Source organism: Girardinichthys multiradiatus, chromosome 2 (genome assembly GCF_021462225.1).
Source record: "Girardinichthys multiradiatus isolate DD_20200921_A chromosome 2, DD_fGirMul_XY1, whole genome shotgun sequence".
NCBI classification, from domain to species: domain Eukaryota; kingdom Metazoa; phylum Chordata; class Actinopteri; order Cyprinodontiformes; family Goodeidae; genus Girardinichthys; species Girardinichthys multiradiatus.
Genome location: NC_061795.1, coordinates 25,335,004 through 25,440,436, shown reverse-complemented (window position 1 = coordinate 25,440,436; position 105,433 = coordinate 25,335,004). Strand labels below are relative to the sequence as shown.

The 105,433-nt window shown below is 38.9% G+C and overlaps 1 protein-coding gene and 1 non-coding gene across 3 annotated transcripts; both read right to left on the bottom strand.

Moving 5' to 3' along the window:
- Positions 1-2,351: 2,351 nt before the first annotated feature.
- On the bottom strand, positions 2,352-2,423 carry trnaq-cug. Its single transcript has one exon. It is a non-coding gene; the product is annotated as a tRNA-Gln (tRNA).
- A 10,847-nt stretch (positions 2,424-13,270) lies between these two features.
- On the bottom strand, positions 13,271-63,892 carry LOC124859606 (multiple epidermal growth factor-like domains protein 11). 2 transcript variants are annotated; one of them, XM_047352495.1, is made up of 20 exons: positions 62,885-63,892; positions 62,669-62,789; positions 61,410-61,546; positions 59,881-60,093; positions 56,083-56,257; positions 44,563-44,683; positions 38,448-38,611; positions 38,262-38,364; positions 33,081-33,227; positions 30,254-30,388; positions 26,614-26,742; positions 25,345-25,473; positions 24,609-24,737; positions 24,362-24,490; positions 24,029-24,265; positions 22,736-22,905; positions 22,570-22,633; positions 16,887-16,931; positions 16,045-16,251; positions 13,271-14,948 (listed from the first exon to the last, which is right to left on the bottom strand). In XM_047352495.1, exons 1-20 carry the CDS (start codon positions 63,154-63,156, stop codon positions 14,773-14,775), a joined length of 3,003 nt encoding a protein of 1,000 aa, XP_047208451.1. In that variant the 5' UTR covers positions 63,157-63,892; the 3' UTR covers positions 13,271-14,772. The 2 variants fall into 2 exon arrangements, with proteins under 2 accessions (XP_047208451.1, XP_047208458.1); XM_047352502.1 differs by having other exon boundaries at positions 24,029-24,262.
- Between the last annotated feature and the right edge of the window lie 41,541 nt (positions 63,893-105,433).

The window sequence follows — 105,433 nt, the reverse complement described above, 5'->3', positions numbered from 1 at the left end:
CCCCGGACTGCGTATATTTTCTGCTTTTACCAGTTGTTAGTTTGATCCTGGTATCATGTTTGTTTAGTAGTGAAGACCTGAACTTTAAATAATATTTTTTATTAATAAGCTAGCTGGCAGATACAGTTTCACTTAAACCTAACACAAGTTGTAGTTTCCAAAGAAACAAAATGTGTAACCAGCTTGTTTTGAAATTCTCATCTGATGCAGAACTGCGGAGCTGAGGATCTCAGGAAGCAAAGTTACCTGGTGTGCAGCCCAATACTGCCTTCGTGTGGTGAGTATGAAGACATATAATTTGAAAGAAAGTACATGGAGTTCTGATGGACCCCATTTGAAAACATGTTGTTGTGTCATCTTGGATGTTGCAACTGTGTGGCTTTTGGGATTCGAAAAAATTCAATCTGTTCCCTTTTGGAGTGAAAAAACCGTTATGTCACTAAACCTACCAACCAAATAAATTTGGAAAACATTTTAAAACCTTGCAGAAGTGAATTGCATCGTTAAATTCAACACAGACTGCAGGCCCTTCTCAATTATATCTGCATAGATAGAAGATTTTGAATTTTATTATGAAAGATGTTGTCAGGTTAGGCAAATTCAGCTTTCCGTAGCAGTGAGAATATTTTATGTGCTTCGTTCTGCCTAAACCTAGAGCAGTCAGGGTTCATTTTAGCTTTCCTCTCATCAATTATAGCTGATGACTGCATTAATAGCTTCATGGTTCAACATAAATCATTTACAACACAAGCCCACATTCAATAACACTGAAATAAGTCTTTTAATTATTAAGAAGCCTCAACACATGAGACCAGTCAATTCTATTGTTTCACCAGAAGCGTTTATTCACAGCAATAACATTGCATAGGATGCTCTGATCTCACGATTACTTGGCAGGAGCTTCAGATCAAAAACAAAACAAAAACTGCTTTGTTTGTACTACTCTCCTTGCAAGAACGAGCAGGATGAGAAGATGACAATACCTGCAACCATACAGCTGCAAAGCTAGGATACGTTCAAGGAAAAACAACCTTTACAAAGAAATGTTAAAAATCCGGCTAAACAAGTGATATTAAACAAGCAACAAATTGGCATTTATAGAGTTAAGAACCTTGAGGTGATGAAATGCATTGTAAAATTGTTCTGTATTGTGTTGAGGAAGAACAAGGATAGTTGTCACATGGGTTTCTGCCACACTACACGGTACTGTGAAATTCTATAGACATTACACATTTGACTAGACAGGCTGTTCATTTGGCAGTTATCGCCCCCTAAACCTAATAACTGATTGCACCCCACTTGGTGGCAGAAAGTGCCATCAAGTGTTTACATTAACTGACACCATCACTACCACCACCATGTTGTTCTTTTTCTGAAAGTCTATGTTAGCCTTACATAAGATGTAACAGGAAGCACACTTTCTAAAACGTTCCACTTTAGTCTCAGATAATATTCTACCAAAGTCTTACGGATTATTAAGATGTTTTTGCATCTCGATGATCCCTTTGCCATGTTTTTGGGCACCAGTGCTTTCAGCTCTGGAAGCCCAGTCTCTTTCTTGTTTCTGAGTAATGAACACTACCCCTATCAAAAGCAAATGAGACCTGAAGTGCTTTAAATGTTGTTTTAGGTTCCCTTGTGGCCTTCAGGATGAGTAAATAATGCCAAATGAAAAAATCTCAGTCCCACCACTCCTGAGAAGATTCAACACTGTTCCATGGTATCTCCACTTGTGGATAATAGTTCCCACGGTGGTTCACTGGATTTCCAAAACCTTAGAAAAGGCTTTGAAACCCTTAGTAAACAGAGAGGTATAACTAACATTGTTTATTATCTGTTCATGAATTTCTTTTGTTCAGGGCATAATGTATTTCTTTTAAGATCTTTTAAGATATTTTATTTAAGTATTCTTCATGTTGTCAGACATGTTCTATTTAAGTGATTTCTTGACTTTCCGTGTATGGCAGTAAGTAGGCTTAAGCGAGGCTAGTGAACTAAAAACTGTGGTCAATTACAGTAAATTTACAACTTATGATCTAAGGTGTGACAACCAATCCTAGTCTACCATACTTACACATGAACAATACTTTCATTCAAATCTGAACGAAAGGTTTTTACTTTTTAAACTTGTCAGATCAAACGAAAAATAAAATCTGCTCAATCCGTAGATGCAAATTTGTACATGTGCGCATAACATAGATAACTTATATGTGCTGGGTCCCGTTTTTAACATCAACAAGATACACTAAATACAAACGTATGACGATGAAAATTAAATTCGTATGTTCAAATTGTGCAAATCAAATCTTTCATGGTAAGTAATAAAAGTCGAAATAGAAAAATGCGACATCAGGTTCCACCGAGATTTGAACTCGGATCGCTGGATTCAGAGTCCAGAGTGCTAACCATTACACCATGGAACCACGTGACACCGTCGACGCAGAACATCATATATCTACCTCCCAACCACCTAGATGTCGTGTTTTCTAATTGTGATATGAGGTCTTTTATTTGGTTTCGCGAGTCTATATGAGATCTGAGGTATTTTATTAGGTTTCCTGAGTATCTGGATACACCAGAAAAGCACAATCTGTTGTTATCACTATCACGTCCTACCTCATTCTGACGATCACCTTTTGCCCCCTGGTGGCCAGTAGTTAGAATGGTTGGATATGTCAAATCTATTAAAGTACTACAAGTCTTTCAAAACTGCAGTGTCCTTAATTTCAAAGCAAAAGTTTAAATTGAATGAAATTTAATAGAAATATAATATTTGTGGGACTAAATAGTTACGGTAATCTGTTTTCTTAATTATTATCTTAATACGTGTGCATCAGAAATGTGGAAACATTTTAATTTTTACAATTTTCTTTTGAATAAGCTTCAAACATACAAGCAACACATGATAGCTTTTTCTGTACTTTATTAGAAGTCCTAAACTTTAGGTAAATAACATTTATACACTTTAATTAATAACATTTAATATATGATCATTTCAGAGAATATTTTACATCTAAGTACACAATTCAGTGGAGCTTACATCATTCCCACTAACTATGTAGAATTATTTAAAATGATTATTCCTCACTGATAGAGGAAAGAACTTTCACATTATGTTTTAGGTTATGGTTGCCTAATTCCTCTAAATGTTATAGTGCGTGAGGGTTTTGTTAAACCAAAGTGCAGACAAGAGTTCGGGAGCCGCATGGTGAATAGAATATTGAATGATGGTAGTGGTCAACTTACAGATGAGGTAGAAGAACACAGGCAGGGTATCAGACATGGAGCAGGTATTAGCCAGGAGGAACAATGAAACGAGAGAGTATAAATACTGAGGTAGGGTGGAAAATGGACCAATGAACACTGGGAGCTAATCAGGGGGAAATCAGAAGCAGCTGGTGAGGGAGAGAAAGCAGGGGACTGAAGGAGGGTGGCTAACACAGATGACCAGGGAATCTGGGGGAATAACAAAACATCTAAGTGAACAGAAATAAGTAAACAATGGGACTAACTAAAGAACATAAACAGGGAGGAACAGATCTACAAGGAAATAATGAAACACAGGAATCCAAGAAAGAAATCTAAACACAGGAATGAATGATAATTCTGAAGAACTGAAATAATAGCAGCAGAGGTAGAGAAAACAGATAAGGAACTCCCAACCCAGCACAAGCAGATCATGACACTAAATTTATACCAGATTGGAAAAAAACATATTATTGTCAGTATTGTCAGTATCACAGAATACTGTGAACACTGTATGTGTTAGGATTATTGTATTCGTTTTCTATGAAATAATTTAGTCCTTTAATCACTAATCTCTTGGGTTGGATTCAATTAGATGTTCCATTTAACTACCGTTCTCTCCTTACGTTGCTGAAGGGCTTATTTCTATGCTGAGTTATGTTTGTCAAGGTACATTTCCATCTGAAATTGGGTTCAGCTGGATACAGAGTTAGTGAAAATCATAAGCCCGACTGAGATGAATACTGATTATACACTTAGAGTAGTGAAGCAATGATTCAGCTTTGGTCTGTTGGATGCTCACAGTTCCTGTGGCAGGACGTGACAACAATAAAGATCTGCAGCTGAGCTCTGCTATGGATTTAGTCACTGCAAAGGGCAGCCAAAGGATGCATATTTAAATCAAACTGACCCTGCTGGCTGCGTTATTTTGTAGAGATATTTATACAGACAGACATGTGTTACTCACAGGGTAAAGTATTCACGATGAACATTAGCATTTTCTATCAGTCACTGATTTTTCATGTCAAGAGTATCATGAATTGCTTAAATAGTCGAAGTAGAACAAAATCAGAGGATGAAACAGACTCAGCACACAGGATAAGACGGTAAATGATGTTTATTTCTACTGTAGACTTTGTTTAAGGAATCTTGAGATGGAGTTGTCCAGAAGCCAGAGGAGGAGGAGGTAAACCCAGGAATCCAAGGAGAGAGAGAGAGTACTGGTGATGAGAATATTTACAGTGCAGTCCTTAGGAGGGAGTATTACCAGATGTTGGCAGGCAGGTAGGTCGATAGGCAGGTCGACAGGCAGACAGGCAGGCAGACGAATAGGCAGACAGGAGTCCACATAACTGAGGATATGTTCCAGCAAAGGTCTTCTTCTTCTGTGTTATTTTTTGGCAGTTGGCAAAAAAGGAAAAGTAGGGTGAATGTGCATGGAAGATGGTAGCTTGAGTCTCACCACAGATGGGTTGATGATCCTCTCGATGAGAAAAGGGCCAATGAAACGGGGGGCCAACTTTCTAGGAGTATCTTTTAATTTAATATTTCTGGTGGAAAGCCAGACTCTCTGATTGACGCGGTAGACAGGTGCAGCAGAACGGTGATGGTTAGCGAACCTCTTATTTTGTTCCAGAGTGCGTAGGAGGGTCCTCCTGGTCTGTCGCCAGATCCTACGACACCTAGAAACATAATGCTGAACAGAGGGGACCAGGATGTCAGATTCAACACTGGGAAACAGTAGAGGTAGATAGCCCAGTAAAGACTCAAAGGGGGACAAACCAGTAGCAGAGGAAGTATGTGTGTTGTGAGCATATTCGATCCATGTGAGATGTTTGCATCAAGAAGAGGGGTTGTCATTTATTACGCACCTCAAGGCGACTTAGAGTTTCTGGTTGCATCTTTCTGTCTGTCCATTAGATTGGGGGTGGTATCCAGACGAAAGACTTACGGAGGCACTAAGAGCTTTGCAAAACTCCTTCCAAACTTGCGAGATGAACTGCGGGCCTCGGTCAGAAACAATGTCCAAAGGTATGCCATGGATGCGGAAAACGTGGAGAACCAAGAGTAGGGCAGTCTCCAATGCAGACGGAAGCTTGGGTAAAGGAACAAAATGGGCTGTTTTAGAGAATCTGTCAACAACAGTAAGGATGACTGTGTTATCGTCAGATGGCGGGAGACCATTGATGAAATCAACGGAAATGTGGGACCAGGGGCGGCTAGGGGTGGGCAGAGGTTGAAGAAGACCAGCAGGGAGTTGATTAGTGTTCTTGTTTTGAGCACATGTGGGACAAGCTGCAACAAAATCTGTAATGTTGAGGTTCATAGTCGGCCACCAGAAATACCTTTTGGGAAATGTGATCATACGAGTCACCCCAGGATGACAAGTCAGTTTATTGTTGTGCACCCAATCCAGAACTTTATTGACGACAGAGTTGGGAACAAACAGCTTGCCCACTGGGCCAGTACCTGGGTCAGGTTCGGACCTCTGTGCCTCCCTGGTGTCCTTTTCAATGGCCCAGGTGAGGGCGCCCACAATACAAGAATCCGGTAAGATAGAAGCTTCAGTCTTGAGTTGGTCAGAACGAGAGAACTGGCGAGAGAGAGCGTCAGGCTTAATGTTCTTGGAACCGGGTCTGTAGGAGATAGAAAAATGAAAACGAGCAAAAAACAGAGACCAACGGGCTTGTCTGGGGTTAAGTTTCTTGGCATTTTGAATGTAGGAGAGGTTCTTGTGATCAGTCCAAATGAGAAAAGGGACTTCAGTACCCTCTAACCAATGCCGCCATTCCTCAAGCGCCAACTTGATGGCTAAAAGTTCACGGTTGCCCACATCATAATTTTGCTCTGCTGGAGACAAGCGACGAGAAAAATAGGCACATGGATGTACTTTATCATCCAGAGGAGACCGTTGAGATAGAATAGCCCCTACTCCAATGTCAGAAGCATAAACCTCTACAATAAATTGTGCACATGGATCAGGATGGGTCAATATGGGTGCTGAAGAAAATAGTCTTTAACTCACCAAATGCCCTTTCTGCCTCAGGAGTCCAATGGAACGTTTTCAGAGAGGAGGTGAGTTGAGTGAGAGGTGCAGTGACCTAACTGTAGTTCCTTATAAACCTCCTATAAAAATTTGCAAATCCCAAGAACCTTTGAAGTTGCCTGTGATCAGTTGGAGTAGGCCACTCTGCCACTGCCTTGGTTTTCTCGGGATCAGTTCTGTACCTGCCTGCCTCAAAAATAAAACCCAAAAAAGACACAGATGTGACACTGAATTTGCACTTTTCGGCTTTAACAAAGAGTTGATTCTCAAAAAGCCTCTGGAGAACTGTTCTGTCATGCTGGCGATGTTGTTCTATGTCCTGGGAAAAAATTAAAATGTCATCCAGATAAACGAAAACAAAGAGGTTGAGAAAGTCACGAAGAACATCATTAATAAGAGCCTGGAAAACAGCGGGTGCATTAGTCAACCCGAAAGGCATAACCAAATACTCAAAATGTCCCAGGGGGGTTTTGAAAGCCATTTTCCACTCCTCACCCTCTCGGATCCAGACCAAATGGTAAGCATTGCGCAGGTCGAGTTTAGTGAAGATCTTGGCAGAATGTAATTGTTCATGTATGGAATCAATAAGTGGTAGTGGGTATTTATTTTTAATAGTGATTTGATTCAATCCTCTATAATCAATACAAGGTCTTAATGTGCCGTCCTTCTTACCCACGAAGAAGAATCTGGCGCCAACAGGGGAGGTAGACGGACGAAGGATCCCAGATGCTAAAGAATCCTCAATGTACTCTTTCATGACCTTTCTCTCGGGTCCGGAGAGATTAAAGAGTCTGCTGGATGGTAGCGGAGCGCCTGGGAGGAGATCAATAGGGCAGTCATAGGGGCGATGCAGAGGTAAAGAAAGAGCCCCTTGTTTGCTAAACACAGGTGCGAGATTGTGGTATTCAGGTGGAACTTTGGACAGATCAACAGGCTCAGAAGGTTTGAGTTGTTTGATAGAGTGAGAGACAGCCGTTCTTAAGCAGTTCTGGAGACAGAGATTACTCCATCTCTCTACTCTGCCCTCCACCCAATTAATAGCGGGATTATGTTTCTGCAACCAGGGAAACCCCAAAACTAATTGTGGAGAGATGGAAGAGAAAACAAAGAACTCACCCCATTCATGATGGTTACCAGAGGTGATGATGTGAAGCTGAGGCACTTTAAATCTCACTTGAGACATGGTTTGACCAGTGATGCCAGTGACAGAAAGGGAATGGTTGAGAGGCTGAGAGGATATTTGAAGTTTATCAACCAGATCCAAGGAAATAAGATTCTGTTCAGCACCAGAATCAGTAAAAGCGTCAACAGGAAACTTCTCTTGGCCAACAATAATAGTGACCGGAAAACACAGATGAGAGACAGGGGAAGAATGGGCTATGCTCACCAAAGTCCCCTGACCTATTGACGAGCCCTCTCTTTTCCCTTCTTGGGGCATTTTGTGATAAAATGTCCTCCTCATCCACAATATAGGTAAAGACCACCCTCAAAGCGACGTTGTCGTTCCTCTGGGGAGAGTCGAGTGTGACCAATCTGCATCGGCTCCGGTTCCGCAGATCCCTCTGAAGAGGAAGTGGGTGCGTCGAGGAAAGTGGTTCGAGGCGCCAGAGAGTGCTGCCACTGTGAATTGTAGTTCCTTTCTGTTTGTCTCTCTCTTAGACGGTTGTCAATGCGGATCGATAGGTTGATTAATTCATCCAGTCTTTCGGGTTCATCTCTCAAAACCAACTGATCCTTTACTTGATCTGCAAGGGAATTAACAAAAATACCCTTGAGTGCCGCTTCATCCCAACCCACCTCCTGCGCTGCCACCCGGAAGTCGACGGCAAACTCCGCCAATGCTCTCCTTCCCTGTTTGAGGGTGAGTATCTTCTTAGCTGCTGCCTCCTGCTGGAGTGGTTGATCGAAGACTCTCTTGAAGTGACTGAAAAAAATGGCATAACTAAGAGACTCAACAGGGTTAGATGCCAAATAGGCGTGCACCCAGCGCAGAGCAGATCCCTTTAGCGAGGTAACAATATAAGTAATCTTGGAGGCAGCAGTAGGGAAAAGGGAGGGGGATCGACTAAACGCTAATTCACACTGGAGAGAAAAACCACCAAAGTTATTAGGATTACCCTCAAACAGTTCAGACGGACGGAAGTCAGGCTCTCGGATCCCAGAAGATAGAATTGTGGGTGGCTGAGGATTCTCTAAACGAACTGGAGGATTGGTAGAGGCAGGTGAGAGTTTGGTTAGGATTTCGCTTAAAGCATGAACCATACCACCAAGTTCCATGAGATGAGAATCCATAGTCCTTTGTTGTTGCAGTAGCTGTTGAAGCATGGTTTCAGTAGATTGTAGGCATTCCTTTAAGGAAGTCTGTTCATCATCTGAATTGTTCTTCGACATGTTAGATGGCTGGAACATACTATCATGAATTGCTTAAATAGTCGAAGTAGAACAAAACCAGAGGATGAAACAAACTCAGCACACAGGATAAGACGGTAAATGAGGTTTATTTCTACTGTAGACTTTGTTTAAGGAATCTTGAGTTGGAGTTGTCCAGAAGCCAGAGGAGGAGGAGGTAAACCCAGGATTCCAAGAAGAGAGAGAGAGTACTGGTGATGAGAATATTTACAGTGCAGTCCTTAGGAGGGAGTATTACCAGATGTTGGCAGGCAGGTAGGTCGATAGGCAGGTCGACAGGCAGACAGGCAGGCAGACGGATAGGCAGACAGGAGTCCACATAACTGAGGATATGTTCCAGCAAAGGTCTTCTTCTTCTTCTTCTGTGTTGTTTTTTGGCAGTTGGCAAATAACTTGAAGATGTGCATTACCGCCACCGACTGGTATGGAGTGTGGTTCTTCATGGTTTTAAATCTTCCCAGCAAAGGTCTGTATCAGCAGCTACCTTAAGAAGCCCATGAGCTCATTAGGAGAATGCGTTGCAGCTGCAGACAATGAGCTGCCAGAACCAACCAGAAGGGGAGGAGCAGAGATCCTACAAAGAGAATATAAAATATCATGTAATCTAGCCTCTCTAAGATCTTTACAGTTATTTTGTTTTCTTTCGAATTGTAACTTTAAACCTGAATGCTACTTAAACTTTAGCTTTTAAAGAGGTGCTCTTCTTCAGGAAAGTAATTTTATTACCAGGACCTGGCTGCTACTTAGAGCCTTTGACAAAATGGAGGAGCTTTTTCACAAAGGATGTTTGCTTACTCTATGTTTTCTGAATAATGACATGTCACAATATATATCATAAATGAGAGTGTTTTACCAAAGTTAATAAACTGGCAACAAACAGGTCAGTTTATTTTACTCTGTGGGGCACCCTTTGCAAAGCCTTAAATCTTTTTATACTTTTTCAACATTTATACACGTTGTGCAGAAGTATCTATACTTCTTGAGGTTTTTCAGACTTCCTCTTGTTACAACCACAAACTTCAACTTTTTTAATTGGATTTTTTTGTAATAGGTCACTGCAATGAAGTTCCTTCTGAAGTCCCCAGGTTAGTAAATACTGAGTTAACTCATATAATTTAATCTTAGTATGAATACTGCTGCTATGTAAAGTTTGTTAGAGAACATTAGTGAACAAACAGCACCGTGAGAACCGAGGAACACAGCGGACAGATCAGGGATAAAGTTGTGGGGAAGCCTAAAGCAGGGATAGATTATAAAACTGTGCTTTATTTAGATCTCACAGAGCACTGGTCAGTCCATAAAAGAAAGAGCATGGCACAACTGCAAACTTCTCAAGACATGGTTTTAAACTAACAGCCTGGGCCAGGAGAGCAGCAAGCACCCAAGAGGCACATGGAGGAGCTGAATAGACCTGCTCAGACAGACAATCTGTTGAATGGATATCTTTATGTTTCAAATCAAATTTCTTTGAAAAGTGGAAGAAGAGTGTGAAGAAAAACGACAAAAAGTACTATTTGCAATTTACCAGAACAACAAATAGGTGGAAGACGGTGCTCTGCTAATATGAGACCGAAACTGAACTTAGAACATAAGGCTGTGTGGAGAAAACTAGCACTCTAAAATCTCCCAGGTGAAACATGGCGTCATGCTATGGGATGCCCCTCCTTAGCAGGGCCAAGTGAACTCGTGAGAAATGACAGGAAGAAAACTGGAGCTAAATATCTTGAGTTATTTTGCAAACAAAGGGTGCTAAAGGTGGTAAAATTGGTAAATTGGCACAGGCATGCCGGACACAAATGCATGCCAAATTTTTGAGACTTAAATTTTTTTTAAATGACTTTAAAAACCATGTGTTCTTTACTTCCAATACACAATTGTGTACCATTTCTGTTGATCCATCTCATAAAGTCCCAACAAAATACATGACAATAGCAACAAAATGTAATGAAAAAATGAAAAAGTTCCAGGTATATGAATACTTTTGCCAGACAGTGTATATATTTTCCTTTTTTATTTCATGTCTACCCAGGACAAAATAAATACTGAAGTTCCACACAGTTTGTCATATACAATAAACAAATGTCTATCAAACTGTTTTTTTTATTACAAATTTCTGTTTTTCTAGACAGTAAGCTGCGATGGATGGATTATAGGATTCCGATAAAATGAGTCAGGACATTTTTATCACTTCAAATGTTTTACTCTTAGTTCAATTTCAGTGACACCTTGGGATACATTTTCCTATTAAAAAAAGGCACTGATGTTTGAGTTCATTTTCTTACATCAGGCAGGCATCAGAGAAATGCCTCCATGCCCTAAATAAAGAAAAATGAATACCTGATAATTCAAAGTGTTTCACTGTGCATTTTGACTTGAAGCTCAGCTTTTTCAGCAGCAGTAGCAGCAAAAGGAAACACACCTGAAGTTATTTAAAAAGTAAATAGTAAGATATGTGAGTAGAATTAATATATAAAGCGCATCAAAAAAGTTGCTTGAAAAATTCCCTGTAAACTCCTAATGCAATCTGCTGTTAGGGTGATGTAACAGTGCTGCAAAAAAGAAAGATTTCCAGTGCTTCAATGATGATGCAAATGTGTTTAAAACAACAAAAAACAGACAAACTCCAAATGCACACAGATGTCAGTGCACCACTGACAGACAGGTTATCCTTATACTGGAGAATTAAAATGGACCTTATGTAACAATACATCTGGTGAAATTCTGCATTGAAAGGTAACCCAGAGAGTCCTAGACTGGCTAAGAAAATCGAACAGGTTTTGTTTTCCTTTTTTCCCCCACAGTGTCTTCATCGGTTATAAAATGGATATGATGCATTGAATTCTCAGACCATGAACTTTTTACCATGTGGTTTTCCCTCAACTTCCAGTCTGAAGTCTTTTTAAAAGAGATACAGTTGTTTCTATATTGTGATAAAATTCAGCAAACTCCAAAATAAAAATCTCTCTTGAATTTCAAATGCTGGTTGAGTAAAAGCTGCATTTTTCATATCTTCTACTCTGTTGTTGACTACCATCAGAGCATTTTGTGGTGGCATTTTCTGTCTTGCATTTGTCTGGATGGGTGGAGGGTGGGGGTCCCTTGGATGTTGTTGGTGGAAGCATCTCCATAATTGACGGCACGATCTTACATCAGCATGGACGAAACAATACCAATGTAAGTTCTGTGGTTCAATCAAAGAAAGGACAGAATGATGGAATAGAGTAGATGGGTCAGAAGACTATGCTTTATCTGAGGAGCCTTATTTTTATTGGTTAGGAAGAAGGAGACTAAGAGTGGTGCTTCGGTCTCTGTAGGCAAATGACATGGGAAACCCACAATGGATGGGATGAAAATGCACAAAGAAGAGATCATTTGGGTGATGGGACTGAAAACGATGTGTAAAAACAGATGGGGAGAAAGGGTAGGAGAAAAATAGTTATAAAAAACATTAAAAAGGATGAGTAGAATAAAAATGGATGGTAAAGAGGATAACAAGAAAGGATGGAGATGGAGGGGGTGAAGGGGATTACAGAGGGATGAGAGAGAAGAGAAGGATGAAGAGGGGTTGTAAAAAGGGAAGGGGGGATAAGATTAAAAAGGCTCCAAAATATCTGTGAATAGTGGGTGGTATGAAAGTGATTTATAGAGAGGGAGGAAGAGGAATAAAGAGATGTAGAGTATTTTAAAAGAAGGATGGGAGAGATTAGTAGGATGAAAATACAGTCACAAAGATGGATAGGTGAAGTAAAAGAGGTTATAAATAGGGATAGAGGGAAGAGAGGGATGAAGAGGGGCTTGTAAAGAGGGATGAGGTGGATGGGTCGGATGAAGGAAGGTAGTAAAGATGGATGGCGAAGACAAGTGGGGATGAAAGCGGTAGGATGAAAAGGGTTGTTAAGAGGAGCTAGGATGAAGAGGGGAATGGAAAGGGGTTCTGAAGAGGGATGATTGGGGTGACTGGGATGAAACATGGTTATAAAGAAGGACAAGGATGATAAGTGTGATGGAATAGAATCATGAAGAGGGATTAGGAGGATTGGAATAAAAATGGTTGAAAACAAGGATGAGGAGGATAAAGGGGTCAAATAGAGGGATGGGGAGTATGTGAAAGATGAATACAGGCGTAAAGAAGGATTAGGAGATTGGGTTGGATGGGAAAGGATTATTAGGCATATAAAGGGGTGGTAAAGAGGCATGGTGAGGATTGGTTGGAAGAATAAAATGAAACAAGATTTGATGATGGATAAGGAGGATTTGTGAGCTAAAAAAGAGTCATAAAGAGCCATGGTGAGGATTGGTTGGAATGAAAAAAGGTTTGTAGAACAGGGACACGGCTGGAGAGAATAAAAGAGTATAGATAAGGTGAAGAAGAAATGATGAGTGGAAGCGAGCGTGGCGTCGAGAGCATAAGACAAAGTGTGCTGCATGTGAGAGCCAGCTACAAGTAGACCTTCCAAGAGATTAAAAGGCGTGGCTGAGGCTTGCCTTTGCTCTCGAACCTAAATTAGCACATTAGCTACATTTATCAAGTTTATTTGTTCTTAGTGTAATAATCTGAGTGAGACATGGTTTCTGGTGACAGAAGAGGTATTTAATTGGAAACAAACTTAAAAACCAAAACCACAACCAGATTTATGTGACAGGCAACTAGAAATAAAATCGTCCTAAAAGGCCAAACAGTCATGTAAGGTGTGATCAACTGTCACTACACACCTCATAGATGAGATAATGTCCGGCAACCGTGAAACGCTGTCTGTGCATCGATTGTCAACATGTTATTGCTTCAACAGAGGGTTAAATGGATTCCAGCAAATTCAGTCTACTAGAAAATATAATTATTAATTAGCCTGAAAGGAAAATAAAAGGAAGTTTTAGAAAGAGATTTCTATCACACATGAATCCCCTTTGTAAATGCTTTTGGGTCTTAAATTGGCCAGATGTCATGTTATTTTTAATCTACAGTTTGACAGAGAATATTTTAAGTGACTTCAAAAACAGCTCACAAAATGACACAGCTAATCTCACAAGAAGATAAATTGTGTGTAATCTACATTGGTGGGTATCATTATCTGATCATGCTCATCTTTTTTTTATTATTATAACCACACTGATAAAAAAAATAATAATAATAATATAAATTAATACATAAAGCAAAGAGCTTTCGAAACACAAAACATAAAGTTCAAATCTTCCAATAACCTTAAAATAGAAACCAAGACGTTTGCCAAGAAAAAATGCCTTTACATGGAAAACAACACAAGATTGGAGCACTTCATTAATGTGAAGGAAAAGGTCAAACGTTAGACCGATTCTGTGTCTGTAAGTCTCAATAAATGTGAAAAATGCATGAACACTGGCGACCTGAAAACATGTCCAGATATACGCGGCCTCATTAACAACAAAATGTACCTTACGCAAGTATTATGTGTGTGATCATTACTAGATAACAGCGAATACAGAACCATCACAACAGTTTTCTATTTTACCCATGCTTGCTCAAACTCATTTCACAGTCCCATCTCTAGGATGACATTTAGGTCGCAGGAAATATTCCTTCGCTTCTGAGTTTGACGAGCAGAACTTCTCTTTATGCTACAATCCCTCTCTCAGGACAATAATTTCACCTTGGTGGGGACATTATAAACACTCGGCTGCTCTTCTATAGTAATCAACATATATTATGGGATAAAAATGAGCGTTAGGATAGCTCTCCGTGTAAATAAACCGTCCACCCAGTTCATGTGTCCTGCTCTCAGCAGTGTTTGGAACAATCCCATTCCGCATCAGGAGGTCCATATAAAGGCCAGACAGCAGTGTGAGTGGTCAGCTCCATAACAAAATAAAAAGTGGCGAACAGTCGCTGGTGTGTGGGACACTTTCTCCTCCTCTCGCTTTTCCTCAGGGTCACAGGAAGATAGTCAAACAGATCCAAAGAAGTTGTGGTTGTCTCTCCATCTTGGAATTTCAGCACCTAAACAAACACATACACAGACAAAGGGAGAGCCATTGGCTGAAAGTAGGTGTCCTGCGGTTGCCAGCATGTTGTCCAGGCCAAGTGGACGGTGTCCGCTCTAAAGCAAGGAGCTGGGGCTTTCTGGGGCTGGTGGGGGTGTATGTGTGGGACTGTGGCGCACTGGCAGAATGTCGTAGTGGCTGGGGATGTGGCTGCCACAGGAAAGATCATAGGGGCCCTGGGAGAAGCCTGTGGCCATTCCATTTGGTCCCTGCAGGATACTCACAGTAGGCTCTGCAACAGTTTGGGGAAAAAGTTAGAAAAACAGAAAACAGAGGTGTACGTTAGTAAGGCCGAGTAGAAATGTCAGACATTGACTCAAGAAACCATGTTAATGTAAATTAACCAGACAATCTTAGGCTATTAAATTAATAAATCTTATAGTTTCCTATCAAAACCCCAGTCAGTTACAGCAGATGGTTTCTTCCTGTTGAAAGGGAGTTTTCCTTTCCAGATTCATCACATGCTTGTTCAGTATGAGTGATTGTTGCGAAGTCAGTAACACCATGCAATCAGCTGGATTTCCTCAGATAGAAAATTTTTTCCCAACACATTAAACTGAAATTGACTGCACTGTTTTCTAACTTGGATATAATTGGAATATATAAATTCAACACTGAAGTTCTCTATGTGATTTGACTCACTTGACTACATGTTTCTGTATAAAAATATAATAATTATGCTGTGTTAAGCACTTTGAGTTTACATTTGTTGAGGACCATTGCTATAAAAATAAACTGAATTAAAATGAACTAATGTATGAACATAAAGTGAAGTGTGAATTCTTAACCAAACTACAGATCCATTTTCTTTATCTCCCAGAATAATTTTGATATAAGATCACTCAAAACCATTTACACTTCTGTTATGAATATGCTAAGAATCAGTGGAAGCACCGGTAATTAAATTTACAGAATTTAAATTTCTACTCACAAATATCTACTAATTGGTAGTAAAAGAAACAAAAAAGACAAAAACCAAATGGCAAATTCTACTGTAAGGCTAAAGGGAGAGGAAATAAAAAACCCCACAAAATAACAGTGTAGACCTTTGATTCCAACAGTTCAATTCACGTATAATGGAAATCTCAGTAATGTTGATTTTACCTGCTGTTAAAAGCTGTTTTTATGAGACTGTGTATTTCTAGTTGAAAAGACTTGCCAATAAGAAGTGGATAAGAAGTTTCTGTGTTTAAATCTCAATGTTTAGCAATCACATCCTAAAATGACCAGAGCAAAGAAGTTAAACTAAATAAAAGATCATATCTGAGGTGTCTGTGCTCGCTCAAACGAGAACTCAATGCTCCCTACCAAATCAACAGCAAACTCACCAACATCGTAGACGTTCCTGCTCACAGTGCCCAGGAGCGTGGCGGTGCCTCCAAAGGGGACTTCACGGTGGGAGGGGGACTTCATCTCTACATAGCTGCTCTCTGTATGCTTGCACGACAACCCGGGTGGGTCTCTGATAGTGGCGTATGGATTGTCACTATTCAGGGAGCAGGAGCTGTTGTTGCACATGGAGCTCTTTATGTAATCTGCAGTTGCCACAAGACAAGGATTTATGCAACATCATAAAAGATGAAGCGATTGTCAGACTCATAATGGCGATATTAATATATGAATTTAAGCCGATATTGGAGAATGGCGAAGAGAATGGCAATGAAGCTTGTTGCCATTCTGAAGCTGAATTTCTTTTGTCTGCGACAGGTGACTAATGGTGGTATATAGTAATAAGAGTACAAAGGCAAGAGAGTGGAAGGCTCATCTCATCTATAACGGTCTCATCAATCTGATAAGAGGCCTCATTAGAGGCCGCCGCAGAGCCCTCTTCACACCCCTGGGTCCCTCACATTCACCAGCGCTGAAGACAAAATGACTTATCAGGCATCGAGCCATGGAAAGCAATTACTGTTGGGATAAAAGCTCAGCCCACCATGATCCTTTACAGACTGCAGACAATTCTCGTATAAATCACAGAAAAAATACAGATGTGATATTTGGTAGTATGAAATTAATATCAAAAGACAATACAATCCAAACAAATAAAAAGGTGCATCGGGTGTAAAGCGTGAAAACATTTTGTAACCACATATTTAAAGCTGAATCCAATTCCACTGGCAGATAAAGTTTAAAAACATATGAAAACTATATTTTAAAGCTATCTGCTTACCTTTTCTAGACCCTCTTTGTGGCTGTGCCTCACTCTGTTGAACCTCTGAAAAATTTAAACAAGAAAAACAACCATTTTATATAAAAACTGATCCAATTTCAGCTTTGAGTCTACTTATATTGAATCAGATTAACATAAAGTTCATGCTTGGATTTTCCTGATTTTCCTTTATTTGCATCCTGTTAGTCAGGCCATAGTTTGCAGAGATGTTACAAAGGATCATATTGAGCTAACGGTACAAAGGTATCAGTCAGGAGTACAAAAAGTTCCACTGCTTTTTATTTTTTAACTGCAATTTTGTCTGTGGGGAATTAAGGTACACTGCGCTTTCTGTAGAGCGGTTTTAAATCTGCTGTAGGCTGACGATTGTAAGGTCTCCAAGCTCCTGCTCCCAGGCAGCATTTTACTTCACCTTCTCCTTCTCACTGTATAAAGTATTATACAAATAATTGCCTTTGTCTTCGTTAGCTATTGCGTTACACATTGATGCCTGACTTTGTTGTGTTGTAGACATCTTCCCTGTATAACCATAGGCTGTTCACTTTCTTTCTCTCACACTTTTTTTTTACACATTTCTCAACATCAAACATGTAATTGAATATAACCATCATCAGGGACAAGCATGAACAAAACTAAAAGGAAAAAAAATTGAAATGGTTTTATAAATCATTTAAATAAACTATTTAATGTATGTTCATGGCAAGTCTGTCAACCCTTCTAAACCTTGTAAATATCCTAAATATAACATAAAAGTGATCCAACATGACTTCTTAGTTGTGGGGAAACGTGAACTTTTATCATTAGCAGTTTATTTAAAGGTGATATAAGACAAAAGGGTGGAATAAAAATCAGGTTTGAGCAGTCAGGGTGTTTTAATTAAGGAACAGCGGTCTATCACAGTTTGATCTTCAAACATTTGTTTGAAGGATTCTATTATCGCACAAGTAAAGGAGACTTCTGATGGACAGCAGAAAAAAAGTTGCAGATATCCATCAGACTGGCAATAATGATGTAAAGCACTGTTAAAAAGAAATCACACTCTTTTACAAAACTTTTTCAGAAACTTTGAATTTTTGGCTTCATTTTTGTTCAATTGAGTATGACATGGCAGAATCTGTGATGCTTGGTTTTGTACGCTTAAAGATGGATTTAAATAATTTTAGAGCGTGATAAAGACCTGGGCCCGCATTCACAAAGATTCTCAGAGTCCTCTCAATGTCATTCTGTTCTCTGCTGAGAGCGACTCTGAGCAAGGAGACGACACATCTTCCTATGTTAGTGAGGAGGTGTGGTTGACCCAGTTGCTAGGTGTGACTCTGTCTTCTAAAAGCTGTGATTGGTTGTTGCAAAAAAAAAAACAACAAAAAAAACCCCAAAAAACAAATGAGCTCCAAGTAATCAATGGAGGGAAATTAACTGATGATAGACTGGTTTCAGAAATATGTAAATCATGATGATGACTTAGTAAAATGAAATTAATTGTCACACAGCATCATAGCTTATTTACATGCTCGTCATTATTTTGATTTGCTTATTATTATGTTACTCGCCATGCTGGTCATTTTCATACTGCATCTATTGCATATTAATATTAAAATTCAGCATTTTACTGTGATCTACTTTTGTAAAATGAGGTTTAGTTTGGTAAAATGACCAAAACAAAACAGAGAAAAAAAGGTGGAGAAAGCTGAACTGACCAGAGGACTAGAACTGGCTGGGATCACGGTGCGAACAAACAGGAATTCCCGAACAGATCAATGCATCGTTCCCTTTGTTTTCAGCACTAGCCTGGAATGTGAGCAGCGCTGATTCCTGCTGCGATCAGACGCTAGAGAGAAGTTGCTTCACACCAGCGAACTTCTCCACAGATATGGGAGCGTTGTAGATGACCATTTAGGCTTAGGCTGCTGACATCATCATGTACAATACAGCAAATACTTATTCATCTCATTTACATCTTCCTTCTATGTGCATAGTGCTCAGATTATTGTACTGTATCTTGTCTTGAGTTTTTATTTTTGTATATATTTTTTCGAGTTTTTCAAATTTCAATTTTTTTAAGGCATTTTACAGTCTGTAAATATTGAAATAATTCTGTACTATATTGTTTGTAATTTTGTTCACTTTTTCATTCATGGTTATTTATTATTGTTTCTATTATTATTTTTATCCTTCCTAATATTACCTTACTAGAGGTGCACCTTTAACCTGACCTGCTACTTAAACTATTTCATTTCACCCTATATAATAAGGTTTATTTTATCTTTATATTAATAATTGTATGATTGTTATAGAAGTTTATGTGTTCATTTACTCAACTATTTACGGTGCAGATCTCTGCATAATCAAGCCAGTAGCATTTTATTAATTCACTGTTGTTCATTGTTTGGAGAATATCTCTCCGTTCTCTCTTGGTCTTTCCACCATCTTTTCTGCTTAAGACACTCTTAGGCTCACTAAAAGTCCTCCTCACAACTCAAAACTCAATATTTCCTCAAGCTAGGAGCTCTCTTAAGGCCTAAAATCCTTCGTGTATAACTTTTATATTACCAAAGGAAAATCCTAAGAAATATCTTAAGGGAGAGAATGAGATTTTTCTTAGAATGACATCACTAGGAGCTACTTTTAGTCTTAGGATTCTTTGTGAATACATGCCCAAATCATTTGTAACTACCAAAAGACACAGTAACTTTTAAACATGACGTTTCTCCAAATTACAGAAATTAAAGACTGTTATTATATAGGATATATAAATAAAACTGCTCAACAAAGTTACAGTGAGGGTAAGCATCAGGTTTTCATTTGGCCACAATAAGGAGAACTATGAACACTATTCTGCAAATAACTAATTGGTTTACATGAAATGTGTTGTGTTAATAAATTATATTGATATGGTTTGCATTCAAATAATAGGTAAAATTGCTGCATATGTTAGGATAATAGAGTTTCACAATTTTGGTGTATGAACTGTACCTTAAAAGAAAAAATGCGACATTTATCATAAAAACATCCCTAAAGTCACAATTTTTACAAGAAAAGAATGACTTTGGAAATTAATGTAATGCATAGGTTTCTGTACAATCCATTGCGGTCCATCATTAAGGTATTTCTTTGTCTTTAATCAATGAAGTGTTTCAAATACAACTACATACTGAAAAATCCCAGCTGGATGTTTATTTGATTAAGCTTTGATCTAGATCTAGTGCTAATCTAGACATTCTAAAACGGTCCTTGGTTTGTGTAAAATATGTATCAACAGCTCTATTAAGACTGGGAGCAGTTTTTGAAGCGATTTGGTAACAGTAGTCTGAAAAGGGGTTAAACCGAAAGAACACTATGTTGGAAGATTTTTGCATTTCAGAAACCACAACCTTTTAAAACGTTGGTATATCATATAACAGTAATGGGCAGACACCTTGTCAAGACTTTAATCTAAATTATATATGGTTAGAAAAAAAAACTAAAGTGAGCAGAAGAGAAAATAAACCAACTGATAGAGAGTAGAATTGTCTGTCAGTAAAAAAAATAAAAAAGTTTATTCTTTACTGAAACTCATTTGTGAATTGATAAAAACTCAGACATTTTCATCTCCTGAAGTTAGCGCACAGCAGTAGCCTTGCAGACACTCAGTCAGCTACTTTCCTTCCTGCAAAGGCTCACTCAAACAACCATGACTGAGAAACAAAACAGCGAGCTGCTTCATAAGCTGCCATTAGCCCTCTAAATATTAGCAACTTACTAATAGTCCCATTCTGGTCCTACGCCAAGATCTGTTTCCCCAGTGTACAGCAGCTTCATCCAAGCAGGTACTAAATGGTTAACCCCCCATTTCTTATTATTTATCAAATTTTTTTTAAAGATGTTTTTTGCAGCACTAGTGGCCTTTATTTTTCCAGTATTTTTGTTGAAAGTAGGCAGACAGGAAATGGGGATGGAGAGAGAGAGAGAAGACATGCGGCAAATGTCGCCGGGGCTCGAACCCTTGACAGCCGTGTCGAGGTTTAAAGCATCTGTACATGGGTGCCGCACACTCTTGTTGTTTATCTATAAATAAAAGCCACACTTTTAAGCTCTTCCATGTCTCTAAATAGGTGCGGACCTGCCAACTACTTAATGGTTTTGTTCCAGTAAATAAAATAGAGATATTGTCATACTGTAATAGGTTATATTTTTCTGATCCTTTTTAAAAAGAAACCTTTGCTTTCAAAAAGGCTGCAGCAGTTTTCTTTGCATCAATATCTAGTTTGAAATGTCAGTATTGTGACAACCCTAATAAGCAAATTATATATTGTGTGAAGTAAAATTCATCCCAACCAATAGACAGGACTGACCAACAGTTACCCTGTAATCAAATAATTCGGTTTTATAGCTATAGATACAGTGCACATTATCCCAGATAATGACACTAAAAGGTCACACACATCTTCTTTTTAATGTCTTCTTATGACATGAGTGAACATCAAGGTGAAATACTAAAGAAAATATTCAAAGAACACCTTAAATCAGTGTAGCGTTTCTCCAAGTAGGCACAATAGAATGTTTCTGGCCTGTTAAGTAATCTAAAATATATGTTACTGAATCTAATTTCTGTTTAAATATAAAGACATACAGGTATCATTTGTAACAGCAGTATTGCCTCAATTTCTTTTCTAGATACAAACAGAGGTGGGGAGTAACTAGTTACATTTACTTGAGTAACTTTTTGAAAAAGTGTACTTCTAGGATTAGTTTTACCTTCCAATACTTTTTACTTTTTTGTGAGCAATGTTATTTGAAGTGACAGTACTCTTACTTGAGTACAATTTCTGACTACTCTACTCACACTGAATTGCTTGAATGAAGATAATGTTTTTTTTAACCAAAAATGCACCAGACAGACACAAACACACATAGTTAATGTAAAAGTGAGGCTTCTTGGTTGTACTATGCCTGTTATTTACTGAGCCTGCTGTGCCATTTGGAGGTCAAGTGAATATACAGTATATATTGTCGCTATTTTTGTTTGTTTTAGTCTTTAAAACACCAGAATTTGCATATAATTTAATATTACTATATAATATAATTTTCTAAATATTAAATCAGATGTTATGATCCGTTACTCAGTAATTTTTTACTTTTCTTTGGTAAAAACATGTTGAAGTAGTGCTACTCTTGTTTAAGGACATTTTTTGGCTGCTCTGCCCACCTCTGAATACAAACCAATCTCATCTAGTTGCATTTTAAAAGTTGACAGATCAACACCTCTTTATCTCTACAACTACAACTAAATGTGTTGTTCTGAGCAATTTTTAAAAGGCTCCTATCCTGAATTAAAATGCTCACACTATTTTGAAGGATATTCTATAATTAATATCCTAAGTGTGCAGCGTTTGACCCAATGTAAGCCATCATGGTCACTGGGGGAAGTAAAGAAGGACTAATGAGCTCATAGTGAGCCTTATTCATCTCCACTCCGGTTCTCCCCCTGTTCTACCCGCATATCTTATCAAAATCAGAGCAAAGGTTATGTTTAACAAGAGAACCTTGGTTCATCTTCATTCACAGCAGGCCTCCGCCACTGAGAGGTCGGACTTAATGACACACGTGTCTTTGCCCTTGATTCGACAGTTTTGCTCATTTATTGCTTCTAAATCCAAATTTAGCCTGTATGTGGTGTGACATAATAAGTGAGAGTATGACTGACCTATGTCATTAAGGTTGCAGAAGGCTCTCCATTCTGAGCCATTTCGGCTCTTCAGGGTACTTGACTGCAAAAAGAAGAATATAACATGACAATGCTGCAACATGGTTTTGGGTAAAATAAAAAATAATGACCCTAATGGATATATGTTTATGCTGAAAGCTCATACTTTGAGTGTCAGGGTCCCATCTAGGTTGCTGGAAATGGTTGAGACTACATTACACTGAGCTACAGTGGGGTAGCTGGGGTTGGAGAAGCATTGGCTTGTGCTGCTGGTGCTGTTCTGGTTCTGGATTACCTCTGATGCGCTGGTCCTCATTGCAACAGTACTGCCACACTCTAAAAGTTTACAAGATGAGAAGTTTAAAAGATAAATGTAAGTCCATGACAACAGTTTTCAGCTTTCCCATTTAGTTATATTAATACCACGACATTAACTTATTTGTGAAGATAAGAAAAATGACACATAATAAAAATAAAAATAAAAAAGTAAAATCTGAGAATTGTGGCCTAAATTTGAATCCAGCCTACTGGGTTAATACTATAGATAACCAGCTTTCTCTGCAATTATAGCTGCAAGTGTTTTGTTTTCTACCAGCTTTACATATCAAAATAGGTCAAGCTCAGGTAGATCGGATGGAGTTAGCCCTGTATTTATCATCATCCATTTATCGATCAGCTCTGACCATTTCTCCTATCCCTGATAAAGAAAAGCATTCCCACAGCATGATGCTGCAACCACCATTAGTAACCTTGGAGATGGTGCTTCAGGTTGATGTGAAGTGCTTGTTTTCCACAACAAGTCCCCTATATGGCTTTTGAAACTTTAAACTAGTTTTTTTGGCTGTTTTTCAACAAAGGTTTCCTTCTTGCAACTTTTCCAAAGAAAGGGTGGATTTATGAAGTGCACAACTAATAACTCTCCTGTCATCAGAGTCTCCCACCTTGGCTTGAACTGTGCTCTATGAGATGTTTAAAGCTTGTAATATTGTTTCATAACCTAACCCTGCTTTAAACCTTTCCACAATTTCCTCCCTGACCTGTCTGCTGTGTTCTTTGGTCTTAATGAACATTAGTTCACTAATGTTCTCTAACAAAGGCTTTCACAGAACAGCTGTGCTTTTACTGAGATTAAATCAAACCTAGGTGGTTTAGGTGACTTCTGAAGGCAACTGGTTGAAAGTAAAGGGGGCAGAAAACAAATTCATGCCACACTTTTCATATTCTTTCTAGTACACATTTTTTTTTTTTTTACAAAACCCTGTATTCTCTATCTTCCACTTCATAGTTATTCATCTTTTGTTGTTTTATCACATACAATCCCAATAAAATACAACAAAATTTGTGACTGTTAATTGACATCAAATGGTAAATGCACCATATATTTATATATACCTTATACCCTATATTGTAAATAATATATAATTTTAGCCATATAAGGAAAATACTTGAAATATCTTACCAGAAAGAGAGTAGTCAGTGCTGTTAATGTGCATTGCCTGTGAGTAGGACACACTGGGCTGGATCTCTTGGCCCTTTTCCCTTTGTCTCTGTCTGTACCACACAAACACACTAAGCATGGCCATGAGGATAAGGAGGAGAAAGATGATGCCCATGACAGCCCCTGCAGACTGGCGCTCTGACCCATGTGCTGGGCTAATCTTGGTGTATGGGTTGAGTTCTTCCATCATCAGAGCTGCTACATAGAAAACAAAGACACTGAGTGACCTAAACTGTATGCACACATTAATGTTTGATCAATAGCACGGAGCAACTTGTTTAACAGCTCAGTCACCTTGATCACAGCGGATGCCTTTATATCCAGGGCTGCAGTAGCACGTTCCAGTCACATAGTCACAGGTAGCATTGTTCAGGCACTCACACAGCTGCTGGCAGCCATATCCAAATGTACCAGCAAGACACTCTGCATGGCAGAGGAGTGCATTACTACATTTATCAAATTAAAGCACTTTGTGAACACGAGCCAAACACATCCACTGGGTAATTTTGCACAGATATAAAATGTGTTCGGTCCACTCAACTCTGCTCGCAGCCTGTCCCAATGAAGCCTGTTCGGCAAACACACTGGCCCGTGATGTGGTCGCAGTCCGCGCCGTTCTGGCAGCGGCACACTTCGGTGCAGTCTTTTCCATAGAACCCTGAAGGACAACCTGGGGATGGAGATGTATGTTTGCATGGAGAGGGGAGGGAAAAAGCAAGGGAAAGTGGAAGAGTCAAGGTCATATCATAAGGGAACTGGGAAATCAATACAATTCAATTCACAGCATACTCAATAAAGGACTCTGTGAATGAATGGAAATGAAAGATTTCCTGCTTCAGCAGAAAATCCAGTTATGCTCTGAACATAACTTTGTTGACCAAAAGGAACAACACAACTGGGAATGTTAGGACTGTGTGACAAGAAGGAAAACAGTCAAAACAATGTTCCTTATCATGCACAATAGTATAAGCATGACTATACAAACAACTCTGGATAAACCCTTAGGGTTCTGGATAATGACATTTAAATTACAGGACTGAAGCTGATGAGCTGCACTATCAGTGAGTAAATGACGGGAATGTATTATGAGCGGAATGATGAAGTGACCATTATCTTTATTTGATGTTGCTCTTCCTAAAAAAATGAAAATGGAAACTTCACATCATACATTTGCCTCGAGACTGGAAAACATGCCTCCATATCATCTACTGCAGTTCTGTAGCGCAGCCAGTAGATGACACTGTGCATCTTGTTTCTGGGGGTGGGGAGAAACTCACGCTGTGTGCAGTAGAGACCAGTCCAACCAGAGCTGCACCTGCACTCTCCGTCATAGGCACTGCACTGGGCTCCGTTGTGACAGTTACACGAGTTGAGGCAATCAGGACCCCAATGACCAGAGGGACAGGCTGCAGATGCCAGAGACACAGTCAAGCTCATGATCACACTCTGTGTCATACCCTGAAACATGCATGCATGAAGCACCAAACACATGAAAGTTGCAACATTCTCTATGCATTTGTGAAATATGTTTCACTGTATATTCTGAAAATCCTGTATTGGCAGACAGATGTTAAGTAGGCATGGGGCGTTACCTGAAAATCTATAGTCATACTGTTCCCACAGTTTGAAGTCCTTATAATGAGATTCCAGAGAAGGTAACCAGAACTTTCTCCGACAGTTTGGAGTGTAGAGTAATGCTGTGTGGCTCCTCCTGTTGCTGCACACCATTAGTCAGCTGACTGAAAGAGGCTACTACACTGTTTCCATCCACAAGGTTTGGAAGATTTTGGCAAAGTCTGGAAAACTTCTGCAACCACTTGTTGCTGTCAACCTCTTTGCAGCCTCCCCGACCAGTTTCAGTTTCATAAAAAGTTACTGTTGTCCCGTACTTTCTCCAGTTTATTGCCTTCTCTTGGCATGTTAAGTATGTAATGCTGTGGATGTTTTTGTTCTGCCTGATACCTTGGTAAAATGAGATCATTCTCATACTCTGTTTGCAAACTGTGGCTAAAGGATGCAAATAAACAGTGTTGGTTTAAGTGTGTTCACATTTGTGCAACCAGGTAATTGCAGCTCTTTTTCTTATAATTGTTACAATAAATGTGTTTGCTTTTAACCTGAATTGTACAGAATAAATGTTACATTAACTATGGGAAAAGTTTGAAATTCTTGATTAGGGTCTTTTTTTACATTACAAAATCTTAGACCTTTAACAGGGGTGTCCAGATTTTTGAGAATCACAGTACCAATGCATACACAATACATATCTGTTTCCCATGGTGTGCTGGCTCAAAGTTGCCTTAATGATCTTTGGCCTGAGGTGCAGTACATCAAAGAGCATAATATATTACAACAGCCATTTAAGCCAGCTATGTGTTTTACATCATCTGGAGCTGAGGGCATTACTTGTGGATGCGTAGGGTCATGAAGATGACTAATGTGTATGAACTTAAATGCGTGAGGGAAAAAAAAGAGTGGGAGATGATGAGAACAAGGGAAATGTGGAAAACTGAAAAACATTTGAGGTAGATATAGTGAAGTAGTACCCTGCGAACAATCGTCTCCGGTCCAGCCAGGGAAACACTGGCAGGAGCCGTCGATGGGGTTGCAGGTCCCATTGTTGGTGCAGCGGCAGATCTCGGTGCAAGCCCTGCCGTACCTGCCGCTCGAACAGACTACAAAACAAAAACAAGAAACAAAATTAAAAACACATGGATCTACAAAAAGCCATACTGAACTTAATATGATTACTAATGTTAAAGATCGGTAGAAGGTATCAAAACGTGGCATGACATGAAATCTAAGCACTTTATTGAGAGCAGGTGTACCAAAAACAAAGACGTTGTATGGCAGCTGAGGTGAACATTCCCTCTAATACACAATATTGTTCTATTTGAGTGGACACAAAGTGAACTGATCTGTTTAGACAAAAGCAGGAGTTAATCACTGCCTCCTGTGGCATAACGGCCCTATTTCTAACCACTAGAGAGGAATGAGTGATGCGCCACAGAATTAAAATAGACCGTGTACACAGACCACTATATAAATATTTTATGAAATTAATATTTCAATGCACTCTGGCACTATTCTATAAAACATATCATTTTCAGTGAAACCTCTATTGTCTTTTTTGTGGGGATGATGGATGAGAAGAGACAAATTGTACCAAGGTGTATCTGAGTGTCAGAATCAGGGAGTTGCAGCACCAGAAGATACATCAAAGGTCTCGTATTAAGAGAATAGCCCAGTGTTAGAAATATCTGATAAGGTGGCTGGCTGAGGAAGAGCGGGGTTGGACTCATTTTCATGTGGAGTGATTTTAATGATTGCATTTCAACTGGCTTTCCTCTCTTCGCGAGAGCTCTTTCAAGCTCCTTCAAGCAGGTTGTCATTAAGCCATGAGGTTGAAACCCCCATGCTGCTTTTGGGGAATTTCAAACCTCAGCTCACTAGGAGAGCTTCATTAGGCTGGGACTCTGCGTTTTGGACAAAGGACAAGTGAGGGTGCCAGTGGGGCTCAACATAAGGAGGAGAACATCCATGTTGTCGGCCACCTCAGTCCCTCGTCGCCCAATGCCTGCTCAATAGTAATTACAGCCATGACAAATTAGGACCAGCTCTTATCTTTTTTTACTTCTCTTCCTTCAACTAAGCTTTTAAACTTTTATTTATAAGATACTGCTTAAAGTCATGGAAGAGAATTCGAGACAATCCTCCATGGCTTTCTGAAATTTATAAAAAAAAAAAAAAAGGTAAATTACTAAAAGTAAAAAGCTGTAGCACAATAAATCCTTTTCTAATGCTTGCTTTAATTTATATGTTGGCCAGTGGGAAGCCACTAAAGAGCACACAAACATGACCTAATTTAAAACTGGTGAAATTTGATTTAAAAGAAGGACAGAGGCTCCACAAGAACAGAACAAGGGTAAAGTTTCCTTTCAGTGTTGATGATAACTTTTTCCACAAAATTCAAGGGATTTAATTGGGATTTTAAGGAAAACGTTCTAAAGTAGAGCTCGATTGGGAAGTGTAAGGAAAGTGATGTGTGTTTTTTAAAATCTTTAACCAAGAAAAGCCTGAGAAGTGTGGTGTTTTAGCCCATTGTTTGCAAAAAAGTTAAGTTAGATTGAAAGTCAGACTGAATGGCGAGCATCTGTGAATATCAGTTTTCAAGTTTTATTCTAGGTTTCAAACTGGATTTAGGTTTGGACTTTGACTGGGCCATTTTAACACATCACTTTGCTTTGATCTAAATAATTGTAGTGTCTCTCTAGCTATTTAAGGTTGTTCTCCTACTAAAAGGTGAATTTTCAGCCCAATCTCAACAAAGATACAATTCAGCCTGGATTTAAAATTGTCTGGAGAGCAAACAGAAGGCAGAATAGCCTTTTGTTATTTTTGAATAAGTGCATTAAGTCAGCATGAGATGAAGCATAATATTTTAATAATTAAGCATTATTCCTTTGCAAAATATAAGAAGGAAAAAAGTCTGGAAAACAAATTTTTTAACCTTACTCAATTATGCTTTTTCAATACCAACCCAGACTTGGAAAATGATGAAAACAAATTTCATACTTTTCAGGACTGTTCAAGACTGCGTCAAAATGCTCCTTGTATTTAGCTCTCTAAATCTCCCTTCACGTACCCTTTACTATCCCTGATGAAGAAAAGAAACCCCTCTGCATGATGCTACAACCACTGTCAAGGTATTATATAGTGTGTTCAAGGTGTTGTGTAGTGTTAATTTATGCAGTTTGTGACAAATAGATGTCCTGTCAACATATTACCTCAACTATATATCTCTGCAACTACTCCAGACTTACCATGGGCCTCCTGGCTACTTCTCTCATTCATACTTATCTTGTCTAGACACAGACACCGGGGGGCTCTACTTACTAATGACCAAGGCAATTGGCTACATTGGATTTTATTTAGGGGTATTAGAACAAGGGGGACAGAATACAAAAATGCATGCAACACCAGATTTTTATTAGTCAAAACCTTTAAAAACCCTGTATAATTCTTATTCTACTTCACAATTGTAAGCTACTTTGTTTCAAGTTTATAATTGTAACATTAGGAAATGGGAAAATCTTTAGGCAGTAAGGGGTTCTAATGCAACACAGCAAACGGAAGGAAGGAAGGAAGGAAGGAAAGAAGGAAGGAAGGAAGGAAGGAAGGAAGGACACAACCAGGCAGGAGGAAAGGACAGATGGTAGCAGGTTACAACACAAGAAAGAAAGAAAGGAAGAACAGGAGGAATGGAAGCACGGCACTAGGAAGGAAAGAAGAAAAACAAGGACAATAAGAAAGAAGGACACAAGAACACAAGGAATGACGGAAGGAAGGTATGGAGGAAATGAGTGAAGGAAGTAAGGAGGGAATGAAAGAATAAAGGAAGGAAGGCAGTGAACCAGAAAGGAAAGAAGGAAAGCAAGGACATAAAGAAAGAAGGACACAAGGAAGGAAGGAAAGAGGGTGCTGAAGAAATGAAGGAAAGAAGGAAGGAAGGAAGGACAAAAGGGCAAAAAGTAGAAATGGATGGAAGTAAAAGGTCAGAAAGGAAAGACACAATGAGGAATAGAAGGGCATAAGGAAGACAGGAAAGAAGAAGGAAATGAGAGTCAGAAAAGGACAAAGGACACAAGGAAGGATAAAGGGAAGTAAGGACATGTGGAAATAAGTCAAGAAGGACAAAAGGAAGGAAGCAAGGAAGGAAGGACATTTAAGCAATGGAATAAAGAGCAAAGTCTGAATATATTTTTCCATTGTCTTATTTTCTTTTTCCACTTATTCAGAGTTGGAAAAAACCTGAAATCTAATTTCATACTGTTCCAGACTGCATGGGAAATCTGTAATATAAAACCAACCTTTAAATAAAAGGTTAATAATTAAATACAACACATATTTAGGTAAAACATGGCAACACAATAAAATGAAGCTACCTCTTGTGCACATCTTGTTTATTCAAGACAACCATTTTTATACGGATTATATGGATTGTGCAGACACTTATCAAATATCGTACATTTAAGCAAAATGTCATTAAACTTCTACTTATTACTGCAAATGCATCCAAATTTAGTAGTAGCTCTGTATGTACACGTGTAGACAGGTAGAACAGAAAAAAAAAAAAACATAAAGGGAAACTGCAGGAAACGGAAAAGGATTTATGAGGCTACTTGCCTTGGTTGCACAGGGAGCCCGTGAAGCCAGAGAGGCACTCGCAGTGACCAGTAACGTGATGGCAAGGCCCGATGCTGTGCACACACTGCGGACATGTCTGGCTGCAGCGGTGACCGTAGAACCCCGGAGAGCAGACTGCAGCCAGCAGAGCGTGGCAGGGGAAAGGAGAGCAAATCAGTCACCAATGTTGATGGAACAAGAGGTATATAATTATTGGACACAGCATGACAAGAGCGATCAAGGGAGTAGAGAAAAATCAACACTGAAGGAATTAAAAGCAGTGGAGACAAGGAGCGCGTGTGAAGGGGAGAGTGGAAGCAGTAAAGGCTGTCATTATTGTAATCACCGGGATTTTATCTGCTATGTCAGACAGAATAGTAGGAGTTAAGAGAAATGTAAAAATATTTTTCTGTGTTAAGAGTTAAAAGCAGCTTTATGATCTAAAAAATAAATAAAAAATCAGGAAACGATAAACAACCCTGTGTCGGTAATGTACTGAAAGAATATAAATCCAATAGTACTGTATTATAAAATGTTGTTTTGCTAGTATCACATACAAAGGTCCTAAATATTGGAAACGTAATAAGAGGCTGTAGCTGATGAAACTATTAGATATAACACTGGCTTGCAAAAGTATTTACACCCCTGGTACTTTGTCACATTGTGGCACCACAAACTTACAAGTATTTTGGGAGGGATTAAATGTCACAGATTAACACAATGCAGTACATATCTGTGAAGTAAAAGGAAAAAGACACATGGTTTTCTAATAAAAAAATATCGGAAAAAGTAGGGGATCATTTGTTTTCAGCCCCCTTTGTTTCAAAACAATTTTGCAGAACATTTTAGCTGCGGTTAGAGCTGATAGTCTTTTGGGGTATGCTCCTACCAGCTTTGCACATGTTGAGACATGCTGAGACATTCTTTGCACAAAAGTAGAAAAAACTCAGTCAGATTCAATGGAGAGCACATATGAACATATGAAGTTTTTTCACAGATTCTCAATTGGATTAAAGTCTGGACTCTGACTGGGTTATTCCAACACATGAACCTGTATCTGTGACTCCATGTGTAGGGTTGCTGGAAATTGCTAAAGATAACCATCCCACAGTATGATGCTGCCACCGCCATGTTTCACCCTGGGGATTATGTGTTCAGGGTGCGTTTTTTCCTGCACACACCATTTTACATGTAGGACAGCATGTTCCATTTTAACTAGTCTACCCTGAGCACCTTCTTCCACATATTTGCTGTGTCCCTTACTTGGATTGTGGCAAACCATAATTGGGATTTGTTTTGGCTTTCTTTCAGCAATGACTTTCTTCTTGCCACACTTCAATTAAGAGCAGATTGCATGAGTTGTCCTGTCAACAGAATCCCCATCGTGAGCTGTAAATCTCTGCAGCTCCTCCAGAGTTGGCCTCTAGACAGCTTCTCTGATTAATGTGGTCCTTGCTTGGCTTGTCATCCCACCTACGAAGGCCATGTCTTGGTAGGTTTGTTCCTGTGACAAACTCTTTTCATTTTAGGTTAAGCAGGAGTTCAGAAGAAACTTTGGGATGTTGCCTTATGACCTAACCCTTCTTTAAACCTCTCCACATCTTTATCCCTGACCTTCCTGCTGCGTTCCTTGGTCTTCTCGATGCTGTTTTTTTTCCTGAGGCCTCCACCAAACCACTGTATTTATACTGAGATTAAACGGCACATAGGTCAGCTTTGTTTCCTAATTAGGTAACTTCCAAGGCAGAATTTTGCACAGGATTTTATTTAGCACTATCAGAGTTAGGAGAGCTGAAAGCATTTCCATATGAGAATTTTAAAATTTCTATTTGTAAAAAAATGTAAAACCATGTTTAATTTTTCTTGCATTTTAAAATACCTTAAAGTTTGTGGATTTAATGTGATACAATTATCAACAAGTTCAAAAGGAATGAATACTTTGCAAGGTTCTGTATAGTGATTTGGAGAAAATTCTTCTTCCAGCCTAGATATTCTCAGGACACAATCAGCCAAACACAGACCTTTAAAAAACTGATAATGAAGTCACAGTAATGGTATGACAAGCCAGTAGGTGTTAATTGTAAAGTATTTCAGGCATCATGAGTAATCCATATTACCAAACTCTGGCGAAGTATGTGTTGTCTCAAATGAAATTAAAATAATCACCTACATGCACACACACAGATTGTGAGTTGTAATCATTTTACCTGTTGAGTAAATTACTTGTGTAAATATTGAATTTGTCTGAGTGATTATTTCGCTCGAGGGGCAAACACGTGCTCCCACACAGCAACGCATGCAGCTTGTTTGTCCTATTTTCCATTCAAATTGATGTTTACAGGTTTGTGGTTGTGAATGCCGCTCCCAATCAGTGAGCTCCTCACTTGAGAGCGACTTCAGACACGACTTCCCCCCCATTTTTCCAGAGAGCAGAGCTGGAGCTCCCAGTGAGCATACCCACTGATGAGCCTCAGGCAAGGACCAAGTCTCCCACTGTGAGCTGGTTGTTAAGGACAGTGTAGGAGGACTAGGGGCGTGTGTGTGTTTACATGTGTGTGTGTGTGTCTGGGGGATGCCATAGGGAAAACGATGCTGTGATTAAGTGATAGCTGTGATGAAGGATTTACACTCAAGCCGCCCTGACCGACAGCTGAGTGCCTCTCCTCAGTTGGCTCAACCTTTAACAATTCTTCAAAGATCAAAACAAGGTCAGCGCTGTGATGGAGTTTGTTACCGCTGCAGCTCTCAGTGTCAGCCAGTTATCGCTCAAAGCCTTGGATCAAGAGAGGTTGACTTTTTTTTTTTCCCCAGAAAACAGGAGGCTCACTTCTTTTACACGAGGTCCCTCTGTATCCAGGTGCGCACACACACGTGCCGTCCTCGGGAGAGCAGGACCCTCCGTTCTGACAGGAACAGCTGACTGAACAGTTGGGTCCCCAGAAGCCTTGTGGGCACACGTTATCACAGTGGATTCCTGCAGGCGCATTAACAAAACGAATATTCAGCGGATGCAAAGTAAGAGGGAAAAAAATAACTGGTTTGCTGCAACATTCTAAATAGCCATCTGTAAAAACACATCGTTAACAGGGACAGTATTCACAATGCCCGATATTAACAGATCTATGCAGGGTTATTCAATCATCATGGATCCTCAAATGATTTTAGTTCTGAATTAAGCATCCAGTTTGAAGTGTGTGTGTGTGTGTGTGTGTGTGTGTGTGTGTGTGTGTTCCAAAACCAGCCCATCTTTCACACTCCATTTCTCCTTTCCAAATGTATTTTATATTTGATCTGACTGGGGCTCCTTGCCAGTGCACTGTGTTGATTAACAGGGTTGGGCCTCCAGAGCCCGAGCTTGTCTCCCATTCTCTTTCAGCAAAGCTGGGGTTGTGTACAGAGCTGAAGGGAGGTACTCAGGCTACAAGAGCACAAACTGGAAGTGTCACAGTGTGTTTGGTGCAGCTCCAACCAAAAAAAAAAGAAACAAAAACGCAGCATCCACACAGGGTTCTCGGTGTGCACATGAATGCATTAGCACATCCACCAGAGCAGCAGCGCCTTTTCTCTCAGCCTCTCAGAAAAGTGAGATGAAAGGAGAAAAGTTACACGTACTGTGCTACATACAGACATGTAGCTTCTTAAAGAGTAATATACTTTATGTAAGCGCAGCTGCACACAAGCATACCCAAACTCCCATACAGTCATGTTCAAGTCTCATTTGAAATTTCCTTTGAATAAGAATATCAGAGGAAGGTGCATTCAACGCACAACCTTTGAATTAAACCTGGACTAAACTCTTGGGAGCCATGTTATACAGTAACCACAGCACTTGAGGGCAGGCATAGAGAGGTAAAAGTAGAGGAAATGTTAGCAATGCTGGGATGAGGGGGGAGATTTAGACATGAGCAGAGCTGTGGACATCAAAAGGAAAGCAAGGCATGTGTTATTCTGGGCCAGCCAGAATGAAAAACTGTGACTGCCTTCACTGTGGGAAAATGATTGCAGACAGAGCATTGCTTTTCTCAGAGTAATGGTGACAAACAGAGGGGCTTTGCATGCCTGAAAGAAAGAGTGAGGGAAAGTTGAACTGAGGTCCTTTGCTAAAAATTGTCAGCAGTGCCACTATTCATTTTTCTTTTTTGTTCTTGCTCCCTTGCACATAGACACGCTGTCTTAGGGCCGGCTCTGGTAAACATTGCCTCTTAAAATCATGCATACCCTTAGAAAGTCTTAACATTTTGTTACATTACAACAAACAATGTATTTTAGAAAACGTTTTGTCATGACCAAAACAAGGTAGTGCATAGTTGTAAAGTGGAAGGAAAATGATACTCCGTTTTCTTTTTTGTGAATAACAATAGTTTTTAGAAGCATTTTGTTTTAATTACAGTTGCTACTTTTGGAGTATGGCTCGACCAACTTTCACATCTAAAGATGAAAAGTTTTACCTATTACCTATATTATTGCAAAATAGCTGAAGTTCAGATTGGGTTGAGAGCGTCTGTGAACAACAATTGTAAATCTTGTCACAGATTTTTATTGGATTCACATCTGCCCTCTGACAGGGTAATTTCTAACAGGAGTGTACTTTGATATCATTCCATTGTAGCTGTGGCTGTATGTTCAGGGTTGTTTTCCTGGAAGGTTAACCGCTGCTCTGCCTCGTCGTTTACAGCCTCTAATAGGTTTTCTTCCAGGATTGGCCCGTATTTATCCATAACCCCATCAACTCTGACACAATGAAGAAAAGACTGTCAACAGCACAATGCTGCCGCCACTATGTGTCACCATGAGAAGGATGTGTTCAGGGTGATATGTAGTGTTAGTTTTCCACCACAACTAGCCTTTTACAGTATTTTAGGCCAAAATGTTTACATTTTTATACCTTCGATGTTGTGACCCCAACATGACAACAACAATAAGAACTTCTTACTACTTTCTTTCAAATATGTTTTTTCTTCTTTTCACTCTTCTGTAAAGGTCAGATTTGTAGAGTGCACCAGTGATAGTTGTGCTGGACAGAGATTCTCTCACCTGAGCAGTGGATCTCTGCACCTTCTTCAGAGTTACCGTGGACCTCTCTGATTAATGCTTTAGTTGCTACGCTTGTCAATTTAAAAGGATGCACATGTGTTTGTCGGTTTGCGGCTGTGCCATTTTCAATTTTCAGATTGTGGATTGAACAGTGCTCATTGGGACGTTCAAAACTAAGTACACCCTGGTTCAAATATCACCCAACTGTTCTGCCTGGTGTGTTTCTTGATCTTCAGGATGTTTGCTCACTAACGAGATCTGCACCGAACAGCTATATTTATACTAAGAAAAAATGACAATGATGGACTCCATTTAGGTGACTTTTGAAGACAGCTGGCCACATTGGCTTTTGTTTAGGAGCATCAGAGAAAAGAAGGCAGAATACATATACACACCGCACTTAAGGGATATTTATTTGTTAAAGATTTTTTTAAATCACGTGCTTTTCAATCTACTTGTAATTATGACTTTCTTTGGGTACTTTGTTTGTCACAAAGAATCCCAATAAAATACATTGAATTTGTGGTTGTTGAACATCAAGTGCAATGAATACTTTTACAAGGCAGTGTGTCGACAAAGTCTCTTTACAAATAAAGGTAAATGTGTTGTTTAACATTACATAGTCTCAACATAAAGTTTCTTTGTTTGCTAATGTCAGGCTTATGACAGCCCAGCAACAACCATGTAAATCTGCCACTATATACTCCAGTCAAGCTTCATGGCATTCCCTGCAAACCTCATAAAAATACTAACAGCTAACTGACTGTAAAAAGCCATACCATCTCTGAACTGAGCACACCCAGGGATATGACAGAGTATGTGTAAAATAAAATAGTATTAGACTTTCCGTAAATAGACATTTTACTCCATCCCTATGACTATGCTGTATCCGATCCTACAAAGTCCTCTCCTTTGCGGTTCAAGTGTGTACTTGTGCATGTTTGTGTGACCCACTGGTCTGCACAGTGCCCCCAGCCCTGCACCCTGGTGACTCAATTAAGTCTGACAGATGGTCCCGACCTGTGCAGGATTCAGAGCATGAGAGGCCCATTATGTCGTCTTCATTCCCGCAGCTAATAAAACCCACATTGTTTCCAGGAATAAATGCCCTAAGCTCAGGAGGCTGAATGGAGTGCGCTGCTGGGGGCTCACAGGCTTGACCTTTTCTCCTGAGTTTTACCCCCTACCTGAAATTCTCCTGTCTACCTGGACCCAAAGACCGGATCCTCAATTAGCACCCTGTATTTGACATTCAGAAACTACATCATTTTTGAGAAAAATGATCTTCACCCTTGCTCTGTCATTCACATTTCCTTCAGCAGCTCTTTCCAACAGTGCAAATTATTTTGATTATGAGAGACACGGACTGTACATACATCAGTACAAGTATTTGGATGTAAGGGAAATCCTTTAATATTCCATGATCAAATTTCAGTGATGATTCAGTTAGGTCAAATACTAACTCGAAACTTTGAAAATGAAAAAAGTCCACAAGCAGTTTTGCAAGGTTTCCAAACCTTTCTTAAAATACCTGACCCTGCCAACCTACATCCCCTAATTTCCCTAATTACAACTTAAGGGGTCATTGACCAAAAAACCCCATAACCTTTTAAGCAGTATACAGTAAACTTTTGCCACTCAGCATTGTGTAAATGTGAAGTTTTATCATAAAGTGTAGCTTTTGTTGCGATATAGCAAAAACTATTTTTTTTATGTAAATGAGGATGGCCTTGTCATAATGTGGTTTGTGAAGTACTCAAATGCAGAGTTTGGCCTCTAATAATGAAAAAAAAAAAAAAAAAATTACAACAGTTGCACTGGACGAACAGGACATCAAACATGGGCAGAGTCACTGACATGGAGCAGACATGATATATAAAAAAAAAAGAAACACAGAGAACAAAGTGTTTGTTGTATATACGAACAATCTATCTATCTATCTATCTATCTATCTATCTATCTATCTATCTATCTATCTATCTATCTATCTATCTATCTATCTATCTATCTATCTATCTATCTATCTATCTATCTATCTATCTATCTATCTATCTATCTATCTATCTATCTATCTATCTATCTATCTATCTATCTATCTATCTATCTATCTATCTATCTATCTATCTATCTATCTATCTATCTATCTATCTATCTATCTATCTATCTATCAGGGAGGAGATGGTATGCTGAACACAGGTGTGAGTGATCCAGGTAATGGACAGGCACAGGTGGGTTGACTGAGCTATCCATAAAGGATCCAATACATACAAGATTTTTTAAGGGGGGAATTAAGATTTAGAAGTTATAGGCCAAAGCACATAGACATTAGCCTTAGCACCATATCCTGGTGGGCAGAAGTGAATTTTTGTGTCTGAGTAGCAGTATAGGGACTTATAGCTTCCAAAGAACAATGCCAGTTTTTTTCTAAGCTTGGCTGCAGTGTGAGTTTTATTGCAAGAAGAAAAACAGAGCAATTATAATAGGTTTCCATGCCCCTCTAGATGTATTGAAATGCCGCTGCTTTTTGCAGCCTTGTTTCTTTGCTTCTGTAGGCCTGGACCCCTCATAAATATCATGGGCACAACCAAAAAATAGAAAGGAACTCTGGCCTAAACATTTGCCTAAGTCGGATAAGTTGATTCTGCTGAGTCGTAAAAACCAATATTAGATGTAATAAAAGCATGAGTGCACACCAGCACCCATTGTATGAGCCAAAATAATCAAATTAGAGCTAAAGTCTCAACATCTCTAATCCCGCTACGCCACTGGTTCAATGGCCAAACAAACTATTAATGAAACCCTGCTTAGAGATCCTGAAAACACACAGAACAAAACAAACCATATTTTTTCCGTAAATCAGTGTTCTTGAGGAGCTTCTGATGTCTTTGATTTTGTGCTGAAGAGGCTGATTAATAGATCAATTTCAGGACTTCTAAGATGAGCCTCCTTCTACTCTTGAGGAAGCAGCACTGACCTGTCCAGCCTGGGTAGCAGCGACAGTAGCCACTCACAGGGTCACAGCCGTCAGCGTGACTACAGTCGCACCGCTCACGGCATTCCAGCCCATAGGTGCCATCCTGACAATGACAGCAACTTTAGTTGGAGAACACATGGCAGCTGGTAATGGTTTGGGTTACTTTCTCATTGACTTAACACTTACAGGACAGGACTCGTGACAGTGCTCCCCTCTCCACCCGGAAGAACAAGCACAGGTGCCGTCCACGGGGTCACATGCAGCTCCATTGCTGCATAAGCATGTCTGATTACAGCCCAGACCCCACTTACCGCTGGAACAAGGAATGGAGCAGTCCACACCCTGCCAGCCTTGAACAGAGGAGAGAACAGAGAAAAATAATATTCCAGATGTTTAATCAAAACACTTATTTGAAGAAAATGGAGATATTATAAAAACAAAATCCCTTAGAAATAGCTTAGATTTTGGCCCATTCTTCCTGACAGAACTAACCAGGGGTGAGAGTGGTTTTAAATTATTGCCATATATATATATATATATATATATATATATATATATATATATATATATATATATATATATATATATATATATATGTGTGTGTGTGTGTGTGTGTGTTAATTGTGATTCTCATCTGTGGCCCCCTCGAGATCTCTCTCTCTCAGCAAAGTTCAAACTCAAACTATTTCATCTTCAGTTTCCGTCTTTTCTTTTGAACAAAGAGGTTATTGTTCTCTGTGTTGTGGTCAAGTTTTGATTTCATTTCAATAAAAAATTTTACAGTTCGGTTGTTTTTGCGGTTTTTATTTAAAGGTCTGTAGATGGTAAGTGATATACTGTTCGTCCTGCCCTAATGCAAGCGGCGTTTTTTTATGTCTGTGCCCCACCTGTGTAAAATATCCCAGTCCATTAAATCGAACGCACCGATCTCCTTGGCAACTGCTCTGTTTTGGAGGTAAGCGCGCATGCGCTCTCGTGTAGTGCATGTGAAATCTCTGGTCGTAAGCGGTGTTTTCGAGCTATACTGTGTTGTTGTAATTCAGCAAAATAACATGAAACACAACTAGTTTTTCTCCCTTTGCTTTTAACTGGGATATTTAGCAGCGGGCAGACAGACATTAAACGTAGCGGTGCTCGTTTTAAAGGCCGGCCGTTCATAAAAGCCGCGAGCTCCGAGGGGAGAGAAGCAAAGCAAGAGCATTGAGGCTCCAGCATAGCAGAACAGTTCAGAAACAAATTGGAATGAGGGTAAAATAACTATTTATAAACAGATTAAGTTGTATTTTAGACTGCCTATTCTTAGCGGATCTGATCTTCTTTGTGTGCTCATAAATTTTTGCAGCCGTAACTGGTTCTGGATGACGGCTTCATAACAGACAGCCGTTCTTCCTTCTTCCCGATACTGCGTACCGGCGCAGAATCTTTTAGTGGTATGCAGTACCGGACCGTACCGGCTCACTTTCACCCCTGGTTGTAACTGAGTCAGAGTTGTAGGCCGCATTGTTCCCACATGTTTTTAGCTCTGCCCACTAGTTTTCTAAGGGGACTGAGATCAGGACTTTGTGACGTTGACACCAAAAAATTTACTTTGTTGCCCCTACACGACTTGGTAACTAATTTGGCTGTGTGCCTATGGTCATTGTCCATTTAGAAGACTGTCTTGAGATGTTGCTTCAGTATTTCCACCTAATGTTCTCTACTCATGACGCCTTCTTTTTGTAAACTGTATCACTTTCTACTGTAGCAAAACGTAGTTTTGCAGGTTCATTGTCTTCATTCTCCTCTTGCTCTGGGTCAGACTCTGGCTCGAACATGTAAGGCTGGCTAGACAGCTCTTTTGTTGTTGACATCTTTTAAATCAATTTGGGAATAAATAGTTAGATAATTGCTTGTCTGTTATCGAAATACAAAAATGACCGAACGAGGTGGAGCGGCAGGCTCTGCGACCTGGAAGGCGCAAGGTGTGAAGTGCCTCAATAACATTTAAAGATACATTTTTGTTCTACAACTATCATTATTCTGAAAATGGTTTATCCCAGAATAAAATTCTATTAATTTACCTAAGATCCTAACAATGGAATAGGAGGATCTTACTTCTCACCAAGCAGGGTCAGGCCAAGCAAGGTTGAGGGAGACATTTCATTCAGGCATTTCATTTTTCAGTCACATTAAATAATGTTCATGTAACATTTATAGTTGTATAACCTATCATAGTTGGCTTTCATGCCTCACTCTTGTTAAATTCTATCTGCATTATAGATCCTTGCACTTTAAACAATAGCAGAATTGCACGTAAGTAAACATTTTAAATTTACCCTGCCACAACAAAGTCCTGGCATAAGATATGTAGAATGCAACAACATGAGTTTTGACATTTAGGACATCAAATGTGTGAATCAAACACGTCATTTAAATGCTGCTAGAAGATTTTAGAAAAGTTAACATTTAGTGTATGATTACAGATTATGATGGCAAAAGATGCTGCATGTGATGTTATGGTAATAAATAAATCTTCATGAAGCTGTAAATATTTTGTAACCGAATGTCAATGATATTTAAGGAGCATATGATGAAGGAATAGTGAAGAAGAAGAAGATGGTAAACAAACTGAACTGTTTTTTACTATGACTGCAAAGTCATTCTGGGTGCGAGAGATTTTGGCTTGTAGCTGCTATAATTGCTTAGGCTTTATGAAAACTATAGTATGGCTGATAATCTGATAAATAAATGATGAACTTTATTATTACTGCCTTCATTGAAGGGTGAGTAAATTTGTTGCAAGGATTTTTTTTCAGCTGGGTAAAACATTTTATTCTGATCTACACTGCTGTAGATGTCATTATATGACATATGTTGCCTTAATTACAGGTCATTTAACAAAGTTCCATTTCACCTTGTTTTAAACTTAAAAAGTACTACTTTCTGTAACAAAACATAGAATGTATTAACACACTGCTGTTCTAAGGTATCAGAGCTCTGCTTGTATCTATGTTAGATTAATGTGTCAGCTGTGGCGCTTTTGTTTTTTGTGTTCGACAGATTTTTTTTTACACTTCATAATCTTATCTTCGCTCTGGTGTTTTCCAGCCTGTGTTAATGCTCTCACTTGGAACAGTCATTATAGGCCTTGTTGTGCCATTAAAATTAATCATTTAACAAAGTTTCCAGCCACATTGTACAGTAGTTATTTTAAGCTAAAAAGAGTAACCTCCAACAAGTGAAAGGTGGCATATGTTTAAGCTGCTCTTCTTCAGGTCACTGGTCCTTGATCATTGCTCTGATGTGTAGGTGCTCGACACCATTGTGGGCTGGAAGTGGAGGAGATTGACTGAATCAAATAGAAAGTATTGAATGGCATTTATTATGTGTGGTCTGTTTTATTGCTGTGCTGTTTTCATGTGTTTTTCTTTTTTTTGTTTGGTTGTTTGTTGTTGTTTTGATGATGAATACAAATGAAGATCAGGTAAAAATGCACACTTTGATAGGAAAACACTGAATGCAGAAATGAGGGTTAACTATTGAGCAATGAGTGTGCCGTGCGGTCACACTGTCAGATATGATAAATATTTAAATTTTATGTTTAATGCAGTGATAAATGCAGTCAACATAGCTCCATATGTAAACTACAATTTAAATGTAAACAAAACTTTGCTGAAATATAAAGCATAAAACTTTTCAGTAGACCACATATGAATTTACTAAAATCCAATATAAATTAAAGTCTAAAATAAAGATGGATACCAGGGAGAACTGAAAAACCAAAACCTTGCTTTCAATGGGAGTCTTTTCTGTGTTAGCTTACTATGTTACTAGAATTACATGCTACTCATTGATTTGGCATATCCCTCTTGATGAAATAAATGGATTTCTATTGTTGTCAGCTACAATTTTGTAGGCTGTCATACTCTACTGTTACATTCACTGCATGTAGCATGTAGTGCAGATTCTGTTTTAGAAAGCCATGCCCCTCAAGGCGCTTGTTATGCCAGAATAGTGCATTTTAAACTTACTAATCTGCTTTGAAAACGCAGTGGAAAGGCCGTTTGTCAATTATTAATGTTAGTAAGGTCAACATTTGTAGGTTTTCTGGCACCTAAATATGATGAAATATCACCTTTATATGATGTGCTGATGACGCTTTGGAATTTAATTATCCGGTTGATCTGTAAAGTAAAAAAATAGCAATGAAATAATATTTTAGTTCTGTTAGTGGAATAATCAGGATCTGTTCTGATTTGTTTTTCTTTTGTTTTTAACTCAAGTATTAAATCCTGATTAATTTAATGTATGGTGCACAGCTTGATTGAGTATTTAATTATTAATTGCAACAGTGAGAACACCTTTGTTGACACAGTCATGTGTTAGTTATCTCCACTCACCTATTAAGGACTTACTTTGTAATCTATCTGTAAATCAGATGTACAGTACCATCAGAAATAATTCCTATCCATGTTGTGTTATGTTACAGATTTATTGTCAAATAGATTTTCTTTTTTTTCTCAAAGATCTGAACAAGTACCATGTAACGTTGAGGCAAAACAGTTCTAGAGTTTTAAAATCATTACACCCATGCCTGTATTTTGTTGAAACAGTAAAGAGAACCTCAAGTCCTCTTGGGTATGTCTCCACATGCTTGGCACATCTGTTTAGGGGCATTTTCTATCATTCTTCTCTCCAGCTCAGTCAAGTTGGACGTGTCGTATCAGTAGACAGCCATTGCTAAAACCTTTTAGAAATGTTCAATTAGGCCACTCAAAGACATTCACACTCAGCCGCTTTAACTCCTCCTGTGCTATCAGGGCAGTGTGCTTTGGATCATTGTCATGTTAGAAGAAGAATTATTATCTTATTCTCAGGGCCAGAACACACTGGAGGAAGTTTCCCTAAAGAATCCCTCCATATTTGGCTGCTGCTATCTTACTCTTCTAGTCGCCCGGTTCTAGACCCTCCCCCATGCCTCACAGTAGGGATGGCGTTAGCCAAATAAGCAGTGCCTATTTTTTCTTCAGAAACGACGCCTGACGTTCAGGCCAAATTTTTTATTTTGGTTTCATCAGAACAGTAGACTGTCATGTGGCTTTTAGAAAGGGTGTGGCGTCTGTTTGGTTTCTCTACAATTAAAGCTTGGTTGATGGAGTGTATTAGCATTGGTTGACCTACTAAATGGTTCTCCTTTTACCACAAGGAAACAACTGAGCTCCAGTTTCATTAAAAATGTAGTTCTTGGTCATCTCTTTGGCCAAGGTCCTTCTTCCACAATTACTCAGTTTGGTCAAAAGGGCAGCTCTAGAGAGAGTCCACACCGTTCGGTCTAAGAGGTCTACAGATAATTCATTTGACTCATTGCTTAGTTTCTGCTAGAAACAATGACCTTATTCAGATAAATGCCCTCCGTTCCAAATCATGTTTAGTTAACTTAATTAGCTACAAGTGGAATCAAATTAAGTTGCAGAAAAATCTCTAGGAGGATCAGTAGAATTCAGACTCAGCTTAGTTTTAAATGCCATAGCAAAGGGTTAGTATTCTTATGTACTTAATGTGTTTAAATGTTTGGACTTTTTGAAAAATGTACAAAATATTAATATTAATAATTTTCAATCAGTCTGTTGTGTGATGAAATGTGAAAAAGGGAAGGGATGTGATCACTTTTAATTGTCAGAGTATATACACTAAATTAAGTAATATAATTATCGGAATCTCTACATAAAAATCCAAGTAATTTTATTAGACTTTTGTAAACAATAAAAAATACTAAAATGTTTTACACGTTCAAGTCCCTTCAGATAAATAAGTAAGGCAGTTTTTAATAATTTATGATTTTGGCACAAAATAATTGTGACTTATAGCAGTACTTTCCCCTCCGGTTCTTCATATTTTACACCTCCACACTTAAACACACCTGGTTGACATGAATGGGCTACAGCTTGATAAAGAGCTGGTGGGCTGACCCATTTTACAGAATTATGTGTGCAGGAGCAGGAGAAACACAAAAAATACAGATGGGGGAGCTGGAAATCAGCATTAGAAAACACAGGCTTAAGTGTTGCATCATTTAAAAACAGAATTTAATAAAACTTATTTATTTAAATAATGGCAAATGCAAGAAGGTTTTTTTTCAAGAAAACAACCAAAACTTTAAATTGCACTTGTGTTTAACCTGTGCATATAAAATGCTTTGTGTGTATAAATGTTTATCAATTTGACTAGTAAACATGTGAGATTTTGTTGTAGTCAGTGAAGCATCTTCTGTATCAAAACAGGGCTTGTTAACAACTTTTACCAAAAGTTAAATATTCTCTACCTTCTCTGCAAATGCAGGAGCCATCGACCGGAGAGCAAGATGCTTGATTGTGGCAGGAGCAGGTGGACATGCAGCTTGGCCCAAATAGACCAGGAGGACACACTGTAGCGCAGTCCTCACCCTGTGGAGGAAATAATGCACATTCAGGCAACCCTAAGTCATTTAGTGTAAACAGGTAAAAACAGCAGGATGAAAAGGGTTAACTGCACTTCTCTATAGATTACTGAACTGTTTACTCAGGTTGGTCATATTATACATGTGCAAAACAATGAGCAAACCAACTGTATATTTAAAGTAAAGTAAAAAAGGGAAAGGACTACACTTGATCACCTCCAAGCAATCATTTTTAAGGTTCCAATTATCCACTCTATATATTCTGACAGCACCTTCCCCCAGCCATGCTTCCTGCTTTACCCCATCTCTCGATTTTCTCCACATCTCTCTTTATACAGAAAGTCTCATCCCTTTCAACTGTGAGCCTGGCAAGACTCCAAAGGCCTGAAAATGCACACATCTCATCCATCCTTCAGCAGGCAAGCAATGATTAAATCTTCAATCTTCCCTTCTTCACTTCATTAGTAAAACTAGTTCTGTTCTCAATGGACTTCTTGTTACATAAGTTTCCGTCTTTGTCTTCTGTGATGACCAGTGGAGGAGAAAGTGTATCTTTTAACATCTACTCAGCAAAATAAATGTCAATATTCAGCATGGTGTGAGTGACTCAAACTAAATGAAGAGGACACCAGGATGTAAACAGCTTATATGTTGCAATACAGCGAACATAAGGAAACTACCAGTCAAAATGGTTTGTCTTAATTTGTATTCCTATCTATAAATTTCCTTCAAGACTGTTGGAAAACCACTTTAGGGAACTACCTCACGAAACTCATTCAGAAAATTTCAAGTGTGCAAAGCAGTAATCAAATCAAAGGGGGGCTATTTTAAAAAATCTAAAATATTGGATCTGTAGGCCACATAAAGTTTGGAGGTCTGTAGCTATTGTCTCTCCATAATGTTGGAGGTTGTTTGGGATTTTAAGTGGCAAACCACTTCATGGCTAAGTTGCTGTCATTCCCAATCACTTCCAGTTTTTTATAATGCCTCTTACAACTGACTGTGAAATATTTAATACAGAGGAAACTTCACAGCAGGACTTATTGCATTAAAACTTGGAAATGGCTCTTAAAAAAAGAGTGTGGTTTCTCTGCAACTTTTAGGAATGTATGTGAATATTTGAGCTTGTATTTATAATATAGTCCATGTCTGTATTAAAGAAAATCTATTCACATTTCAAATTCAAACTTGAAATTCAAGTCATTTGCTGGAATATCATTTCACCCTCAAAAAAATGGTTCAGTAAATCCCTGAAATCTCAAAATTACCTTAATATGTGAAGGAAATGGTAACATTCAAGGTGCCATTCTGTTTCTTGTTTTGACATGTTATAAAGCAACACAAAATAACACATTACATAGCCATTTATGGAATTTTGTTTAAACGTAACAAACTTGACATTATTGACTTGACAAAAAGTGATTAACTAAGCAGAATGCAAAAAAATAAACTCAGAACTTTTTTTTACTTGCTTCAAGATAAATTTATTTGTTGAGAAAGAAAGGAGACAAACACTTTTTCCTGATAAATTATGAAGCATTTACTTTTAATGTAAATACTAAGTAGTATAAAATAAATATTTTATTTATTTTAGATAATTTTTGTATTTTTATGTGTTTAGTTTAACCAGTGCAAAAAGTAAAGCCATCCAAGGTGGACAACTGTCTACATCATCATTAGGCACAGAGTGGGGCTTATGAGTGGTAAGAATGTCAGTGCAAGAGCTTTTGGCCCACAGTGAAAATAGGAAACAAGGGGCTAAAAACCAAACAACTAAATTCCACTAGGGGGAGAGCAAAATCTTATAGCTATCTGTGGCAGACTGCTGGCAGGACTCACTCTGGTATTAATGAGAACACCAATAAGATATCAACAGCTATGCCCTTAAGTTTCTTGTTCATGCATTAGAGGAATTATTTTGTAAAGGACATAAAGTACTCATTCTATGTCCTCTGCAACCTCCATCAGAATTTCTCTGCTTTATAGGCTGAGAGCAGCCCACCTCGACTAGTCTTGTCGCTCCCTCAGCTGGAGATCACAGTCACTGTACGGGCTCCCACAGCCTCCCTTTCAAAACCATGCGTTGAGTGACAGGTGACACAATGATTTAGAGTTCCAATTAGCAGCCCAAAGGAGCCCACAGTGGATCTTGCTTCGCTCACCAGAGTGCTCGGGGACCGCTGGCTGCTCACTGCTCTCATTATCATTTTGAACTCAGTTTAAACAGGAGGCAGGAGGAGATGTGCCAGTGGACGCCGGGGGCAGAACACACATCTTAAAACATCTCTCCTCCCCGTACGCCACATAAAAGCCTCTGTCTGTGAATGAAATTTTTATCAATCGGTTGCAATAACCTTTGTTCTGCTGAAAGTGACAGCTTTGAGACTGCTAACAATAGAAGTTCAGTTGCAGTTGTTAAGCGTGGAGAAGTTTGAGCGGCTGGCGGAGGTTGGATGGATGGGGGCGTGCAGGGATGGGGTGGAGATTTTAGGCTTCAGTCCTTCCACAGAGCAAAGGCAATTTACTGGTGACTGGACTCATGGATAAAATACTACGCAGCCACAAATGCTCACATGGATTTTGTGGTTTCCACGGTGTTGCTGAATTCCATGTGGTTTCCCCCTCATGGTGCAGAGACCAGACCACTTGGCCTGTTCTCCAGAGTGGAAACACCACACTCTCATTAGTCATCTGATTCACATTTCTTCAAAGAGGGGTAGGGTAGGGGTCTGAATTTGGAGAATCATTATGAATGGATGGGTGGTCAGTCTTTCGCACGAGAGCAGCACAACCTTATATAACAGAGTTATATCAGTTAGTGTCCAGCGCCATTGAGAAGAAGCGAGAAGGGTTATTTCAACTATGTGACACTGTGGTGTTCAAGGCTGTGCTGTTCATGCTAATTACTTCCTACTGCAGGAGTCTGGCTGCCTTAGCCTAAGTGAGCCGGGTACACAGATCCAACTGCAACTGTTCAGAGTTCAGAATGTGATAAAATAAGAAATATTACCAATACAGCATTAATAACAGATTGATTCATCTCTGCTATGGTTTACAAGTCAAGTGCTGTTATCCTGTTATGCTGTTTAAGAGATGTGTAACTAAAAAGATTTTAAATTGCTTGTACAGATTTTGACTCCTGAGTGCATGCAGGAGAAAGAGAAAAAGAGTTCAGGTTGCCAAAAAAAACGCTGTGATTTGCAGGGATAAACACTATAACTAATGTCCAATGATCCCAGCGATTACACTTTACAACTTATGTAGAGTCACTCCAAACCTTATACACTCACTGTTTTTAACATTAGAATACATCATTTGATCTAAAGCTTAGCTAGGCTGCCATGGATGTTTTTAGATTGTTTTTGCAGGAATTCAATCGTGCGTATGCAATGCAATGCTACATGTGCAACATTGCAACAGCATTTACACAAGTGCCAGTGGAATCTTGCAGTAATGATCCAGTTTCAACATAACCTCATCTAAAGCTGCAACATGTAACTACACAGACTGTGTTGATAAAGGTTATTTTATCTTGGGATGTCTGGTCTTCAAACTGAAAGTGAAACTGATCAACGTTATAATAACAAATCTGACCTCTTGGGTGCTCTTAATGAGCACTGAAAATTTACTTCCAGATGGTCAGCTGATCTTTAAATTTAGAAAATATTTACAGCAAGAGAGAGCCATGATGGCAAATATAACATACAGGGGTTGGACAATGAAACTGAAACACCTGGTTTTAGACCACAATAATTTATTAGTATGGTGTAGGGCCTCCTTTTGCGGCCAATACAGCATCAATTTGTCTTGGGAATGACATATACAAGTCCTGCACAGTGGTCAGAGGGATTTTAAGCCATTCTTCTTGCAGGACAGTGGCCAGGTCACTACGTGATACTGGTGGAGGAAAACGTTCCCTGACTCGCTCCTCCAAAACACCCCAAAGTGGCTCAATAATATTTTGATCTGGTGACTGTGCAGGTCATGGGAGATGTTCAACTTCACTTTCATGTTCATCAAACCAATCTTTCACCAGTCTTGCTGTGTGTATTGGTGCATTGTCATCCTGAAACCGTCTGAATGGCTTCTACTGCAGACATGACAAGAAGCCATTCACACCTCAAATCATCCCCTCTACATCCCATTCAGGAACAAATTCCTCCCATAAAGCAACCAACCCCCCACCATCAGATCCTCTGTCTGCATTAAAGATCTCCGAGGAAGAGGTAAACAGGCTCTTTCAGCGCATGAAAACAAAGAAAGCTGGAGGACCTGATAACGTCTCCCCATCATGTCTGAAAGCCTGCGCACATCAACTTGCTCCAATCTTCTCAAGGATCTTCAACAAATCACTGGAGAAATGTGAGGTCCCCTCCTGCCTCAAACGATCCACCATCATCCCGGTTCCCAAGAAACCCACCATCCTAGGATTAAATGAGTACAGGCTTGTAGCCCTGATGTCTGTGGTCATGAAGTCCTTTGAGCAGCTGGTGTTGAAGCACCTGAAAGACATTACAGGCCCCCTGCTGCACCCCCTGCAGTTTGCTTACTGAGCAAACAGGTCAGCAAATGATGCTGTTAACTTAGGTCTACACTTCATCCTGCAACACCTCGACCGTCCAGGGACGTACGCCAGGATCCTGTTTGTAGACTTCAGCTCGGCCTTCAACACCATCATACCAGACATCCTCCACCAGAAGCTCACACAGCTCAACGTCCCAGCCTCCACCTGTCAGTGGATCAACAGCTTCCTGACAGACCGACAGCAGCAGGTGAGACTGGGGAGCATCTTCTCCCGATCCAGATCAATAAGTACTGGTGCCCCCCAGGGGTGTGTTCTATCCCCACTCCTCTTCTCTCTGTACACAAATGACTGCACCTCATCGGACTCGTCCGTGAATCTCCTTAAGTTTCCAGACGACACCACTGTCATTGGACTGATCCAGGACGGTGATGAGTATGCATACAGACAGCAGGTGGATCGGCTGGTACACTGGTGCGGTCAGAACTACCTTGAACTGAACCCACTCAAGGCTGTGGAAATGGTGGTGGACTTTCGGAGAACACCACCCCCATACGCCCTCCTCACCATCCTCAACAACACTGTATCGGCCGTGGACCACCTCAGGTTCTTAGGAACCACCATCTCTGAGGACCTGAGATGGTCTTCACACATAGACACTGTTTGAAAGAAGGCCCAGCAGAGATTGTACTTCCTGAGGCAACTCAAGAAGTACAACCTTCCACAGGAGCTGCTGGTCATCTTCTACACTGCCATCATTCAGTCTGTCCTGTCTTCATCCATCTCAGTGTGGTTTGGCTCATCCACAAAACAGGACAGGTCCAGACTGCAATGAATAATCAGGACTGCAGAGAGAATAATCAGAGCTGACCTTCCCTCCATCCAGGACTTATACAGGTCTAGGGTCAAGAAAAGAGCTGCCAAAATCTCTGCAGACCCCACACACCCTGCACATAAACTGTTTAAAGTTTTACCTTCAGGCCGCCGCTACAGAGCACTGTTTACTAAAACCAGCCGCCACAAAGACAGTTTCTTCCCCCAGGCTGTTTCTCTGTTGAACATTCAATAGAGTACAGAACAACAGCCTACAGATGTTGCAAATGCACCTTTTCTATTAGATATGTGTACATTGTTTATTGTAAATTTGTATATTCTGTAATGCAAAAACTGAACAAAAGAGCAAAGTGTACCGGAGTCAAATTCCTTGTTTGTATGTACGAACTTGGCAATTGCATTGTCATCCTGATACACGGCACCGCCTTCAGGATACAATGTTTGAACCATTGGATGCACATGGTCCTCAAGAATGGTTCGGTAGTCCTTGGCAGTGACCCGCCCATCTAGCACAAGTATTGGGCCAAGGGAATGCCATGATATGGCAGCCCAAACCATCACTGATCCACCCCCATGCTTCACTCTGGGTATGCAACAGTCTGGGTGGTACGCTTCTTTGGGGCTTCTCCACACCGTAACTCTCCCGGATGTGGGGAAAACCGTAAAGGTGGACTCATCAGAGAACAATACATGTTTCACATTGTCCACAGCCCAAGATTTGCGCTCCTTGCACCATTGAAACCGACGTTTGGCATTGGCATGAGTGACCAAAGGTTTGGCTATAGCAGCCCGGCCGTGTATATTGACCCTGTCGAGCTCCCGTTGGACAGTTCTGGTGGAAACAGGAGAGTTGAGGTGCACATTTAATTCTGCTGTGATTTGGGCAGCCGTGGTTTATGTTTTTTTGGATAGAATCCGGGTTAGCACCCGAACATCCCTTTCAGACAGTTTCCTCTTGTGTCCACAGTTAATTCTGTTGGATGTGGTTGGTCCTTCTTGGTGGTATGCTGACATTACCCTGGATACCGTGGCTCTTGATACATCACAAAGACTTGCTGTCTTGGTCACAGATGCGCCAGCAAGACGTGCGCCAACAATTTGTCCTCTTTTGAACTCTGGTATGTCACCCATAATGTTGTGTGCATTTCAATATTTTGAGCAAAACTGTGCTCTTACCCTGTTAATTGAACCTTCACACTCTGCTCTTACTGGTGCAATGTGCAATCAATGAAGACTGGCTACCAGGCTGGTCCAATTTAGCCATGAAACCTCCCACACTAAAATGACAGGTGTTTCAGTTTCATTGTCCAACCCCTGTAGCTGTCATGATGCAGTTGAATACTGACAATTCCAATCCATAATCCAACCCTTAAATACGTACTATGTAATTCGGGAGGGCATCAAAAGCAATACACATACTTTAAAAATGTGACAGGACTTGATCATACATGGTAGAGTAGGAAACAATGTGACAGCAGCTTGGTAACTATAAGACTTTTATGAATTTTAGCAACGCAAACATCCATTTTTACTTGAAATGAGAGGACTTAAGAGCAAGCTGTGATGAGGCTCACAGCCATAAATTATAATTATTTCACAGCAGGTGCACTCTAAAACAGAATTAAAATCACATCTAACATGGAGGAAGTTTATGAAATCAACAGAATTTTAATAATTAAAGTGTTTGCAAATATCTCAGAGGAGGATTAACCACACACTGAAACTTAAAACTGGTTAATGATACACAATCCTTCAGGGTAGTGACTGTTCTCCTATTATCGGTTTAAGTCCCCAAAAATTGCTTTGACAACAGTCCATTCTCTATGCCTCCACAAAAGCTGAAAGCAGAGGCCTTACCCTTTATTTCTTTATGTAATTAAATCAATATTTCCACAAATTTTTGCTGACTTTATAAATGTATTTCAAATTTACTCTGTAAAAGACCATCATATGTAACATAAATTACTGGGTTTAAATGTTTGGTTTGCAAACAAAAGTACTATGTAATCTTGTTTTATAATTTGAAGTTAACAGAAAACATGAACTGTACGGATGACTGGGAGATGACTGAAACAAAATGCTGGGAATGTTCAAACTGTAAGAAATGTTTAGCTCCCTACATGACAAAACTCTGCCTTGGGTTTTAAGTACATCCAGAGTAATTCTCTGAGGTTGATTTCTACATTGATGATCCAATTTGGCCATGTTTCCTGCTGTGGAAAAGAATATGACTGGAAAACTATCCTGGTCCCTAGAAAAGGTTCCTGCAGTATACACGTGCCCAGATTGCCCTTAGTCACAGCAGTAAATTTGTACCTATTAGTATCTTGATGTAATTGGAGTACTTCTTTTTCAGAAAGCCTCTACCTGACACAACATTGATTAGGCTTTTACCCACAGAGACCTGATGCAAATGGCACCACTAATTACTAATCAGTTTTACTCCTTAGCGGCACATCTACCTGGTGGACATATGAATCCAGTTTCAGTTTATTGCAGCATGACAGAAACAGGGCCACAATGAGAGTTGGGAATGGGATTTAGTTTTTTCATTTACAAAGGAAAACTGATTCCTAAAGCTTTTTTTGTTTCAAGTGCAGCACTGTGGACAGAGCATGTTGAAACTCCATGTTATACTGTGCCTGCGCTGCAAATTGCAAGGGAGAGTGCCTGAATAGGTAACATGTAATCACTTTGTCCGAGCCAAAAGGAGCATGTCCAATTACTAGGACTACATGAAGCGTTCCGGTGCTCAGTCTGTTCCAACACTTTGCTTCGTTTGCGCCCCGATGGGACTCCAGAACAAAAAACATGCAGAGGGGAGGCTTAGTCCTTTAAGCGATCCCAAGAGGAAGCGACTTTCTTGGCAATCATAGCCTCAGTACTATCAACAGCCACATTTTAACAGCTCTACTTGATAATAAGGATGTACCATGAATAACATGGCAAACATGTAGCAGCTACAGTCCTCTAAATGCAAAACAATGTTTCAATAATTTTCACAGCAGCAACTTTCTTAAAAGTACAAAAAAATACAATGAAAGCCCACCTCCCCCTTTCCCCACACACAAACACACAAATTCTCCATATGAGCTGCGTCTGTTCCCATCTGACTGCCTCTTTTTCTATACAGCTTATGCCCTCTAGGTCTGTTTAATGGATCTGGCAGCCCTTCCCAGCAGCCGCCACAGCGAACAGGTGGAGCAAATTAAGACACAGTCTGGAGCCCCGCTCAGTAGCTCAATTCACCACAGAGGCTCGCTGTAAGACACAGGCAATTTCCACTGAAATGTAACATTGGCAGACGTGTACTCTCCTGGTCTCTGTTGCTCTGTAACTTCAGATTGCAAAACACAAAATACAATGGCGAAACTGATTGGAGTTACTCAACTAATTTGACAGTTGTAAAAAGGGGACAATATTGCTGCAAGAAAAAAAGAACTACAAACAGAACTGACCAAAGATGAACTTTTCATTTCCTTTCAAGGTACAAGAACACAGATCTAAATTTGTTCTCGTCTCTTTAACCCTACGTAAATTCAGTTGTATATGTGAAATGAAACATCTGCTTGCACAGGGTTGCAATGGAGACCGACATACTGTAAAGTGGGCCGATGTCCAGTGGGGCAACAAAACACATCGATTAAAAAAAAATAAAATAAATACCTTAACCTTGATTTTAACAACTTCTTTCCCTAAAAACAAACTTGAATCATTTCCAAAACATTTCAGCCTCAATTACAGCAGCCATAAATAAAATGTAACATGAATGAAACTAGCAACCTTCAGAATTAAAACTTACAAAGTACAAGGATAGAATATTTCATGGCATGCAATAGGACACTATTACTTAAGCGTGTGTAAAGAAAGTGCAGAAGTATTCCATATTTCTTTATATTTTCCTTCCAAGCAACCAAATTTTTTATGTTTTAAAATGGTCTTGATCAAGCATCCTTCAAAATTTCTGAAGCCTTTTTAAAGTTTTTTGTAGGAGTTAGGGTGCTTTTAAGCTAATTTTAGTCCCATCCTTGTACCTGATAGTGACAGAGTATTGTTCCTATAATAGAAGAAAAGTAAGTGGCAAAAAAAGAAAGGTGTTAGTATTAATAACCTCAGTAAAGGAGATGAACCGTATCTGGAATATTTGTCACAAGACTAAAAAGTAGCCTCATTCTTCAGTTAATTACTTATTAAATGCTAAGTTTTAAGCCAGTACTTTATTAAAATGTAAATCTTTGGTTGTAAGATACTGTTCATGCAAGTCAAAGTGTGTCACCTTTGGTCCTTTTTCTAAAATTCAGCTAAACAAATTGGAACGAATTAGGGAGGGAATTTACAAATCATTGCAATCTCTTACATTTCTGGTTTAATTTCCACACCAGATTCACAGCCATTCACAGCCGATTGTTCAAATACAGTAGTTGCGGAAGTTATCAAAGAGACTAAATTAACGAAGAACATGTAAGTATGAGCTGAGGAAGTGACATCTCACTGCATCATGGAGGAATCAGGTCATTTTTAAATAAACAAGTGATATTGATGTTTTTAAAGTACTGGTGCTTTTTTTTTTTTTTTAAAGTGATGGTTTATCCATTTGACTCAATCAGTTATAGATAAAAAGCAGTGAATAAATAAAAAAACATATCAGATTCTAAGTTTATAACATGCAAGCTAACCTTGGCTATATTGTCCGAAAAAAGCAATTACATTCTGTGAACTTCACTTAAATCAAAGCTGCGTCACAGTGACCTGCTTGGTGTGTGCTCCTTCACCCCTTCCTCCTCTCCATTGATGCCCCTCTCAGTGCAACAGCCAGCTGTGATAGAGATTTCTTAGTCACCTGCACGGATGCTGGGCTACGAGGACGGATCTTCTTTAAAAGGTTAATTTCTTTGAGTTCTGTTTATTAACCTCGGCATGTTATCAGTAGGAATAATCCGTATATGTTTATTTTAAAATAATCAGACAATTGATTTAGGTAGAAAAATATTTACCAAAATATCAGGCGCACCTCACTGGAAGAGAGGATCAGTTTTATCTTCTTCAACATCCCGGAACCATTTTTTGAAAGACAGCTTTGCTGCCGGTTGATTTTTTTTTTCCATTTTTCTGTTTCTTCATAAAAATGATTTTCATGGAATCTGCATGTCCCAGACAACTTTGGTCTTTGAGAATGTTATGCTGTTTTTATTTATTTTTGCTGTATTTTACATAGATATGAACAACTACTGTATATAGGCAGATATTCTCCTAAATGCATGTATAATAGCTTATTTTAATTTTGGGAATCTGCAACATCAGAAAGAAGCCATTTGCTAGTTAATTTTTTTATTCTTTAGAAATAGATTTTTGCATCTACAGTCAGAATTGGAGAAAAACACAATGTAAAGTTTGCACACATTTAATGATTGCAAAAGCTATGTAAATTAGCCTGTGTCTTTGAAACAGCCTGCAAACAACAAAAGGCCTTGAATTTCAAGTTAAAATGATTCTTTTGGCATTTTTTGCTAAGATGTATGTTTTCTGTAGATGCAACACAGTCAGAGGTCAGAATTTAATTTGTTTGACATTGGCCAAGTTTTAGACAGAAAATGAAGGCAAGAAAAGCCAAACTCCCATTAAACTTTGAAAGACCTCCAGAAACACAATTTTTCAAGACCACTTTAAAAGTGTATATAAAAATTATATTCTTTGAAGTAAAATCTAAAGACATGATGCATTCAAAGGAAGGCAGCAAACCGAATCACATATTTTTACACTTTTATGATAAAAAAAATGTTGAAGCAGATTCATAAAACCAATAGACTTATATTGCATTTTTTTCTTATATTGTAAACATATATTTTATATTCAAAACAAATCTCCTAAAATTTCTTGTTTGATACATGTTGAATCAAAATAAAAGCCATTTTGAAGAAACCAGTTAAGGGTCAAAGTTAAAGTAACATATGGGGAAAATATGAAACCAGTGGAACATTAAGAGTAAACATAGAGATAACTAATCTGATGACTGCATACAGTAAGCATCGCTTTGGGTAAACAAAGCTCACCATGAAGCCAGGGGCGCAGGTACAGACCCCTGTGACAGGATGACAGTCAGCTCCATTGGTGCAGCCACAGGGCACAAAGCATCCCTCTCCATAGTATCCAGGCGGGCAGGTCTCATTACAGTAAAGCCCTGTCCATCCCGCAGAGCAAGTGCATTCACCAGATAGTGGATGGCAGCTACAAATAAATCCAAACAAGAGATGAGTAAGGGACAAAAGTAAGAAAAGTGATCAACTCTTCATGTTTAAGCAGGATCTAAGTATGATGCCCGCAGCAACTGCAGGCTACGTGCTTGTTCCAGATAAATGAAGTGTCCCTTTTCTCCTTCATTCAGTAATGACTTCTATGGCCGATGCCCAGCTCCTGCCGGAATCAGAGCATTAACACTACATTAACTATGGATGTTTCTGAGGAATTATGAATGAAGTAAAGGTCGTGATTAAAAGCTAACTGGGTGACATGGCTGCGATGTCTACAGACTTCAGAATGACGACTGGCTTTTAGGCAAATCGAGACGAAATTAAGTCATGGAAGTCCTCATTCACGTGAAACTATCAGAATGATAATGTGTGTTGCCTTCTTTAAAACCTTTAGTGAAAATAACCCAATTTGAAGGTATCACAGTATAAAAAGAGAAATTTAAAACACAAACATATAGCTGGTAAAATACATATTGAACAGGTTAATATTTTTCTCGGTTTAAATATGTCTAATGGTGCGATTGACATCAAATTCTAAACAAATCGGCAACAACCCAAGTAATCCACACTTACAAACAAGTAAAAGAAAATCAGCCCATTGATAAAAATCTGGATAAACAATTGCATTGACATAGGGAATAAGTATTAAACATGTAAAAAACATAATGGGCCTGATCTTCCGCATGCAAACCTCTCTGCATCAGCAAAGCTGATCTACAAACACGGTGGTAATCGGATTGCATGTGCAAAATCAGCAGAACTGCAAACTTTTTAGCGTGTCTGCATTCATGAATATGTAAAATATATGATAATGGCCCAAACGCGCAAATACATGGGAGGAGGATATGCATATGTCATCCCTTACCACCCACAATGCGATTTTCAAAGCTTGAAACGGTTTGCGGGTGCAATTTTTGCGTGTTGATTTAGCACATTTAAAATGCAGGTGGTAACTGGGACGCAAAAATGTCTGCTGTCACTTTGGCCAGAAGAAGGCATAGATAGAATGACAGATGACAGGGAGAGAGAATCTTCTGTACATATGCTAACAGGTTTGGGTTTTTAAAAATAAAAATATAAAAAATAGATGAGAATAGAGGATTCTATGTAGGATTGTCTAAGCTCTGACATTCTTGATAAAGTCAGAGGGTAACACAAGTGTGGTTTTCCAACCAAGACAATAATCTCCAAAAGACAACCAACTGAAAATCTATAAAATAGAAAATCAGAGTGCATAGAAATGACCCACAGAACAGTTTGTGTGGAAAAATGGCTCAAAATCACATCATAGCAATGCATCTGAGTCGTTTCCATAAAGTAGGAGGCCGGGACCTCTCGCACCTTAAATCAGGGATATTCAATATGTTGGATTGTCCTAGCCCGATATCCTACTGTGTGGGGTGTTCCCTGAGGACCAACAAGCATTCAGCCTGTTGAATGTGACTATGGCCAATCAGAAATTGAGGTGACAGAAACACAGAGGTAATAACTCTGAACTCACGTTTGATCTCGAGAGGTTTTACGAAATTTCCTGTCTGACATCTGAATGTTCGTGAGTGAAATCAGTTTGTGCGTGGTGTTGTGTTTGCTGCATGGCTGGACACCACACACTGTAGGATTAAACCTGTAATATCTACGATTAATACTTATTATCATGTGTAGGGTCTCTTAGGTTATGAAACTCAAGCGACACTTTTAAAATCCTGCCATGTGAACCAGGCATTAACTGCATTGTTTGATAACTAGGATATATTTAGAAAGTATGTAACTGACTTGGAATCTGTGTGTTTCGATTGAACAGGAAAGTGCCTTGAGCCGATGTGTTGTAAATTGGCACTATATAAATAAACTGAATTGAATTGAATCACTAAGAACGTTTTTTCAACAGTATTTAATACATTTTTGTAAGTGGTTCCAACATTTATTCCCCGTCATTCCATTTTTTATGCCCATAACTTTATCTGTTGACTAATTTACTTTAATTTCTTTGTTTGTGTGGGTTACTTGGTTCGTCGCTAATGTCTGGCTTGGGTTTAATTAATACTGGCCCCAATAAAAATATTTAAACTGAGAAATACATTAATTTGTTTAATGCTTACTTTACCTGCTGTATTACATTTTAGAATTACTTAAATTTTAGACATAAAGCAACAATTATTACAACCACTATCACTACATACTCATCCAGAAAGAGTGATGCTGCAAGTCAGTGGCTCGATGAAATCAGTTGAGTTTCCTTAGACAGAAACCTTTTTAACCAATTTGAAGAAAAAACTTGACTGCATTGTGTGATAACTAGGATCCATTTGTAATGAAAATGGATCAGAGTAGGAGAAAATGGGAAATCAAGCAGCGTATGTTAAACAAGATTTCAACCTGGAAAGACTCACAAAGAGAAGACAGGGATGCAATTAGAAAAGTTTATTAGTGAATGTTTATTTCTTTGGCGCTCGGACCCCAGTGGAAGACATGACTGCTGAGAATGACATGCGCTTGAATGAACATCTTAGGGTTAGATTTAGAGATGAGATGTCTTCCCCCTGAGATGTGATCCTGGTGGTGGAGTAGAGGCATGAGGAAATTTGGAAAGAGTTTGGAAGCCAAATGGTGGAGATGGGGTGAAGGACGGTCAAAGTTCAGCTGCAGAACGGAGGGTTCCATGGATGAAGATCTTTTAAAGTGGAGCCTTGAAGGATGATTGGCTGGGGAGAAATGCAGACTTGACGCTGATTGGTGGAGCAGAGTAATTAGAGGAGTAATTAGACGAAGCTGGAGGTGATGGTGAGTCTTCCATGTTGAATTTTCATTTAAACGCCATTAGTAAACTGGACATACTAATTTAAAAAAGTAAGATTTTAGCCTAGACTTAAAAACACATTTGATATTAGGTGAAGGGGGTTCCACAGACATGAAGCAGCAATGGACACTTTTTTCCTACTACTTGTGACGGGATCTAGAGAAATGTACAAAGCCTTTGTTTGTGGATCTGGAAGCCCCCGGATAGTACATAGTAAATTAGAAGTTCAGTAATGAAGGGACTTGCTCATTTAGGGTCTTAAATACAATTAGCACAATCTTAAAATTAACAGGGAGTTAATACAAAAAGACTAGAATGGAGATGATGTGGTCATGTTTTTTTGTACCAGTAAGTCATCCTGCAGCAGCATTTTGAGCAAGCTGCAGGCGTGATAACAGAGGAAGCCGCACGTATAAAGAATTGATGTAATTTGTGAGGTAATGAAAGCGTGAAGAATTTTAGTTTTGTGATGTTCCTTAGTTGGTGATGACTCCCAAATATTACACATGGGGTTTGACATATGGAGTGAAATGAGCGTGAGGAAATGATGTGAACCAAAAATAATGAGCTCCTTTTTGTCACCATTTAGTTTAAAGAAGTTACTATCTATTCATGATGTTATGTGATTCAAGCAAAGAAGTGTCTGAATGAAATCTGTGAACCTTAAAGGGGGGAAAACAGGGTTTCATCAGAAAAAAACATGTTTAAGAAGTATTGTACTTTCTGATTGTGTTTCTAAGTGGCCCCAAAATGGACCCCTGTATATAACCTTAACACAGGTTATTACAGAGTGTTTCACTTACCTGACGGTGTTGGTGGTATTACAAGGGCAGTACTTGTCACAGATGAGGCCGTAAAGGCCCGGAGGGCAGAATCTCTCTTGACAATTAGGGCCTTTAAAGCCTGTTTCACACAGACAAGCTCCGTTGATGTGGTGACACTTTGCACCATTCTGGCACTCACACCTTTGGTTGCACTGTGGACCGTAGGTTCCCACAGGACAGTCCTCTTGACATCTAAAGGAAAGTTGCATAGAAATGCCACTACTTTAAATTGCTGCTTTGGGAGAGGAAAAATGTATCAACAGTAACCTACAAAATAAATAATTTACCCCACTGCCAGCAAAAAAATTTAAATTAAATACTTCAGTGGCTATTTCATGTTTAAATAAAACTCTAGCTTTAATGACCACATATTTTATTAACGCTTCAACATTCAAAATATGGCTATGTGCTTTAAAAGACCTAGACTAGCATGGCTAATTTTCATCAAGCACTTTCCGCAAAACCCCTAAAAGTACAGCCTGCTGTCAGCACCTCTGTGTCTCTGCAAGGGCTCGATGAGACTTGGTAGTCATCTTCATGTAGAAAAATTAAAACTACTGAGAGTTTCTCCTAAATGTAGAACTAAACCAGATTAGAAAATTGAATTTTGTCCTCTCCCCACTTCCATTTACAGTATTGGTAGGTTATTGGTCTCATTTAACAAAGCTATTGCAAATACTTCAACTACATAGGAAACATTCAAGTCGTGCCTCATATTTAAATTTCCTTAGTTTTAGTAATACCACGGGACAACTGAAATATTATACTCAACAGGAGAGGCAGGGGGGTTAACGCAATCTCAGATTATTCCTGGCAGGTTCATTCACCTGCCACTGACAAAACGAATGAGGGCAATTTTGTAAAATAATAACTTAAAACAAAGGTCTTGTAAAGGAGGTGTTCCATCAAAGACACAATTGCTTTAGTCGAACTAATAAACGTAGGTTGCCCTGGGCTTCTCCAGCAGGCATGGAAAACTAAAAAGATCTGTGTATGCTGATGAGGCCTTTATATAAGTCCATTACTCATAATTAATGAGCAGGACCCAAACAGCATATAGACCATGGTGAGATCAATGGACAGGCTGGGAGAAGGGAATGTGGATGAGGCCTCCAGACATACAACCTTTCTGGCCAGTATGCAGTACAAGATTAATTAGGCATAAACACCCCTATTAAAAGCTTCCAGTGCACCTTCAGATCGAGTAATGGATGTTAATAAATGCTTATTTCTCCTGAGATAGAGATTTTACAGTGTTACCTTTATCTTTTAAAACAGAAGCCAGATTTATGCATCATTTGGAAAATAACAAAGGGAATGGGTCAATGAGTGTCTGTTTAGTGCGCAACTATCTGCATAAACTCATCCTTTTGCCTTAGATCCAAATATTAATAAACCATGTATTTGTCTGACCTGTTGTTTAAAGCAGAAGTGAGAAAGTTTGCACCAAGCACTTCCCAGAATGATAATGGAAATACGTGTCTGGGCCGGAGGCATCGGCTGTTTACCTGCGTCCACTGAATCCAGCTGCACAGTGGCACCTTCCAGTGACATGGTCACACAGTCCGCCATTGCGACACGAACAGTCTTTGCTGCAGTTGATGCCATATTTGCCCAGAGGGCAGGGCTGAGCGCAAACCGAACCCTTTAAGGGACAAAATTACATTAAATATTATTATAGACACACTGACAAGTGCTATGCATGAGACTAAACAGTCCAGCTGTAGTGATGCTTAGGCAACTACTGTTTTTATGTTTGTGTGGCTGTGGATATGCAGTGTCTTTTTACAAAATACAGTCCTATCCACACTGTTTGGCACCCGTGGTATATAGCAAATCTAAATACAGCATGACATATTATGAGTACATTCATTCACTGAAAAAAGAAATAGAAATAGTTTTTTTACTAAATCAGTAGTTCTGCAATTATTGGTAATCACATCTAACTAAAGCACAAGGTTCTTGCTAAAGTTACAGGAGTATATAGCAGACTCCACTCGTTTACATTTGTGACGGTAGGACAAAAAAGTATTATTCCGGGCATGCTTTCAAAACACTGGCTGTCTCGTACATAGCGTTTAATGTTCATTATTGATAGTTGGTCATTCGACTGTGCTTCAGTTCTCTTGAAGTGAGCTTTGGATATCTTTTTTTACCTCCATTGCCTCGGTCAAGGTGTGTAGTGAAAAAATAAACATGGGGCTTCATCCAGCCTTGTTTATTAGAGTTCCAATTGGTTTAAAGTTTTTCTTTATTGTTCTAACTGTAGATATGGGGAAGTTAAGGGGAATAGCTGACTTGTGAAAATCAACACTCATCTACTTTACCCTAATGGCATGTTTCTTTCTCTTTGTCTGCGTGGTATTTCGTGTTCATAAAAACTGTTCCTAAAAAACTGAATAATGTGAGTACAAATTACAACATTTCTTCATCTATTTTTAGGCATTTGTAGGGGTTATAATACATGTAGTACCAGTGATTTTGTAAAAACAATAATTTCTTAACATGGGATTTTTTTCTGCAATGAATAATTTTAATTTGCTGCAATAAAAGAAGACATGTCATTACCAGGACTTCCGTAAAGTTTGGAGGGTGCTGTGTAAGAGTTTTTTATGCAACATATCTTAATAAATACAAAGAAAATAGTTTTTATTCTTTGAAACATGAAAGATGTCATTGGTCTTAAACATAAGCCCAATGGTATTCAATCATTTTCTCCTCTGAGGCCGTTCTCTTTTATCACATTCTCACTGTTTCTGTGACCTACCGTCCAACCAGCAGGGCACGAACAGTCTCCGGTAATGTGGTGACATGTGCCTCCATTCTGACAGGGGCAACGCTGCTCACACTGCGATCCATGGCTGCCGGAGGGGCACCGCTCCCCGCAGCTGCCACAGCACATGTCAGGGGTCAAATCTTTTAATGCACTGCAACATTTTGTCCCAGAAAACAGCAAAGAAGCAAGTATGTTGCTGGTACTTACAAAGCTCCTGTGTATCCTGGTGCACAGATACACTCTCCTGTCTCATGGTCACACGTGGCACCATTGAGACACTGGCAGGGCAACTGGCACCCTTTGCCATAATAACCGTGCTCGCAGGGGTCCTCGCAGCGCCATCCCTGGTACCCTTCGGTGCAAACACAGGCCCCTGTTATAGGGTTACATTTAGCCCCGTTTTGGCACTGGCACCGATTGCTGCAGTGAGGTCCCCAGAAGTCGCTCTCACAGCCTGCAGGCACAAAAATAAAGGACATCAAAAAAGTCAGAATAACAAAATGATTAAAAGTTATTGTATTTGTTCTTGAAATCAATGGTGGTCATTTAAAGCAAGAAAAAGCAATTCAATTATTCATAAATATTCTCTCTAAAACATTAAATAGCTCATTATAAATAATAAATGTCAAGGAAATGAATCTGCCCAACTACAAAATTTTATTGTAAATGCAACGTTTGTACTAATATTCTATTAAATAACAGTTTTGGACTGTAAAAAGTCTGCTTTTTATGTAAAGGGGTGAGATCTACAATATAAGTTAAAGAATCATAGGCAAACAGGTATAAAACCAAGAATGAATTGAAACTCAAATTTTATCAGAGCACAGCCATGTTGGGAGCAGTGATGCTTCTTTGTTTTGACCACCAACATGAGTGTCAGGGTTTTGATGATTATTCCAAGTGCTGTGAATGAATGTGTTCATGAATGGAGAAAACATTTTTGAGAATTTTGAACTTGGTTGGTTTTTCATGTGGGGAATATGAATTGTTAAATTGACGTCATTTAACAGCGATCTGTTTTGTGGGTTGAATCAAATATTTACTGTGTTTTTTAAGGGCCAAATTTTGATGTTTCTCACACCAGGAGCCACAGCAGACTGTCCGTTTGGGCATGTGGGCAGCAGAGACGCAGGTCAACTTTGTGAGGACTTTAATTGATAATTTAGGCCCATGTGTCTCCCTTTGTTTTAAGCTTGACCATGTTGCCCTTTGCTCTGTTTTATATGTGAGGACATTAATTTCTTACTCTGACCATCCAGCAGGTAGGTAACCAAAAGAACATCAAAGCTGTTTTTAAGAAATTGTCAGCTAATGTGCTTAAACAGAATCAAGGTTTATTAAAGAGGAAACTCTCCCTTATGATCAAAATTATATACAAGTAATCAGAATTTACTTTGATTTTTTGTATATATAATTATCAGAAAATGTCCAATGAGTGAGTGCTTTTGTAAAAGACAACTTTGCCAAATCCCATCTGTGAAGACTTAATGGTAAAAAGATGGTTAAAAGTGACCGCAGTGACAACTCTAGCCTTAATGAGCTGCTTTTGGGCAAAGTTTTAATTTTCTTTCCTGTCGATGAAAGTATTAAAAGATGTGAATATGTTTTGGGAACTGAGCCATTATAACATAGAGCTTATGTGAGTAAACAAAACATGACAAAATAAAACAGATGTTAGGCAAAATCCATATGATAATTTGTGAATGACATAATGAGCTCTCTCTATATTTTTTTTTAACTTTATTTCAGACAAAATATGATAAATGAACTAGATGGAACAGTGCAGTTCAAAAAGACTTAGGTTGCAACCTATGAACATAAATCAATAATTTTACCATAAGTGGACCGTATTTGGAACTAGTTCTTGTTAGGCTTGAAATGGTGCTGAACATTCCTTTGGCAACATGCCAAGTCCAAAATTTGGTACTGCTAGTGTGATGATAAAGAAGATGTGGCATGTATAAAATTATTCTGTAGTAGTGTTAGTCTGTTTGAGTCAGTGTATGAATGGCAGCAAGTTTGAAGCATTGTGTAGAATCTAATTATAAGAGCAAATAATTCACCTTTTAACTGTAAACAGATGATCTTAAAATCATCATAAGCAACCCACTGAGACACAATGTTGCTGAGACTTTATTATCAGAATCAGAATCAGCTTTATTGCCAAGTTTGTACATACAAACAAGGAATTTGCCTCTGGTACACTTTGCTCTTTTGTTCTGTTTTTGCATTAAAGAATATACAAATTTACAATTTACAATGTACAATATACACATATCTAACAAAAAAGGTGCATTTGCAGCATCTGTATGCTGTTGTTTTGTACTCTATTGAATGTTCATCAGACAAACAGCCTGGGGGAAGAAACTATCTCTGTGGCGGCTGGTTTTAGTAAACAGTGCTCTGTAGCGGTGGCCTGAAGGTAAAGCTCTGAACAGTTTATGTGCAGGGTGTGTGGGGTCTGCAGAGATTTTAGCAGCTCTTTTCCTGACCCTAGACCTGTATAAGTCCTGGATGGAGGGAAGGTCAGCTCTGATTATTCTCTCTGCAGTCCTGATTATTCATTGCAGTCTGGACCTGTCCTGTTTTATGGATGAGCCAAACCACAATGAGATGGATGAAGACAGGACAGACTGAATGATGGCAGTGGAGAAGATGACCAGCAGCTCCTGTGGAAGGTTGTACCTCTTGAGTTGCCTCAGGAAGTATAGTCTCTGCTGGGCCTTCGCCCGAACAGTGTCTATGTGTGAAGACCATCTCAGGTCCTCAGAGATGGTGGTTCCTAAGAACCTGAAGTGGTCCACAGTTGACACGGTGTTGTTGAGGGTGGTGGGGGGGTGGTGTTCTCCGAAGGTCCACCACCATTTCCACAGTCTTGAGTGGGTTCAGTTCAAGGTAGTTCTGACCGCACCAGTGTACCAGCCGATCCACCTGCTGTCTGTATGCAGACTCATCACCGTCCTGGATCAGTCCAATGACAGTGGTGTCATCTGCAAACTTAAGGAGTTTCACGGACGAGTCTGATGAGGTGCAGTCATTTGTGTACAGAGAGAAGAGGAGTGGGGATAGAACACACCCCTGGGGGGTACCAGTACTTATTGATCTGGTTCGGGAGAAGATGCTCCTCAGTCTCACCTGCTGCTGTCGGTCTGTCAGGAAGCTGTTGATCCACTGACAGGTGGAGGCTGGGACCTTGAGCTGGGTGAGCTTCTGGTGGAGGATGTCTGGTGTGATGGTGTCAAAGGCCGAGCTGAAGTCTAAAAACAGGATCCTGGCGTACGTCCCTAGACGGTCGAGGTGTTGCAGGATGAAGTGTAGACCTAAGTTAACACCATCATCTGCCGACCTGTTTGCTCGGTAAGCAAACTGCAGGGGGTCCAGCAGGGGGCCTGTGATGTCTTTCAGGTGCTTCAACACCAGCTGCTCAAAGGACTTCATGATCACAGACGTCAGGGCTACAGGCCTGTGTCATTTAATCCTACGATGGTGGGTTTCTTGGGCACCGGGATGATGGTGGATCGTTTGAGGCAGGAGGGGACCTCACATTTCTCCAGTGATTTGTTGAAGATCCTTGTGAAGATCGGAGCGAGTTGATTTGCACAGGCTTTCAGGCATGATGGGGAGACGTTATCAGGTCCTCCAGCTTTCTTTGTTTTCATGCGCTGAAAGAGCCTGTTTACCTCTTTCTTTGAGATCTTTAGTGCAGGCAGAGGATCTGATGGTGGGGGGTTGGTTGTTTTACGGGTCAAATTTGTTCCTGAATGGGATGTAGAAGGGATGATTTGAGGTGTGAATGGCTTCTTGTCATGTCTGCACTAGAAGCCATTCAGATGGTTGGCCAGGAGACGACTCTGTTCAGGATGGGTGGAGGGGCTCCTATAGGCAGTCAGGTTTCTCAGACCGGTCCATACAGCTGAAGTGTCACCAGTAGAAAGGCTGTTCTTCAGCTTCTCACTATAGCTTCTCTTAGCTGCTTTGATCTCCTTTGTTAGTTTGTTCCTGGCCTGCCTGTACCGCGCCCAATCTCCACTGCTGTGAGCTTCTTCCTTTTCCCTGCGCAGATTCCTGAGGTGTGGAGTAAACCATGGTTTATTATTCCCAAAGGTGCAGAAGGTCTTGGTCTGCACACACATGTCCTCACAGAAACTGATGTCACCACATCAGTTAGTTGGTTTAAGTCAGTGCCTGAGGTTTCAAAAACAGTCCAGTCTGTGCATTCAAAGCAGGCCTGTAGCATCTGCTTTGATTCCTCAGTCCACTTCTTAACAGTGTGAACCTTGGGTTTGGAAGCTCTTAATTTCTGTCTGTAGGTTGGGATGAGGTGGATTAGATAATGATCCAAAAATCCCAGAGCAGCCCTGGTAACAGCATGATATGAGTCCTTTAAAGCTGTGTAACAATGGTCCAGTGTGTTTTTGTCTCTGGTGGGACACTTAATATGCTGTCTGTATTTGGGGAGTTCATTTGAGAGGTTTGCTCTGTTAAAATCTCCCAGTATTATGATGAAAGAGTCCGTGTATTTTTTCTCCAGGTCTGTAATCAGCTCAGCAAGATGTTTTTCCGCGGCAGAAGTGCAGCCATGCAGTGGAAAATATGAGCCGATTATTATAAGCGAGGAAAACTCTCTCGGTGAATAAAACGGCTTACAGATTATGGAAAATGACTCCAGATCCGGGCTACATTTTTTTCCCAGCACTTTTACGTCTCTGCACCAACCTTCATTTATATAAAAGCAGATTCCGCCTCCTCGCTTCTTCCCCAATAGCTCCGCGCTGCGATCCGCTCTGAACAGCTGGAAGTCCGGCATCAGCAGTGCGCGGTCCGGGATGTTTTCACTCAGCCATGTCTTGGTGAAGCAGAGAACCGCTGATCCGCGGAGGTCCGTGTTTTTACCGGTGAGGAGAAGCAGCTCGTCCATCTTGTTGTTGAGAGAGCGGACATTTGCCAGGTGGATTGAAGGCAGTGGTGTGCGAAGTCCTCTTTTGCGGAGCTTTACCAGCGCGCCAGCACGCTTTCCCCTTCGACGTTTTCGGCGCAGGATCCCGTATAGAGCCGCAGCTCCGCTTGCCAGGAGCTCAGTGAACCTCGGATTGATGAAAGATGGTGAAAAAATCCCAAAAGAGGACTCTCTGATGTTGAGAAGTTCCTCTCTACTGAATGAGACCACAGAACTGTGGCTCAAAAAACATAAAAACACACAAAATACAAAAACAAAGAGAGAGCGAAGCTCCGAGGCTGCCATCGTCGGCGCCATCAAGAATTTTGTAAAGGTATAACCAAATGGTGTTTTTGACTTACCCCCACTCATACAATACTGTATATACCAAAACAGAATTGCATTAAAGTTGAAATGCTTATTTAATAATATATATTTTTAATGAAAATAATAAATAAACTACAATGCAGCTAAATACAACTGTTCTTAAAACAGAACATCCTTTGCTGAGTTTTGTTTCTTTTCTCCTACAATATTTAATCTATTTCACATAAGCAGCCATATTTTCAGATGTTTCTGTCTCTGGCATATGACATTCCTGCTTAATGTCATATGCCAGCATTGGTGATGGGACATATCCCAATGTAACTTGAGCAAAAATCAGAAGAATAAAATCGGTGGAAGAAGAGATCCCTGAACCTACGCCCTGCATACTGATAACGTATTTTTGACAAATCACATTTACAGCTTTAAATGCCCACTACATTTTAGCCGCTAAGATGATATACAACACAGGAAGTCTTTTGGGTTGAAAATATTGAAATGAAAAAAAGGAATGGGTAACGTGTTTATCATAAACAATACTATCATATTTTCTTTAACACAAAAATGTATCTTATGTTAACACATAAGGTATAAAACAGACCAATACATTGGAAACTATGAAACTTTTAAACACTGTAAATCTATCTAATAAAGATGTACACAGAAATCGACTGTTGATTAGAACCTAACTGGAGTCCAAACAGTGACGGCATCATATGTAAGAACAACCAGGTCATTCTGACAAAAGCGCTCTTTGGTCTGGATGCTGTTACTGAGTGAGAACGACTTAAAGTTAGATATTTACAAACGTTGTCAGAGGAAGCAGAGATATGTAAGAAGCTAATTAAAAACAAATAATATTTTCAATGACAAGTCTGTGGGTGATCCAGGTAGCAGGAGAATGAGAGATAATGAGACTTTCAGCAGAAAACAGGATGGTAGAGTATATGTGTGCAGGTGAAAAGGTGCTCTGCTAGAAATGTTAGAGGTTAGGTGATGATCTACATTCTTTAGAGCAGAGGTCACGGATTAGCGGACCAGGGTCCGGATCCGGACCCAAGTGCCATCCAATCTGGACCCAACCTGATTTAAACATTTATATATTACTGCATGTTGTCCAACAGTGTCTAACTTCACTTGCACCGCATCTCGTGTTAATATGGTGTATCCCTGTGGAGCTTCTGGCCCCGGGCTGCATGTGCTGCAAGTCAGGCAATAAGCTGCTTCAGTCAGAGGTTCTGCTGCTACCCTAACGGCAAAGCAATTTTTCATTTACTATGTAGATATAAACATTTTATTCCTGCCAGCTGCCGCTTTTGACTTTCGAACAGACGGCAGCTATGTGGATCAGCAACATTCTGGTCCACACTCCAAGCCAGATGGTGGCAGTAATGCACCACATCGTTGTACGCCAACCACCAGACAATGACAACGAAGAAGCCATGTGGGTCCTTGAACGGGGGTTGCAAAGTTACTATCATTTGTGTTTGTTTTGAAATAGTCGGAGAACCCTATTTAACACACACTGTTCTCTGATACACACTGCATGGCGTCATCTTTGCTCCAAATATAAAAAAATTAATGACTAGTATATTTCCAATGCTATTTTTTTATCCTCCTAAAATAAAGTTCCTACAGAGGATTGGAATTGGACGACATATGTCCAGTTCCTCTCAAAGTGTTTTAAAAAACAGAAATCAGGAACAAAATTGTGATCGGATCATCTCTACTTATTGACTGACAGGTTTAACCAGAATTAACACCTAGATGAGTCCATAGCCCTTTATATGATCCATGACAACTATACAAAGTGTTTGGAAGTGTAAGCACCGGTAAAAAGCTGAAATTGTCCATCTGCCTGTAAAACGATTAAGCTATAATAAGTTGTTATGTAGAGCTCACTGACATTGCCTAACAGTACATGAGGGAATGATGTAAAACAAACTCATTCCACTGGGAATTGGGCTGTTTACAAAAACTCAATAAAATCTATAACTGCAAGCAAACTGCTAATTTTCAAGGTTAAATGAGCAACAGCCTCCTAAGTAATGAACAATCAGCTCTGAGATGGGTTTGAGGACAGTTCTCACTCCTACCAGGGTAATTGCTCTTTTGAGAAGCTCTGTGATTTATGTGATTGTTCTGGCTTTATGTCTCTCCATCAGTAGCAGCATTACCAGCAGCTGTATTGCTTCACATAGAAGCCCAGCATGAGATACTAACCAGCACAGCAGAGCGAGAGGCAAATACTTCATCATTGATTCCCACATCATTGCAGCCTCAGTTGTAAATGTAAAGACACTACTCCCCCGCTCCTTGTATGCTCGCTTTGCCAAAGCTGTGATCAGTCGGAGCAGGAGCCTAATAAACCCTCTTTCATGGAAGGCACTGAAGCCTGTTTTTTCCAGGTACACAGCAGGATAATGATCAACTCTTCCCTGATGCGGACAGGTCTGCTCCAAAGGGGGTCTCTAAACACCGGGCAAGCGCAGTATTACTTCTGCAGGCTGGACGGAGTAGAGGCCACATTACAAGGCTCACACTGATTTTGATCTAATCTGCTCCTGGCCTGCATTTTGCCATGAATGAGTTCCCTGAAGGCTGAGCTGCTGCCACGCAAACGACCCTGGTACATTAAATCTGAGGTGTGTTCGGGCAGCCATGGTAATGGATGAGGAGTTTAGCTGCAACTCTGTTTAGCGGTCTATGAGCACTCATCAGTGCTCCCTCAGCACAACAGAAAAATAGCCAGGCCACAAAACTAGACACATCATAACCAATGTTTTCTACCCAAATCTGAATCACAATACTGCATTTTGTATCCTTACATATACAGTGCCTTGCCAACGTATTCATACATTCTCTCTATTTTGTCTCTTGATTTTATAAAATAGATTAACAAAAGGATAGACATAATTATGATATAGAAGTAACATGAACCATGGTTTTAATTTTTACATTAGTGTTCAACCCCTTTTACTCTGATTCCCCCTAAATAAAATTCAGAAGTCACTTCATCAGCATTTCTTAATTAACAAACAGCATAATGAAAACTTTGGAAAACAGCAGATAGGTCTGGGATAAAGCTGTGGAGAAGTTTAAAGCAGGGTCAGGTTATATTCCAAGATTTCACCACTAAGCATTGTATGATGGAAAAGGAAAAACATGGTCCAACTGTAAACCCACCAACGTTTACAGGCCAGGCATTATGAGTAAAAGGCTCATGGGAAGTGTGGTGGCGTTGAAGTGATCCAAGCTCAGCTCTGGCAATCTGTGAACTGGACAACTTTGAGTCGTGATTCCACAAATATGGTCTGAATGGTAAGATAGCAAGTAAAAGCAAGAGTGGCAAGATATGCATATACACTTACGGCAAGACCTACAAGAATTGCTTTAGATCAGAGCTGCACAATGTAAAACAAATCACACTCGTCATTGCAAAATAATGTTCACAATATCACAATTGCAAAAGACTACTTGGTTGCAATGTTTGTTATCATATTTTATAGAAACTCTATATGCCAATAATATTTTTGGCCTTTTTGGTAGACATTTACTAGCCTATATGCACATAGTTGTGTATTTGTAGTGACTGAGATGCTAAAGCTCACAACAACTGATGGGGATATTGTGATTACAGAAAAAGAAAACATGCAGGAAACATATGTATTAATTATAATCAATATCACCATCTAAATATTCCGCAATAGTTTTGAAATTTGTTTTTCCTGCAACCCTACTTTGGATCAAACCATATTCTTCTTATATAACACTTCTCTAACAAATCTAACTGAGCTTCAGCCATTTTGCAAAGGAGAATGGGAAACAAAATCAGTCATGGTAGAGACATAACCCTTACAGCTGTAATCATAGCAAAATGTGTTTCTACGCAGTACGGACTCAAGGGTGCAAAATTTAAATGCACGACACACGTCTCAGGGTTTTATTTGACAAATCTGAGACTTTAACTTCACAATTATGTACTTGTTTGTGGTGGTCTATCATATGAAATCCCAAAAATAACACATTAAAGTTTGTAATGCAACAAAATGAAAAAAGTTTAACGGGGGTGAATTCTTTGCAAGGCTGTATACTTCAAAACCTACAATGAACAACGTAAGAGGCAGAAAGGACAGACTAAATAAAAACTTGATTTTAATGCTTTGAAGCTCAAACAACCTTACCATTTGAAGTCTTAAACCTTCTTTAGTTTGCAGTTAAAGGCCAAACACACTCCCAGCAAAACCCATTATCTTCCTGCCTCTCAACTAAGCAAAGGTTCTCCAACTTTAGCTGGCAATCTCTCACTTCCAAGCTCTGACAGCATTTAACTGTGATTAAGGAGTCAGAGTTCATGATGAGCTGCAGGTGGAAACACAGAGAGAAACAGCAAAGGGAGGAAACATCTAGCACAAAACTTTGGTTTCTAGAGGGTACAACTAAATTGTGTACTGTGATAGGGACCCCTGTGGGTTGGTGGTGTGTGGGCAGCACAGCCCACTCATGTCTGAATCCTGAGAACTTGCAATCCATCCTCTTAAGTGGTCTGACCTAGGTCAGTGCACCTCACCAGAGAAAACACACACCTTCCAACCTGCACTATCAGTGTTCATAACATTGAAAATGCAGATAACTTCACACAAACTGAGAAAAAGGTTCAAATCCCAAGACGGCGGGCTAAAATCCCCTTGGGTGGAACAAAACAGATCACGATGAGGGCTACAGGCAGGTAGAAACTTCCAAAGAACAGGCTGAGAGAGCCATCATGGTGGTAGCTGAGCTTTGAAGTGTACTCAAAGATCTGCATAATCAGTGGCTGGCTGCAACAAGATTTAAACCACACAGCTTTCAGCAGCTGACTTCCTGAACTTGGCTTCTATGGTCACCACAGTGTCTATATGTCTCTACTACAGAGAGCTGCCATAATCTTTGCAAGGCTTAACTCAAAATTTGGATGCAAGTCAATCTCTTTAAATACAGAATGTTTCTTCTCATGCTGATTTTTGTGCTCCATTGTATACAGCTGTATTCAAAACAAAAGAAAACTTAAATTACAGCCCAATCACATTCACTATAATTGTGGCCACTTGAGGTTGCTGGTACTGACGGCTGCTTGCTGCTTTTGCAACAGGAAAAAGAAAAACGACATAAACTGGAGCTGCAAAATTTGGCACAGAGCCGAACCTCACTGCCATTGGTCAAAGTCACCATCACACAACACGGTCTGCAGACACTTGAGAAGTGACTTAACTAAAGACATGAAGGCATAATGCTTCAACTTCTGAGAACCCGTTCGTCCACACTTACTTTTAGTAGAGCTCACAGCGCAGCAAAGAAGCATGACTCACTGTCTTGATTAACTTCCTTCATTTCCTTCTGAAAATAATCCAACTAAGTTCAAGTTTTTGTGATTTGCACTTCACAGCAATAGTTTCTCTATTTATTTTCCTATCACACACATACTTTTTGAAATTAAACTTCATGGCTAGACATGGTACCAACATATATGTGACTGACATGGTATAGTACAGAGGCACACTTTATTTAGACAACTGTTTTTAATAGGAAACCTTTGTAGAAGAGCACCAAAATATTTTCTCAGTGCAATAAGGTACTCTGGTCAGATGAATCCAAGTTCACACTCTTTGACCTAAAAGGTCGAAGTGTGGTGAAAAACTAACACGTCACTCTGAAAACACCATCCCTACCAGTGTTGCGCATGATCCTGTGGAACACACTTTATATAAAACTTTGAACCGAACAATACTGTTTTTACATGAAAAACTTGAAGTGAGCACAGCTTCCCTGAAATCTTTTGATGGTACTCTACTCCACAAGATCTAAAATGTGTTCTTACAGAGGCAAACTTTGGATAGCTAAGCTGTTGCAGACAACCAGGCAGTTTTTATAGTCTTTCACAAGATCCGCTATTGATATGTGTGGCTCTTCCATTGCTTAAAACCTGAAACCATAATGCCTTTGGCTTTGCTTAAAAAAATAGAAAATTAAACTGAAGGCTCATGCCCTAATCATCAAAACTTAAAGATTAAACAGCACCCTAACTTTATTATTTATAGAAAGGAGAAATAAGCTGAAAAGCTGTATATATAGCCAAACAGAGGGTTATCTTCTGTTTACATGATTAAATATTTTGTCAGCTAGTGTGCTTAAACAGAATCCGGATTTTATTAAAAAGAAACATCATGGTGTTATAACCCTCTTATGACCAAAGTTATATCTAAACCAGATTTTATTGCTGGTAAATTATTTAAACAAGTGCAGAGAGTTAATGCTCATTTCAAGACAACTAAAACTTAGTATCTCAGTATCTTGTTGTTATATACAGTATAGTGTTTTTGACTGTGAAATAATAGTTAACAATAGCAAAGGTCAAAACAAAAACTAATGCCAAATCCCGTTTGCATTGACTTGATGGTAATGAGAGTGTTAAAAGTCACTGCAACTACAAATGTAGTCTAAATGGACTGCTGCCTCATTTTAATTTCTAATTATGTATAAATAAAAATTTGTGAATTAGAGCAATTATAAAATAAAGTTTATGGGAGGGAAGACAAAAGAAGATAATAAAACAAATGTAAGGCATGCCCTAAATCCGAGGCAATGACATAATTGATATGCTAACTGGTGATGGCCGTCATGAACCAGAAAAAGAGTGATAAATGAATAAAAACCTGTTCATGTGGGTGCTGCGAACTTAGTTCAGAATGTTAAGGTGCTGAACTATGAACATGAATTGATTTACTTTAACCAGACAGTCTAATTCTGGTCAAGGATGATATGGCACTACACTCACCCCACAGTGAACTGTGGTGGTGGCAGCATCATGCTGATTTTCCTCAGCAGTGACAGGGGAGCTTGTCAGAGGTGATGCGAAGATTAATGGAGCTAAATACAGTGCAATCTTGGAAGAGAACCTTTAAGGGGCTACAAAAATCTTGGGATTTGGGAGGGGGGCTATACATGTAGCGCTACAATAGAGTTGTTTAGGTCAAAGCATAATCATGTCTTGGAATGGACCAGCTAAATTCTCTGGTTTCTGATAACCAGTTCTTCCATGCTTATTTTTTATCAGATTTTGGTAGAGCAAAGCAGCATAAGTCACTGTCTAGATTGGCTTCTTAAATTTCTTCATTAAAAGAATCCAACTGCAACCAACTTTTAGCTTTTGTTACTTGCGCTTGACAAGAGAAGTTTTCTTATTATTTTTTCATATTACATATACATTTTGAAATCACACTTAATGGCTAGACATGCTTCCTTCAGACACCTCTTTTTTTAATTAAAAGGTTTTTCTTGAAAAGAACTGAAACAGTTTCCTTGCAATTTAACTGACACAAACTACCCACTATTGTGCTTTTTGTAACACCGGAGTTATTCAATAAAAGCCTGACTCACATTTAGCTATTCTTCCCACATTCCTGACTCAATGATGCAGAGAAAGCGAGTGAAAAGCAGACAGGACTTATTCAGGGTCTAGAGAGGAAGAGATGATTGCTGTGGAAAGTGAGGTGTTTGCACTTAGTGATAGATATCTCCCAGTATTGTTTAATACAGAGGCTGTAAAAGCTGCCAATAAGTCTATTTTCTGTTCTGCTGACATCTGAAAAACAGTTATTTATTAGTCCTCAGAAAAGCAAGCAAAAACTTGATGCATTTACAAGAGTCTGACAAACGAGATTCTAAACATGCTATGGAAAAACCACTGCCAATAGTCATGTGGGTCATTCTGCTGAATTGGAATAACAACCTGTTCCAGTGTCTGCTGTTGGGCGTGTCTACTGTCCTGCCCTAATTCATCTTGTCCGAGCCCCTGTGTTCATATTTCCCCGGGGGGAGAGCAGCACAGCATCAAGTTAACAAAAAAACACAACACTATGCACACTTTGCTTCTTTTCCATATGCTTACCCCTTACGCCACCACACAGTTTGCTGAAAACTAACAGCATTGGACAGTTGCCTATTTGGGGATTCAAAACTAATGAGAGACCAGTGTAATCCTTTTAGAACTATGCATTGCTGATTAAAAGCTCCTGCTCAGTTGTTTATCCAGACGAGGATCTGATAATTTGTCTGTGTTCTCCTAAGGATGTTAGCTTGAATCAATAAAAGTGCAGCAGGTGCCAGCTAGATCCCTCAGCAGGACAGCCCTAACAGGGTTAACAAGTCCAGTGGTTGATCAAGACATACAGGACCTGGGTCATCTTGTGCAGCATTCTAAACAAGTACTTAAAAGTGAACCTACTTAAAAGGGTGTCCCTCACTTTTTCTTTTAATAAAGTTAGTCGTATAATGCAGGCAGGCTGGGAAAATATGCTGTGCCTCGGATCAGTATAAACCAGTCAGTTGTTCAACAGAACCTCACATGGCTCATGAAATTCTCTGGATCAGCAAATTGTTACACAGCCCACTGCTCCTTCCAATTAATTATTTACCCTTCACCCTGTCCTTTGGAAAACAAAACCCTTGTTCTATGTGCCACAAGACAAAAGCAGTAAAAAGGAATCAGAGCTGAGGTGGGGGCTCATATACACCAGCATGCATAGGGGAACCAAGAACAAGCATAACAGTGATGCATCTCAAACTCAAGTAAAAACAGTCATTGTGATAGGAAATGCACTGAGAAATTGGATCAGTGAGTACAGCATTATAAGCATTTCCAGTCTACATTTTGATGTAGTGTTACTGTGGGGAAAAAGACTCAAAGTTAGCTAGTTTCAGCAACAATAGGTTGGCTTGGCTATGAATAACTATTGCTAAGTGCCAAAGGCAATTACTAACAAAGTTAGTAATTTCAATCAAAATTACTAAGTCAGGGCACCACCTGATTATCAGGAATTATTAGCCAAACAGCTCCCAGAATCTGTCAATTTTATTTTATGAATACCTGCCTGGTGAGGTGGGGTTTTATAGAACAATAGATGGAGTGAATTCGCACACTGGGGTTCTCAAACAGCAAGCACTACGTATATATCCAGAATAATCATTTATAATTTAGCTCCAAAACACAGGAATATATTAACAAAACACTTGTATTGTGAAGTATTTTAACTGGAAGTTAAAATACTTCACTCAACCAGCTCTTTACCTAAGCTACTAACATTCAACTACTATGTAAAAAGGGAAAAGAATGACAAGAAAACTAATGAAGTTAAGAGTAATAGTGATAAGAGGCACAAATAAAAGTAAAACTAAAAGACTAATAATTAATAAAACAATAACCCACCATCCTAGGATTAAATGAGTACAGGCCCGTAGCTCTGACGTCTGTGGTCATGAAATCCTTTGAGCGGCTGGTGTTGAAGCACCTGAAAGACATTACAGGCCCCCTGCAATTTGCTTACCGAGCAAACAGGTCAGCAGATGATGGTGTTAACTTAGGTCTACACTTCATCCTGCAACACCTCGACCGTCCAGGGACATACGCCAGGATCCTGTTTGTAGACTTCAACTCGGCCTTCAAGACCATCATACCAGACATCCTCCACCAGAAGTTCACCCAGGTCAAGGTCCCAGCCTCCACCTGTCAGTGGATCAACAGCTTCCTGACAGACCGACTGCACCTCAGCGGACTCGTCTGTGAAACTCCTTAAGTTAGCAGATGACACCACTGTCATTGGACTGATCCAGGATGGTGATGAGTCTGCATACAGACAGCAGGTGGATCGGCTGGTCCACTGGTGCGGTCAGAACTACCTTGAACTGAACCCACTCAAGACTGTGGAAATGGTGGTGGACTTTCGGAGAACACCACCCCCATACACCCCCCTCACCATCCTCAACAACACCGTGTCAACTGTGGTCCACTTCAGGTTCTTAGGAACCACCATCTCTGAGGACCTGAGATGGTCTTCACACATAGACACTGTTCGGGCGAAGGCCCAGCAGAGACTGTACTTCCTGAGGCAACTCAAGAAGTACAACCTTCCACAGGAGCTGCTGGTCATCTTCTACACTGCCATCATTCAGTCTGTCCTGTCTTCATCCATCTCAGTGTGGTTTGGCTCATCCATAAAACAGGACAGGTCCAGACTGGAACGAATAATCAGGACTGCAGAGAGAATAATCAGAGCTGACCTTCCCTCCATCCAGGACTTATACAAGTCTAGGGTCAGGAAAAGAGCTGCAAAAATCTCTGCAGACCCCACACACCCTGCACATAAACTGTTCAGAGCTTTACCTTCAGGCCGCCGCTACAGAGCACTGTTCACTAAAACCAGCCGCCACAGAGACAGTTTCTTCCCCCAGGCTGTTTCTCTGATGAACATTCAATAGAGTACCAAACAACAGCACCCAAATGTTAAAAATGCACCTTTTCTATTAGATATGTGTACATTGTAAATTTGTATATTCTGTAATGCAAAAACAGAACAAAAGAGCAAAGTGTACCGGAGTCAAATTCCTTGTTTGTATGTACAAACTTGGCAATAAAGCTGATTCTGATTTTGGTTTCATCTGACCAGAGCACCTTCTTCCACATGTTTGGTGTGTCTCCCAGGTGGCTTGTGGCAAACTTTAAACAAGACTTTTTATGGATATCTTTGAGAAATGGCTTTCTTCTTGCCACTCTTTCATAAAGGTCAGATTTGTGCAGTGTACGACTGATTGTTGTCCTATGGACAGACTCTCCCACCTCAGCTGTAGATCTCTGCAGTTCATCCAGAGTGATCATGGGCCTCTTGGCTGCATCTCTGATCAGTCTTCTCCTTGTTCGAGATGAAAGTTTAGAGGGACGGCCGGGTCTTGGTAGATTTGCAGTGGTCTGATACTCCTTCCATTTCAATATGATTTCTTGCACAGTGCTCCTTGGGATGTTTAAAGCTTGGGAAATTTTTTTGTATCCAAATCCAGCTTTAAACTTCTCCACAACAGTATCTCGGACCTGCCTGGTGTGTTCCTTGGTCTTCATGATGCTCTCTGCACTTTGAACAGAACCCTGAGACTATCACAGAGCAGGTGCATTTATACGGAGACTTGATTACACACAGGTGGATTCTATTTATCATCATCAGTCATTTAGGACAACATTGGATCATTCAGAGATCCTCACTGAACTTCTGGAGTGAGTTTGCTGCACTGAAAGTAAAGGGGCCAAAAAATATTGCACGCCCCACTTTTCAGTTTTTTATTTGTTAAAAACGTTTGACACATCCAATAAATTTCATTCCACTTCATGATTGTGTCCCACTTGTTGTTGATTCTTCACAAAAAATGAGAATTGTATATCTTTACGTTTTAAGCCTGAAATGTGGCAAGAGATTGACCAGTTCAAGGGGGCCGAATACTTTCGCAAGGCACTGTATATATATACATATATATATATATATATATATATATATATATATATATTTACATGATGTTATAGATTTTCCCTGTAACCTTCTCCTGACTGATACCTTAGTACAATGAAGTTATTTTGATCTTTGGTAACCTCTCTTCATGGCTCTCTATGGCTTTAGCTAGAAGATGCAAATAAGCAAATCTATAAGTGATGACATATGTCTGCCAAAGAAAACTGAATGTTGGAATTAAATCAAAATGTACTTTTACAAAGTATTATGCACATTCATGCATCTAATCTCATTTCTCCCTCTTACAGATTAGTTTATTTTTCAGGTAAATAATGCAGAATATATGTCCATCAAAGCTAGAAAATGTTTTGATATATGTGTTATGGTGTCATTTTTCACAAAAACCTGACATTTAACTGGACTGGGGAGGTTTTTTATTTCCACTGCATATCCAATGAAGGTAAGCAATGTTTCTCCATTTTGGGTAAACCGTAACATAATTTTGGTTGCTGAAAAATGCAAGGTCCCATAATTGTTTGTGTATTGTCTGTAGAGTTATAATCCGGACAAAGCTTTCTTTGTCTGGTTTATAACTGTCTCTATTGAGAACACACCTTCATAACACATTTTGATTAAATAAATGTGGGGATTCAGAATAACTGTGAGTGAAACAAAGAAAAATCTAAATATGAAATCAAGATGAGATTGAATGTGTCCCAGGCCTTCTCGGAGCTTCTGATGTGTTTTCCCTCATCAGTAAAATCAAATCACAATCTTTAGCGCAGCACTGTTTCATTTTGGGAGCTTTTGCTGCTCCCTGGCTGTTCTAATTGGAGATTTGTGCTTGACTTAATTTGCAGAAGCGGCTCTAAAAATGCAGTGCTCAACAGGAGAAAGTTTCAGCAGTTAGATATGTATACATGGTAGCAATTAGTGCAACTTTTTATGACTTCTGTGCTTATTTTCCAGCACAGACACAATCCAACTCTATTTGCAAATGCATCTAAGTGAAAACAGAGTTATTCCTGTGTTTTTGAGACCTAAGCATTGCATCAGACAAGCCAAAGCCTGTGACTGGTGAATTTAGGCCTTTGCTTTCAGAGGTTTCAGGCTTTTATTTTTTCAAATCTACCCAACCTTGGATATCTATGGCCAATGTTGGGCCACAGAGATAATAGTAGGCTACAAAAGCAGGTTGTGATGGTGCACTCTCAAACCACAAAAATCATGAGCACAGCATGCTGGACTATACAAACAACACAACAGCCTGCAGCTGTAAGGGCAAACCCTGCTGCATTGCTCATTCAGTGTCATAACAGAAAAGCTTTAAATGCAGTCTGACAAAACTGGCCATTACGGACAAATTACAAACACTTACCACTTACATAGATATGCACTAAATGTTGTTGTATGATAACCTAATTGCTTTATTTGATGCCTAACAGTTTTACGCTTGTTTTTTTCTTTACCTTTAGTCACTCCTTCATAATTAAAATCAGGGCTATTTAAAAAAGTAAAATGCAGAGGTTCAGTTAATTACTGTCACTGATTTAACTGGCAATTAATTTCTTAGAAGAAAAAAAAAAAAAGAAAAATGCTTCACAGATGTTTAAAACTGCTCTGTGTGGCAGAAAGTTTAATTTGGCTTAAATGTTTTCCAAAAATCATCCAACATATACATTTACTGTTTTTTTATGAAATCAAGATGGCAACAAATAACCCACTGATCTATGATTTAAAAAATCAACTTTAGTTATAAATGTTATAAATTAAGTTTTGGTTTGTTTATGCTACAGAAATGTGCCAATAGACAAAGAAATACATATTTGTTTAAAAATGATTTTAAATGAAAGCTTGGATGTGTGGATGTGGATGTGAAGAATTGAGACTCTTTTTCCTAAACTGACCACAGTGACAGGTCAAGAATGCACACAGTTTTCTCTACCTAAAGTTGTATTTCACTTAAATGATATATTCCCCTTAGTGAACTAATTTGTCTAAAGCTGTAAAATCTACTTGATTCTTAGAGAAAAAGATTGTAAAATGAACATAAACTGCCCTCAAATTGTTCTGTTGGGAAATTAACCACATTATGTCTGTTATAAACTTTTAGAAGAAAGGAATACGTTTAAACTTTCACTAAAAGGAAAAGAATACATGTCATTGGGTAACCTCTTGATCCTTGGACACTTATGATTGAAATGTAAAGGTTAGTGTAACACTAAGAAATTCACAAAACTGTCCTTGAACAAACGTGTTCATACACTTGACTATTCCGACCTAAACTGTTGAAAAATGCTTTCAGTTAACACTGAATTGAACTAAATAATTTCACAGAGCTGGCTCCTGAAAAGCTTAGGCAGTTAGGCAGATGCATGTGGCTACATGTTGAAGTAATGCACTCTACATTTAATGGTAAAGCTCCTAGGCTGTTGGGAGACCTTGAAGGAATACGCTGCTCCAGACAGTAGCTGCGTTTACATTGACCATCAAATTGCGCAAATTGTAATTACAAAAATAAATTTGCTGAATGGAAACCATGCAATTTCAAAACAACGAAAAAACTCTGGGATGCACTAGCATGAGGTGATATCAATATTGCTGTATGGAAACACTTTTTCCCGCATGAGTCACGTGATCAACAACAGGATGTTACTACTGGTGAAAAAGACGAAGAAGAGGACAGAAAGTAGTAAGAGAATGACGTTATCATGTGAACAAACTTATTCACATGTAATTTTAATTGCATTTGTTATCTAATGAAAATACTGTAATTGGAAAATTGTGTTTTTTTCAACATTAGCAGAATATCAATACGTTTTTAGCACATTTGTAATGGAAACACAGCTTACATTCACAATTACATTCTTATCCAGGCATATTTTGAAATGCTGTCTGTCTGAAAAGGTAAAGGTAAAGGGTTTTGAAAAACATTGTATATTTCCTAACAGCTATCAATGTGGATGTGTCAACACACTAGTTTGGACTTCCGTGTCCTTCTGAATGCTGAGTCAAGAGCTAAAAAAAGCAAAAAGAGTTATCAGTAGAAAGAGGTACCGAGACCCAACAAATCCATTACTCTTGCAATTAAAACTGATAAAATTTTATGATGTAGTGAACCATTGCAAAGTCCCTAATAATATACTAGCAGTTAATCTACAGAAAAGATTTATTAAACAAGACAATATCTAAAATTTGAGAGGTACAGATATTTATACGAAACCCAAATTCTAAATTAAAGTAATTTAACATTGCATTTCTGTTCCTGCGATTACTCTATGGAATAATTTATGTAAAGAAATCATAGAATCCAATTCAGTTTTCATATTCAGTTGTCCTACACTGATCCAATTTCAATTTAAATGTTGCTTCATGTTGGTTGTTCTTTTTATGGGATGTCATGTACTTTATATAAGCCCCTTCTTATTACTGTAGTCAAGGTAGTAAAGGAAAAATCAGTCAGTACAAAAATCTGTCAAGAAATGTCTTTTAAAAATCTTTAGTATTTTCTTAAGCCTACAGTACAACCACAACTTCAATGTAATTTATTAAGATAACTAAAAAGTGGAAAGACAATACATGGTTTTCCAATTTTGCATATCATGCATTTGTATTCAGCCACCAAAAGAAAAAACATTTTGCTGCCACAACTGAAAATGGGGAATGGGGAGCCAGCTTTGCACAATTAAAGAGTGATTTCTGCCCAATATTCTTTGCAAAATAGCATAAACTTGGTCAGATTAGATTGTCAACAATTCCCAGTTGGATTTGGGTCTTTGACTGGGTCATTCCAACTTATTGATATACTTTGATCTAAACCTTTATATTGGAGCTTTAGCTGCATGTTCAAGGTTGCAGTCTTGATGGAAGATAAAATCTCGACTCCTGTCTCAAGTCTTTTGCAGCCTTTAACAGGTCTTCTCCCAGGATTGTCCTGTATTAGGTTCTATTCATCAACCCATCAGCTCTGACCAGATTTCCTGTCCCAGCTGAATAAACGTATCCCCGTGTGGTTGAGTGCATAAATAACAGTTCTCTTGACCCACCTGAGCTGTAGATCTCAATAGCTCTTCCAGTGTTACCATAGGTGTCTTGGATGCCACTCTAACTATTCTCCTTCCCACCCAGCCTGCCAGTTTAGGTGAATGGCCACTTGTATGCTGGTTAGCAGTTATGCCATACTCTTTTCATTTTTAGAATATGGATTTTACAGTGCTCCATGAGATGTTTAAAGCTAATGATATTATTTCATAACCCAATCATGGGTAAAAATTCTACACAGTTTTATACCCACCTGTTCATTGGTCTTCATGATGCTGTTTGTTCACTAACGTTCTCTAAAAACCCACAGAGGCTTTCATAATCAGCTAGACCAAAATTGAGATTAAATTCTTCAAGACTGAACTCAGTTTAATAAAAAGTTGACTTTTCAAGGAAATTGCACTGGATTTTATTTAGGGGTATTAGCTTGAAAAGGATTGAAAGAATTAGCATACACTGCAAAACTTTAAAAACCATTCATTTCATTTCCCTCACACAATTGTGGTATTTTGTGCTGATCTATCACATAAAATCCTTAGTTATTTGACAAAATCTGAAAAAGAAATATGAATGATTTTGCAAGGCACTGTATTTATTCTTTCCCAGTATCATGAAGGTATTCAGCATCTAAAATCATATTTAAAAAAACAAAATTGACCCATGTTCAGGCAAAAAAGGGCCTGGTAATTTGAAAATGCAGATTTTCTGAAAAGTGAAAAACCTTAGTGTTAACAGTAAAACAAATTAAATAGAACCTAGGCACACCAACAGGAATTTAAACAATGTGTCAATGTGATTACTTTTTTATTTCACTAATCACTTTCTTTCCCTTTGTTCTGATTGTTAAACAGCACTTCTGGTGTGGGAAAAAGCTAAAAGCTCAAGGTTGAACAACTTATTTTCTGATATGTTAGAATGATTATTCTATTACTTACAGTATATTATGCTGTGCGCGCACTGGAAACTATAGAAAACTAGCGCCAAAGCACAAGAAGCTGTTGGCTGACACAGTTGCATGAGTAAAATGCAGCAAATGTTGTTTGTATTTCTTGCTTATACCCTTGACATTTCCCTCAGTGCGTTGTGTAAGCAAAACAATGCGTGTCAGTTCTTAGCACAAACCAGGGATTTTGTGCGTTTAGGATGTTACGGCAGATGGATACGTCCCTCTATGTAAACACTAAAACATGATTTAACTTGAAGTGGGCCTACTAAATTAATCCCAACAATACAGAAACCAGTATGCACACTGAAACATGAGGATAATTGCTTTTTAATGAACTCGCATTATGCAAATGCTCATCATGAAGCCATTAATCTTTAGGAGTGTTTCTACCTGCCTGACCACAACTAATGCCAAAAAGCTGATGGATAATGCACACAGAAAGTGATAAAAAAGGAGCAGCACATTTTACTTCTCTGTCCAGCTAGCTAACCTTCTCTTTTACATTTTAGATTAACACCATGATCAATAAATCCAAGACCCTTTAAAATTAAACGCTTTAAATGGACTAAACTATGCCGAATTTTATATTTATCTAAACAACACCAATTTTGTGGACTAAAAGTTAGAGAAAAATGATAACTGGAACCAAGGTAAAACCCAAAATAATTAAATAAAATACAGATTTCCAGTTATCATACTAGCCAACAAATGAGAAAAGTAAGAAACCATTTAACTATTTTTTATCTTAGGGTCTGACACTGTCATGTTTGGTAAAGCATCAACCCAAGTGCAGATCTGTTTACACAGGTCTTTAATGAAAATAAGAACAGAAAAGTTATAGTTGTGAGGCACAAGGAAAATGAGACATACAGCATGGGCAGGAAAATAGGACTGATGGAGTATGAGGCGGTAAACTGAAGAATCTGACAATGAGAAGTCAGGAGCTCAAAAACTGAGGCAGAGGTGGAAGGTGACAACGAAACCAGATTAGAAATTCAGAGGAAACATTGAGCTGCTCAGGTATAAGGAAAGCGGGGAAGCTGAGGGAGGAAGACTGATTAACATCAGTGGAGCTGAACTAACATACAAGGAAATTATCAAAAAAAGGGAAAAGTCTAACAAAGGTCTACAGAAAATAACTCAATATACAAAGAGCACAAGAATAGACTTGGAAACTAAAATTCTGGGGACTCATGGTTGGACTCTTTCATCACCCAGGCTGAAGTCACCGAGGTGGTTAAAAAGCTCCACGGTGGCAAGGCTTCGGGGGTGGATGAGATCCGCCCTGAGTACCTCAAATCTCTGGATGTTGTGGGGCTGTCATGGTTGACACGGCTCTTCAACATTGCGTGGCGGTCGGGGACAGTGCCTCTGGACTGGCAGACTGGGGTGGTGGTCCCCCTACATAAGAAGGGTGCCCGGAGGGTGTGTTCCAACTGTAGGGGGATAACACCCCTCAGCCTCCCTGGTAAGGCCTACGCCAGGGTATTGGAGAGGAGAGTCCGGCCGATAGTCGAACCTCGGCTTCAGGAGGAGCAGTGTGGTTTTTGTCCCGGCTGTGGAACACTGGACCAGCTCTATACCCTCTACAGGGTACTTGAGGAGTAATGGGAGTTTGCCCATCTGGTCCACATGTGTTTTGTGGACCTGGAGAAAGCATTCGACTGTGTCCCTCATGATGCCCTGTGTGAGGTGCTCCAGGAGTATGGAAACGGGGGCTCTTTATTAGAGGCCATCCGGTCTCTGTACAAGCGGAGCATGAGTTTGGTCCGCATTGCCAGCACTAAGTCAGACCTGTTCCCGGTGCATGTTAGACTCCGGCAGGGCTGCCCTTTGTCACCAGTCCTGTTCATAACTTTTATGGACAGGATTTGTAGACGCAGCCAAGGGCCGGAGGGGGTCTGGTTTGGGGATCGGTGGATTTCGCCTCTTCTTTTTGCAGATGACGTGGTCCTGCTGGCCCCCTCTAGCCAAGACCTACAGTATGCACTGGGGTGGTTTGCAGCCGAGTGTGAAGTGGCTGGGATGAAGATCAGCTCCTCCAAGTCAGAGGCCATGGTACTCGACGGGAAAAGGGTGGCTTGTCCTCTTCAGGTTGGAGGGGAGGTCCTGCCTCAAGTGAAGGAGTTCAAGTATCTCGGGGTCTTGTTCACGAGTGAGGGAAGAATGGAGCGGGAGATCAACAGACGGATCAGTGCGGCTGCCGCAGTAATGTTACTGTGGCAGCCGTCTGGGGAGAGTCTGAATGTCTCTGCTGAGTCTGCCGCCCCCGCGATCCAATCCCGGGTAAGCGGAAGACGACGAATACGAGTACTAAAATTCAATTCAATTCAGTTTTATTTATATAAACTAAACACAAAGAAATGAACTAATAAGGCAACACCTTTCTAAAAATAATGAACACCGAATATGATAAGAACTAAAGAACATAAATCTGCAACAGAGAAGTGATGAGAACACAAACACAAAAGAAAACCAAAACCTAACATCCAACGATCATAACACGCTCATATATGTGCTAAAATAATCCCAAAACCAGGTGCTCAGACAAAAGTCAGCATAAAAGATTTGTTGACAGGAGCACAGATTGTGTAATAAAGAAACCAAACAACGAAATAGGGACTAAAGACATTTTGAGAGCTTCAGGGTCATTTGGAGCAGTCTAATGTTGGTTTCAAGCCAAGTGGGACACCATATGTGAATTCTAAGTATAACATCGCTGGCTAAGATGTAGAGAGGGATCAAACTAAAATATAAACAAGTTACAAAGTTTATAGTCAAAGGTTATTAAGAATGTAGCGCACCATTTCTTTACATGGGTGAAGAGATTTGTAAGGGAAAAAAACAACCCATCTAAAATACCACATGGAGAGGTTTATGGCCATACTGATAGGCTGCTTTGCTTTTCAGAAAAGATGTAACTAAATCATCAACAACATTTATGGAAGAAATAAGTTTAACACACATCCAACAACAACAATAAAAGAGTTTGAAAAAAGAGTTAGTGAAAGTAAGTTTATTCTTAGCTCAATGCACTACGTTGCCTGATTTTTCAGTGGAGATTAGGGTAACCTTCGATGATATATGTAGACAATAGATGGGCTTGTAATGGAGAAAATAGTGCATGACAATATGCTGAAGAGGGAATGAGATGCAAGACTGCATTCATACAAATGCTTAAATTTACATGTCAGTAATTAAATTGTATATTCTTATCTGAAACCTTTGTATTTCTCATTTAGGCCAGTTGACACTTATAAAATAAAACAGATTAAGAAACAAAATGAAACTAAAGTAAATCTTGTTGGTAGACATTATTTTGTTAAATCTCAGACCACCATTTACTTACTGTAGCCTATAGTAGACTATGAGTTGAATATAGAAGATTATTTTAATTCATCAGTTGTCGAAGCATGTTCAGAATTTCCCTCTGGCTGATATGAACTGACACATGGTTGGTAAGAAATTACTAAATATACAAAAGTATGAAAGACTACTAGTTCAACAACAGGTTTTTATCATCTTGAAACAAATCAAACTCAAAAGTGTCAATACTTAATGATGACAGTAAACTTTTAGAAATGTTTACATCACTGTCACTGTTGCATTCCATAATTTACAAATAAGTCTGTGGTCAGCAGTCTTTTACCACAAATGTTCAGTGTAAAACATATGTTCAGCAAAGAAAGTGTAATGTAACATTAATAAAATGTGAAAACAGCAATGCTTGCTTCATATACCATGGCATTTTGAGATTTGAGCTGTTTAAAGATAACAGAAGTTTACTTATGTCTTGGCCTTTCTTTGTTTAACCTTTCTGGTGTATCAAAACTGAATTCATTTAAGCTTGTTTTTCAAAACACTTCAGTGATTTAGCTGGAAAAGCACGCCTGTCTCTGGCTGTTGATAAATCACCAGTGGTCAAGGTGGTTATGTTTTCTACAGATGTAACCTAGCATACATATGGCTAGCATGACAGGATCATAGAATGAGGGTGTTGGAAGAGTGCTACATGTATGATATGTGTGAAACATCTCCCATTCTAAAGGAAAACAAGTCTATGGTGTGTGACATATGTCAAAAACATGTAACTATTATTTTTAATTACAACTACCCATACCAGGGACATCTCTCATCTGACCGCTGCTATTTGATGCACCACCCAGATTTCTTTTCTGGTTTCAAGAATAACCACTTTTGAAAAAATGTATCTTTGGCTAAAGTCTATTGAGCTTCTCTGTCTTCAGCATAATCCATCCAGTGTGTATTATTGCGCGAATAGATGACCATCAATGACACACAGCGCCTCAGTGTCTTACATCACATAGCTGGCTTGTCTCACCAACTTGTCATCTCTAAATCCAACTAAGACCATTCATGTGGTTAGTCATTCCTGATATAAGCCACCATCATCTTGATGTCACAACCTCACTAGGCAACTCATAGGAATCAAAGTGATTAGTTGACCTCAACCCCCAGTGACACTTAATTCTCCCAGAAATCTCACAGAGATGGCCAGAATGCATCTTTGTTTTGTGGTTTTGATGATGCTGTAAGATAGTGACAATTCATATCTTCTTAAGGGAGCCCAACTTCAAAAAGTATTAAATATTCATTTAAAGGAAGATTGTGTGTAAAGCCATATTATTTATTATTGTTTTATTTCTATGCAATTTGTTTTGTTTCGTTCACTAACTTTGGAAGTCTTATCAAAGTATTGCAATTGGACTTTCATTTGTATTTTTGGCAGATGACATTTAAATATTATCTTCAACTATAACAGAAGAGATGTGATTAAGATCAACATTTTAGTACTGGATTCTGTAAAATGTTTAATGTTTATGAAAAAACTGAAGTAACCCACATATTGCATTATACTCAGCTACACTGAAAAAAAGGGAGCAGCTCTGGGTGGATAAAACACTGATGAAATGTGAAGGGACAGAAACAGGAAAACATTTCTTGCAGCCTTTGATTAACACAGGAAAAACTGTAGATTAAGAGTTTTGGTTTTCCATCATCTCTCCAGGACAATACAGACCATTTGGAGATTTCTCCAAAAAAAAAAAGAGGGGCATAAAAATAGAGAAGAAAAGAGAAAATTCAGGAGTTTTTCTCAAATGAACTGCTGCCTCTGAGAGTAGAGTTATTATCTCAGTCTCTGAAACTCGCAAGGCACATGAATTATTCTTCCCGATTTTCAAAGTCAAAGTGGAGTAGAAAGTATACAACAGCAACTTAGGGTGGATTGTGGGTGAGCAAGTGGGAGAAAGGCAGAGAGAGACGCTCTGCTTTTATTTAAGAGGCAGCTAAGACATGAATCAATCTTAGAAAAGCAGGGTCAACAGAGGTCATGACTGCATCATTTCAGTCCACATGACATTAACTTTTAAAATATTTAAAATTAGACAGATTTAATTATCGGTCACTTTTGATTAAAGAGGACAAACAATGGGAGGGTGGGGTGGTGGGGTGGGTTGGGAGAATCCTTTAAAAACTCTATTTAAGAGTCAGTGAAAGGACTACTGATATCGATCCATGGACCTTAACCCTCTTTTTGTTGTGTTGTGGAGGGCAATTTTGTCATTCATGCTACACGATGACTATGAACTGAAATGGGAGTGAGACCTAGAATCATAATATGCACCCATGTTTAAAGTGTGAGGCTGTGAAAATCACATGGTGTCAGGTTTTCATGCTAATCCAATTTCTCAGGGGGTACTCATTGCTTTGAGGATGCGGGTACCGGAACCAGTAAGTCAGCATTTTCTGTCTTTCATCCATCAAAACTCAATTGAGAAGCACATGCTACAGGACATGATGAACTTGTACAGGTCTGCAGTACTGGTCACATTTAATTTTAAATTAGGCAAAGACACAGACACTTTTTTCTGCTTTTATTTCACCTTTATAATAATTTGTGATCATGTTCTGCATACAGATTGAATCTTTTAAAAAATGTTATCTTTCTGTCTGCCAATTACATTTGCACTAAAACGTCCTTTGATCCTTATCATCCAGATACCTTTTTTGTCACTGTTTAGATCCTTAGCTATATCTCTTTCTCCCACTTACTATTGGTCAGACATGTGATAGTGTCTATGTGTTCTGCCTTTTTCTTTTTCCTGTGTGGCAAAAGTCACCATTTTAATTGAATTTCTGGGCTTTTAATGTCTGCATCACTTTAACCAGAGATGAAGAGAGTTGTTTATCTCAACCTTGGTGGAATTAGCAGAGGGTATTTGTGTAAATCTTAATGTAGAAACTATTCTGAGAAATCGAAACCTGTGCTTTTTTTGATGAACTAGCATTATGTCACTACTTCGGTGACATAAAGCTGCGGCAAAAAGTAAGTAAGTAAGGTAAAGAAAAACGGCTATCTTACTCAAACATCATGCAATATAACCTTCTAAGAGGGTGGCATGACTGCAGGCAAGGCAGAACAAAGTAGAATGCAAACTACAACCCCAAATACTCCAGGGCCTAGAGGCAAATTTGATTAAAAGTTTGTTTTTCTTCACTCTCAACAAACAGAGGAGCTCGTCGATGCGGCACTGACAGTTAATTGGACTTGGCAGGGCCACAAGTTCATTCGTCAGCATTGTGTGGGGCTTGCCTGGGAGGAGCAGGACAATCGATGTCCCTGAGGACGGCCTGTAATCACTGCAACACTCCAATGAAGTCCAGGGTTAAACATCAGGAGATTGCAGGTGCACCAGAGGATCTAAGAAAGACTGCTAATATGCTCCCTTTCCCAAAGCAGACCAAGGACACTGCAACATAGCCCCTAAACTAATGTGGTGATCCTCAAGTACAGGGTAACCTCAGGAGACTGTTTTTGCAAAAATTGTTATAATTCCAAGGTTCTAAGATATTATCACCTGTGACTGTTAACGAACGTAATAGTACATGGGAAGATGTTTTTGTTAATATGTTCGGAACTTCTATCCAGGGAGACAGTATTTAATTTGAAAGAAATTAAAGAAGGAAAAACAATGTTTTACTGTTCTTGATTTGATTTATATTACCTCTATCACACTACTGTGTACCTGCATTCCACTACTGTTGCATTTCAAACCTTCTGCTAAGCCAGGCTCTCACATATTTTGGAGATATTGAAAAAGACCATGGCATGAACATTGCAAGTATACTATATCTAAACACCACCACTTTAGAATTTACATAGGTGCCACTCTCATACTGTGGCATTGATCAGATATTGCCATTATGCAGACTATGTCTGTACTGATGAATATTCACTAACCTCAGCATGCTAAATGCTTGAAGTGGCTCCAATGACAGGATAATTCAGCCTATTTTCTGATTAATTTAGCAAATACGTTTTTGACCACTTGGGACACTATTAGACTGTGTATAGTTTATTGTAGCTTTAGCCCAAGGTGATTATTACATATAGAAAAACATAAACAAGATGGTGACATTTCTGAAAATGTATCTACTCTGTCCAGATGCAATGCAGTAGCACACTCTTTAATTTACACCCTTCATCCCAATACACACTCATTAAATATTGTACAAAAATGGATAATAACACCAATACTCTCCTCTCACAGCCTATTTACACTCTCAAAAAAATAAATAAAAGGAAATTATTTTAAAACAGCTTCAAACAGAGAAACATGACATGATATAATTTCCTTTGTTTAAAACAAACAAAAAATATATATATTACCTTGTATCTAAATTAATATATATTATTATTAAAGTTCTAATAATACTGCCTAAAATAATTATATCACCGTTTTGATTGTGCTACATTGACAAACATGGAGAGTAAGTAAACACAGGTGTTACGGTCGCTCTGTTTAAAATCTGTCAGAGGTTTCATGCTTTCATAACAGTGATGTACAAATAAGATTTTTTTAAAGAAAAATCAATAATTAAATTCCAATTTAGTCAAGTAATGAGATGTAAAGTCAGTCTCCTCTAAAATAATAGACTATTTTAAATATTTTTAACAGATGTACACAATTAAGCAAAACGTGGCATAAACACTGACCAAAGATGTTTCAATTAAATGTGCTAATTATGCAGAATATTGTCGCTTCTTCCCATTTTGCCTATTATAGGGTAACAATACTAAGCTTATATTAGCTAGTTGCCTAATCTGATGCTAGCACACCTGTCACTCTTGTCTCTAAGCATACCAGCTGCTCTTTCAAAATAGAGTTCCCTTTAAACCAGTAATGGCAGGTTTTCTCTTAGTTCCTATCCCATGACTTTACAAACTGTCGACTTTCTGTCTTGAGACATGTATCGGAGGCTGGTAGTGTACAGAAACCGTTAAGAGAGAGGTGTACACCCCAAGTGTGCTAACATCAGGATGCAACTCCAACAGAGAAAGCAGAGGAGAACTGTAAATGCACGATTGTTTAGAGACAGAAATGACATGGCATTATATTAAGATATATATTATCAGCTTATTTAGCGTGTTTAATAAAAAGATGCGATACAACCTGTTATATAGAAAAGGTAACCTCAGATGACTTGTTGAGATCTTTCACAATATAGGACATAAAATTAACTTAGAAAATTCAGAACACAACTGTTTTTCAGAAGAAGGAGAGATCCTCCAATAATCTGAAGTTTTATGTTTCGACTTCTAGCTCTTTCAAGTGTCAACAAATACTGAGGAAAGATACTACACCCAACTTGTGCACATCAGTTTGTTTTACATATTCCTTTCCTCTAAATTAGCATGTACGTTTACATCCTCAGGTATCCACCAGCCAGGAGACTTAAAACCCTGAAATGTGTGCATAGTTTGAATAATGCCCCTCAGGAAATGTTGGTGTTGGGGCCATCCATTTTGGTCGCACATTTCGACATGCGCAGCTCAACAGACGCCGCAGCTCTGACGTCACTGGGAGCATAAACCAGCTATGATGCAGAGTTTTGTTGCCATTTCCTGCCTGTCTCACAGGACAGCGCAACGGAGGCGCATATCTGGAAAGACAAGAGCTCGCAGGCGAACTTTTGCTCCTCAAGGCCATTCCCGGAAGAGCTTGAAAGCTGTAAATCTGTCTGATACGAGAAGATCAGGAGATTTATTTATCGATTTACCGCAGAAATCTACGTCCAAGTAATTTCGTTCTTTTCATATTAAACCGGATAGGTGCATTTAGAGGTCTGGGCAAGATAAGGCATTGTGAAGGTGATGTAGGAACACCAGTAGTTAATCCAAGGTATTAACTTGTTGAATGCAATACTGATTGAATTATGTTATGCTGAGCTGTGTTTTGATTGGTGCACAAGCGCTGCTGAATCCTGCTGGTTAATGTTTTGTCCGGCTGATCTCAAATCAGCCAGGAGTTAGAAGGTGGACTTTTCAAAGTTTTTCATTCAAGGCAACTGCGATCTGGGCCTCGCCTGACCACTTTTTGTTCCAGTTTTATTGCTGGAGATTTTCCACTGAGTTCCCGCCTCAGAGTTTTATGACCCTTTGTCAAGATTTGGGGCGATCAGCTGGTTGTGGCTATAGGGGCGTGGCCCCACCGTTTTATCAGCTGATTGCTGCAATCGAGACATCAGAACACCAGGAGGACTTCTTTCCATTTAACCCAAATTACACATTTTGTCATTTTGTTCATAAAACTGCTGGTTTGATCTTCATAGACACTAAATGCGCATATATGTTTTTCTTTTATTATTATTGTTAGATAGTCATTGTTATTCCCTTTGTGTAGAATGGTGCTTGTTAGTTAGGTGAAGGTTTTTGGACCAGAATAATGGTATATCAGGATTATTTGGCTTCAATAAATCTTCATATATATAATTAAGAGAAGCGTTTGTGTTTATTTCGTGCAAGAGTGATTTATCTGTCAAAACAAGGTCGAAGATCCTCCACCTTCGGTGAAGCAGTTGAATAAACAGTGACAGTTTGTGGTTTGGTTAATAATTTGCAATTATTAAAGAGCTTTGAGCCCATAATCACAACACCAAAGGATATCTCTGATTTCTATTTGTAAGTAATGATTTTTGGTTAAGAAATTCATTTTTTCCAAATTATGATTTTAAATTATAATTCTTGATGAATATTAATTAATCAATAATCATAATCCTTACATTGGCATAGGCTAAAAACGACTTTTTACTCATTGGAGGCTGGGCAATTAATTGCGAAAAACACAAAAAAACAAAATAAAACAATCCTTATTCTTATCTACACTTGATTCACCAATACTTGAAATCAGCTTTAATGCATGTACATTTCCTGCCTTTCAATCCAAAGCTTATCCACATGCTTACTTATTCACTTTACAATCCCCAGACCCCATAGCCATTCCATTCATTGATCATATGATGTAGGAAAAATCAGTTTGTTCATTAATCAGGCGAAAGATTAACAAATTATTCTTTTAAACATCTTGATCATATGTTTTAAACAGAAAATAAACCTCACGGAAGCCACACTTGCTAAGCAGATTGCTTAGTTAGCAGGATGCATACACCAAAGAAGGATAGTTGCACTGGTACATTTGCGGTTTGGTGAAAAGATTTATTTTTAAACAAAAACAAAACCAGTTAAAGTCCAAACTTTTTTGTTTCAAATTTTGCTAAATTGCTAATTTGTCATTAACTTTATTAACACGCTGATCTAAACAGAGTGGTTTAGGATTCAAACAATTTACCTTTGCTGGTGTTGAGTAAACGGGAATTCTCCCATGTGAAACGTTTTTGATAAAGATGCACAAGGTGTCATTATGTGTATCTGTGTTTTAGCATTACAATTGGTGTACAACACTGCTGGTCATTTGTAGAGTAGCAAAGACCTGAGAAGTAACACCATATGATCCATCATACCAAGAGTTAATGATGTAGACACAGAGTTAGGCTCATATTGCTCACCAGAAACACTGTTGGTAAAGTTGACCAGACCTAGAAATCAAAGATGCCTAAAAGGCTTTTCAGAATACACATGGCTGGATAAATACAGTTGATATGTATGTTAGATGGAAATGTTACTGTCTCAATCAGATAAAGTTTAAATAGATGGTGTCATGAAACAGATTGTTTATTCCTTTGGAGTTAAATTGAAATTAGTCTTTTGCTTGTTCCCAGTTCAGTCTTATCATATATCCCTTTCAAAACATACTAAATATTTAGAGTTTCCTGGATGTAAATACCTAAATCATAGGGTTTTGTTTTATTCATCATTACTTACGTTATTTATTATTGTTATTTATTTAAATAATAATTAATTAAAAATATTTTTTGTGGCATGCAATAAATACCAAGGTTCAAAACAGATTAGATTTTAAATTAATTGGAAAATTAGCTGAAAGATTAACCCAAAAAACAGCTTCTAACAGCAACCTGGTGTTAACAAGTGTTAATCTCAACAACCGGCATTCATTTACGACCACAACATTTTTCTTGCCGTTTGGCCTAAAACTGAACATCCACATGATTGGGATGAAAATTTGCAGTAAATGATAGTTTACTCAGACCAAGCCGCCCAGCAGCTAAAAGCGGTTTTTTTAATCAAGTAACTTGATAAGGTAAAGGATGCTTGTGAGGTTGATTTATAAATCAATCCTGATGATCTCTTATCTTTCTGAAGAAGTAAAAGGAACAATATCCAACGATGGCAGTAGTGGCCAGTTAACATCTACAGCCATGCAACATGTTTCTCTTCAGGAATATATTTCATTACAGGTAGGAGACCAAAACAAGCTTCTTGTTTTCCCTAAAATCTAAACCCTATAGCCTGCATTTGTGCAGTTTTAGCTCAGTGAACTAAAAAGTGTCCTTGATGTTTTAAATTTTACTTAATTCAATTAAATAAAAATAAAAATTTCTACTTTTTGCACCACTTTTATTTCCATTCTATGATTTGTTTATTTTTCAAATTTTTATAAAAAATTGTTTAAAATTATCTGCATTCACACTGAGAAATATTGTATTTGTGGGAGGGGGCATTGAGTTATTTCTTCACGGCTGCACATTGTTTGTGTATTTTACAGATGGTGGTGGAATCCGTCACACAGGAGGAGGAGACAACCAATAATAGGTTCACAATCCTAGGTCATGTGGTAAATGCCTAAAAATAACCAGATGCTTTAGGTTTGTTAAACCTACCTTAAAAAACACTGAAATCAAAATGCCATTTTAAACACAAAAAAGCTGAATGACTTGTTGGAAAGGTGCATTTTAACACTTGTTCTCACAATTTTCACAAGTATGTTCATGAGAAGTAAAGTTAATAGAAACTTTTGTAGTATTTTTGCCTGCATTCAACTGTGGCTAAAATACACTCAAGTGTGAAAAGGCCATCAAAATTAATTGCTAATGAAAATCAAAAGAAATGCTAGAAACAAACTTCATAAATACTGCAGTGGGGCACAAATCAAGCATGACTTACAGACTGTGAAAACAGCTTTGTTCTACATTAGTATTCAGGCAATAGCTTATCGCTCTAAACTGTTATCATAGCATTTCAGCTATTTTAGACACACTGACCTTCTCTTAAGGACATAAGATAAGGCTTTTTAATGTCATTAAATCAAGCCATCTAAGCAGGCTCTCAGAAGCCTGTTCCAGGAGCCCATAACTCCTTCACACAGGATAGTGACAAGAACCACAGTGATAATGACCAGCAGCTCTAAATGTTTTTACCATCTTATAGCCTTAACCACAATATGCTGTGTGATCCACCAGCTTATAGTGCAGAGGCTTTATACAGAAATAACATACATGAACACACACAAAAAACCACACAACGTTGTAGGCATTCTCCTAAAGGTAATGGAGCAGGGAGTTCTTGAGGAATAATAAATCCTGCTTAATGGGATGGTGCAAAAAATTCAGAGCCAAGCAGTGTCAGTTTGCACATTTTGCCAGTGAGGCCCATATGTACAGAACCTAATATGGAGGCACATGATGCATGTCGTTCTCAGACAGAACCTATTCAAAAGACTGTGATTGTCATGAAAAATAATTTTTATCCAATCGTATTTAATAAATTATGGACATTGGTGTGGGTGCATGACTGTGTGTCATCACCGGTTAAGACGGCTGTCATCTACTGTGTGTGTTTCATTTTATCTGATGGACTCAATATCAGTCAGCTGAAGTCTCAGCATGGTGGTTTACACCACTCATCAGTCACTATGAGAGCTGCGAAGAAAGATCAGACTGGCAGGCTGAGGCAGGTCATGAAACTTTAAACAGACAGAAGCACAGTCGTGACACCCATTTTGTTCAGTCTACTCTGATTAATAGAAGATATTGTTTTTGAAAGACAAACACTAAGACCAAATCATTTTGAATTCATAATCCTTCATTGCTATTTGCAAGCAAGCATGCATCACAGGTCACAGAAAACAATCTAAAATGGAAAATGCCATTTAAACGCTGTGAATCAATCCAATGTCTACACCCACCTCAAAGTAAAATCTGCATAACTTAATATCTATGTGGTAGGCAACTATAGAATTACATACTGTTGCAAACTCCAAAAACCAATACTTCAAAAAGCCAAATTATGCTTAACATTTAAAGTAACAAAAACATATTTCTTAATTTCACCATTTCCTTTTTTTGAGCACCAAACACCCTTTTGACCAATTTGAACCAGACTTGAAATTGGTTGAAATGAGTTTAACTTTGACCTGTGTAATAGAAATAAACCAATTAGAACATAATTAGCAGTTTCTACATCTATCAAAACATTTTTTCTTAATATCTCTTCAAATGTTTTATTAAAACCCTCTTGTGGTCCACCTTATTTGTCTCATTTTCTCTTTTGCTAATCAATTTATTCCTTGATCCCATGGTGCATGGCATGAATTCTGTTGTTAAATTCATACAATCATGGTTTATTAATACATGAAGTAATTTAATGCAATATGTACCTATTCTTCTGTGCAATAACATTGTTTTTAAAAGGTGGAAGCTGGACAACCAAAGGCAGTACAAACATGCAAAAAGCATGTTAATGGAGTACATTCACACTTAAACACACACATACAGAGACATGCACAGAGGCAGCAGCAGCTATAGATTGGTCCATTTCCTCCCCCCCGAGAGAAATGCCATTACCTGGTCACTTTGATCTACCAAAATGAACGAGACAACGTTATGAACGAGCATCGATTGCTATAAGCAGCAAGGAATCCATTCAGAATGATAAAATTCGAGTATTCATAGTTCTCCCCAAAGTGTCTCTTTACATGCTTATATAACGAGGAATTCAATTGATGTAGACTTCCTTTTCAACAGCTGATGTGAAGATGGAGTCTCACTTTTCTTGTTTTTTTTTTTTTCTTATGGAGGCAACATCTAAAAGAAAACCACACTCACATAAACACTGTATTTCTCTGTCTGTTAGATTGACGAAGGGAGGCATTCTGAGAGCAAAGTTAAGTGACATTTAGACTGATGTGTCAAGTGAGAGTATATCTGTGTGGGTCTCTGTCACGACTAATGTTGATTTAGTCTCTGGGAGTTTGACAGCGTTGCATGTCAATGTCCCAGTTGGATTGGAGCGGAAGCATCTGGCTCTGATGAACCTTTTGAGATTTTCTAGCCAAAATCAAGTTTTAAGCTGCCATTTCGGATCGATTACGCTTTAACGTTTTGTCTTGATTGCTGAAGCTACCACTGAACAACATCAGATAAAGTGCCTTGCTAAAGTATTCATACTACTTTCAATGTATTTTATCAGATTTATATATGATAAATCTAGTAAAGTGGCACATCATTATGAAGAAGGATTAAAAAAATTATAGATTTCTTTTTTTTGTTTCAGTGTAGCCTGCATATGTTTCAATCCCCCTTAGGTCAATATTTTGTAGAACCACATTTCAATTGGGTATGATCTCCCTACCAGATTTGGACATCTAGAAATTGAAACCTTTGCTGATTTATCTTTGCAAATTAGTTCAAGCTCAGTCAGTTTGGATGGAGAATTACCATGAACATCTATTTACATGCCTTACCACAGGGTAAATTGGGTTTAGATTGGGATGTTGGGCCATGCTTGGGCCCATTACAGATTTCCAAGGTATCTGATCTGTAACTGATGTTGCCTTATCTGACCACTTTTCTGTTATTTTTGAAAGCATCATCTCCAATGACTCAATTAGCCAAAAAGACAATATAAGAAAATGTATCTTTAAGTACGGTGCTACTGAACACTTTAACCGGATTTACTCTTCTACCTCCACTTTGTGCTGTAACACTGTAGATGAGCTGGTAGACAACTTTCATTCTAAAATCTCGGTCATCATTTATTCCATTGCTCCAATTAAAGTGAAGGTCGTTACTGGGAAGAAAACGTTTCCGTGAAGAAGTGCTCCACCAGTCAGAAGTGAAAAAAGGGAGCGTAGAAAAGCTGAACGCAGGTGGCAACAGACTGGACACCAGGTTCACTCTAACATCTATAAAGAGGGACTCCACAGATATAACGTTCAGCTGAAAAGTGCGAGAGAATCTTTCTTCTCTGAGATCATCAGCAAAATCATTAAAAATGCTCGTGCCTTACTTGCCACAGTCGACAGGTTATCAAACCCTCCTGTAACTGTAGCATCTGAACTCCATTCTACCAGGGCCTGCAACAAATTTGCTAACTTCTTCACTGTAAAAACCCAAAAGATCCGAGGGGCAGTCAGCACATCCATATCAAGACCAGTTCCAAAGATGTCTCTGACTGGAACTGATTTTGAAAGAATTTCCCAATTTCACCAAATAAACTACAAAAACTTAGAAGAAATTGTACACCGACTAAGCTCTTCATCCTGCTGTCTCGATAATTTACCCACAGCTTTCCTTAAGAAAGCTTTGCCTGTCATAACATCTGATTTAACTTAAATTATAAACACATTCCTTTTGTCAGGTGTTTTCCTCCCATGCCCTAAAAACAGCAATTATCAAACCACTATTGAAAAAGAGTAACTTGGACAAGCTTCTACTGCAGAACTAGAGGTCTATATCAAACCTCCCTTTCATCAGTAACATTATTGAAAAAGCTGTGTTTCAGCAGTTAAACAACTTCCTAACAATGACCAACCGCTTCGATGTCTTCCAGTCAGGCTTCCCTGCTCACCACAGTACAGAGACTACTCTTGTCAAGGTGTTCAATGACATCTGTATAAATACAGACTGTGAAAGAACCACAGTGCTGGTATTATTGGACCTTAGTGCAGCATTTGAAACTGTTGATCACTCCATTTTATTAGAGCGCCTGGAAAACTGGGTCGGCCTTCTACTTGAAGGACAGGGACTTTTTTGTGATAGTAGGTAGCTTTACATCAGAGACCACGAAAATCACATGTGGCGTTCCCCAAGGGTCCATCTTAGGGTCCCTCCTATTCAGTATTTACATGCTCCCCCTAACTCAGATTTAACTAAACAACATAAGTTATCATAACTATGCAGACGACACACAGCTATACTTTACGATGTCACCAGGTGACTATGAACCCATTCAACTGCTGGGCAAATTCTTAAAAGAAATCAATGCATGGATGGGTGAAAAATTTCTTCTACTGAATCAAACAAAACTGAATTAATCATTTTTGGACCAAAGGAAGAACATTTAAAAGTTAGCACATAGCTTCAGTTACAACTAGAAACCACCAGTCAGGCTCAAAATCTGGGTGCAATGATGGACACAGACCTGAACCTTCAGAGGCACATAAAGACAGTAACAAGGTCAGCCTTCTATCACCTAAACAACATCTCCAGGATTAAAGGAGTAATGTCTCAGCAGGACCTTGAAAAACTGATTCATGCGTTCATCTTTAGTAGAATTGATTACTGCAACGGTGTCTTCACAGGTCTGCCTAAAAAGTCGATCAGACAGCTGAAGTTGATCCAGAACTAAGAAAGTGGAGCACATCACCCCGGTTCTAAAGTCCTTACACTGACCCCCTGTAGCTCAGAGAATAGACTTTAAAATACTTCTGTTATTCTATAAAATCACTAAATGGCTTAACACCAAAATACATTACAGACTTGTTGTCAGTGTATCAACAACCCAGACCTCTTAGGTCTTCTGGCTCAAATCAACTCTGCATACCCAGAACCAAACTTGGAGAAGCAGCTTTTAGTTCTTATGCTCCACTAATCTGGAATAAACTCCTAGAAAACTATAAAACCCCTGAAATCCTAAATTGCTTTAAATCTAGATTAAAAACTTATTTGTTTAGAGTGGCCTTTGACTGTGTATCTAAACAATATTAGTTAAGTTTCAGTACAACTTTCCTTTCATCAATCATTTATCATAATTTTTTTCTTTTCTTTTATTTGTTTTATATTATCATCTTTTTAATCACGATTTTTTTTATTCTCTTTAATTATTTAATTACCTTTATGCCACTGCAATGTACTTTTCCTATTATGTTTCTTTTTCTTTTTTTTTCATGTACAGCACTTTGAATTGTCTTGCTAGTGAATGCTATATAAATACCGAAATACTTGTGTGTTTTCCTATCTTTGGGTTTTTGGTATTTTGGGATATTATTTTATAAGCTAATGCCTGGTGCACACGGCAGGGTTTTAAAGTTGTTGGCTGATTTTCAAAACCTAAGAGACCCCAACATGACGATAAAAAAGGGTAGATATAACAGGTTTGGTCCTACAGTGTGTGTTGTAAAGCCACACTGCAGGCACAACACACCACACACCAACAGGCTTAACTCACAAACATTCAGATTTCAGACGGGAAATCTCGCAGATCCTCAAAATCAGACGTCAGTTCAAAGTAATTATCTTCCGTGTTTCTGTCACCTCGCTTTCTGATAAGCTATAGTCACATTCAACAGGCTGCATGCCTGTTTGTCCTCGGGGAACACCCCACAGAGTAGGATATCAGGCCAAGAAAATCCAACATGTTGAATATCCTCGATTTAAGGTTGGAGCGATCCCGACATCCTTCCGAGCAGACTAGATCACTCTGAACACACCACACACAGCAGGAATATCTCATAAGATTATCTTAAGAGCCATCACGATGATTGAGGCATGTCGGAAGGGGTAGATCGGGTCAAAAATCGGCCAAAAATCCTTCTGTGTGAACCAGGCATAAGCTTACTTTTAACTACCTTGTATTTACAAATTTATCTCTCACCTATGTGCTTTCTTGGCCATCATGACGCTGTTTGTTATTTTTTTCTTTTAACAAAGGTTTCTTTTTGCCACTGTATGAAGGCAAATTGTTATCCTGGCAACACAATCTGCCACCTAAGTTGTGGATCTTTGCAGCTACCTCCGATGTAGCTTAAGCTTCTTGGTTACTTCTCTGATTAATGGAATCAGAGAAGTAGCCAGTCAGTTCAGGTGGATGTCCAGGGACTTAGTACGCCTGCATAAAAAAAAAAACTGTTAGTGTGAACAGCGGAGTTTGCAAGTGTGTGAGAGGAAGAGACCCGACCTCAGTCACAGTCAATCAAACATGTCTGAGTTGGGTAGAATGAACTGATTCCCGATAAAACGCAATGAATGTTGCCAGCAGCAAATGAAAAATAGAGGGTGTGACACAACATCTGCTGCAGAACGTTTTTTTTTTTACTTTATTTGTAAATATACAACATCCTGACAATAAACACTTATCACCAGTGCTCATAATGCAAACTAACAACTTACTAATTACATTGCAGTCCCAGATGGAGCATAACACATTGTGATAAAAAACACAGAAGAGAGAAAACTAGCTAATATATGTATAAAATAAATAATAAAGGACAATAATAAGTAAAAACTGTTCATTTTGACAGTAGTTGAGGTTTAATTTTAATTAATCAACTTTTATGGATTAAACATTTTCCAATGATAATTGTTTTGTTCATCATAAACTCTAAAATTTGGGTTAAGCAATCCACTCCAAATAATATAATGTCTATTAAGACAGATAGGATGTTTTTTGAATAAAGCTTAGCAGCTTCACATGAAACAAATCATTGATCCAAACTCTCAACATGAGCATCTGTTTCATTTTAGAAGGGAGCAGATAAGATAAACAGCCAGTCCTAAGTCTGTGAATATCTTCAATTACTGCTTCTATTAACACATAAAGTGTGTGATCCCCCATTTTTCAGTCATGAAATAAAAATCTGCTGAAACCAGTCTGTTGGTGTGAACTCCAAATCTTTCGATGACAAAATCTGGAAAGACCGTGAAAGTTGTGTATTGTGTTCCCAGCCTAATGTTCTCTAACAAACCTCTGAGGCCTTCACAGAGTATCTGTGTTTATACTGAGAATAAATTACACATATGTGGACTCTGTTTACTAATCATGTGACTTCCAACTGGAATTGGTTGAAAAGAATTGTATTTTAGGTGTCAGAGTAAATGGGATGATTGTATACAAATGCATGCCACACTTCTCAGATTTTGATTTACACATTAAAAAAAATTGTAAACCCTGTATTCTTTTTTGATTCATGCTTCATTGTTACAGCCCCTTGTGGTTGGGTTGGGCATTTGCCTTTCATGTGCAACATGATTGCTGATGTGGGACACCTGAGGACCTTGTAAAGCTTTAACCTTTGTTTCTTTAAAACCCTGACTGTCAATTAACTTGTGTCTGCTCTCCTCTACAGGTATGCTGCCACTTTTTGCTTTCTAGATTATTTTGATTGCTCATTACAACATTTTCACATACATCCCCCACTCATGCACACCATACAACACTGAAACTGACTTTCACACTTCATATTAGGAACTTTTGATTTTAAACCTTAGTTTTGTTGAATAAATTTATGTTTGAGAACTTTTATACATGGTGTGTTTCCCTTTATGTTGTGGCCTTTCAGCCATGTCATAACATTCATAATTATGTGCTAGGTTGCGTGGTGTATTACATAAAATCTAAAAAAAATACATTGATGTTTGTGGCTGTAACATGACAAAATGCCTACCAGTACAAAGAGTATAAATGAAGCTGAAGGCGTAACCCGTCATTGCTGTTTGACTTCAACCCTAAATTTTAGAATCTGAGAAAACAAACTGTTTACTGCAACCTTAAAATTTAACACTTTGCTTTTTAATTAGCATAAAACAAGAAGAATGTAGCATCTCTTTCGGTGCAATAGCTCATGAAAATATATTCATGGGCCACATTTATCAATTAATCTTGTACAGCACACACAACAGTGGCTGTGCTTGCATTTGAATGTATTGAGCAGGAATATGTTTCCTCATGCACCGTGACTGCCTGAACAAAGCAGATTTGACTGTTAAGTGTGATAGATTTTTTTCTAAGAGCACAAGGAATGCTTTGTGGTTTCCAAATCTCAGATGGTCCTGTGGCTTTTCAGGTAATTATCTTCACACAATTGATAATAATAAATTTTGCAAACATTTCCACCCCAATAAAGGAAAGAGAAGTCCATGTAGAGAAAAGAATGAAGCACCAAATGCTTCATATTTATGAATATTTGAGCCTTAGGAACATGTTGTTTTCTGATGGAGGCACAATATTTATACTTTTTTTTTCAAGTGATGGCACTTTTGGCTAAATATGCCTTATGTGCGCAACATCTATCTTTATCATGCCCTTTATTTGAAAACTGTAATTACTGTGGTAGAAAGTGACCTTGTGAAACACACTCATCAACAGTATTCAATCTCCAAGGGCTGAAAATGAGCCTGCAATGAAAGCAAAAAGGGACAAAATTATTTCTCTACAACCACAAAAAGAATCTTCTTTAAAACACCAGAAACTCATAGAGTGAAAAGAAAGTTCATACAGTTTTCATTCAATAAACTCATAATATCATACAATGATTAGATTTCATGCTTATTCTGAGTGGCTCTTTTCACACCAGCACATAGTGTATTTGTTGCAGACATCGGCCAGTAATATGACTAGGTTCTTAAATCCATGCACTACACGTCAGCAGACAAACATTACTAAAGACACACTGCTCACTCTCATAAGCAGAGCTCCTTTTAACTGAACAGCCTGAGTTGAAGTGGCTGCCATTCTTGCTTTAATGAGTTTAAATTGTTTTCCATCAAATGTTTACATGGTAAAAATCCTATTAGGAGTTGTAAGAAAAAAAAAGCAATACTGAAAACATTGCAAACACAATGGCAGAAAGAAAGAAATATTGCTATTTAATGCAGAAAGAGTAGGTAAACAGGTAAGAAAACAACCAGTACATGAAGACAAAAATACACAGGAACAGATACAATGTTCGTAAATGTATATCTTTTGAAGTTCTTTCACATAA

Excerpts from the sequence above, each read along its gene's own strand:
- LOC124859606 (XM_047352495.1), bottom strand. The coding sequence starts at position 63,156 with ATGTCCTTTATTTTTGTGCCTGCAGGCTGTGAGAGCGACTTCTGGGGA. Across the intron at positions 24,738-25,344 it reads TGGTCTCTACTGCACACAGC|GTTGTCCTTCAGGGTTCTAT; the intron begins GTGAGTTTCTCC and ends CTCCATCCCCAG. Across the intron at positions 16,252-16,886 it reads ACAAAGAGGGTCTAGAAAAG|ATTACATAAAGAGCTCCATG; the intron begins GTAAGCAGATAG and ends TGGCAACTGCAG.